General features: G+C 43.3%; 4 protein-coding genes across 14 annotated transcripts in view; 2 read left to right on the top strand and 2 right to left on the bottom strand.

Moving 5' to 3' along the window:
* Positions 1-15,340, bottom strand: part of ptprt (protein tyrosine phosphatase receptor type T) — a 361,408-nt gene extending 346,068 nt beyond the window's left edge. For all 3 annotated transcript variants that reach the window (XM_086200288.1, XM_086200289.1, XM_086200290.1), the window contains exons 1-4: positions 15,215-15,340; positions 14,038-14,095; positions 13,755-13,821; positions 2,502-2,623 (exon numbers count right to left, since the gene is read on the bottom strand). In XM_086200288.1, coding sequence (XP_086056414.1) covers positions 2,502-2,623; positions 13,755-13,821; positions 14,038-14,064 — 216 coding nt within the window. In that variant the 5' untranslated portion in view covers positions 14,065-14,095; positions 15,215-15,340. The remainder of the gene's footprint in view (positions 1-2,501; positions 2,624-13,754; positions 13,822-14,037; positions 14,096-15,214) is intronic.
* rspo4 (R-spondin 4) lies at positions 11,340-40,077 on the top strand. The gene is made up of 5 exons (XM_086200294.1): positions 11,340-11,750; positions 21,171-21,359; positions 21,671-21,808; positions 25,232-25,438; positions 39,865-40,077. The coding sequence occupies exons 1-5, from the start codon at positions 11,666-11,668 to the stop codon at positions 39,993-39,995; spliced, it is 750 nt and encodes a 249-aa protein (XP_086056420.1). The 5' UTR covers positions 11,340-11,665; the 3' UTR covers positions 39,996-40,077.
* A 4,001-nt stretch (positions 40,078-44,078) lies between these two features.
* On the bottom strand, positions 44,079-128,165 carry chd6 (chromodomain helicase DNA binding protein 6). Of its 8 annotated transcripts, none has more exons than XM_086200281.1 (45): positions 127,616-128,165; positions 110,764-110,813; positions 86,404-87,031; positions 85,447-85,585; positions 82,359-82,512; positions 80,962-81,111; positions 80,230-80,295; positions 80,035-80,099; positions 77,504-77,621; positions 76,872-76,958; positions 76,625-76,762; positions 76,191-76,312; positions 75,214-75,457; positions 74,484-74,660; positions 73,133-73,276; positions 72,829-72,927; positions 72,396-72,552; positions 71,906-72,116; positions 71,522-71,717; positions 71,022-71,186; positions 70,723-70,902; positions 70,246-70,356; positions 69,231-69,433; positions 68,792-68,872; positions 68,555-68,673; positions 68,307-68,466; positions 67,672-67,761; positions 67,255-67,358; positions 66,820-66,949; positions 61,437-61,515; positions 60,752-60,809; positions 59,470-59,839; positions 59,136-59,344; positions 58,412-58,509; positions 56,558-57,364; positions 56,012-56,266; positions 55,524-55,833; positions 53,736-55,184; positions 53,292-53,464; positions 52,508-52,771; positions 51,171-51,806; positions 50,651-50,890; positions 50,111-50,251; positions 49,847-49,951; positions 44,079-49,631 (listed from the first exon to the last, which is right to left on the bottom strand). In XM_086200281.1, the coding sequence occupies exons 2-45, from the start codon at positions 110,791-110,793 to the stop codon at positions 48,444-48,446; spliced, it is 10,650 nt and encodes a 3,549-aa protein (XP_086056407.1). In that variant the 5' UTR covers positions 110,794-110,813; positions 127,616-128,165; the 3' UTR covers positions 44,079-48,443. The 8 variants fall into 8 exon arrangements, with proteins under 8 accessions (XP_086056407.1, XP_086056408.1, XP_086056406.1 ...); XM_086200282.1 differs by having other exon boundaries at positions 127,895-128,165; XM_086200280.1 differs by lacking the exon at positions 127,616-128,165 and adding an exon at positions 127,068-127,175.
* Positions 128,166-142,486: 14,321 nt separating this feature from the next.
* The window catches only part of ripor3 (RIPOR family member 3), a 34,530-nt gene continuing 32,837 nt past the window's right edge, over positions 142,487-144,179 (top strand). The window contains exons 1-2 of one of the 2 annotated variants that reach the window (XM_086200276.1): positions 142,487-143,242; positions 144,092-144,179. The exon at positions 144,092-144,179 is cut by the window's right edge and continues 5 nt beyond it. The gene's annotated coding sequence lies outside the window, so the exon portion shown is untranslated. The remainder of the gene's footprint in view (positions 143,243-144,091) is intronic. The other variant, XM_086200275.1, reaches the window with a different exon arrangement.

The following is a 144,179-nucleotide window of genomic DNA, read 5'->3' as shown; positions in this document are numbered from 1 at the left end:
CGTGGTAGATCATATTTGACTCATATTTTGCTGTGGCTATTATTCCCTACAGTTTATTCATTTCTTCACATTAAGTCACTGTTACCAAAACCTATTGGATTGAAATATTTTTTCAAGGCCCAAATGATAAGCGATAAGGCTGAATAAAACATATCATTTGATTTTTATTTTTTTTTAACACTTGACAGTCCTATTTTAATTTAGTCCTGTACCTGTTTCCTATATTCGGACAGAGAGGAGCAAAATTAACCAACTAACTTCAGACTAACTAACTACAGGATAAATAAATAAATGATGCACCTCTGTGCAAGGAGGAAATACAAAACCATTATTCATCCCTTCTCTCCCGTGTGTGTGTGTGTGTATACACACACACACACACACACACACACAACACACACACACACACACACACACACACAAACACATATGTGGTCGTCTGCCTTTGTGTCAAACATTCTTTATAGCAGCCCATATACCTGCCTGAGGGGGAGATCCCACTGCCTTTCATCAGCTGCCATTACTCTTCAGGGCCCATTAGTAAGAATTGAGCACCTGTCAGTTTCATCTCTTTTACATTTGTCTTTTATCTTAGAACATCAAGGCAGTAAATAAACACTACTGACTCTTCTGAAGGCTGAATCTGTTTCCAATGTTCAAGTGATGGAAAAGTTGTTTCATTTGATGGATGTTCCTTCATTACGCTGTGGCTACTGAATCAAGTTTTTTCTGCTCTAGGTGAAGTCATATCTTAGTTAGAACTTAATGAGTGGAAAGCCAGAATGGCCCGGAGATAAAAGACAGGGATTGAACAACTCTCCAAATCACAGAGAAAGCCCAAAATGTGTTTCATGTCAACATTTCTGACAAGAGTAAAGGTGACAGTGTGATGACACGGGGGGAGGTGAAGGTGATGAATGGTCAAACAAACCTGTCGAGTCCTTTTTTAAACAAAGCCAAGATATTCTAACCACGAGTGGGCTTTTGTGCCCAACCATAGCAATGAAACTCCATCAAACAATGTTTTCAAGTGAATTTCATTTCAACAGGCTGTGTTGTCAGTCCACTTCAGTTTCTACTCAGATATCTCTGGCTATATGTATCTTATGTATACGCAACCCAGATGAGACTGGGTTGGTAGACGAGGATGAATATTGTACAAATCTTTAATCAATACAGAACAAAAGTCAATAAACTGAAAGGTTTACAAACTGATTTTTATGAATACAACATATCTATAAGTAACATGCGAAACAATATGTTTTTCCAGCTTTTCAACCCCAATTTTAATGTATTTAACATGACAATAACACCTCTTACCCTAAATCACATATTCTATTTGTCTATATTGCCGTACTGCTTCATTGTAAACTACTACATGTAACTGTTTCTCCCTGTTGTTAATTCAAAATTGGGAGGGGTATCCATGTAAACCAGAATGCTTTCTGTTCTGTTTTTAATGAAAATGTTCTTAACGTCGTACAGCGCACGTTCACTGTAACAGTACACAACAGTAGACGGCCTAAAATTACCTCTCGATGCCCCCTGGTAGAAAAAAACCTGCAGAGAAGTAGCAGCAGATCTCCATGTGGATGGTTTTATCACAGCTGCATGCCTCTCATAGTTTGAAATAGATGTTGAGTTCCTTACAGAAAGAACGGAGGGTGGGAAGTACCCGCGGTCTGACATATTTCAATGTCTGACATGGCAGTAAAAATGAATAGCCATGAGGAAAGTACAGTTAATTCTAATTGCTAACAAATTACTTTTGATATCACCCCTTATATACATGGCTCGTTAAAGTGAAAGTTCACGCAAACAATGAAAATTTGGTCATTATCTACTCAGCCTCATGCTGATCGAAGTTCAGGTTAAGATCATTAGCATACAAAGCACTGCTGGAGTTCCACAGGAGAAGGCATTGCAAGTAAATATTCAAACATTAGCAAATTACATTATAAAACAATGAAATGCCTCTATACTTAATATAAAGTCATCTAAGAAGCCTCAACGTGCATAGTTGTTTAGAAAAATCAATACCTCAGGGGAACCATGTTCTTAGCTTCACTAGAAACACAGTGTTTTGGGCAGCATGTACTTGCACATCCAAAATACTGCACTGCCTTACCGTGTGAAACTCAAGCAGTGTTTTGTTTCACCCGACCTTCCATCAACAGGAGGAAGAATTTTTGTTTTTGGGTGAACTATCCCCTTATGAGGGATATTCATCAGGGTTTTGATAAACTGGAAAGGCTCCAGCACATATTTTCTACCTGTACTTGTGTGTCTGTGAATGTTTAGATTTTTGACCAGAGATGTTGGTCTTCAGAGACAACAGTTGAGTGCTGAGGTGTCAGAGACATGATGTGCAGAGAAACGAGTTGCCATAGCGTGCCACCAAACAGCCTATAACTCTCTCTCTCGCTCTCTCTCACACACACACACACACACACACACACACACACACACACGCATACACTGAGCATCTGTTGCACATTTACCCTGTGGTCATGGCCTCGAAGAGCCTCCTTCTCTCTTCTCCCTTTTCTGGTTTGTCTGATCGCCCTTTTCCTCGCCACCTCTTTTTTAGGAAGAGCCCTCTTCTCTCCTTCATGCTTCAAACCTGGATTTGAAATCAGATTAATGACACCACAGGGAGAATGGATTAGAGAAGCCTTCATTTTTCAACTGGTGTCAAGTGTAAATTCTTACAAATCTCTCAAACATATCAAAGAATCTCTGTATGTGTCCGCACATGTTCATCTCTTTTTGCAACAATCCTTCAATCAGTCTCAGACACGGCAGATGTAAAACTGGAGCGCCTCCTCGATGGGTTCAGTGCAGAGGTTTAAGTTGTTTGTTGAGGAAAAAAAAGACTACTAAATTTTAAGTAAAGGCAATTAAGACAGTCTAGACTTCCCTGTGACAATATTGCATTTCATGATCATGTCTACAAGCCAAAGGTGTTAGTGGTTATGTTAGGAATAGTAACTTCGGCTGTGCAATAAAACTGACCACCATTTATTTCCCACAAAATTTTGATATTCTAGCCCCTAACAATGACACCCCCTTCCCCCCCCAAGCTCCTGCAGCGGTCGCTCCTGTTAACTCCATGAACCCAGCCCCCATTTCAGTAAGACAACAGACATTCATTGCAGATATTAGAACAGCACCAGCTGCTTTCAAAGCCAATGTGTGGAGGCACTTATGTGTGTGATGTACAGGCAATCACGTGGTACACAGCAAGTTGTATTTTCAGCCCCATTAGGAAATTCAAATCAAGAAGAAGAGCATCCCAGGAACCTCTGAGTCACACTGCATCACAGTGGACTGTGATAAAATCCTATGCTTACAGATGCCTGCCAATAACCTAGCGCTGTTAAAACCAGGACCATCTAAACTGATCAAACTTTAGAACACAAGAAATCTAATTGATTTTAATCACCCCTCCCTTTCAGAGGCTACTGTTCCTTTTTGATCAGGCTTACAGTACAGTTAGGGCTGCTTAGGCTGGCCCTTAGATATGCTGCTATAGGCTTAGGCTGCTGGGGGATCTCCCATGGTGCACTGGGCTTCTCTCTCCTCCTCCTACAAAAATCATACTCATACATATTACTAGCTCGTCTTCTTCTCCGGAGCCTTCAGGCTCCCCTCATCCCAGATCCCAGGTGCTGCTGGAGGAGGCTGCAGACCTGAAGCGGCTCAAGCTGCCACCCGTAGCTCCACCTGCTCACGTCCCCGTCTGTCCATCAGTCTCTTCCCTTTTTCAGTCTCTTTCTCTCTGTCCCACTCTTTCCTTCTGCATATCTGTCTTCCTCCATTATCTGTCTTTGTCTCTGCCCTGCTCTCCTGCTCTCTTTCCCCCCCAACCGGTAAAAGCAGAAGGCCGTCCCCACTGATCCTGGATCTGCTCCAGGTTCCTGCCTGTTAAAAGGAAGGTTTTCATTGCCGCTGTTGCAGGATGTGCTTGCTGATGGAGAATTGTTGGGTGGAGGTTCATTGAAGGACTGTGGTACTGGACCTGCTCTACTTGGAAAGTGTCATGAGAGAACTTTTGTTGTGATTTGGCGCCATAGAAATAAAATTGACTTGACTTGACTACTGTTGAATTCCGAACAAATACAGTCATGGCAACACGCTCGTGCTCAGTGTGACATTGCCTTTGAATTCCTCTCATGTTGCTGGTTTCATTCACGTGTCCAGCGTCAGGGACATTGTCACAATCAGATTTAAAGGTGTGCAGAACTGTTTTTTCAAACTGAAAAAAGCAAGGAAATCTTGATTTCACAATCCCTTTTTTTGTTTTTGTTTTGCAGAGACAAGCTTTTTTCCTGCATAACATGATGTACTATACTCATAAAGTAGCATAGGATTGAGACCTAAACAGAAACAGCCTAGTGTAACATTTGGTTCCCCAGTGTCAAAGTAAACAGTTTTTTTTTAATTCACCAATTTTAAGTTAAATGCCTGAAATATGGTGTGTGGCTCATAAATGAGCCGACATGAGGTTTCTCTGTTGTGACTCCATGACTCTTGACTCAGGTGAGTCGTCAGAAAATGAATGAAGGAATCTATGTATGGATGGATGAACTCATCAGAAATATTTGCTTAAGAAAGAGGGAAAAATGCACAACAAATGACAAACAATAATAGCAAGCTAGCAGAATACCAAAACCAACCAATTATCTTTTCCTGAACTTGACCAAAGTGTTTTTGTGCCTGATCGTTTTAACAGCAGAATCATGGTTAGTGGTTACACATTGATTTTATTAATCTATTTTAATGTGCTGTGGAAAAAAACAACCCACAAACCCTATATTGCCTTTGGTATGTTATTTGTTTTGTAATCAACTGTGCTCATTTTTTACAGTTCTATTTTGTTTGTTTTGGGTCAGTTTTCAAGAAACATCTTCATGCTAAAAGGAGCTGCTAACTTGTTGATTTAGGAGAAGCTTGAAAATAATAGGCATTCCAGTCAAAAGTCTGGGATTCCTAATCCTCCTCTTAGTATTTCACAATGAATTTGAGCACTAAAAGCAGCTCCTAAATCTATGAAAAGAGATCGTAAAGAGGACTCCTAAATCACAGAGATCAAATCACAAAGATCCGAACATGGATGTTGCCCCAAGTTCAGCCAACTGCAGAAAGGTTAGTACGCTGGGAACCACACTCTCAAGCTCGTAGTTTAAATTATAAACTCTTTAATGTAATTTTGGGATGAATACACACACTGGCTGAAATAATAGCATGACAGTGACATTTAATAGTCGCTGGAGGCTCTCTGCTAACATCTATCATCATTTCCCCTAAAACCCCACACTTAATCCCTCATTTATAAAGCATTGCTCCAGCATTAATACAAATTAGTAGGCAACTCAAACACGACATTTTAAATAAATCAAAACATTCACATACCAAATAATTCCAGCTAGAGATTGATTAGTCACACTTTATAAAGAATGGATTTACCATTTGTGAATTCACAGTTCTTCATGGATCATGGGCCAAGTGTGATTTACTGTTTGATAATCTATTTAACTATGTTAGTGTAAATTTATGCAAGCATGAATCCATGCAAGAAATTATACATGAACAAACAGTTAGTGGGTGTGTTATTAGATCCTTCATAAACTCCAATTAATACTGTAATTCATGATTAATTCAAGTAGTTAGAAAGCATTATAGGCATTTTGAGGACCTTCATAGAATGAGGATGGGCCATGCACTGACTTAGAACATTAAACACAGATTAGCTTATTAATTGAGAATAAAGCATGTATTACTGTGTTTTCAAAGTACATATTCATGTATAAATGGAGGAAAAAATGTGTTAAAATCAAAAATTAAGTTCCTACACTAAAATAATGCTTTGTGGCAGGAGGTTATTAAGTCTTCACAATGGTGGAGCCATTTCAGGCTGCTCCAGGCAAACTGGTGAGTGACTGCACAGAAAATGCTTCACACTCCCCGCTGACAAAATCCCCTGCTGTGTGTATCTGTGAAGCTAAGTATGTGTTAACAGAGTGTTTAGTACAAGTCTGTCAGCAGCTGGTTAAGTTTGTGTCTGTGGGTTAAATGATAGTCTGTCAGTCAATAAAGAACCATCAGCTTGGCATGTTAATGTCCTGCTTCAATTACCATGATAGTGCACTCAGTTGTGGTGAGGTCATCGTCATAACAGGATAATGACATGTTGTCAGACTCAAGAGAAACGGAGGCGTTAACACACTATACATTTTTTTGAAAAACTCTCCTTCAGTGTGGAGCAGTGCAAATTAACCATGAAGTACTGTGTATTTAGCAGCTGCTGATTAAATGCACGGGTCCTGGTTCAGAATTTGTTCCAGCTCTCACCTATGGTCACCAAACATTGGTCATAACCAAAAGAAAACAAAAAAAAAATAAGGAGATTGCTGCAAGCAGCTGAAAAGGGTTTTCTCAGGAGTGGATCTCTGTCTTGTGCTCAGGACACACTGAAGGATATATGGGCATATCTTGGGTCTGTTTTTTAAACCTTGCAAGAAGGCAGAGGGATTCACAAGATCGCAACATTCCATGAGAAACCATTTTCCTTGAGTTTGTGTCCTCACCAAAAGCTGTTCAGCCAGTAAGCCTTCTTTGATGAAATAGGGGCGTGGTTTAGATGCGTTGCCTAAAGAGGCTAGCACAGATGCTGCTATAGGATCAGTTATATCAGACTCAGGGAGAATTTTTCTCTTAGAAAAAAGAGCAAAAACAACAATACAGGAAGCGTCAGCACTTTCAGGGGAATCACAATAGCAACTGCAGTCACAGAGCACCTGCCATACTACTGTTGATGCGCATTAAATGTGACCTCACATCCAGTTCACCCTGAACAACTCATGTCAACCGCATGTCAAAGAACATTTTTTCCATCCAAGCTCATTTGTCCTTCTGCTTTCTTTTTGTTCTCCTCTGTGCAAAGCAGTTCAGCTGAAAGTAATGTTTTGCTGTAATTCTTCACTTTTGTTGTTCAGATACTGGCAGTGACGCTCAGTTATTAGACAGGTTTTCCTGCGCATAGTCATTCATGGTCACAGCAGCAGCACCTGTGAGGAACAACAAAGTTTAGACTCTTATTTTCTTTACGGCTGTTCTTTTGGCTAAAGATCTGAAGCATTCTTTGGCAACAAGCCTCAATTTGTGCAATGAAACATTCATCATAATATTACTTTTTGTGGAGCGTAAGGATCCTTTTGTTGTTGTTCAACTAATTGTTTTTTGGATTCTAAACTAATGAACTCTGCATATTTAAGTGAGATGTTTATATTTTTATTTCAATTCAGCTGTCCATAAAACAAGTTTTCCTCCAATCCAATGACATTCCTGTTTTTTTACAATGATGAGGAATTGCCCAATACTGCCATGTATCAGGGATGTGCAACCAGCTAACACTCTGACTCAAAAACAATTTAATGATACAACTAAAAATATGTGCAATCTCTTTCATGTAATTAGTATAGTTTTCATAATTATACATTAAAATATACTGGATACCTGTCTGACTTTCTAATAATAATAATAATAATAATAATAATGATACATGTTATTTTTAATACCCTTTTTAATCAGAGAACTCAAAGTGCTACAGGTTAAAAACAAAGAAAAGATAAGCTATCAAAAAAAGAAAAAGCAGTGAAAATAATATATAAAACAATGAAAAAGCAGTTAAAATAATATATAAAAACAACTAAAGGGGGCTACAAGCTTTGCTAAAAAGAGTGGTGGATTGTGGCGCCCCCAAGGAATCATTCTCCTCCAATTCACCCCCACCCTTTTTATATTTTCTACCTTTTGACCTTAATTTGGATAAGAAAACATTGTATGGTGTGTGTAGATTGTAAAGCTATTTGATGCAACTTTGTCTTTTTGAACTCAAGACTCCTATTTGTGAGTTCTTGAAAGGCGAAATTAGCGGCTCAATCATCCTCTTCACATGAGATTATGAGCAGACCTGAACCCACCAAGAACGGTGCATCAAGACAGAAGCTCTAGCTTCCAGTCAGAAACATCTTATTTAATGTCATTCACCATTGGCAAGCTTACCCATAAACTCAGAAAAAGGCCATGGCCACAAAACATCAAAATAAGGATTACAGTCTGGGTCTCAAGAGGGATCACATTATCACCTAGTGTGTGGAGAGGAGAACAAATTAAAACCTTGTGTCTCAATAGTCATCTCTGCTGGAACTGAAGATAAGCAACCCCCGGTTTTGCAAGCTGACAACTTTCCTTTCATTACTTCATGGATTAACAATTCATAAAAACCTGTGACTTGTAAACATGCAGATGCAAAATCACAGTTGCAAAAAGTGTCCTTTGATGATTTGCTAAACCAGGTCTTAAACCGAGGGAGAATAATTATTATTTTCAAGTATTACACAAAATAAGAGCCTTCACAACTGGACCTGTGTTAGTCAAAACCAGCACCTAGTGGACATGAGGCAAGTTGGACCTGCAAGCCCAAAGATGCACAACCAAAGGAAATATCAAAATTATATGGTTCTATAAAATAGTAATCAAATGAGGTTGGCTATTATCAGTTGTCATGAGGAGGTGAGATGAGAGGTAGTATGGCCCTACCGCACCTCAAAATACACACAATACATGAGCCAGTGGCAAAGTGTGTTTTGTAAAGCAGCCACACGAGCTCTGTATGCAATCCATCAGGTTTAGGTGATGCTGTGATATCAGTGCAATTGTACAACAATTATTTTTGATAGAAAATCATTAAAATGCTGAAGGTGAAGTTGAACAGATGCCTTGTTCTCTTGACACTTGTTTCCACACAGCTCATTGACAGGTTCCAGCTCCTGCACAGTTATGAGTGACTCACACTCATACACAACCTTAGCATTTTCTGTGGTGCATATACTCCTTTTTTAACAGAATGTATTCATTCTGTACTATTTGTGTCATTTAAATGCCTGGAAGACCACGATAAGAAAAAAAATTAAACCTGGTGTAAAAATAGAGATACTGCATGAGATGAATACAGTCAGTGGGATACCCAACCAGTGCATCATATCTATTTTTCGCACAAGGTCTATTTTCCTTTCTCTGGACATTCAAAAAGACAGAGCCTCCATAGACATGGCTCGTGCAACTGATGTAACGCATCATTGAAGACTCCAGTGTGTTTCAGGTGTAACAGGCATCGTAATCATACATCATGGGGGGGGGGAAAGGATGCCCATATGGAGAGAGAAAGTCACCCGTGGGAGGAGGGTGGTTGTTGGGTCTACCCAACACCAGACTTTGCGACTAAAGATGACTGTTCAGTTTCACATGCAACCGTGAGTCAGGACCGTCTTAAAAGCCATGATAATGATCATCCCCAAACTTTAACCATGTGCTTATTACTGGGTCCAGGACAAAGAAAAATCAAAAACTTGATCAAGTAGTGACTTTATCCCAAGCCACGTTTTCTTAATCCAATCCAAGTGTTTTTGTGGTTGAAACTTGGACCTCAAATGATGCACTGACACATCATAAAACACCATTTTTTTCCCAAAATGGATTGCCTTTGTTCTGAAGGTGATACACCACCACAATTGGTAGTTTCCTTCGTGGTGTTCATCATAATAGAGGATGTGCACCTTGTGGCCTTTCTTGTAGGTGCAGCTCTACTTGTCTGAAGCATTATAAGGGTAGTGATAGCGGTATATAATAACAGTGATTTAATGGACTGATAACATCTGTAGTGTGTGTGTGTGATTTATTGTCCTGCTGAAAGGCACTTGAGAGATGAATCCATTAGCCGTAGCCTGGATCTAACATTTGACCTTTTCTTTATGGGCTCTCTCTCATTGTTTGGCCACCCTGCATGTTGGTGGGGGGGGGGACTACTGAGGTTCAACAGTGGTTTGCATGTTAAATAACTTTAAATGATTCCAGGATTATCATTATTAAATGATTTGCAAACATCCACAAAAATAATGAAGGGGTTTAACTGCCAGTGATGCCACCCAATGAACCCAAATACTTTCAAGTGTTTTTCTCTTGCACATAAAATTTCATCTTTGATCTGAGAATGAAGACTCCTGTGAGTCAGTCAGTAAATCTTTTTGAGTGCAGAAGTCTAAGTAGTGACTTCACAATAGACATTAAAGTGGGTGTGGATAAAAAAGATGGCGAGACAGGACAAACAAGAGGATAACATGCAATGAAGTTTGCGAGTCAAAGTCAAAGCCACAACACTGTGACCACATGTGGCATATGGAGCGAATACAAAGAAATATACATATGTATATTTTATTGATCTTATGCCTCATTGAACATGTCCACAGCTGAGAGACTGCAATAATCTGGATATTGTTTTTAATTTTTATTTTAATTGAAAGACAATGCTTTTATTACACAACTGCCACAAGTTTTTTAGATGTTTTAGATTGTTAATACTTTTTTTGTGCACTCTATTGAAAGTTTGCTGTATTCCCTTTAGAAAGTTACTTGCAAACTAATATTTCCAAAATAAATTATTTGCTTTCTGTCAGCTGAGATTGAGTAACATCCTTTACTGCACCCTTTTAATTTGTTTGCAACTTCCCTAAATGTCAGGACAGCAGATTAAAATCTAAAACAAAGCCTGCATTGAACATCAAGACAATATATTCTAAAGATTTAACGTCTAACCATTTTGACAAAAAAACAAACAATAAAATAAATAGATATTCATTCAAAACTGAACTGATTTACCTGTTATTGCTGGTTTTAAATCCAGCTTTGGAGTTAGATGTCAGACAAGCGTTAGATATTAACCACATCCACTCCCACCCCTCCCCACCCCCAGAAAAATAACATCTATCTGACATGAAATTGATTGTCAAAACACTGTTAAGGCACAAAAAGCTTTTGGAAAATTAAAACTTCATCTTAAGCCTCAAAAAACATTTTAGAAAAGGCAGATAACAGGCCTAGAAAAGCAGCTTCTAATCAAACAACAAGGACGATTACCTCATAACTGGTTTTGTAACCATAAAGCACAATAAATAAATTGCAGAAGTTGCAAAGTGTTACACAGTAAACCATTAAATCTCCAAGGGTTACACATTTAGGGTGAATGATGTACATATTTATGCCACAGAAAACCAAAATTCTCCTTAAACACAAAAATAGACGTGAAATAAAAAGAAGTGACTGAACAACAGTCGATCAAGCCAGGAGGAGGTGGCTAAAGATCAAGCTGGAAATATGGAACCACTTAGGACCTGAGCACCCATGAAAGGGTTAAAGATGGCTACAGGATAAGTGGAGCTCGTTTATCGCAAATTTGACAGTGGTAGTTAAATGGTGAGTTTTCCCTCCGAGCTGCCAGTCCAGAGAAGCGGAGGGGGCTCTCTGTTCTCTTCACCTCCGCTCCTCTTTTATTGTTTATGGCCGTCTCCTCATCTTTGCCCTAAACTGTGTGTGTGAAACGGGACAAAGGAGATTTTCTGTTCTGTCTCTTCTCGTCATTTTCCACACTGCTAAAGCCTAAAGATAATCTTAACAACTTCATCTCCATCCATCTTGTCGTCTCCCTTCTACCCCTCTCGTCTCTATTTGTCCTCCATCGTGGAACTAAATCTTCAACTTGCCACCCCTGGAGTCCATGCAGATGTCCGCAGCCTGGCGCTGAAGCCGGCGATTGCCAGCAGCCCAGATGCATTTGCGACTCTTTGCCATTGTGATATCCTTGCTATCTGAGGTGATCAGGATGGGGTCCGGCGCCGTACAGAAACAAAGTGGTGAGTACCCTGAGGGAACTTTGAAGCTGCACTTTTTAAAATTGATTATTTCTATACTTTAGCTCTAACTGACTTAGATGCAGAAAAAAATAAACAAATACAAAAAAAATGTTTTTGGTACATATTATGAACATTAAAAAAAAAATTAAAACTAAAATAGAAAAATTATAATCATAAAGAAAATTACACTGAACAACACGCGTTGGTGAAAAGAAAAAATAAGAGAGCTGCATATATTTACTGAATCTGTATGGCTTACATAATCTGAAGAGCAAGAGGTTCAGTTCTTCGCTCAATTTTAACATCTGTTGACAGTGTAAGGATTTCATTTGTGGCGTTTGAGATTTCATGCTAGATTTTCCTCCAGTAGTCCAAATCTAGAACACTTGACTGTGACACAACCGGACTGCGACTGGACATGTGACATCTAAATAATGAGTGAATACATTTCAGATCCTCGCCAGGGATTTTTATTTCCATCTTTTTGGGTGTCTCAGCCTCTCACTCCTTGTTAAACTCTGGAAATCCTCCTCAAATCTAGATGTGTAGATAAAATCTAAAGGCATAAAGACTTTGCGATGACAGTGACCTGACCACCGGCTGGCAAGGACGTGGTGACCCTCACACTCCCCGCTATCTGGTATTTCCTCAGGAATTAGGACTAATAGTTGAGAATCCGGTCACAATTACACCATCAATCTGGCTTCCGACGTTCCCCTCACGGCCCCTGTCAGCTGAGCAGGGGTGAGGCGTGAGCTGCTGATTAAAAGGGGCTGCGTGGAGCCGTCAGGTGCCGCTGACTCTCGTTTGAGATAACAGCTTGTGACAGCAAGATTGCACTGTTTTAAATGTTGGTTTAATGGAGTCAGACAATTGCAAAGAGAGATATAAACTATGCCTGAAATAAAAATGGGATTTTGTGCAGGTACAGTAAACTACTACTATGATAGTAAACTAAAACTGTGATGGAATATTCCATGGATGCCATTTTTTACATGAAAGTCAAGCACTTTTCAGTTTATTTCAATCTGCTCCAGCACTTATACCAAAGGTCCACAACAAATCTCCAAATGCCAAATGTTTTTGATACTATAACCCCCAAGTAATTGTTCTTAGGCTTTCCTCAACATATCGGTGTCTTAATGTGGCAATTTGGGGGGATTTTTGACCAGTTTCAACAACCAAGTGGTGAAAAATTGTTACATTTTGCACCACACAATATCAGCCCAAAAACTGCTGCGAGAAGTTGACATAAGTGTGCATGAGACTCGCCATCATGTGCTGAGCACTTTTCATACAAAATTTAATAGATGCCTAACCAAGACACAGTGTTTGTTATTCATCTCAAATCAATCTACACTTCACTCCCAGACAAAAAATGAGTCTAACGCTTAACAAACCACAGTTGTTTAAAAATGTGTTATAAACCCAGAGATTTATTATGAAAGTAATCCAGTAATGTTAAAGCAGTGTCAGGCACTTAACTCTGTATCCAAACACTTTCCAAACCTTGAAAATTCCACTGGAAAATTCAAGTTATTTCAAGAAATTCCAGCATTGGTGGGAACCTTGATGTAACAGGTGTATCATGAAATACATCGATAAAATGAAATAAAATCATGGCGATCTTACTAAATAACTACCACCATAAAAGCATATGATCTAAATCCTAAGAATGTATTCAATACATATCAAAATATTGCCATGTGCCCAATAAAGACTGAAAATGTACCTAAATTGTAATCCACTTAACAGAAAGTTGCATAAAATTACATACAACATTTCTATGTAGTTGTGGACAGAGACATTCGACACTTTGACACTAACGCAGGATTGAAGTTCAACACCATTTCCAGGTCAGAGAGGTCAAATGTTAGTTGTGGGCAAGACAGATTGACCTGCTGTCACAATGCATCACTTCTTAACAGACAGATTTATGTAGTCATCTTGTTCACCCCTTCCGCTTTCTTTCCTTCTCCCTCATTTACCCCCTCAAACACTCACCTCTTGCCTCCGACCCTCCCTTCCTTTCACTCCCGCCGTCTGTCACATCTGGACTTGGTTCCTTTAGCTGTTAAAACACACACATACATACACAGTTAAGTCTTTCGAAGCGGGAAAGTTGAACCATAGAAGTAATTGTATGTGTTTCTCTAACTGTAGGTAATCATAAGCACATGTGACTGGTTTGGGGGTGGGGGGTATATCTGTGATAAATGTAATGCTTCTCTGGTTTTCTGGTTGCAGACAATTGACTTTGAAGCAGTATACAGTGAAAAATAATCACCTTGTGTGGATTTTGTTGTACAATCATTCATGCAATCACCAACAGAAAAGAACTGCACCTGTTAGTGTGGGGATTATGATTGACGCTGATAAAGCATATAAAAGCAGATAAAGCAGAAGCATATGACAGAAAAACAATATTATTGAATCATTTTGGGGCCTTAAAGGTGAACAAATGATTTTCGGTTCACTGCCTCTCAGAAGCCTGACAAACACAGGTAAAATAGTGGGATTCCCCGTCAGTCAATGGTTCACATCATCAATTGGAAAGTCAAGAAGATCTTACTTGACACCGTTTCCTCGCTCAAGTCTGACCGCAAATAATTTGTGTACAAGTACTCTCTTTCTGAACAGATGAGATAAGTACTACTGCTGTTGTACTCAACTACTGTAATGTAAATTTCAAGCATCTTTCAAGCAAACCATAAATCTATGGTCATTTTATCTGAATATAGCCTGAAATTTGCTGAACATTCAAACTGTTGCTGTGGACTGTGAGTGCTAATGGGACACTGCAACTGGCGAGTGGCGAGCCATGCAAAATTAGCTGTACACTCACAGGACCTTATAACGCTAACAGCACATTGTGTTTAACCACTACAAATATATTTGAGCCAGCAGCCAACATAGAATTGATTTACAAGGAAGCAAGGCCCAGCTAGCATAGGAGGTAGCATGGCATGCTATTTGTGAAATGCACAATTAGACAAGAGCCCCAAATTGCCATGGTAACTAACTTATGTGTAACAGTCAAATCTGTATGGACACAGAAATTATAACCGATTTCACAAAAGTTAAACATGAAAGAAATTTTCAAAATATTCCCTCTTGCATGAGTCCTCGTGTCCAAGGCCATTCTTTGGTTCTCAGCCTTGGATTCAATCATAAACAATGTTTCTATAGTCATTTGTGCCTTAAACTCATTTTCAGTTTCTAAACCTAATGAACATGGAAGCCATTAATCATGTAAAAATTCTAACACACAGTGCTTCAAAATCGCTGCAAGTTATACCTTGTATATACAGTTTAACAGCTCAATAGGACCAACTAACAAGCTTCCTTTAAACTGGTTTAAACTGGTCTCACTCCAAGTATTCAGCACATTGACACTTAAGGATGAATTAGCTTCAACAGACTGATCAATTAAAACACATACACACAAAAACTACATTTAATACCTTAACTTTGGTGTGTATGAATTTCTTAAACCGTCAGCAGTCAAGCTCTCACAAACCAGCTAACTGCGTGTTAACGCCCCCTGTACAAATGCAAATGGCGTCGTTCACTCGCAACGTAACAGCGCCATCTTGAAATACTGCCGCGGTGCTCTCGCGCCACCCATCCCGCTTCCTCTCAACCTTATGTCACTCTTCTCCTAATTTAAAGATTCAAGCTACAGCAATGTTTGCCCTGTGAGAAAAGATTAAGGTGGTTTTTGGTCCATTTACCTCAAGAACACAAGTGAAGTTTCCACAAGTGGAACGGCGCGCTTTTTTTTTTTTAAGGAAGAGTGGGCGGGTCCCTCACCTTTAGTAACCTGGGCGTCACATCTACTGACTTCATTGGTTCCACTTCCAATGGTTCCACCGTTCTTTTTTTCCGAATAAAACAAAGCTTTCGCTCAAAATCCACAAGTTGTTCATTTCTGAATTTCTCAACTTTATACTTTAAATGTGTGGGGTGTTTTTTTTTTAACAACTGTAGAAATAACACTCAAAATATTTATGATAATGTGGAAAGGATTGTCCCCAAAAAAAACTATGTCGATTACAGAAATAAGGCAGTCATTACATCAAATTTTTACTTTTTAAACAGTGGCAGCTGGTGAGATATAATATTAATTGGTGTGGCTGTTTTTATTATACTTAATAGCCAACCCTATATCGTTCAACCTCGCCTGCAGGACCAATGCTCTGTGAAATAGTCAGTAATTGCTCTATTTAATCTCTGAATATTGCAGAGAGCTGAGTACACCCCTTTATCACTGAACATTAATGTCAGGTTTCTCGACTTCTGTATTCAGATTTTTCATCTGTGACCTATGGGCGTCACATTCATGGATCCTAAGTGGGCAAATGTATGTCCCTGTGTGTCAGAAATGTTAAGCAATACACTGCACAGGAACAGAAACTTATTTACTCAAACAAAATGATTTGTGTTCTATATCAATACCATAATATCATGCAATTTAAAAACTAAAAGGGGAATTTTTTTTTTCAAAGACAATTATTTCCGTTTAACATATAACGTAATGACACTCAATGTAAACTTGAAAGATCACGTGTTATCATATCTAAACAGGTTGTTGTACTTTGAACATCAAAGCTCATCATTTAGAATGTGGAATATCAAGATGTAGCTCTACCATCACTTCAAAATGAAAAAAAAATCTGTTAAATAGCTGCACACCTTGAACCCAACTCTTTTGTTTTTTTATTATTATCTTACCATGTCAGGCTACCTGACTCATTTTTCTCGGTATTGTATATATTATGGTGCACAGCAGGTATTCAGAAGTGGCAGCTGCTGTATGTTCCCAGGGGAAAATACACCCTAAAACTGAATTCTATTCAAACGTACTTAAAGCCCACCTGGACTCACCTTTACCTTGATGGTATTTTACTTGCAGTTTACTTGAATTACCAAACTGATCTCTTCCAGTTTCTGTAGCCTCCTATGGAGCTCCCCTCAATAATGGGTTGATTTGATATCGTCAAGATATTTAAAATGTATAAAATAAATAGATGTTAGGAGGGTTCGGCCTGTAATTCAACCATTTGGGAACAAAATGTCAGTGCAGATATTTCAAATTTCATTGAAAGGCAACAGCTGACATGGTGATAAGTTGATACATGGACGTAATCCTCGGAACTTTTAGAAAACCAGATTTTATTGCTGGATTTACAGATGACGATCACTGAGGGGAAAGTCTGTGCACTCGATATTAAAGCAGCATGACACAGTTTTAAGTTACATTACATTTGCATTGGAATCTTTTTTTTTCTAGTTGTGAGGCAGAATTTGTGAGTTTTTACCAGTGAATGAAGGAAATCAGTACATGATTTACTGTATAAATTTAAATAATTTATTGATAAAAAAAGAATGTTTTTTTAAAATGTTTTATTCATGTATTAATTTTTGCTCACTGTCTGGAAATGAAAGAGCCATTCCTCTGTTCTATTCTTTGAAACATCAGTTTGATTCCTACCGTGCACTGACAAGCTAAAATTCTGCATCATGCTGCTTGATGGAGTGAAAGCGGTTGGCAGGAGCTGTAAATTGACCTGTTGTTTCTCTCTTGTTTGTGGGATCCACTGCCACCTGGTATTATTTTTCCCAAAATCTAAACGGCTGACATTACTGTTGTTTTGCTCTCCAAACATGGTGAAATAACCTTCACAACCACTAGAAAGCATTTTGTTGCACCATTTCTCTTTTTCAAATCAGTTCCTCACCTTCTCCTCGTCCTGTGAATTCAGTGTTGGGGTGGAAGTTCCTTTTAAGCGTTAGCATGTTTTCCTGAAATCCCCACGGAGCTTGTTACACATGGTGCTTGTTAAAGACCCAGTGCAATCCCAAGCAAGGTCAAAGGTCACAGTTTTACGCTACCTAAACCTGCCGCTCCTCTTAGAGCGCCTTAAGCCTGCAGATCGATAGCATATGTGTTGAGAGCTGTTTTTCAGACAATGGCTGGAGACCTTGAAGTGCGTCCTTGACTTATTCTGAGGAAATCTGCTCTCCTCTACTCTTCGCTGGACTCTTCCTCACCAAGTCATCCTCTTTCTTCCTCTATTCTCAACTAAAAATAACTGCTCAGCTTTGACAAAGTGAGATTACTTGAAAACCTAATATATTTAAGGTCAAAGTTCATTGCCACCCAAACCAGCTAGTATATTAAATGCAGATAAACTGTTCAGATTTGTGCTAAACAAACAGGATGAGCCTTACGAAACAGACAACACATCACTTCTAAAAAAAACAACAACAAAAATCTGTAAAGGATACTGTTTTACTCGTAGTATATACTTTCATTTTGCCATCAATTACATTTCTGAAGATTCTTGAGGTGTCTCCTACAGCACAGGCCAGCTCCGTCATAGTTTATATTTCTAGACAGACTACGTCTCAACTGGCAGACAAGGACGCTCCACGTTCAAAGGTTTGTAGTTTGTTTTTGCCAAGACTGAGAAGATTGGCTGAGCCAGCTCTTTGTAGCCATCAGTTTCCTATAATCCCACACACAGACAAACACACACCATTAAGAGTTGCTCAAGTGCTTGTGTTTGCCTGGTATCGGTGTGCATGTTCGCACCCCATGTTCCCATCAATGATAGAAAGAATTCCCGGGGATGAACTCCGTCACAGCTCAGTCGTGTTGTAAATCACAGGACGTTTCATATAATAGGAAGTGACTGGGCACTTTTTTGCCATTAACCAGTTTTCACTCAACGGTTGAAGCTTAGGCATCACGGATCTCTCCACACATTTCCACTTTATCAAAAATATGACAGCAAATATGGGGAGACATCTAAATTCTCAAAATGTTGACAAGTTCCCAAATGTACCATTATTGTTGTCTCTGGGAAACTGGATCGGCTCGGTTGGGTCGAATCGTCTTCCAGAGGACTCAGCCCCTAAACACTTACACAGTCACACTTTCTTCACTCGCTGTTTTTCACTGTGAACAAATACGTATTTCTATCTTTCTTTCTTTCTTTCTTTTGGATTAATCGGTGCTATCAGAGATCAAGATGGCTTTGGTACAGAATATGAACCATTTAAACAATATTCTACAACACAAAGCGACATGTTTTCTTTATGACAAACCTGTGAGGAATACAGTACAGTGCCAAATCCATCCATTTCCAATGTGTCATTCTATCAACCTGGAACTTCTGTGAAACTAATAAACCTGATCCAGGGCATACGCTGGGGTGACTGACGACAGCTAGGACATAAATCCTGCCAGTGGCCAAGAACTCTTCAGGATCCAGGAGCTACAATTTGATTACTACTTGCTTGCAATATTGCCAAAATCTCACCACCAAATTTAATAAAAATCTGCCCATTAGTGTTGAATAACAGGTTCAGCCTTGTCTTCTCTCTTTTATACATCTTGGCCTATTCTGGCATTGCACACTCAGTCAGCAGAAGAGTAAGCCTGCGTTCTGAATTGCATACTAACGCGCTGCTTACTATGCTGCAGCTTTCTACTTCCTACTGAAGTAATTATTAGTGTGTCATGTACCGCTTATTGTTCGCACTGATGAACAGAATGACATGAGCACACGCGCAGACTGGCGTGGTTAGGAAAAGAGGAAAATGTCTCTGCCCGTGAAATGCAACCCTGAGGTCAGTGAGGAGAAGGACAGTCTGAAGGTGATCAGCAGGGATGCTTGTCAGGATGTGACATTTGACTTGGAGCCACATGTACTGTAGTACTGCAGCTACAAATGGCTGCTCTCCCCCATCTTATAAACAATGACACAGAATTTCAATTGAAAACTGCTTTACTGTTGGTTAAACCTTGGATATACGATTCCAATGCATGCACTTTGGATAATATTTTATTGAATTTTTTTTTTTTTTTACGCTCCCGTAGGAATCCTCACCTTTGATATTAATGCTCTCACATAAAACAAAACTCCTTTAAAATTTGCATGAATTATTGTCCCTCAGTCAAATATCAGCCTGTTAATCATGAAGTACTGAACCAAGATTAGTCGAAAATACATTCAAACAAAATAAACTGGAATATCTACGATCCGTTTTTATTCATATTAGTTATGTCAGTTAATCTCACTTGTACTCAAGTATGTTTTATTTTATTTCCTTAAGAAGAAACAGAGTAAACGCCATTGACCTTTGAGTTCGGTAAACACAACTGAGCAAACAAGCTGTTGTACATGCAGATTTCCAAATGTTACGAAGAGCCGCACAGAAGGAACTGATACGGAAATTATTCTTAGAAGGTTAGAAAGGTTATGTTTATAATTTCACAGAAGCAGTAAAGTTTCATGAACAAAGTGTTTCCAGACTTGTTTGAACACACAGACACACTTTGAGACACACTCACCAGGGACTTGGCCACAGGTATTTTGTGAGAATCAGACTCTGAGATTGTTCAGACTCACGCACACTCGCCGCTTGCCCTTCACCTCCTCAGTATTCAGTCCATCTTTCCATCCCTCCTAACTTCATTCCATAAGCCTTTCCGTCCCACCTTGCCCGTCTTTCCGTATCCCTCCTTATCCCAGACGGATTGGAGGCATTCCTGCTTTGTGGAGTCTTGTGTGTATCTGGGAGCAGACATCGCTGTAATAATATAATAAGACTCATTTTGGCTCGCATAAGTCTGACTGTCATGCTGCAAAGACATGTGAAATCCATTGTCAGAGCGCTGCACAGACCTGTCTCCCTTTGAGTGCAAGAATAAAATGTTTACTTTTTATTTTCCCCGATATATTTAATGGGTTTATATATCATAAGTTAATAAGGAAACACAGACCCATGCTGGCAGAGAGAACGGCAGACTGGTAGACCTACAAGACACTGCGGCAGACTACTGCTCCCTGCTGTGTTTTTGGAATTCTGCTGGCAGGCACATTTAATAAAGCCTCAGAGAGTAATAGTACCGACCGTTTAGCAGCGATGGAGAGCAGACATACTGAAAATATACATCAGCACTCATAAAATTGCGTCATTTATTCCAAAACAGTTTGAAAAACAGTGAAAACGGCCTTGTTGATCAAAACTGTTACTATAAAATAAAATCATTATTACCAGTGCTGTGACGGGGCTATGTCACGTCACGGCACATCAAATCATCTAATCAGAATGTGGTGACATCACTACATGCCCCATCCCTTTAATTGTTGGACTGCATGTTGCTTGAGGGGCAGGGCCATGGACTGTGGGGCGGTCACCGCGCCTGTAATCTCGGTCAGCACATTCTGTCATCTTTGATCTCTAACTGCTTTGATCTCACAGCTGACGTTGATCGGATGAACAGTTGTTGAGGGAATGGAGTCAGAGACATACGTACAAACAAAAATTTCCAGCGGCTTCTCTGGTCAGATTATGATTATAATTGCTCCTCTAATTTAATCTAATCTCTAAATATCTGTTCTGCAGCTCACAGAGAGACATCGGAGGATTGTCGAAGCTGTCTGGAGTGTTCCCGTGACAATGGCTGCGTGCGTTGCCCCGAGCGACTCTTCCTGTTCCTTCAGAGGGTCGGGATTTCTCACCACGGAACTTGTCTCCACGCCTGCCCTGCTGGACACTACGGACAAAGAGGGAAGGACATCAACCGCTGCATGAGTATGTTCTAGAGATGATGGAACTTTTTTTCTTCGTCAGCACATGCGATTCTTTCATTGTCAGGCCGTGCCCAAACACAGGTTTACACACTTCAACGAGGCACCTTGCTTACTGTCTTGGGACATACGGCCCCCCAAAAATACAGTTTTTGTTTAACTGACCAACACTGAGATGCCAACGAGCCCTCAGAGAGAGTATCCTCATCTGCTAATCCATCTCATTTGCGTCTCACCATCGAGACTAAAGTAAAACTCAAGTCAACAACTGTAGTTTCCCTCTGAGTGAATGTGCGATGGTCTCTTTCCTCTCAGAGTGTCGCTCTTTGGACTGCGAGCACTGTTTCAGCCGGGATTTCTGCACCAAGTGTAAGCCTGGCTTCCAGCTCTACAAAGGCAAATGTCTGACAAGCTGCCCAGAGGGAACCTTCTCCCACCAGACAGACTGCCTCGGTAAGGCCCAACTCAGTTACGGCTGTCAAGGTTTGGTGAGAGTATTTCACAGGTAAATACGTAAAGGAATTGATAACTTGACATGTCATCCAAACACCTCAAGCTGACTTGTTGGTCGTGATGACGGTGAAGCTAACTGTCTGTATCACAGCGCTCCAGTGTCTCCCAGAAACTATTACAAGATGTGACTATTTATTTCAGTTGTTCTATTGGCATTGTCCTGCTGTTTTTAATGGTGGCTGATCTTTAACAAATACATGCTACTGCTTTTTGAATGACAAACCTCAGCTGTTTTAGCAAATCTGTTTCATAAAATAGCGAAACTGTGCGATTGGGTCTAGGGCAAGGTAGGGAAGTCAGCAGGCACTGAGAACTGTACTGAAACACGGGTTAAGGAGTTTCACGTTTATTCACCACAACAATGTTACCTGGTTTTTAAAAAATCTGGATAGCTTCAAATGCACAGTTGTAATGGGCAGACGTGTTCCATATTTCACACTCCCGGTCAGGAGGGGGCAGCATTACCAGAAATGCTGAGGTTTTGACGCAGAAAAACCCCACTTCAGAGCGGAGAAACAAGTCAATATTAAGGCTCAGGTCAAAGTTCTGAAACTCACAGCTGAAAACCTGAACCAGACAAACAGCCGTCTCCTGCTACAAAGCCTGGTGTTTAACCCAGAAGGTGGACCCGCTATCATAGCGCAGCCTTTCCTCTTGTAGAATTGTTTGATACATTTTTCTTTAGAAAAAAAAAAGCATTGGCATCTTGTGTATTGTAGCTCACAGAACAATGCAACGCCAACATTTTTTTTCCCTTGGAACTGGGATGAACAAGACCTTCGATTCCTACATCATAAACCATCATCATTTTTCATGATGGATGCCATTTGATTTGAAAGGCAGCATACTTCTGGGTTCAGCTGTGCTTTATTAACTACAAATACAATATATACCACTAGTCTTTGGCATTGTGATGGCAATAAGAAAATATATCATGCATTTAATAGATTGAGAACATCTGCAACAGGTGGATTCTATTAAATCGTGTATATCTGAACAATAATCACCGGTGTAAACTTCATGAATATCATGGAAACAACAGTAAAAGCAGGACACAAGAGATCATGCGAGCACAACCAGTGCTGCAAGTCCTGTAACCCCAAAAAACCTACCTGCAAAATAGAGTTTGACACCTTTTATAGCCGCTCTGTTTCAAGTTGCTGTCTATTATGAAGTGTTGGGTGAACTTGAGATTCCCTGACCTCGGCCAGCTATAAAATGTAGGCGATGGATCCACCGGTGGAGCTAATCTGAGAGGTTTAATCTACAGCAGACCTCGTCCCGCAGGGCCTCTCCTTTTATCTGCGGACTGCCGCTCTGGCTCTCTGGCAACTTCTTGGCTGTATTTCATGTGTGAATGGTTGAAAAAATTCTTGCGGTTGTGGCTTGTGCTTTTCTCAATCTCACATCAAGCTGATTTTTGTGAAAAACCGTGACTATTGATAAAATACAACTTCCAAGGAACCGGAAGACGCATCTTCAAATATTTTTTAATCACGTGGATCTAATTATTTTTCTCGACTTTGTCTGGAATGTTTCATCAGATTAAATGTTGTCGACAGCTTAATGACATGCTGAAGCTACAAATTAAGCTTTTACTGTCTCAAATAAAGTGACACACTTGGTTGTTTTTCTCTGTCTCTGCTTCCGCATCTACTTCATTTCATCCTTTCCTGACCAAAATATTTTCCAACGTTGAGCCAAACTTTTCATTGCAACACATGATTCACATTAAAAGTCCAGAGAGAGGTTTTAGAATTTATCTCCATATCTTGGTGTGTATCATCTCTCCTGTCTAAGTGAGATAAATTATTGAACTCGCCCATGTATCGTGTTTGTGCAGGACTCCAGATTTACCCTCTGCACCATCTGCAGCTACCGTAGCCACTTGGCACGGTGACCACATCTGGTTTTCATGGCCATGTTAAGTGTTCATGTCTGACTGTTGGTACACACCTCAAGCAAAACCAGAAAAAAAGTCGCTGGAAATCTATTTGTTTTATACCACAAATCTGACAAAGATAATGATGATTACTAAGAAACGTCCCGTCCTGGCCCAGGTTGCTGTTTTTCTGCCAAGGACCGTGTGGAGAAACTGGAATCTACTGATGTTTGTGGGTGACATCACTCATCGGCAACCAATCATGGATGTAATAAACTGTGTATTAATGCCTGAGTTGGGGTTTTTCTATCTTGTATCATAACATCTTTGTCGCTATCTATATCTTCATCTATATAGATATAGATGAAGATATAGATATACAGTATATATGGATAGTGGCACGGTGGGTCAGTGGTTAGCAATGTTGCCCCACAGCAAAAAGGTTCCGGGTTCCAGCACGGGGTCTTTCTGTGTGAGTCTCCATGTTCTCCCTGTTCCTGCTGGGTTCTCTCTGGTACTCCAGCTTCCTCCACAGTCCAAAGACATCAAGAGGGGACCAGGTTAATCCAGACTCTAAATTGACCGTAGGCGTGGCTGGGAGAGCCAATGGTTGTCTGTCTCTATGTGTTGGCCCTGCCATGGACTGGTGACCTGTCCAGGGGGAAGGCTGCTGGGATAGGCTCCACCCCCACCACCCTTAACAGGATAAGAGGTAGAAAATGGATGGATGGATGGATGGTTGCCACTCCCTGGGTTCTGGTATGAATTTAGCGCTTCCTCTTCAGTGTCTCAGGCCCTCTGTGCCTCTCTACAAGCTCAGCTGAGTAATTATTTTCACTTAAAAGAGACGTTCTTCATGTTCTAATAAGCTGAGAGGGGAGGTCATTACTTCTGCCCGTTGGTTAGGGTGCAGACTTGACTCAAATAGTTGTGGTTGGATTTTGATGAAATTTGGTGAAATGATAGAACAGTTGGGGAGCAGTTGAATATGCAGTTGTTAGTGATGATCAGGGCTTTCAGCCTCGAGGTAGAAAAGTGGTATGAGTGACCAGGAAGTGCAGTGGGCTGTTGTGTTGCCTCACAGATTTCGGTGGAACCCTGACTCTGGATCATTTCCTGAATTAAATCAATGGTTCCTCAACCTAAGTTTTTATCGTGGACTTCCTCAAAAATCCTGTCCCAACTTCTTGAGTTCTCCTGCTAGCAGACCAACAAACAACTGAGCAGGCATTGCGCTAACCGACAGGCACCAGGAGACTGCAGACCTCAGCCATTCCCAATGTTCCCTGACTCGTACGCCACCCCTCCGCCAGCTTTGGTGACAATCGCCCTCACTCTTTTGACATAATCCTGTTAACAGTCAAACCACCACTTAGCACATTTCTTCCTCTGCAGAGATAAAAAATAAAGCTTGAATTTGAAAGTTGCCCTGTGTATCTGATGCTGAGACATATTTACCTTGTTCCACTCTTCTCTCTTAGAGGACTGTCACCTGGCTCCCCTGGGAGAGTGGAGCGCCTGGAGCGTCTGTCTCCGAGACGGCGTCACTTGCGGCTTCAGGTGGGGAAAGCAGACCAGGACCCGGGGGGTCATGCAGTCTGGAAGAGTTCCTGAAGGCCAAGCAGCATCAGTCTGCCCGTCTCACAGTGAGACGCAGAGGTGCAGGATGAAGAAAAGATGTCCCACAGGTGAGACGGAAGGGAAGGAGACAAGAGAGAGGAACATTACAGAAGTGCAATATGAGGAAGATGCTGCTAATTCCTCCTCACCCTCAAGTCTAACCCTCCTGCAGTCGTCTTGGTGATGCCTCTGAGTGCTTATTTCCAGGATGATCTCACAGAAAATATGTGAAGTGACCACACAGCATTTCAAAACCACATTGCGTGGTGGTAGGATCCTTTTTCGAGGTGGGCACACAAATTCCATGGTTCATAGTGGTTAACTTTGTTAAAACATGACATCAGAAGGCAGGTGGGGGGCGGGGGGCGGCTGGTACTGACACCATCAGACTTTCCAGCAGGAGACGTATTTTTGAGCATCTTGTTTATATCAACCTCGGTGATGTTTCTGACCAACCATCTTTTGTTCACTTTCACTAAGAGTTTTTGTGCCTCAACCCAATCAGACCTTAACTGGGATGGAACGATGAAACATCATTTTCCAACAGAGTCACCGTCATTATAAAAACCTTCTGAACTAAAAATGATGAGATACATTTGCACTATTTGCCTCGTTGCTGCAGCAGCGAGCACTAGAAGTCTAACTGACCTTCTACTACTTTCATTCCTGTGTGGCACCTGACTTGAACAGATGTCGCATCCTCATGACATAATGAGGTTAAGAGGTCACGGCTGGCTTTGTGGACATTTCACATCTAGTTTCGACATTAGTCTGATGAATTCAGGCTAACGAGTCCAGGTTTCTGTGTCACTGAATTGGTGAAGCCATGATGTCCTGCACGCTTTATGGCCTCCAGGACATCATGGCCCCTGGAATCGAATCTGAAAATAAAAAAAAAACACACACATAGTTTTGTTGACTTTAAAAAAACATGATCAACTGATGCAGCTCCTGTCATGTGACTGGATTCACAAGCAGGTTGAGAGAGGCTTGGTTAAATGGACAAGCTGATCACCATCGTCATGGTAACACGTATCCCTGATAGCATGTCAGCTTCTGTCAAACCAGGCAACTTTAAGAAACTCTGGACATGTTGAACTTCATGGTGCAGGGCTCGGGAAGTCCTGGTCTACATTAGCACCTATGGTAACATAGTCAGCTTAGATTTAAGGCTCAGCTTCCCCAAGAACAGGTCCAGCCCTGCAGCCTAAATCCAGCTCAGACTGTTGAGCTCACTGAGAAAATCCACCTGTATTCATGTGAGAAGGTTTTTATTGCTTCTACCAGCAGAGACTCCACCTGTTTGTCTTGTAATTTTGTGTTTGAATCACAAAAATGCTGATTGTCAGGTTGAGGTAGGTCAGAAGACAGAGTTCATGATGACGACGTGGTGGAACGAGCAGTGAGGGAAACGGCTTCCTGCACATTTCTGCGTTTTAAAGAAAAGAGAAAATACCACATGTGCTGATTGCGAATTGACATTTGTGATTAAAAACTAAAAGAGGCGTGTTTAAACCCATGTAAACCACCACACTGCAGCAGTTTAGAGAGGATATGCAGTACTGGAGTGACTTTTATCCCGGGGAAACATCCTTGAAGAAGCATGCACGTCCTCTCAAAAGAGTCGCAGATGGAAACAGAAAGATAACAAACGCTTGTTCCTCGGCCATATTCAACTCCCCATGGCTAAAAAAGGACTTATTTCTTTGTGTTGGCAGCTCTACAGTGAGATAACATCTTAAAATATCACACCACCTCAGCCTCATCACAGGTCTACGCCTTTGGGTTGCTTCCATCCAAGGATATGCAGCCTCCATCCTGTCAGACGATTTCTCATTCATGAGGTTTGATGGAGTTTTACAGATAAGAGTAATTGCCTCAGGGCATAATGCCTATCATGTGTTTGGTATTTCTGAGGGTCCAAGCGAAGCTGAAAGTGGACTCGCTGATGGTTACATCTTATTTTGATAGCGTTACGTCGTGGAAATATGGTCAATTTTGATTAAAATCACATTAAAAAGAACACAAACACAGATTATTTGGTTTAATTCGGGAGCGTCTGGCTGATTTTAACTCGGCATCAACGACAAATGTCTTATGGATATTCCAAAACCTTAAAAAGCACACTTGTCAGAGGTTTCTGTTTCCCCTCTAAAACCAAGTTTATTTTCTTCTTCTTTAACAAACAGCACATAAAGCTACGAAAGACTTGAGGCGTGCTGAGGAACGTATAGAACTGCTTTTAACTTTAATCCCAAACTGGTGAGAAAGCCAACAGTAAATTCTCTTTAAAGCTCTGCAAATATTGCCTTGCCTGCATGCCTGTATGTTTTCCACTTCTTCCACAATGAAAGGCATGTCATTTGAAGTAATTATCATTATCATTGTCAGATCGTATGTCCGGTGGCATTAAGAGAGGAAGAAATCTAAACCAGCAGAGTCTGGCGCGGGGATCGAACTCACGGGTCTAATAGCACACATCTGGGGGGAAAAAAAAAAAGAGTGCTGTGGCATCTCCCTGACATTCCTCTGTTGTTCCATATTAGATGACTCTAGTCCTTTAATTCCTGCGCTCTTGTTATCTTATTGTTTTCAGATGATGAGGAAGAACATGTCATTTCAGTTCCCTCTGATCCGCTTTCTCTGCTTCCTCACCGACGGCAGCAGACGATCATGAGCTAACTGAGCCTTTTGTTGCTTGTTTTCCTGGTAATTTAGCAACATCTGACAGTCGCTTAAGATGTAGCCCTCCCCAGGGTCGTTTTGCCGTCTCGACTCGGAAGTCTTCACTGATACATATTTCTACTTCTGCCCACTTCGTCTCGTCAAGCGTGCCTGCTAATTAGCCGCAGTGCAGCTGCTAGACTTGGGGTCACGGGTTCAAGCCCAGTCAAGTGATGTAGCTGCTGCAGGTGCTGCTTTCCTGGCCTCTGTAGTTGCAGTTTAATAAGAGCCGCTGCTGTGGTGGTGCTCTGGGATACCTCAGGCTGAACATCTCCAGGCTAAAAATAGCACCTAACTTGCTGATTTAGGAGAAACTATGAAATCAAGATTCTAAGAAGGAATTTTAGCTCTAAACGCAGCGACTGTTAATACTTCGTCCACAAGCTTGACCATCTGTGTGCTTTCCAATTAGTGCAAATCCATTCAGGTAATTGGGGAAAAAAAGAGGCTGCAAGGGAAAGTTCAAACCTTTTTGACTCTGAGGAAGGAAGCAACCCGAGCAGGCGGACTTAAAGAGGAGCAACGAGCAGGTTTCAGGATATACAACATGTGCGAAGCTCCTTCAGCGAGTTTTATGCTGTTTAATAGATCATCACACTCCAAGCTCCACAAGATAAACACGAACCTCGGCGTGTTTGTGAGTCATGAGCACATGATGACCTGGATCTGTGTTAAGTTTCAATTCAGACGTTCAGGCTTAATCTGGCTGATTTGACGTATTTTTCTTGGCGAGCAGTTGCACATCATTTCCAGTTCTCAGGTCTCGGTCTTCACTCATTCCAGCTCACAGCAATTTGAGCCACAGCAGTAGAAAAATAACAATGAACAAAAGGGTTCTGGTTCTACTCCTGTGGGGTTCGGACCCTAATTATCTTAATCTGTCAACTCAACAACTTGATTTTGTAGCATTTCAGCTCAAATAATCAACAAAGAGTAAATTAGTTCGTTAATTTAGTCCGTGGTCACTCACACTACCTAAAGTTGTCCAGCGGGACGCTTGAGGGCTCCTGATGAAACACCACTTGCGTTTCATGATGACCAGCCACAGATGAGACCAGGAGGAACCTCTCGCCGCAGGCTGACGAGACCGTAGAGAACCTGCTGATGGTGGATTGAGCGGACGCTTAATTTAGACGTCAGAATCGACTCAACATTTGTGCATCATGCAGCAGTTAGATATGCGATGCATAAAGAGGCCGATAAGAATCCAAATACTTTTGATCCATTAGTGCACCACAAATCACTTGGTCATAAATTTAGCCAACATAACTACGGAAAACAAAACTAATCACAACTGTGTCATTGTACAATCTGTCCACATGTGGACAACTCAAACAACCTCTTCCTAAGTTTAATATGCATATTTGTAAAATGACTTTGTGGCTGCAGACAGATGTTTGGTGTTAGTGTGAGAGCTTATTGTATTTATGGTGGTGATAATCTACCCTAGTCAGAGTGATTTACCCGACTCCCTTTTGAAGAATGAGAGCAGCAGTGCAGAATTATTTAGGATTTAATACATTTTCCCTGCTATAAAATCAAAATAAATTGCATAGCTAGGGTTTTATGATGCAGCGCAACACAGTTGTAAACCGAAACGAAACAGTGGTCAAAGACCAGCAGCATGCATCTGTCTCGTATCTGTATCACTACTGGTTGAAACAAGCATGTCAACTCCCCTGCCATCCATCCATCTGTCATCATTATTCCATTTGTACAACAGCGTTTCGATTTTTTGGAGAATGTTTAAGCCGAAATGAATCATATTTGTCATAAATCTGAACTGAAGACCTTCGCTGCTGCTCATCACGAATGCCCTCTGACTGCTGATAAAAGACACTCCCTCGTGGGAAGAGAGCAGCTGCACTTCCCTGATTAATGTGCTGAATACAAATAAACTTGCTGCTGTCCCGCAGCATCCCAACAGCTCGGCAGGCTACTGCGAGCTAGCCGAAGCTAAGCTAGCTCAGAACACAAGAGGAGCATGCTCTCACAAACCAGGATGTAAGAAAGTATATCTATATCTATATCTATCTATCTATCTATCTATCTATCTATCTATCTATCTATCTATCTATCTATCTATATATATATATATATATATATATATATATGTGTGCGTGTTAGGCTCCAGCACCCCGCGACCCTTAATGTGTAGGAATAAGCGGAAGATGACGATGGATGGATATATGTGTGTGTGTGTGTGTGTGTGTGTGTGTGTGTGTTGGTTACCTGTTGTAAAAAAATTAAGAATTTAAGACATCCAACTTATTCTAAAATGACATGTTTTCACCTGCTAGTCTGGCTCTGTCTGTGTCATTTCTTTTACACATTCGTGTACGGTTTCTGAGCAGTCACAAAAGCAGCTGTGTGTGTGTGTGTGTGTGTGTGTGTGTGTGTGTGTGTGTGTGTGTGTGTGTGTGTGTGTGTGTGTGTGTGGTGTAACCAGTCAGTCTTGCTGCTCCCGCTGATCGTAACGGAGAGGAGCAGTAACAGTCAACGAACTGTACAAGCAAACAAAACTAGATCTGTAATTAACAAACAACGAGCAGACGCTCGTCGCTGACCACATTACTTCTTTGGGGGAGGGGAAAATAATGTTGTTTCCAGCTCTAACAAAAAGGGGTATTGAGTTGTAAGACTTAGAAGGTTAAAAACAATAATCCTAAAGTGTGTAGAAATTTATGCATAAGAAAACTGCATACATTTTTATACTCTTTGTATCTCTCTCTCTCTCTCTCTCTCTCTCTCTCTCTCTCTCTCTCTCTCTCTATATATATATATATATATATATATATGTACAAAGACATCATCAGGAGTCCTAACCTTACCTTATCTTGTCTTATCTTTCCTTATCTTAACTTATCTCAACTTATCTTATCTTATCTTAACTTGTCTTATCTTTCCTTATCTTACCTTATCTCAACTTATCTTACCTTATCTTATCTAAACTTATCTTAAAGAAGACTCGATCTAACAGCTGCACACACACACTTGAGGGATAAACCCAGTAGCATGACAGCTTTTACACTCACATGATCTGGAGTTACAGATGCAACTGACTTCAGGTTTGGGAGCCAATCTGGATCAAACTGTAGATCCTGGATCCTGAAGACTGGCAGGACCTTGCTATCAGTGGTCTCTCTTCAAGTTCCTTGAGTCCATGTCGAAGAAAAGACAAATCATCCAGAAGATGTTAGGTTTTAGATTAAATCGCTGAAAAATTCAAGCATATTTTGATGGGATTTGTTGAGGCAGTGTACTTCAATGAAGTAATCTCCCCGAGGATCGTGTTCTGGATCTGCGATCCACAAAACCTACTGTGTCATTGGTGGATGGGAAGAACATATCTGAAGGAATTCTGAATTAAATGGCAATGAGCAAATATGCATAAGTGATTCAGATTAATGTCTCCTACCACAGAGGAGACTGTTGTAGATCACACACTTCCCTGTCCGTGCACTGTAGATGTGCGTGGTCTACTTGTCCAGCCCCACATGGATCTGGTGTCCTGCACAGTAATACAACACAGAGCGAGAGCTTCAGTCCATTTTCCCAAGAATCATATGCATTAAGTTAACTCAACGCAGTCCCAGGCAGATGTAGACGCAGCCCCGGGCGACTAAACCCTCAACAACAGGGACTCATTAGAGAACAAGGAGCTCTCTGAACACTCCTTTACACGTTGTTGTTGCCTTTTGTTTTTTACAAACTTTCACTAACATTCAAAGTTGTGGGAAGAAATGTGAAAAGCATGTTTGTGGTTGGACAGAAGACATCATTATGAGGTTTGCTGTCAGTGTGGTGGGTTCAGTTTGCTTCGGGCCACAGGTGATATTTGCACACTCAGTGCTGGAGCGTTGAATGTATCAAAGATGCTCCCGTACCGCAGGTCGCTCACGTCTCCCTAGGCTGCTGCTCTTCAGTCGGCTTAGGCCCCATTTATTTCCCCTCTCTTGGCCTCTGCACCTGCTGTGGTACTTTGACTCATCCCTCCGTATCCAGTAGGATGACGTATGAGAGAATGTCTGGATTGTTAAACCTTTGCATGCTGTGCAGCTCCGACTGAAGTTTTTGATGTCGGCGTGTGGTGATGCTTGTGGTGTGTGTTCCGTGTTTGTGATGGCTGTGACCATGCAGGGCTGTGCACTGCTGTATTGAAATGAACGTAACTGGTATAGTTTAGTACGTTCATAATGCCCGTGTGACTTTTTAGGTCAATGTTTGCATTTGTGCGACTCTCAGGACCGTAGGCTGGCTGAGAGGGTTGATGGCTGAACTCCGGGGCAGTTTTTCCTCACTTGAATTAAACATCTAAAGACAAAACCCTAATAATAACGGGCAAGTTGTGATTTGTGACTTTGGATTATATCAGATTTTAACCGCACGGCAGGCGCATGGCAGGTCCAGCATCAAGCATCACCATCACCACTGGTGTACACCACTAGGGTGTTTATGAAGTACATGTCATGAATGGCAGGAGACACTGAACGTCACTATTCTTCTGTACTTGTTTTTCTTTCAGTTCTTTCTCACGCTCAGCTGCAGAGACCATTTGAATATCAGCACTTTAAAGACACCAATGAGTGGATTTTTGTTATGATTGATGCCTGAAATTGTAATTTCACGATTGGTTTTCTTTCAGCGCACAGAATTCTTATTGCATCTTCATCAAAAAAATGCTGTAAAGTTGTGTTTGCAGTGATTATTTGAGGAGGAGGCTAGGAGGCAGTGGTCTGGACCCCCCCCCCCCCCCCCCCAACAACACACACACACACGATTTCCATGCAGGCATCAGATAGGACGTTATGTCCAGTATGGTAGAGGAGAAAAACTGAGTGAGTTTTGACAATAAAATTTCAAGCAGAATTTGGCATCACACCACGAGCGGAAAAACCCAAACCAAACCAAAATACTAACAACAGAAAAAAAGCGCCAGAGAGAAGATCATTGCCAAGAGAAAAATTAAAATCCTCCTTTTGTACACTGGTTGGAGATTTTCTGAATTTCATTTCCACCAAGTCGTCCAACCCCTACAGCTACGTTGTTTGTTCAGACCTTCTGATACACGGTTCAAGCACAGTGTGGTTAGGTTAAGGCCCGAAAACACTTGGTTATGGTTAGGAAGATAACACATCCTGAGGTCAAATAAGCATTTTTAATGGAAACTAGAAGCCAACGCTCACCACTGGCGACACGAAACCAACAGCCGACTTCCGCTGCAGCTGCACTCCTGCGGTATCCACTCGCCGTCCGCAGCCTCACGGTATCCAAATGTCACGTAAACAGCTAGGAATCAGCATTAAACAGCAGCGACCTTCAAAAGAGTTTTGCAGTAGCCTTGAACTGGAGTCCTTTCTGCCCACCCACTGCTCCCTCCACCTCCACATACGGAGTTCCCCCCCTTTTATTGATGTCATGTGACAGATGTGGACTTGTCCGCTCGTTCTGCTCGGAGGACAAGTGTGTAGATTCGGAACAGCAGAACGATACAGAAAATCAAGTACACAATAATATATTTGGTCCGGTCTAGTGTCCAGTCCTCAGTATTTTATCTGGGGGGCGACAGATTCTGATTCTCATCACCATCCTGCTCTCCATTCACACAAAGTCACCCAGTAAAACCAGTCAGCTGCTGCTGCCCTTTGCTATCCAGTAGACTGCACCAGTTTATCAGCTGAATAAAAACTCCTGCCATGATAAACTCACTCACCTGCCTCTTCCTCAGGGATCAAATTGAGCCCTGCAGTCCATCCTCTGTTTGAGAGAAGCGTTGATTGATTATTTTGGTCTTACTGGACGCTGTGAAGGCTGGTGAATTTCATTGATACTGGGAGTTGTTCCTCACATTTTGTCCAGTCCATATGAATGATTGTTGACGACGTATTAGGCGTACTCTCAGACAGCAGGAGATTTACAGCAGGGATGTGAATTAGCTTTGTCTGGGTCCATCTAATCGATTGGCTGGTGAATTTATAGCTTCAGCCTGGATTCGAATGTGCGAAAGAGGAATTTAGAAGTGTAATTCTTCAGCTGCTGCGGTCCTCTGCATGAGGTTGTGTTCATGTGTGGGTGCGTATTTGTGTGTGTTTGTGTGTGTGTGTGTCGGCCGGCATGGCTCCACGCAGCTTATAACTTCATCCTGATTTATCATCTGTTATGCCGATATGCAGGGTTTTTTTCTCAGCCGCAACATGTGGTTCTGAGTGTAGTGAGTGACTGTTGTGCAACCAGTCAGTGCAGCCTCGAGAGGATAATACCAGCAGTTCTGGAGAAGCCTCTCACTTTTCCTCTTTGTCTGGTGAGATGTAGACAAGGCCACGTCTCAGTGAGATATCATCTTGATTTTAAAGGTCCTGATCACAATCTCTGCTCTTACATCATCACTTTCCTTTCACACTGATTTTGTCTGGGTTCTGCTGCCGCTGCGCCGGCACCAGACGCAGGTCGGGGTTTTATGTTGTCCGTTCGTCCTGTTCTGGTGTCTCTGGAGGGCCTTGAGACGGTTGCTTGTCCTAATTTCCACCGGGACTCAAGAATGGACTGAAAAGATTTTGATGGTCAAGGGTCAAGTGGCGAGGTCGCTGCTGCCCCACGTGTGCAATATTTGTGTGGAAACTGTGGAAATGAAAGCGGGTCTCACACAGGATTGAAGAACCAAAATTTCTAAAATTCTTCTCCGGTGACTTCAGTGGAGAAGAATTTCCGCCTCACATAACCCGCATGACCACCTTCAACCATGATGATGCCGACATCGCAGAAAGAGAAGGAGGAGAGTTTGAAAACGAACTGAGAACATCGACCATGAAGACACAGCTTCAAGCTTTTGCATCATCCGTTAGCAGAGTGCATGCAGATTAATTTATGACCAAACACGCGCAATGGCGTTGACGTTCCTGCGCAGGAGAAGCCTGAGCAGAATGAAATGATTATTCAAATAAATGTGACATCTGAGGAACGTGAGAGAAACTAGGTCAATGTCGTCTGGTTCCTCAGCTGGTTTTTTTATCTGCTCAGGAACTGGAAGTTGAGCCTGGCTTCAGCTCGGTATCTCGCCGCGTGCTCGTATGTTGAACGAAGACGTTGGACCAGTCGGAACATCTGCAGATGTTCGGATCTGGCTGCGTCCCAGCTGTGGGAAATCAGCTGGACGATCAGCATGAGGTGCTCCTCTGTCACAACACAACACACACATCTTTAGTTATGTTACACACACGGCTGACCCTGAATGTTGGCAATCAAAGGTAGTAGTTAGCAAATTGGCAAAATTGTAAAACAGAAAAGAAGCCCACTGGATTAAAAGGAGATTATGTTCAGTAAAGTGATACAGGAAAATAATAGATGCCACCACAGATTTTGCTGAGGGTGTGTTCATGTTTGCAGCCGCTTGTTGCTTAGTGAACATTGTTTAAATACACAAGTGATCCCTTTGTACTGTTTAAGACTAATCTGCCCAGCTGCACTTCTTTTTGGTTTGAAGCAGAAACACTGGAGGAATCTACAGCAGAAAAACAAACAAACATCCTTCGTGTCTTTTGGATTTCTTTTGGATTTTTTTTATCTGCAAATCGGAGCTTCCACGTGAACTCGTCTTTCACCTAGATGACGTTCATGTTTATACATTCGTATCATCTTTCCATCGTCCTTTTTCCTTTGGCAGCGGTCGATCCAGGACCACCTGCTTCCCACCAGTACTCTGAATATTTGTGGGTTAACAGAGCTCAGCACGTACCAGGGATGTAAACCCGAGCTGTAAAACATGAGCTGTGACCATTGATGATGAACGCGTCTGAACCAAAACCACGACGCAAAAACCCGCGACATAAACGGAGCCCGGACCCGATGAAGTGTTGTGATCCTCACGTGCGCATCCGAGGATGTTCCTGCTCTGTGGGATGAGCAGAAGGTGAAAATGACCTGCAGGACATGAAGTGGCTGTTGCCCTCTAGTGGCTGTAGTAAAACTGTCCTCCAGGGGTGGGTGGATGGATAGATGGATGGATGGACTGACAGTCAGGGTCTGAGGCTACTCAGCGGAGTCCTGTAGGAGGCTATACCGACTGGAGGAAGAGCTTCTGGGGTCATTTCGTGCTGTTTTGTAGCTTCTGTGACGAGACACGTGAGTGGAAACTGTAGGCGTTGACGTGATGTCACCATTGGTGAAAGTGGATTGACGTCCCAGTCACATTTCACCCCAAAATCTTCCACCACTGTGTGGTATGAGAAGGTCAGAAGAGGCCACGTACGTCGGCTTGGACTTGAGTTAATGAGAGCAGACGTAGGTTTCACTGTCGTATTTCCACACACGAGTGTTGATGCTTTCATCAAATGCATGTAGATTCGTGCTGCACAGGAATCTTGACGTCAGCCTGAGCTGTTATGGATATGTTATTAATTATATGAGAGCACCACTCAAATGTTGCAGAAACTCTTGTTATTTTTGTGAGATATTTCTTGTCGCTGTTTGTCTTCTTGAGTAAAACACTGTTATTTAAAAGCGTACCGCACCAAAGCGTGTTTCTGTATTTTTTCATGCTAGTTGAAGTTTGTGTGTTTCAGAAATGTACGGCGTCTGAATGATCAGTAATTTGTATGTGGGGTTTTTTTCTGGTGATGAACAAGCAACAACAAAACAAGCTACATCCATGACATCACAATGTTGAGCACGATCAGAAACACCATCAGCGCACGACGGCCGCGCCACCAAATGCTAATGTGAATGCTAATGGAGGGAAAGTTCAGAGGCACCTCAGCATCGTGTCCAGAATCACTAATGAAGGACAGATTACATGAATGGAGGGATGGAGGAGGAGAAGGAGATAAAGAGTGCATGACTATGTTAAAGAAGAGGATGAAAAGAGGAGACAGGAGGGGATTTACCCCCTCCACCCCTCCACCCCCCCACCTCTGAAGACGGCTCTCGTTACTAATGGAGGACAGATGATAGCAGGGTGTAACGCCGCCGTGCTGCAGCCCTCCTGTAACTGACGGGAGGAGGGAGGTCTGATAGGACCCCCCCCCAGACGAGAGATCAATAATATCAGTCAGAGCAGCCAGCGGACCTCCAGTGTGGCCCAGCCGTGATGATGTCATGCAGGGAACCGGGCAGATTCTGACCTTCATCAGTGTTGCCCCCCCCCCCCCCCCCCAAAAAAATAAATTCAAAACATCTAGCAGGCGAGTGTGCAGGAGGATGTTGCCACATATTTCAGTTTCCACTCATTTCAAGAAGAAGGAGAAGAAGAAAAGAAGAGGAAAAGAAGAGGAAGAAGAAGAGGAAGAAGAAGAAGAAGAGGAAGAAGAAGAGGAAGAGGAAGAAGAAGAACAACAAAGCTACGGGACACAATGGAGACTAAAAGAAACTTCATGAAATCAAAGTGGATCTGAGTGAAGTCAGTTAGGTTTGATGAAGGAGTCAGCGGTTTACACGAGTTTACTACACGTAAAGGTTTTGTTCTGCGATGTTCGGAGCACGTCAGTCAACACTGCTCTTGGCGTTTGGAGCATTTGTGTATCTTTAAAAATGGCGGTTACAGTTAAGCAGATGAACCAGACTCTGCGCTACCGTGAGAAAACGCCACTCGCATCAGAGGCGTCAATGTACTCAGAGGAACGCGTTGAGTTCTTGGTCTTTGAAAAGGTCCCTGGTACCTGTTGGGGCTAAAAATCGCCCCCCCCACCCCCCCACCCCTCGTCCAAGAGATAGAGCAGGTCATAACTCTCTAGGCTCCTCCTCCTGCCTGGCATCCCTGAGTGATTGACAGGTAATGTTATCAACTGCTCTGAGTAGCATTAAGGTAGAAAATCCTTCCATAAAATTCCATTTAGGAGAAGCGGCGAGCCAAGGAGAGCATTTCCTGACCCCAATTAGAGGAGCTACAAGGTTTTTGTTTGGCCTTTTTCTTCTTTCCTCCCTTTCTGCTTGTATTTATTTTCCCTCTCTGATGTTCAACCAACCACTAAATCAACCTCAGTGCCGTATATTTTAAGCATTGATTCCACTTTTAAAGCCCAGCCAAAAATATTGGCTCTCTCTTCTTCATCGCTGAACATAAAAAACATATTTCTAGTGAGGCTAGCCCTGCTGTAATGGAGCGAGACAGCTCCGTGAGGTATACGGGTCCTTTCAGACTGATGTCATATTTTGCAAAACATCAAACTGCTAATTCAGTGAGTTCAGACCTGCTGATGTTTTGATCTGACGTTCTGAAGCTTTTAGAAATCGCATAAATTCAGGTTATCTTTGAGTTCAGAACTTTTAACTTTTTTTTTTAAAAGGAAAAGAAAAAAAAAAGGTTTCCTTGTCTGTGTTGCTGAGGTCAAAAATACTCTGAGTGGAAGCAGAGACGCATCACGGAGAACATTTCACTGACACATCAGATCTGGACCATCAACCCCCAAGAATCCGAAGTGGTTCACATTAGACTTGGGCGTAATTACGCCAGACCGAAGTCTTGAGGCGCCACAACACCTGACCCTTAATGGTGCATGAAGGAGCGCTGAGTCTTCAGATGGAAGCGGAGGAGCGCTAGAGCGACGCCAGCATTCACCAGATTCCTCTGAGCTCAGGTGTGATGTAGGGAGCGTGTCATCCTGAGGTCAGAGCAGCTGTCAGAGCCGCTGCTGCACAGAGACGGCTGATCACCTCTTGACCTGAACACACATCCACACGCACACTCACGTTGATCTGCAGCGGCGTGTTGACTCATATTTACAGCCCACTGATGGATCTTCCTCCTGCTGCGTTTCTGCTGTCCTTGCCGCCCAGAACTCACTCATCTGGTCCGCACCAGGACTCAAGCGGGCCTTCGCGCCAGCGAGAAACGAACCAGACCATCTGAGAAAATGCACCAGGGCTCGTTTCGGGTGTTAAAGGGTCCTGAGATTCTCTACAGCTGAGCTCATGAATGGACTTCGTATCAGACCTGATAGAGGATTCATGCCAGAACAGCAAAGTCCAGGCGAAAGACTCGAGATGCTGGAGAAGGAAGAAGTCGTGGGTAGAAATAAAGCCGTGTGGAGGAGTCCTCCATCATCGCAGCGCTGACCTACATACACGCCTGTGACGGCGGGAGAAACCAGATCACTGCACACGTGACGAGAACACACTTGAGCTCCACAGACAGGACCTGGGACCTGAACCTGGGACCTGAACCTGGGACTTTCACATGTGCAGTCTCAGTGACAGTGAATTCATGTCATGTTCCAGCATACGTGGAACTCCTGGAGCCTCCAGGTTGATTTCTCACCCCCACACACTCAGCCGACCGTGCCTAGAGGTGAGAGGCCAGGTGAGGTCTGGTCCCGTGTGCTACGTCACGCGAGCACCAGCATTCTGAATGGGGACTTCAACTAGAGAACTATTTTATCTCAGTACTTCTACTTGGTCTGAAACAAAGGTAGAAGTACTGAGGTGTGGCGAATAGGAAAGCGCGCGATACTGTAGCTGCAGTAGCGCTACCATGTACGAATACGTTGTGAAGAAGTACCAGAGACCTGGCGTCTACTACAAATGTCAAGACTGGAAGAATCATTTCCTTTCCTTGACTGTCAAGTCGAGTCAGACGTCTTCACATGTGAATGAAACAGGGCAACGACAACATTCCTGCTACATGTGTGTTTGATGTGAGCTTGTTTATGACTTATATGACAAAGTGTGTACTCACGCAACTGAAACCAAATGCAGATGCACCATGATTAATGACATAAAAATATACTCTAAAAAAATATTCCGGCTATTTATTGTTTTCTCTTTTCTTTTCATCTGTCAGAAAGAAGAGAGCATAAAAAAGAACTTGGCAGAAAGAGAGAGAGAAAACGACTACGGCTGCTGGCCAGCGGCAGGTTTGTCAGCTCGCCAAACGCAACAGAACCCCTCGCCGGAGAACGTGGAGATCCCTGACGTCGACACAGTCGCATCTCTGAGGTGCAGCGCAGCACGTGCGGGGTCAACGGCCAGCTGACACCAGCTGCTTGTAAAATAAATAAACAAATAAAAACTACATTCTTATTTATCAGCTTAATTCAAACGTCCCTCCGAATGTCAAAATCTCAAAGAATACAGGAATGTTCCTCCGGAAATGACGGCGGTCTCGGTGACTGGGACTCCTGCAGGTCGAGGGTTTGCGTTGGAAAGAAGGGACGTTTCAAAAGGTTGGTGGTCTCGCCACGTTTACGTCTGCCGCTTCCCCCTTGAGATCCTTTCTTTCAGCACCGAAGACTCGGACTGAGGTCATTTCAGGTGAAGCAGGCGTCAGGCCTCAGACCACAGGGGGACCAGAGAGGCGGTCCCGGTCCAGGTTCAACGGAACCATGCTCTTCATGCACAGTGTGGAAAAAACCCCAAACTACAGCGTGCCAGGGTAGGCTAGATTAAACCATAGAAGAAGAAAAAGAGCCAGGGGAGAAGTGAAGATGACCTCCAGCAGCACTTGCAGGAAGGAAAGACGTTCTTAATCCGGCTGAATTATTTTTGGTTCCATCCTTCTTTCAAGGCGTGCAAGACTTCTCTAAAGAAATGCCCTAGTTAGGGTTAATTTAATGGAATCATTAACAAATATTGAGAGGGGACGCATCCAGGAGAGGAGGAACTCAATAAAAGACTGGAAATTATCATGCAAATCAATAAAACAAGAACGTGCACTGGATTGATCAGAACCACAAACACAAGTTACGGCTTTAAAATGTTGAAATTAAGCGGGCGTGGTTGAACAAAAGCGGTCAGTCAGCAGAACCTGCTTCCATCATCACCCAGGAACCTCGAACCGCGGCGGACGCGTCAGAGGCTGCATGGCGTCCAGCCTGGAGTCGCCATCGCATCAGAGACGTGAAGCGCGGAGGCCTCCTCGTCCTGCAGCCATGCCTCCTGTCTGGATGGCAACACATTTGGTCTCATTTTTAGAGACACGAATTCATCACCAGGGTCGCGCGTCACGTCCGAGTGGTTTACAGGTCCAGTCGAGCTGATCTGAGCTCGGGTTTCCTAATCTCGGTTTTATCTGATGTCGTACAAGTAAGAGTGGTGTTTGTCAAGGCTGAGGATGTGTGTTTGTTCTGCTGTGCCGTCAGGGGAATCTCATCCCGCGAAGAATGTACCTTTCAATAAATGTGCACTTGCATGCTGCGGCTGGGTCGCACCGCTGTGCTTGGGCTCGTTTGGCGCATGCGGAGGACACGTTCCAGGATTGACCCGGCGAAGGCCAACTGACAGTGGTTCAGCTTCCAACTCTCAGCTCAGGTTTCTAAGTTGGGCAGAAAACACCTGAACCGTGTCACAGCAGCGACGTCAGAGTTCCAGGTGAAACTCTGATGGCGAACGCAGACGGGGGCATGTCTCCGGTCATGAGAGACAGAAATACGGATTTAATATTCTACAAGAGACGTGTCAACTCACGAACCCCCCCTCAGAGCAATGGTGGGGTTTCATCTCTGAGCGCGTAAACGGATCCCTGGAGCTGAGCGGCCGCCGCGGTTCAGACGGCACTAACGTGTGCTTCCTCTCGTTGATGTCGGTGCTTGTGGGGAACCAAAAGCTGCGAGTCCAGGGGGGACCAGCCGAGGCGGTGAAGCTGAGCCTTCACCTTCATGTGTCCCTTCAGGACTTTCAAAAATTAAAAGTAAGAAACTATAAGTATTTTAAAGTATATATAAGTGATTTGCCGCCAGCAGGTGGGTGGAGCGTGAGAACAGGTGAATCACCCAGCAGGACCAAAAAAAAGGTCGAAGTCGTCATCTTTTATTGCACAATAAAAGATCACACATACCATGTTTGACTCCAGGTTGGTCCACATGGGAATACAGAGAACTAGAGTTACGAATAAGAAAGAAAAAAAAACAAAACAATCAAAACCCCACCACATAACTTACTAAGTAATGATCATGTTTCTGACCTTCGCATCAGTTTCTGTTTTTCGTGGAACATCCTGACGAGTCATCGCGCTTCAGTAAGAGTGTGAACAGAGATCGAGGTTCTACGGAGCTGCAGGAGGGAGGAGGCGACGCCCACGCCGGTCTAGAACCTGCGACCATCCCGTCTGAATCTCGTCATCTAAACGTTCTGTGTGGAGTGCGATGATGCTGCTGATGCTGCAGGGACGCTCTCTCCTCCGCGACCCACTCCTCACACGCCAGCAGGCCGACGGAAGCAGAAGCAACTGAAGCGCTTGTGAGCGAAACCTCGGACACTTCACTTTTCAACGCGCATTCTTAGAAAAGCCCCGTTTCCTCGGTGGGCTCCTGCGACTCGGAGTCTGCAGGGATGGTAGATTCAGGGTTCGTTCAACACATTTCCACGTTTTTGGGGAGATTAGTACTTTTTTACTTTCCCAGCGTGTGTTTAATTCAAACTGATGACAAGCTGCATGCTTCGATGCAACATCCAGCTGATTAATATTAGGATTAATATGAACTACGACTGCCAGGAGAAGATTTCCTGTCTGTGGAAGCAGCCGCGTAATTAAATTCCGTGTCAACACGGATTTCCTCGGTTGTTTGCAGTGATTTGCCAAACACTGCAGCGTGGAGATCAAAATGTTCTTGTCAGAACGCGAGATTTGAAGCCTCTCATCTGTTCCATGACACGAGCCCTCCGCAGAGAGACGGAGCCGCTCACGCGCCGGTTTGAAGTTCCGCTCCACGTGGTTTAGTGAGGCCAACCATCCGTCGCACGACGCTCACCAACACCCCATCGACAGGCAGGGAGCTGGGACGAGTTTCCCTCCCGGAGAGGAGAATCAACTCGGTTTTACGGGGCTGTTATTTATCAGTTTGTGGTTTTCTAATTCCTGGAAAAACCCCGTGAACACAACTATGAAATTTGGTGTTGGTTTCTGGTCTGACAGCCTGAGGCCTCGTCTCCGGTGAGCGCCTCGCTGCCGCACCAGGAAGCAGAAAGACATCAAGTTCTCACAAACTTAAACTTATTTTCACATCACGCGAAACTTTCACTTTTTTTTTTTTTTTACAACATGAAAAAAGTAATGCGAAATTTTTCTTGTTATGAAATGAGGTTTCACGTTTTGACTCGTGTTTTCACCTGTCGGCGGGTCGAGCGCACGTCGCCATATTTACGAGTCTGACTTCGGCAAATCATTGGCTGACTGGCTTCAGCTGCTGGACGGAGCCGATGTGGTTCAGGCGATCGCATCTCAAGAGTCGTTCGGGACTCGCTGAGCGCGTGCACACCTGCGATCAAGGCCGGCCCCTTGTGACGCCATCACTCAGGGAGAATCTTGACGCCAGGTGTGCACAGGGCCAACATGGCGGCCTCAGGTGTGCGCGCCGCCTCCGGTGAGGCTGTGATTTGGGTGGATTGACCTTCCACTTGGTTACTCTCCTTTCCTTTTTGTTTTCTTCGTACTCTGCAGCAACTCATAACGTGAAAACCTTCCTGTGATGACATCACACTTTTCATTCGAAGGTGATGCTGATGTGTTTTTTTTCTGGCGTGGCAACGATCTTCCTCCGATCTGATTCACCTTTTGCTCCTCATGACGGCAACAGTTGTTGCGTGGGCGTGCAAACACGGTTGATTCACGGGAGCTGGCGAGAGGCCGCGAGCGGAGCCCCCGAACAAAAGTACTTGAGAAGTACTGCTTAAGTTGTTTTGCTAAACTACAACGACTGGAAATTACTAGGAATTAAGGTACTGCTGAAATCAGCATGACCGCATCCGTCGAGAGACTTTAGTGTTTTGCATATTCTCAAATCAAACAGTTGTTTCTGAAATCGGGATTAAGCGACTTCAGTCTCTCATTTCGAATATACGACGAAAACAAGAGGAAAGTATTTTACGTTTTACAGAATAAAATTACTGCAGTCATCTTCTCCTAAAACGCAGACAGAAATTTTAGAGGCTGGAGAACCCGTTCGCCGCACCGGCTCCCCTCCCACGGCGTTCCACTGATTTTACACCCAAATATCAGATGACGAGGTGACAAGGACCCGAGAGAAGAAGCAGATTAAAACGTCCATGTGAACCAAAACGTCTCTCAGCAGCTGCCTCACAGGAACAAAGGCAACCGTTTATCAGTCATGAGACAACAATGTAAAGACAAAGAACTGTACATTAAATACATTATTTATGATAAGAGATAAATGTGTACAACATGATGAGGTGACGTTCTGAGGAACATTTAACCAAAAAAAAAAAAAAAAGAAGGGGTTCAACGGAACACAGAGAACACTGTTAAAGACGGCGTGGTGACATGGTTTCCACAAGACGCCACGAGTCCACGGCCGACCCCCGACTTTCAGTTCGCTTCAAGTTTGAACACAAGAACAAGCCAGTCACAGGAAATGATGCGCATGAACTAAAAGTCTGCTTTCAATAGTTCTTCAACGTGGGAGATATTTTAGCAGTGAAACACAACAGTGTCTGATTCAGTGGTGCTTTTTTTTTTTTCCTTCTTTTTTTTTTTTCCCAGGAAAAAAAACAACAACAACCCCTCGACCAACGAGAACACTTGATACAGAGTGCATGATCATCCTTGACACCAAACACAAGGCCTCAGAGCTGCAGAATGGAACAGGAACAAGTGGCCATTCTTACAGGAAAAATCTGCTACTTCTCAACATGTTGTCTAAATCCTACTTGTCAGACCGTGGCAACAAGTTCTCCTCAAGCCCGTCTGGAAGGAACCTCCCAGTAACTGCTGTAGTAAACTGCATAGCAAGAGCCACCTTAGACGAGTCTTCTAACCGCCGTCGCTGGTTTGCCGATCGGGGAGATCAATCACCACTGATTTGATTTCCTTCAGTTTGGCAGCGTCGAGCGGAGACGCTTCTCCCTCTGCACAACGATCCCGGCGGCTGGAGACCACCAGGACAATCCGACGAGCCCGGCCAGGAGTCACGTAGCTACGGAAGCCCGATGCTGCCAGTTAATCACAATCGTGAGATAAAAAGTCATAATTGACAAAAAAAAAAGACAAAGCCGTGAGATAAAAATTGGTAACTACGAGATTAAAAAACTCGAGGTTATGATGCGATTACAATGTCTCTCATAACTTTGACTTATTGTTGGAATATTTTTACTTTGCGGCAGACGAGGGCATCTTGAAAACTGTGAAGACGGCCGTTTCAAAACGCGGTTAAACCTGTTACTTGTTAAGGAATATACGCTTTTATGCAGTTTACTACAAGAACTTACACCAAATACTCCTACTTACTCTTGGCCAGACTAAAATGAGTGTTTCTGATTAAAAAAAAGAAAAGAGGAAGAAAAAAAGAAAGTTAATGAAAGCTAAAATTGAATCTTCGCCATATTTTTCCAAATCTCTACAACAAACTCTGTCAGTTAAACATTAATGTGTTAGACAAATATGAGATAAGACCCACAAACGCAACAAAACAAACACAACACTCCCCTGTAGGGAACAACCTGGCATCATCTGCATACGGTGAGAGTTACTGTTGTTTACCACCTTCTCCAAGATGAAGCCTCGGCACAAAACAGTTTGTGAAACTCACCAAAAAGAGAAACTCATGTCGTTTTAGAGGCACTGGTAAGAAAACAGTCATTTCTTGTTAACGCCCCATTTGTGCTTTGAGGAATGACTGATTGACTTTTAGGAATTAAAAAGGTGATTCTGAAAGTGGTACCTTCGCACTACTGTTGGCTTTTTGAGGATAATGCACATCACCAAGGCCGTGAACGCACAAAAGGACAAACTGAACACAAACGTGATAAAATATCCCAATATGGAGATGTAACAGAACATTTATACAATAAAATACAAGCTAAATAAGGCATTTTTACGTTGAATAATACATAAACAAAGAGAGAACGAGTGTCATATTTGGTGAAAGTTTGGCGAAGCAAAAGAAAAGTATAATAAATTATATGTAGCCACACAAAGTGACAAGGCAACAACTATTGTTCCCCCTCCCAACAAGAAAAGTGACCTTTAAAGGACGCGACAGAAGTAGAAACACAACAAAACGTGTGCGCATGCATGCACACATGCACACCCTCTGCCGTTACCACCCAACCCACACACACACACACACACACACACACACACACAAGCAAAGAAACTGGTTAACATTCACAAAAACACATTGTGCAAAAATAATGTTTTCATGTATGAAAACAAAAAAGTGGAACCCCCCCCCCTCCAAAAAAAGACCCTGTTATGAAAAGACTGAGTAAAACCATCAACTTGCATCCATTTAATGTACAGTACAGTCTGTTATGATCCAGAAACACCGGGACTCACGTCAAAGTAAAGCCCCCTCCCCACAAAAATGTCAAGTATCTTTTTCCCCCCCAATGAAAAAGAAACAAAAGGTGAGAGAAAGAAAGAAATGGTGCACTTAAAAAAAGAGAGAGAAAAAAAAAGCAATATACAGCACCAGATTTACACGTCTCATGAGCTCTTAGGTGCGGCCCGCTAGTCCACCGATAAACTCAACCGAGGAAACGAGTGAGACGACAGAAGAGGCACTCAGCCCGATAAATTCACGCTGCTGTGAATCCCTACTGCTCCTGTTTATATGTTCACCTTTCCAAAAAAGGAAAATAAAGAAAAGACAGACAATTCCCTTTCAATGGACAGATGGTCGACAGCATACCGATACCCTCCTTGATGCAGGATCCCCCACCGCAAAGGAAAGGGAGGGGAGAAAAAAACCAAACGGCCCAAACATATCGAAGGGGTGATGCTACGGGGTCATGATTGCAAACGTTACGCAGCATTTCTGATTCACTAAATTTCAGTAAATTCCAGCTGGGACTCGGCTTTAAAGGAACTCTAAGATCTCTGTTCTCCCACAGTCCCTCCGCTGGAGGACCGCATGCCATCAAGCCTGACTCCCACTGCCCCCTGGTGGCCTCGGCCGCAACTGTGACATTTCTCTAGATAAAGCCCAAACACCTGGGCGGGGCACATCTCTCAAAAGTGACTTTGTGTGTTCAAAAACTAAAACAAACAAACAAAAGAAAAATCTCCAAATGATACCCAACAGAAGTAAATAATCTCATGATTGTTCTCTGCTTTCATCAGTGAGAGTAGAAGGTGGAGCTGTGAGTTCCTTTAGTGTGAATAAAGAAGTCATAGCAGCAATGGTAGAGCTCTGATAACAATAAAGTCAACATAAAGGGATGAGAGACAGCAGGCGCCATCTGAAAATCAAGATACGACGAGCGCGTCTGGGATTTACTAACTCGTGTTGTGACTTGGACCTTCTAGCGAGTGTCAGTCTAAGCGGGTGAACGGGAACGTTTAGGTAGCTCTTCTATACGTTTGTTCCAGGACTCACGTCCTCTGGAGTTGCTGTCCGTTTCCTTGCTAGATGGCTTCTTGCATATCAGGTTGATATTCACCAGTGTTTTCCCCTCAGTACCAACCAGGAAAAGGTGTTCCGTTTTGAAAACGCTGTCTCAGGCTCTTCACTCTTTCAGGTTAATCTAGACTGCAGCTTTTTGAGCGTTGTACAAAGATAATCTGAAAACGAAAAGACAGGGAAAAAAAAGGGAGGCCACGAATGCCTCATTTCCACATACGGATGTCTGGTGTCTGGAATTTCATATAAATAATACCTGGTCCAGTTTTTAACACCTGGACTTGTGGAACATCCCCTCCAGAGATAGGAAAGCCTTTCATTTAGCTCATTTGTAGCCTGGTAGCTCGTTTTTAGCCAGCACGCTGTCCATGGTTGATCTGAACTCTGCTGCAGAAGTCAGTTTTTTTTTCCCCTCTCCAACAAATTTGAGGCAAGGACTGGACTGAAATAAACAGGAGGTGGAGGAGCTCCGCAGGCAAATCAGAGATCATGGAGGTTTCCATAGGAAATGAACAACAAGGACATCGACGGATCTTCCAAATGTCCGTATGTGGAGATGCAAGCTGGAGTGCGGCCGAAGTCTAAACAATACAGTACTCAGGTAAAGAGGCTTGGTTATTGACCTTGAACGTTTGAGTGCTCCTCTCTGACAGTGGAGCCACGACTCCTCATCATCCTCGCGTCTACGCCAGACTGCTCCAAACCTTTGAAACATCTGGGATCGTTCACAATTATCTAAAGGTGACAGCGAGGCGGCTCCGTGGTCAGCGCATCTCGCCTGCGGGGTGTGTTCTTGTTGAAGTGTCGCTCCCGACTCGATGCAGAATGAAGGGGGAGAATACACAGATCATTCATTACACTTGTGTACAAGGAGGGAGTGGAGAGGATGGGTGGGGTCTTGGTATATAAACATGACAGAGTTAATATAATCATTGTTATTATTAGTCATCATCATAATAAAAGTCTTTACATGGACAATGACTGACAGACACGGCACAAACTTTACACTGTCGCTCAGTGGAGGACGAGCAACAAAGAAGTCAGGAGGAGAGAGCAGCGAGCGAGTCTACCCTTCCTCCGCTTCCACCTGTCTCTGCTCCTCACCCGTCTCCTCTCCTCCTGTGTCCTCTAATCCTTCCTCCTTCTCCTCTGTTGACGCACCCTCGGGATGGTGATGGGAGTCTGGTTCCTGGGGCTCTGTAGGCCCGTTCTCTCCGTCTCCCTGCCTGGTCTCTTCAGTCGGAGGTGGGTCTGAGGGACAGGGGGGAGGTGAGGAGGCGGCTGGGTGGGAAGGAGCTTTAACTGTACTTTCACTCTCCTCTGCCTCTCCTGTCGCCAGCCTCTCCTCCTCTCGCTCCCCTTCTTCCCGGCCTCTCTTCCTCCTCCTCTTGGGGCTGCCCGGGGAGCCGTCTACAGCACCAGGTGGCATGGCGGGCAGTGCCATGATGCCTCCATGCGGCAAGAACATATGTGGGTAAAGCAAGCCGTGGGACATGCCCGGAATCAGGAAGGGGTTGAAGGTAAGATGGCTGCCGGTGCTGGTTCCCAGGTGGGCAGAACCGAGATGGGCCCTACTGGTGGATGTAATGATGGCTGCTGCTTCACCTCCTCCTTGTCTTTTGATGCCCTCTGCTGCTCCCTTTTCCTCGTTGCTCCGCTCCTTCTCGCCACCAGAAGCCGAGGAGGCGGCGTTTTCTCTCTCAGCCGGTGTCACCGACGGACATCCGGCAGCTTCAGAGGCAGACGGTGCAGTTGTTGTCGTGAGCTTCGCGGCAGAAGATGAAGAGGAGGACGAGGAGCTTGGGTGCGGGGGAGGCGGCGTGTGCGCCATCATTGCACCGACACTGAACAAGGCGTGCTGTGGGATCGCAGCCCCATGGGGGTGTGGGATACCGTGTAGCATCATTGGTAACATACTCAACCCGTTCTTGGCATCTTCCGCGGATGCTGAGGCTCCTCCTGCTGAGACGGCTGCCGGGAAACCATGAGTGAACCCAGCCGCCATGATCCCGGAGATGGGAATACCAGAAATACCGCTGCGGAGGTTCTGCATGGCGACCATAGAGTCCATGCTGCCGATTAAACCGCCATTCATGAAGAGCGGGGGCCCGAGCCCCGATGAGGAGGAGTCAGAGACGGACAGTAGGGGCTTTGGCATCTCACTGCGAGGTCGACGCCCACGGCGACGAGAGCCAGGATCTCTGTTGACTGGTTCTGTTAGGATCCGGGAGAACTTTCCCTCGGGGAGGAAACCCTGCAGGAGGACAGGAGACATTAGAAACAGTAACTGTGGACGCCAAAATATAGACAGAGAATCAACCTGATACGAGTTTGAATTCGTTAGCCAACAACAACGACAACGACTCTCTTTGCTCAGCCCAGAGGACGATCTGCCAATCATTTACTGCTCAGCCCTGATTGATATGAAAATTTGAAGCTCTCAACAGCCTTCACATGCTTGACACTCACAGAGTGTTTGACCACATCAGCCCAGTCTGGAGCAACGTAGTACTCCGAGTTGGCATCCAGCCACCTGGACAGCTCCTTGATGGCCGGAGCCATGGCGCCCCCCAGCTGCAAGACAGGAGAATGAGGTCAATGTTGAACGGAACATGGATCGTTACTCTTTCCTGTAAAGTGAACCTTAACAACAATGTACACCTGAATGCTGCACACGCGTGCTTGAGTGTGTGTAAATGTGTTTGTGTGTGCGCACGCATGTGTGTTCTCTACCCTGCGTCCGGTGCCTCTGTGCACAACAGGAACCCTCTCTTCCCCCGTCAAAGAGTTGATATCCAGCTTGGTGGGGTCTTTACAGCGATGCCTCCTCTGCTTGGGACGCTCCACGAAACCATGTAACAGACCTGCTCCCGACTGCAGCGGAGAGGAGGGAGGACAATCAGGTAGATGGTATAGATGCTGAATATTAATGGAATGCACAACGATTCTCAATCGTTAATTACACCTGACTTATTTTCATCAATTATTACAAGCATTCCAGTCACTCCAAGTTCACCTTTAAGTGAAAGAACACGCGTGTAACGGCTTCACTAAACGAGTCTGTTGTCTCGGTTTTAGTTTCACTGGACCTCATTCAAAAGACTCCTTCACTCTGACACCTGCGGCATCACATCTAACAGCTAAGCAGGTTTAGGTGATAAAGCAGAGTTGTTATATCTAAAGTCTCTGAGCCTCGCGAGTGACAGACGAGGGAAAACTCATGAAAAACAAAATACTTCACTGGTAATGTTTACACACTGCAGTCAGACTTACATGAGCGAAGGTGTGCAGATCCATGCTGTAGCCTGGATTCTGTCTCAGCCACTCGATCAGGCCTTTACTGGCCGCCTCTCTATCGATGGCGACGATCTCGGGCTGAGGAGGCGTCTGGGTGGGGGTGGGCGTAGAAGACGAGGATGGCGTGGGAGGGCCAGCAGGTCGCTCTGAAGGAGACGGAGACGGCGACGAGGTGGAGGAGGAGACGGATGAGTGGCTGATCACCTCCACGCGAGCCTGAAGGTGGAGACACAGACACAGAGGGTGTTTCAGAGCGCGGAAGTTCTGACTAGATGATACATTTCATTTAACTTGTGACTCCTTCCCGAAAATGCCAGCGGTGAGGTCTTTCACTTTGGAGCACATGCAAAATACTCCACTGCTCTTACACTGAAAATCTCTTCTCTAAAATACATGATGGTTTCAGTCAAATCTCTTTCTTCCTCACTTCTGGACAGGTTCACACTGACGCTACGTCTTTTCTCCTGCTCCCAACATCCGTGCTCGCTCTACCCACCTGAGTCTCGGGGAGGTGCATTCCTCGACTCTTGGTGAACTCAGAGTACAGTGCCTCCACGTGTCTTCTCCTCCCTCTCCTCCGCCTCAGTGAATCATCTCCCCTCAGGCTGCCGTTAACTATCTGCCCCGTTACAGGATGGATGAGGCCGGCCTGCAGTATCCCGGCCATGTCGATGCCAACAGAGCCTGATAAGGGTGCTGAGATGGGGGGTGGCGGCGGTGCCAGCTTGTGTGTGCCGCTACCAGCACTGTGGTGGCTGACTCCTGCTGCAGCCACAGCGTCACCCGTCCCAACGCCACTGCTGGTGCTTATTTCTCCTGGCGACTTGGTCAGATCAATGGCTGCATCTTGCCAACCGTTTATTAACATGGATCCTGAGCGGTGGGAGGGCGGGGCCACCACCGGCACCTTTTCACCACTGGAGCTTCCAGTGACAGGAATGTTGCACGATGGTGTCGTTTTCCCAGCTAAGACCTTAGCAGCTGCTGCGGCAGCTTCATAGTCGAAAGACCTCCGACCTCCCGCTCGTTTGAGCTCAGGGAGGAAAGGAGGAGCCACGAGCCTCTCCTGTAAGAGAGGTAAGGAGGTGAGGCGCCAAGCTCCGCGCCCACAAGCACCGCCCCGCGGCATGTACTGTCAGGAGTGGACAGGGTGGGTGAGGGGTAGACAAGAATGGGAGAGAGATGATGGTTTGGTTAAACATACATATGGACTGACACAACATGGCGGTTGTCAACTAGACCAGGAGAAAAACCGTGAGCGAGTATCTTAAAATATACTGAAACATTGTCCTGTCAACTCTTTGTCACGATGCATCGCTGCATCCAAAGAGTTTAACCTGATTATGTTCGTGGGTTTAAGTCTGAAACGCCAACTCAAAGTCACAGGTGAAACAAGCCGGCAGGCTACAGACGAACGCTTCTGCGCTCTGAACACTTTATGCTGTTGTGTGTGACGCATCACCCACATTACTGGCACATTCTACTGGTGGATGAAAAGAAATTAATTGTTTTGTATTTATAATGATGGGAACAGAACAACTGCAACTGTCTGAGAAGTGACATATCCACTTAATTCTGTATTTTTTTGGGAAAGGTTATTATTCTGAAAACAAAATCTAGAAAAACAAACAAACTTCCTGCCTGGCTGCGAGCCATCACATCAACCGTCCGCGTATTTTCAAGCGCTACTTGCAGTATTAGCGCTCCGCATTTGACACCACTTGCATGAACTATGGCATGAGACAGCGAGATAAATGTAGACGAATGATAGATACACTGATATGTACAACAGAGGGAATTCACTCTTTGATCGGGTCAAAGCAATCTTCTCACCTTAGGTAGTCTTGTGAGAGGAGGGGGGATGGTAAACCCAAGGCTGGGGTTTGTCTGCTGGACCCTGGCCTGGCCTGGGGTGGACCCCGATGAAGTGGTGGGGAGGAAGCCTGATCGGTGGTGGTGCTGCTGGGCTAAGCTGTTAGCCAGACAGGAGTTGGCAGCCAGAGAACTGGGTGAGTCGTACTGCTCACTCGATGAGGGCCACTTCCCCTTCAGGATGGCGTGGCAGATGCTGTCCAGGCGATTGATGATCACCCGGTCCTACAGGGGAGGAAATAACAAACTCAAGAGGCAAGACCTTATGAACTGGTGCCAGATTGTTTTGAACAAAGAGCTGATAACTAAACGGGCTAAAAAACAGAGGGTGCAACTATGTGTCATTAAAGACAGATGTGCACACACCTCAGACTGTAGAAAAAAACACACCTTTTTAATGTCTAACAAGAATGGAAACAGAATCTAGGATTTCTAGATACTGGAATACAGCCATCCAACCAAGTGTGTTCTCCCCAAATGTACATCGCCAGTCTGCCGCCGCTGTCCTGGTCATTGCTTGGCCCCCTCTGGCCACACTATGACCCCTCAGACACGCGCCCCAAACCAACAAGAGGAGGCGCGAGTGCAGTGACCAGGACACATCGCCCCATCAGCTTCCCACCTGCAGACACGGTTATCTGTACCGATGCCCACCTAAGCTGGAGGCAACGCTGGAATGGCGGCGGCAGTGCTGACAGGGGACACACGGGGAAACAGCTCATTTACACATGGAGCTAACTGATACCTTTGGCCACTCAGAGTACGAGTAAAGTGCTTTCTCCTGCAGCAGCTGAGCAATGGTCGGCTCCCTGGTGTCATGCAGGCTGTCTGGGATCTCACACATGGAAAAAGGAGCTGCGAACCTGGGACTTCCTCTGTAACCTTCCCCGACAGGCACTACGAAGACAGAAGACAGGTCTACCAGCACGACACCACGCCGTATGAAGTGTGATTTAGTGCTATTGAAGGCACATTCATTTGAAGATTTTAATAACTGTTTTTCGTGGTTTTACATCAACAAATTTACATCAAAGGATTTATTGTTTTAGGTCACTGAGTCTGTTGAACCTCTTCAAAATAAAGTCATAAAACATTCAGCAGGCACTTTGTTTGCTGTCATTTCAGAGGGAATTGAGAACATGACCCTGAGTTAGAGCTCCGATATCCAGCCAATGCTGAGAATTCTTACCTGGTGTGCTCGGCCTCTCCTCTTTCACCTGTCCTTTCATCACCAGGGTCTCGGAGGTTTCCACCATTCCATCCGCCTGCTCAATCTTTGGAGTCAGGACTGTACTGTCCGCCTCCAAAAGCTCTTGCTTCATCTCAGCTTTGACCTCAGGCAAGCCTGTGAACTCTGACTTGGCCTCGGATTTGATCTCTGAGCTGTCAGGGAAGGCGGTTAACCTTAAAGTTTCAGGCTTCATCTCAGTCTTCAGCTTGGCACCGTCTGGATAAGCTGTAAACCCAACTGGTTTGGCTTCAGGTTTGAAATCGGCGTCATCTGCATACGCAGCCAACTGGAAAGCTTCAGGTTTACTGTCGAAGCTCTCAGGCTTCACAGGAAGGCTTATGTCTTCAGATTTAGTCTCCAATAATTCTGGTTTGACGGGAAAGTCTAACTCCTCAGTTTTAGTCACCACGTCCTCTGACTTATTGGAGTAAGTGAGAAATTTAGCAGGTTTGACTTCCGAGCTATCAGGGTAGACGTCCTCAGCAGCCTCCATCTTGGTCTCCTCTACCTTGATTGGCAGCTCCAGTTTCATCTCAACACTGTTGTCTGGTGCAGGAAAGCATTTAAGATCAGATGGTTTAGTTTCTATGTGGTTCACAGGTAGTGGAGCAGCACGTCCACTTTGATCAAGCACATCGTCTTTATTATCCTGCTCAACGGAGAATGCCAGGTCTCCATTATTACAGTCTCTGCTGCCGTCACTTACGTCCGCATCTTCAACCGTGCATTCATATTTTTCCCGACCTACGGAGACTTCGGTTTTGATCCTAGCCTCCCCGTCGCTGATTCTTGTGGTTCCATCAGACTTTGATGCTACAGTCGAGGATGAGACTGAAGTAGAAGGCGCATATTCTGTGTAAATGGTCTCCAGCTCCATATCATTCTGTTTGGCAACTTGTTTCACTGCCTCTTCTGCTGTGTCACTGTGGGGTTTTGCCACCATCAGGGAAACATGATCCACTTGGCCCTCTGAGATCTCATCCACTTGATCTGCAAGATCTGCACTCTCCATTGAACAATGCTCTCTGGAATTTTCTGAAATTCTTCTGGCTTGCAGAAACTCTCCAGTTGCATTTCTTAACAAGGCATCTGTGTCAAGGGAGTCCTCCATCGTCTCTTCCTCCACTGTCTGATACAAAATCAGCCTCTCCACCCCCTCCCCTGGCTCCTCGATAGGCTCGGGACACATGAGGCTACCCTCCTGCTCCAGCTTGGCCAGATAAGGGAGCATGTCTGGTGCTAAATCCTCTTTATGCTCTTGTTGTTCAAAGCTTCCCACAAGGTCTTGAGACAGTTGGTTTGGGACCTCCATCCTCTCATCTTGGTCTGCCAAAGGTTCTGGCTCTGTTCCCTCAATCTGGGGGGCCTCTATTGGTGGACTCAAGACTCCCAAACTTTGGTCTGCACCTGAAAGCATAAAACAGTCACGGTAATGGCAATACAAGACCCTGATAATGCAGAAACATTTCATCAAGATGCAAAACACAGGTGCACTGCACTGCCACATGCACCTTCACTCTTCACTTTTTTTTTACTCAACTCCTTCAAGATATGGAGCTGCAGCAAGTGCTTAAATGTGAGATGTTCAGGAGGCCATTTTAACGACGCCCCTCATCACCAAAACTGCCCCGTGTGAGCGGAACCAAAGACTATAATACTACACTGGGTGCCATCAAAGTTGGACAATTATGATGCAGTGGCACCACAAAAAAAGTTAAAGGTGTAAGACTTGCACTTTTATCATACCTTGATCTGCATCACATTCCTCTCCTTCAAGAATTTCCGTTTGTGTTTTCATGTTCTGTTCGATGGTCTCCCTCGACAAGTCTTCCCCCTCCTCTTCCTCTTTGTCATCAAACTCAAAGCCAGGAGCTCTTTCTTGACTGTCTCCCTCCCCCACAGCGTTGGTCAGGCTCTCGGAGTGGCCCAGAGCGTCCTGCGGCTCGTGGGCAGTGATGTCAGACAGAGAAAGGGGTGGAGGGGGGACGTAGGGTGGAGGGGGGCTTGCTGACAGATCTGTTTGATCTGCGCTCGCTTCTTCACTCACGCCAATATCCTGCACATATAAAAGGATGGTCACATCTCGGAGAAATGTACTTGTTCATTACTTTGAAAGTACGTGTATCAAGGGAGACACCTCCAACCACAAAGTCTTTGGAATGAATTTGAAATGATTGTAATTTTCTCTGTCAGGTGCTCGTGTTAGCAAGAGTGAACAGGTTACACAAACCAACCTTGAAGAGCATGTAACTGGATGACAGCGGCTCCACTGAGTCTCCTGCTGACGGGTGGGAGGGAGATGATGATGGCGGGAGGCCAAGACATTCCTCCAGCGTTCCACCCTCTTCCCCTCCCCTGTCTCCCCTCTGGGCCTCCTCATCCTCCTCCTCCAGGAAGCTCGTCTCCAAGGTAGACGGACCCAGGATGGGATCGGATTCATTAAACATGTGGTGAGCTGGACTGGAGTGGTCCGTACCGTCCCAAGGAGCCTGCAGCCACAGAGGTGATGGACAAATGAAGGAGGATGATACACAGAACAGGAGACTATTCACCGACAGACCTTAACGATCTCGTTTTTTTGTGCTGACAAAAATGGGAATTTTTTCACTCTTTTTATACTTTCTCACATTTTACAAGCCAAACAAAGAATAAATTGAATTTAAAAAAAAACAGACCATGAGATAATCATTGCTTATAGCTGAAATTGTAGAGCGGTGACAAGATGTGTAAGTCTCAAACAGTTCTCGTTCAATCCTAAATCAGGTAAAGCAAGCACGTACCTGTAACTGATCCAGCTCTACTGATGGGGCCATCAGCCCAGTTTCCTCCGATGAGCCCTGCTCGCCCACAAGCACATCGCTCCTTAACTTTGAATCCAGGTCTGCTCCCCCCACTCCATACGAGTTGAGCATGCTTTGGCCTCCTGCAGCTGAGTTGAATGGGAAGCCGTTGAGGGCATCCTTGGTTGCTTTCCCTCCATGTAACGCGTCAGCAGACATGGCGTCGTGCTGCAGCGCGCCCAGCTCCAAGCTTTCATCCAGAGGGGGACAGTCAAGGAAATCTCCACGTGACCCAGGAACTAATCCCAGGCTTGGTGAAGCAGAATCGTGGGCATTCAATGGTGGAGGGTGGAGGTGAGAGGAAGAGGAGGATGGAGAAGGAGCTGAAGCAGGTACAGGGTGATGATGCTGGTGGTGAGAGGACTGGTGGGGGTATTCAGGAGGCTGAGGGGAGTGGCGACCAAGACCTGAATCATAGAGGCAGCAGTGAGGATGAGGCAGCTGTGGGTGAGATGAAGAGGAGGATGAGGAAGAGATGCCTGGATGAGCCGCCAAGCCCGGATGGTGAGGGTGATGATGACTTTGGGGATGAAGGTGAGAGGGGTGCCCGCTGACGTAGTTCCTGTGAGCCTCCAGAAAGCTCAGCTGAGGGTCGTTGAGGATGTAGAAGTCTGTGCGGCTCAAACCGTGGCGCGCTGCCCCGATGAGGAGGTCACGGTCATGTTTGCCAGATTCCCACCAAACTGGAAGGTAGAGGGAGGGGCGGCACAGCTGTAGGCGGGCCGACAGTAACGGGTGACGGAGAACCTGGAGAGGAGGGGGAAGTTCAGAGAGCACAAGAGGGAATGTATGAAAACAGCAGAGATGTTGAGTAAAGAGCTTCTATGATGAGAATCTGAATTATTTGATTTCTTGTGGGATTTACAGCCACTAAAGCGATCCCTCACCCAGGTTTTGACTTTCACACATTCAAAATCAGCAGTCTTATGCTCACAAAGATGTTCTTTCCCACCTGAATTATTTCTCTAGAATTCAGAAAGAGCCAGCCACCAATATAAAGCATGACTCTAATGACAACTGACAGCTAACAACAGCAAAACTGCCGCAAGATTTCCATTTACAAACTTTCACACGCATCGCCGGGTATAATCTGCATCCTCTTCATCCAGCCGGATCCTCATTAATCCCCCAGCACTTTGATCTGAGCTAAAAACAAGCTAACTATCACACCTGGTATGGCGCTATCGTTAATGAGCGTGAGCAAGCCAGTTCAACTGAATGCACCGGCTGGTCATGCAAAGGGCTACCATGAAGGAGTGCAAGATAATATGTTTTTATCAATTATTTCTTTTTAGCTCGAACCAAATTGTTTGTGGATTACTGAGCGTGCAGCTGGATAGAGACGATACGGATTTTACCGGACAATCCGTTTGTGAGTTTGTAAAACGACATGTTTGGACAGTTTTGTTGTTGTTAGCCATCAGTGCTCGTTAGCATTAAGCTCAATATGAGTTGCTGGCTCTTTTTCTATTTTGGAATCACAAATAACTGATGCAGGAGGGAATAAACATCTTTCTGAGCTCAGGACACATATTTGTGAACACTTGAAAGGCAAAATACTCCTTTTTGGTGAGGTAACACTCAAAGTTTGAACTTGATCGTGACACTGAAAAGAAGGGAGCTAAAGAAACAAAATTCTGTAGGCATTAAGAGGTCAAGAAAGATGAATCGTCGGTATAAACCCGCTGAAACCCAATTAGGTGCATTGGGGTCATTTTTTTGAAGTCGATTCTGTGAGCGTGAGCCGCACCGGTAAAACAAATATTCGTGATGAAGCTTTGTCTTTGTTCCTACCTGCTCTCTGATCTTGCGGAGCAGCTCGATGCGGTACAGAGTTCGGGCCGCCCTCTCTTCGGTCAGGGGCTCTACCAGCACAGCAGGATCAACCAACCCTGGAAGAGATGAAACGAATGAAGGGAGAGGCAGAAACAAATGAAAAGTCAGGTGAGCCACAAACATTAGCATGGCTTGCAAAGGGAGCATCGCAAAAAGCGACCAATACTGTCTCTTCCTATCTGTTCTTAGATATTCTGAGTCAAATGATAAAATCCTTCAATAAAAAAAAAAAAAAAAGACAACATGGAGGAAAATGAGGCAGAAACTGAGGGTGAAGGCTCAACTCCACAAACGGCCTCTGCTGCCATGTTGTGGGCATTTGGTGCTACTACAGATTTATTAACTCCTCGATTTGTTCATTAGAATCCACGGGCATTGTGGCACTTCTATCTGTGTAGTGTTCTGTCATTCAGTTGCCGACAAAATTCATTACTCGGGCTGAGATCCTCTGTCTCATGTGGAATGCATTTTAGGTGAGAATAAAAACGTACAATTTGTCTTGCATCGTTTGCAATTTAGTGAGACGACACATGTACAGCAGACCTATTCTGCAGGCAGCATTTCAAATCAGCAATCCATTAATAAAGTTTCTGTGAGGGACAGGTTCAGTCCGTCAATGCAGTTTGTAAAAACCTGGTATGTTTCGATAGCATGTTCATATGTTAGGAATGATAGATTGTACCTTCTTCTTTCCTGGGAGGCAGCTTGCACGCCGTCCTGCACATGTTGACGAAAGAGTTGAAGTATCTCTCTAAACTCTCGTCTGTCTTCCTCTCCAGTCGGGCCAGCGCTCTGAACTGGGACCAGTCAAAGACCTTCCTTTCTGGGTCATACACCACCCCAAACGACGACACAGTGCGGTAGAAATCAGACTGCTCTCGACGAGTCCACCTGGTACACAAGAACAGACAAGGAGAGATATGATTTTTAAAAAAAAACAAGTTTGTAACCATGTTTAATTCCAAGAACAATGAAAAAAATAAAACACAAATATTCTCTCTTAATGTACATGTTACCTTCTCTGCCACTCCAGAAAGAGTGGGTCAGGTTCCGTAGCGACCACAGAGCACCGCCTCAGCTCTTCACCCAGCTGCCATGCCAGCGGTCCACCGGCATGATGACTGTGAGCAGCTCCAGCTCCTCCCATCCCCATGCCGACCAGGCTGTCATGAAGCAGGAAGTCGTGTCTGAGGAGCGGCTCGCGGCGCAGTGTGAATCGCTGGTAGGCGGTGATGAGGCGCCGTAAACGGGCTGTTAAGGCAGGTCCAGTAGGCCAGAGGGGCCGGGCTTGGATGACATGGAGGGCCGCCACACCGGTCCCTGTTCCTGTTGTTGTTGTTGTGACCAAAGGCCCGTCATGGCACAAGTCCACGGACATCTGGGAGTCTGTGGAGAAAAAAAACATGTCTAGATTCAGAAATGCGTCTCTTTCTAGGTATATTATTCATCATGTCACAAAAACTGCGATGGGCATTTTGAAGTAACGCGTAACAACATATCAATAACCCTAACCCCAACCCCAAACCCTACATTTATTTGCAAGAACATCCAGAGATTTGTGACTCCACAATTCATGTCCAGCTTTTTAACGGACACAGGCGGTCTGAATACAGCGATGCAGCCGTTTGTGACAGAATGAACCGGCACAGCTCGACCCTCCAGTTGATCTTTACATCTCTAGTTTACGGTCACGTCCCCAGCGTAACTTTACAGTTCCTCAGTTTGAAGGATTTAAACTAACCGCACTAATTTTGCATGCTTGATAACCTCCGCAATCTCAGACTGCAGTTTTAAAAACACGAGTAGGAGCAGATGGAATAGAGAATGAAAGATTATAACGGTACTCTGCAATATGTTGTATGAAAGGATGTTATAACACAATGACAATTACAAGTTACAATGACAAAATCACTTTTATGGCGTCTACCTGCCTGTATTACAGCCTTCATTATGCGTCTGAATTTTCAAACTAGAAACATTTCACCTGGAACATTAACACAAGTCACACAACACCAAAAAATGTTTAAAACACCACCTAGCAGGCTGAGCAGTCGCGCTGGAGGGAATGTGTGGAGCAGCAGTTCAAGAAGAAAGTCAAGCAATTTTCATTTTCAGAAACCACTTCAATAGTTTAAGTCCCATTCTGTGTAATTGAACCTACAGCAAACGTAGAGGCATCCAAATTGGAGGCGCACTGTTCTAGTGTTTTGTTGTGAGCAGGCTCCTTCTTTCTCTTCCCCACAACAACCCATGCTTGGTGTAACCAAACACATTTCCAACGCTTCATTTGTGTCTCACCTGGACCTGTGCTGTCAGGCTTGTCTGAGGTATCAGTGCTGGAGCAGGTTTCCTCACCCTGTGAATTAAACCAAACAAAGAAAGCACAAGAATGTCCAAAAGATGAGAATGACACATCAGAAACTTGTCATTCTCTCTGAATGATACGGTTTCTAGGGCTGGATATGGACACATGACCAGGATTTACCATTTCTCATGAAAACAAGAAGAACTATATGGCTTTTCCCCAAATGTTCTTATTTCCTTTATTCTTCTAAGACGCAGAAATGTTTTAAATTCAATTTCCAGGTTTTACATTATCATACAAAGTCTGCTCTGTGTTGTGTGTGTGTGTGTGTGTTGTCTAGAAGCGTAACCAATACAGACTGAAGTGCAGATTCATTATCGGTCATATGAGGTAGAAATAGAGAAAATAAAAGATTTAAAAATAAAAACAGATGACATTTTACACTACGACTGTGATTTTTATGTCATGGTTTTAAATGTTTTGTTATGCAATCATCATTTAATCTACAATACTGGTTGTAGTCCCAGGGGAAATGTTAACTACCACCAGACAAAATTAGACTTTTCATGTCAAGAGACTGCAGGAGGTAAATTAATAAAGCGTAAAAAGGATGTAAATGAATCCGAAGTTGGTCTTCGCAAACGTTAATGTTTCATCTCTGAGGCGCCATCTCTTCACCTTGCTGCTCTCGTCTCTATCGTCTCCTCCATCAGCTTTGCTCTCCCTCTCCTCCTTTGCCTCCTCAGGTTTGCAAACACTGATGAGAGAAACAACAGACAAGAGAAACAAAATTAATGATCATTTCCAACTGAGCGTCCGTGTCCATGACAGATTTAGTCTTCTTGATGTCTGACGAAAGATAAAAACGTCCTGACAGCTAAAAATGAGTAGAGAGCAAGAGGGAGTCAATGATGCAGAGTTTGATCAGTAAACAATGTGATCAGAGGAAAATAATGAGAGCCGAGGTAGCCTACTGAGCAACAGTTACCGTGTGACTAAAGAAGCGTGGATTTCAAAAACAGGTACAGACAAATGAGGAAGCCAAAGTGGCAGAGTGCACAAACACAACTCCAGGAATTGGTTTGGTGGCAATGCCGGAATTCAATGACTCCCGGATATTCCGAACAGAGAAAGAGCAGAGTTAACGTGAAAACGCCACCGCACTAAAAGCGCAGCATGTGTAGAGTATGGAAAACAACACGACAGCGTGTTGTATGGTTGTGTCAGGCTGCGTAAACGTCACATTGTCGTTGATGCAGGGTTTTATTTTGTTTTAACCATAATAGAAATGTTACAATTATCTATAGTCTCGATGCTGCCGCAGACATGAAATCTAAAAACTCCACGTACAGTGAAATGCTGAGATTTAGAAATTTTTGCACTGTTGCTTTAAGTAAAAAAAAAGAAGAAAGAATTATCAGCAGCTGAAATGTTTCTACGAAAAAAGGACAAAAATTAAATTAACTAGAAATTTCTGCCATTCTATCCTCCCCATTTACTATTTATTCATAGGGATTTGCTGAGAAGCTCAAGCGCGGAACATTAGATCCTCCGTGAGTGACCAGGGTAAACGTGATGTACTCCAGCTTTAAATGACTTTTTGAACCACATTCTGACAGTTATCCAAAAGGATATTACTCACAGCCAAATTCAAAGAGAATTACAGATAAGTTTGATACTTCTCCGCACAGAACTGAATCCAAAAATAAACCCACGGTACGGCAACTCGATAGGCAAAAACACAAACAGCCACAGGATCTAATTCAACAGATAAGTTCATGGGGTGGATGATCAAACACAAGGTGATGTGCAATATTTATGCCTCTCTTTGATGCGGTGGGACGGTTGCTGAGGAAAATATATCTTCACAACTCTTTTCATTTTCCGCGGTGAGGGACACCTGTTGATTGAACACTGCGAGAGCCGGGAAGATCTTCCCGCCGCACCGTTCCTGTGCTCAGCTGGGAACAGCTTCAGGTTGAACAGCTAACAAACCGAATGACAACTTCCATTACCTTCAGGACGAGGATCAGAGCCCGCTCAAATATGGGCGTCTCATCTTAATAGCTCGGCCGTCAGCCGCAGCTGAAGCACCCAGAAAATACATTTCCCACACTACATTTACTCTCTCCTCTTTCTCTCTGGCACTTTTTCGTCTGTCAATTATTCCTTTCTGAGTTTTGTCAGGTTCAGGTTTTTCTAGGATGACTCATAAGCGCAGTGAGACTATCAGGGAAAAATGACTTGCGGGGAAGGTTTTCACATATTTTTGAGGAGAAAAAGCCTCCAATTGTGAGTTCAGTTGCAGGTTATAGCAAAATTGATATACTTCATGCAAATACTCCTGCAGTCTGTATGTGTCTGTGTGTGCGTGTGCATTACATTCGAAAATGTACGTCTCAGGGCTCGCAGGGTCAACAAAAGCAAATATGGCTTTGAAGATGACAGGTTGTGTTTTTCGCACCAGTGCTGGCACCCACTGGGAGCACTTCTCCAGGGAGCAGAAAATCCTCGCCTAGTGGAAGATGGAAGTGACTCCTGCTTGATGATCAGCAGAGAACAAACACCTGAGCCAGAGCTGCACATGCTCTTGTCAGCCTGGACAGGGCGAGGGTGTGTTTTAGAATATGCATCATCAACGCACAATACCAGCACGCATCGTGAAACAGTGGTTTTGAGGTATAAGCTCCAGCAGGGGAACCGCAGACTTTCACTCCGACTTGAGGAACCTTGAGGTGTTCACAGGCCAGCATTGAGGCCTCGGTCCTCGGTCAACCTCATGACCTCCTCCCAGCTGGACAAGCCTGGAACACCTTCCGAGAGAGGCGTCCAGGTGGCGTCCTTACTAGATGCCCAAACCAACTCAGCTGGCTCCCTGTTCACCTTGTCCCTAAGGGAGGCATCAGCTACCCTCTCGAGGAAAGCCATTTTGGCCGCCTGTATTCCTGTTCTTGTTCTTTTGGTCATGACCCATATTTCAGGACCGTAGGTGACAGCAGGAATGAAGACTTTACTGCGGATCGACAGCTCTGCCTTCTGGCTCAGCTCTCTTTTTCTCACAACAGTGCAGAAAAGCGGACGTAAAACTGCTCTGGTTCTCCAGCTCATCTCACCCCCTATGGGGTCCTCACTCAAGAGCAATCTGGCCATGACTGACATGACATGAGCTGATTTAAGGTTATTAAACACAGTACACACACACACACACACACACTCCACGTAAGCGCCCAACTGTGGCCGCCGCATTACTGGCCTTCGCCAGCTTAACTTTACAGTACCACAAACATCTTGATTCCTTTTTATTTACAACTTTGTTCAAAAACAGCAAAGAGTACAGTGACATTACAAAGCAGTTGTGCGTGTGTACTGTACTTGTCCACAACTCGCTACTGAGTAGAAGACGAAACACAAAAGGCAGGCTGTGAAAAAATGAAACAGCAGTAAAGGTTTAGGGGTGAACAGATGGAGTTTTGGTCAAGAATATACCAAATCCAAGCACATGCTGTCCTGAGTATCCTCAAGTATCCTCAACGAACTGACAAGTCAGGCTCATTTTTCACCAGAAAACAACTTCTGCAGGAAAATGCCACATAAATAATGAATGGGAAAAGTGGGCAACACTCGCAGCGCGTAACGGAACACCTTGCATACGGCCGGGGTTTGAGAGAGCCAGGAGGACACCTCAGTGAGAGGAAAATGCAGCTGCGCATCGATTTACTGCTTTTTGTTCTGTTTTCACTCTACACTGACACAGATTTGCTGTTGCAGGAGAACTCGAGTCTATTTGGTGGGAGTAATCATATTCCCAGACAGTAACTACAGTTCATTAATGTCCTTACAGGACCTTTTGAACTCCTGGTCGCTGCAGAGAAAGCAACAAAGATTTTACACTCTCTGATCTGAGATCTCACTTCAGGACTGTTTTCTATGAGGGAAGAAGAAGCACACGATGTATGTTCAATCGCACCAAACGGGGGCAGGGGAACTGATGTGTACGCTGCTGTAACTGTCCCATAACAGAGATCCAGTGTCCTACTCTGCCTCGCAAGACAAGTTACATACTGGCTAAAAGAGGTCTGGATATATCACATATAGAGTTGTTGGCAGGAGCAGCCTTCAGATGGATGTACAGTCTTTATTAATATTAGTCGGAATCGACGAGGGACACAGAATGGATGGAGCGACACTGATAAAAGTTCAGGCCAGCAGAGTTTTGCTCTGACATTAAGAGACCTGCGGCTGTGCTTCCTGAGAGAAGCACACAGCAGATCCTCACACTTTCCCTGGAAACTGAGTTTTCCTACTGAAGAGGAACGGAGTCCTGGTCAGTGAGCTGAGACGCGTCTGTCCCTGTCATCACGGGGAAAACAAATATTTCCTTCTTGCTTTTTAGGTTCATTCCGTAAGGACGGTGTTGTTTTTGGCAGGCATTTTAGATTTAGTTTTAGTCTTAGTCTTTTGGACTAAATACTTCTTGGTTTTAGCCACATTTTAGTCATTTCTATCCTTGATAGTTTTAGTCTAGTTTTAGTCAACGAAAACTCAAAGGTTTTAGTCAAATATCAAAGATACCTGTAAATAAAAGATATATATGTGTATGTACTTAATAGGCCAATACAGGTGTTAGAATGAAGCACTGAAACTGATCTAACTTTCAAAGGTGAGTTTTTCCCCCTCTTTTTCTTTCTCTACCTTTTACTTTTATTATTTTGTTGCAGATGCAGACAACACACAATCTGAGTATTGTATGACAATAAAATATGATTAAACAAAAAAAAAAAGCACACTTGACTTCCATATGAAGTAGGATGGGAACACAAAGTGGCTCCTTGTGCAATTCTACTGGAATATGAGGGTGGAGCAGCAGTCTTCTCTTTTCACAACAAGTCAAGTTCTAGAGACATTAAAATCTCAACATGGCCATGAATGGCTCTTTTTTGTATTAATACTATGACACTAGTCAAGTAACAACTTGCCGTTAGGTAGCCTACCGGTTCAATCTGACGAAAGCGCTTCTCTCTAAAATGACTCTGGCTCTGCTACGATGGCCACGACTGAGGTCACCTGTAATGCTAAAGACTCTCTCAGCAAAAGTTTGTCGTACTTTTTCCTGAGAGTTTGAAGCCACAACATGAGGAAGCTGCGGCGGCTCTGTCGTCTGACTCGTCTCCTCGGCCCGTACAAGGCATTCTGTTTTATTGTCCCTTGGACTGCATCTGAAGTTCGACCATAAATCATCCCTCTCTTTACGACCACCCGACACCGCTGGTGCTGCCGTGGTGTGTGTCTCGTCCGCTGCAGACAGGCCCAGACTTGTCTCTGTGTGTGCATGTGTGTGTACTGATGATGGGGGCATGACCATTAGGACCAACAGCTACAATTGGCTCCATTCTGATGTTTGAGCTCTTGATTGACATTGCACGCATGTTATACTTGGCGGAAAAAAAACCACGCATGTTTTGAAACTTTGATCGTCCACCCACTAACAATTTAGTCTCGTTCTCGTCAGACGAAAATGTATACAATTTCGTCACATTTTAGTCTTTACAGGGCGATGGTGACGTTCGTCTTAGTCTCATTTTCGTCATGGAAAAAAGGGGTCTGACGTCGTCATTTTCGTTTTCGTCCAGCGTGACGAAAACAACACTGCGTAATGATGGGGGGTTTCCTATGATCAGGAAAATCAAGGCAATCCCGGTGAGCTCCTGCTTCCTCAGGCCTCTAATTTTTCGCTCTTAAAGAGTTTTGTTGCAATAACTACGAATGAAATCAGGAAACTGCTGATCCATCAGCAGCCCAGTGTTTTGATCCAGTGCCCTCCATTGCAATTCTCTTGTATATCCTGGGATGATGAAGCGTCCCACTGAAGTTACTCAAAGTCCACAATGCAGCGACAGTTAGAAACTCCCTCACTGCCAATGATATGTAAGTGCATGCAGAACGATGATTTAAGGTTCATCCATTCACAAGATGTGCAGGCATGTCTGGTTGGGTGACCCAGACATGCCCTTGCGACAAACAGTTCTTTTTATGACTCGCATACTTTTGAGGCGCATCCTACCTGTCAGTGATGTCGGACGCCACCTCCCCTCCTGCCTGCTCAGCAGACAGCGCTGTGACATCTGGCATCCCGACCCGCTCAAGGAAACACAGGTCTGCATCTGCACGCATGGCGCTGTAGCGCTCGTAGCCTGTCCACCGACACACACACGGATGGAAACACGACTCGTTAAACAGCAGTAAACGCACACTAGTTCACACACACACACACACACACGCGTGCGTGCGCGCACACAGTGGAATGATATTGCTTTGCTTAAAAAAGGGATCCTGAGTTGACTTCCAGAAATAATAAAAAGATCTACATTTTTTTTCAAAGGCATTAATTGCTTCGAAAGATGACAACATGCTCACGCAGCCTTCCATGGTTAATGCTTCACACCAAGACACCCTAAAAAGGAAAAACTTGACTTGCAAAGTTGACGCCAGTCCTCACCGTGTTTGTGGACACCTATGAGTAGAGACTTGTCAGCATCAGCGTCCCACCACGTAGCTGGAATCTCTATGTAGTCGATGTCTGGTAGTGACACTTCAAGTTTACTGTCAACACAAACAGACATGCAAACAATCCGTCAGCCGCTGCTGCCGGGACTCGTCAGCTTCCTGACAAGGCGGGGAAACATTCAGTCAATCAGAAATCTGTCAAATGCTTTTCTGACACTGTCTACTTTCACACTGCAGCGTTTTCACTTTCCTGCTGATGAAACAAAGGAGGTATTTACTCAAACATTTGAAATATTTGCCTCTAGATATTTCATCAGGTATCAGTTATGTGTCTGAACTAATCAAGCAGCCATCTTATCAGATAACTTCATTCATCTAGTTGGTATAAGGTGAAGATAATGTTCCAAACCTCGCTGGTATGCCCTCTAAAGCCTGGTTGGCTGCGTCACCCAGTACCTCCACCTTCAGGTAGTACAGCATCCTCACCCTCAGCAGCACCCTGCAGAGAGTGTCACAGTTATTGATATTCCTCCTCTGGGGGTCCTCAATGTGTTAACAACGGCTCCAGCAATCGATCCATTCGATGTCAAGGTCAAGTCATTTCATTAAGGAACTAAAAAGTGAACCTTGTGCTGAGTCAAGAAGGAACATCAGAGGAGGCACTATGTCACTCACAAATGTACGATTGAGTCATTGACATGTGTCTCCTGGAAAAGTAGAATATTTGTTGTAATTTTCTCGATGAGCAGTGACATTCCCAAATGTTACAGCCTTTAACCTCAGCAGATGAAGAATATCTGAAGATGGCTAAATTAACCTTTTAAAGTCTGCAAAGGAATTGCAGTTCAGTTCATTGGGAGGAGGAAGCACCTAAAACTGAAAGAATCTGAAACCCAACCCAGTTCGGATTGAGAGTGAGTTCACGTTCCTTTTTTTCTTCACTCCAGCCCATTTGCACAAAAAACAACAACAACAACAACAAAAAAACCCATAATATAACCTTTAATTCCAGATATTTATCAGTAAAAATTGTGATAAACTGACTTGTTGCAGTGCTGTTTGAGGTGTTTCTTGTAGCTGTCATCCTGCAGCACCACCTCAGGGTTACAGTGGACCAGCCAGTCAGCGTTCTTCAACTCAGGAACGTTCAACTGATTCTTCAGTTTCTTCCCCTTTCGACCACGAGGAACTGGAGCTGAAAGACCTGGCGGAGAGAGAAAGGCGGGGTCTCCTGAAAGGTAGCTCATGATGTAAAGTGCGTGTTAATGCAGTGCTAGAGGTGGAATGCGAACCAGAGTGATTTAGCAGCGCCATGTCTTGGCCTTCCTTGGTGGGTGTGATCAGATCCCAGATGAAGCTCTTGATCTTGTCATCACCTTTGTAGTGTTTCAGGCAGTAAACCAGCAGAGCCCTGAGAAAGAACAAGCACTCATCTCATGCAACAACGGCGACGCTTGTAGGTGCAGTGCTGGAGACGTTCAAGTCTGGTGCAGAGTTGATTAGTGATGATGATGATGATGATGACTTACCGACAGATCACCTCCATGTCTCTCTCTGCCAGGTGCCATTTAAACCGACCATGGTTGAGGATATCCTTCCACCTGCCCCAGCTGGAGAGAAAGTATTGGAGAGGAAATTTAGTGTTTATTTACTTCATTTCAAATCACAATGAAATGTCTGCTCGCTTGCATTTTGGCTCCTTTATGTCCACACTTGAGTTTACCAGCATTGAGGTCGTAGCTTTTTATAGGAGCGAATATTACTATCCTGTCATCGCAAAAGGTTTGAGGTGTAATGGTGTGGTTAGCGGTTATTCTTTTTATTATGCTACATTTCCCAAGCCTGAGAAACTACTGATGAACAGATGTTTGCATGTCAGCATGGTAAATCACATCTTTAACACCCTCAGTTTTGTTGCCAGGCAAATGTTCCTTGATTTAGTTTCTTTAAGCTGCGAGGCCGTCCTACCCAAAGATGAGCAGATTCTTTTCGACCCGGAAACACTCGGCGCGGAGGTACCGGCGAGCGCGCTCGCCCAGGCGACGAGTCCGACATGGCCTCTCCTCCGAGTCGCTGTCGAGCTCAGAGAACTCCATCAGCTCATCATCCTCAAAAGAGTTGTAGTGGCGGGTCTGTTTCCTCACCCGAGGGGTGTCTATCACCAGGGACTCCTACATCACATAGAAGACAGGAGCGCATTTTGGGTGAGAAAATCATAGTTGAAAGTTTGGCTTTGTAGTAATAAAGTGAAGCGGGACAAGAGAAATCCTGACATGTTTAATGCTATGTATTCATGAAGAGAGGAGAAGGGACAGAAAAAGGACCTACAAACACTAAAAAGGAATAAACAATGGAAAGAAATGAACATGTTTACTTCCTCCTCCTTCATTACCAGTATTTATAGCATTCTTTCTTAAAGGGCTGTGTGTGTCCACTGCAGCCTTTCCTTCCTGAGGTCTGCGTCTTTTCTTTTTTCTTTTTTTTTTAAAATGTGTTCAAAGGGAGCACCATGTTTCATGTCACCAGCAGCATGATGAGGCACTGAATATCTCTTCTGTTTTGTTTTGTTTTCCTTGGTAGTTGAGAGTTGAAAAATGTTCAAGTCTGAGTAGAAAGCTGCTCGTCACTGCCATTTTTTACTCCGTAGATATTCCGTCACATATCAAGCAAAGCGTCTCAACTGAACAAACCATGTACCTCCAAAGCTCTTAAATGCTCCCGGAGTGATTTTTCAAGAAACCTGGTGATTTCAGATGGAAAAAAAGTGCCTTGGTGGACACACAGCCTCTCTACTCAAATGAGGATTGCCGCTTAATTTCCCATCTTTCTTAAGCGATCTGGACCAAATCCAAGGCCACTTTCCTTGGCCCTGGTACCACATGACCTCATCTTTACTCTTTCACTTCACTCTCTATTACTTTCTGATTGCGCTAGCCTCTCATTCTATTGTTTTTTTTTTATACTTCTCTCCATCTTATTGTACCTTTTCTGATTTGGAGTCTATCTCTACTTCAGCGATTTTGGCCCATTTCTGCCAGAAGTTGGGGTCGTCCAGAGAAATGTCTGTCCTATTACCAGATGAGATGAAACTGGCCTGGGGAAAGAAAAAAACAGTCAAATAACGACAGATCCTGTCTGATGCAACAGATGTTGATGTCCATCAAAATGTTTCTCTCAGAAGTTGCCAGCTGCTGATGTTTACACCAAAATATTCATCAAATGCATCTCAAACTGCATTTCAATGATGGATCAAAATAAAGCTTTTTTTTTAAAGTAGGGCACCACCAATCAGCTCAATGGGAGATGCTTCCCGGGACGAAAGATGCACACATAATGTTTAAAAGGTTCCTACTCAGGGGTCACACAGGGACCACACAGATTCAGTACGTTCATAAAGTAAAACAGAACCTCAAACTAGTTCTAGATTTCTATGAATATGTAGTTACTTTTGGTTTCTAACCTTTGCAAATGTGGATCCTTTCCCCTCAGACTGGATGGTGATGGTCTGAGTTCGTCTCTGAAGTATCTGATCGATGTCTTCCTCGCAGAACTTGGACCCTTCGTCTTCTTCGTCCATCAACGCTCCGTACGCCCCTTTCTTCAACAAATCTTCCACCTCGATCTTAGAAAGCTGCTGCACCTGCAGCCACAAACGTTAGAGGAGTGTATGACTCCGATACAGCTTATTATAATAATACAGTCACATCATCCAATTACTATAATAGAGTCTAATAAAAATAATACTCTCATAACTCTCACCCCGTTGAGGCTTCCCTTGCGGTTGATGTCTTGGAGGACAGCTTTGTCCAACCCGAGCTTCAGACTGGCCTTGTCAAACATCTCCCTCTCATAGGAGTTCCTGGTGATCAGCCTGTACACCTTCACTGCTTTGCTCTGGCCGATGCGGTGGCAGCGAGCCTGAGCCTGACAGTGACACAGACAGACAGGACATTTATCAATACGATAAAAATGACACTGGCAAGGGGGGGCCCTTTGGTCTGGAGATTGTAAAATATTTTGGTATATTATATTTTGGAGTATAGTCACACACCTGTAGGGAGCACACAGTACCCTCATGTCATTATTTGAGGTTCCAAAATCCACTTTACATGACAACAAAGCTTTTAACCAGCACAATCAAAGAGAGCAATGACACAAGATTCATTTGTTCAACAAATGACACACAAAGCTACACGGACAGGGTTGCCCTACTCCACCTTTGTGCAGACTTGCAGTGTTACATTTTTTTTTATGCCCACCTGCAAGTCGTTCTGGGGGTTCCAGTCGGAATCGAAGATGATGCAAGTGTCTGCAGCAGTCAGGTTGATTCCCAGCCCTCCGGCTCTGGTGCACAGCAGGAACACAAAGCGATCTGAATCTGGCTTACAGAACCTGTCGATGGCTGCCTGTCGCAGGTTACCTCGCACACGCCCATCAATGCGTTCATACGTGTACCTGAGGAAAACATAAATACTTACACAGATTTCTACAAAGAACAAGAACACCATCACCTACCAGATAATAAACACATCCTCTCTTCTCCTTCACGACAAATGTTGCATTCTCCATTCCACCCTCCCAAATCCCCATTCTGTTCTTTTTCCTCCCCTCTCCCCCCGACTCTACCGCTCAGTGTTACCCACCGTCTCTGGATGAGGTAGTCCTCCAGGATGTCCAGGCAGCGGACCATCTGGGAGAAGACCAAGACTTTGTGTCCCCCAGCGAGCAGCTTCGGCAACAGCTTGTCAATAAGCACCAGCTTACCAGCTGCCTGGATCATCGCCTGCAGCTGGAAGTCAGGTGCATCTGGACTGTGGCACTTTTTGAAGCTTTCCAGAATCTTCTCCTCTGCTCCTGGGGGAAGAAAAAAAGTCAGACATTAAACTCTAGTACACCGTGACCTGTTCTGTATTTCTAATTTTGCATTAAACAAATACTGTGCTGAACTTTATGCCAGTTTCTTTTTATGTTGTTGTTTGCTTCGACTTCCTCTTTTACCATTCTCTGTGATTACAGATCACGAATAACCGCTCATTAAAAACAAGCGTATCGTTAAAGAGACACAGACAACTGGGAGAGGTCAGTGTATGAATACAGATGTCAGTCACCCATGGGTGATTCCAGCCCTCTCACCTGTGATAAGGTACGGATGATTGCAGCACTTGCGGAGCTCCATCATGGTGTTGATGAGGTTTGGCATGTTGTGCTGGTTCGCTCCTTTAGACAGGAAAGAGAAGTTCTTCTCCAGGATGGCTCGGTAGTATTTCTTCTGAATGTTGGTGAGCTCCACCTACAGAAAACCAAAAAAAGAGGATGGTCCACATTTGTTGGAGAGCTCTTTCACAGCTGCCGTGTTTCACTGGCGTTTCTGACTTTGTCCCTGATAGACTGTGATTGCATTGAGCTAAATAACACACTGGTGCTATCCGTGCAGAAAAAAACATTAGCCTCTCGTGTTAAGCTTTTGTGTTGAGATTCCATTAAAAAAAAAACATTCAAACACAGACACAACAAAAATATGAATCATGGTTGTGTATCTTTAAATCTGAGATACAAACAGCCCTACCTCTATGATGGTCTCTTCTTTTGGTGCAAGATTCTTTTCTACATCATCTTTCAGTCTCCTCAACATCATCGGCTTCAAAATGGCCTGAAGCTTCTTCACCTGTTGGGAGACAAAAGATGAAAGCACGAGAGGAGGGTTGTGTGATGTGACTGCAAATGTTACGGATGTATTTTCCTTCTCTGGAAAGATGTCACGTATTTTCCTTCTTTTTTCACTAAATGCATGTACGCCACTGACATCAAACATCAGCATGTTATGTGCTGACCCAGAGCAGAGTCTGGCTACCACGCCCGTGCTAACATACCTGTTCATCAGTTTTGAGGTCCCCAAACTCCTCAAGAAAGGTGCTTTCTGACGGGAACTGCAGGGGCTCCAGGAAATTCAACAAACTGAACAACTCTTCAACGGAGTTCTGCAGAGGGGTTCCTGTGAGCAGAACTTTGTGTTCCTGTTTGAAACGACAGTGACATTTAAAAAAACAAAACAAAAACATCACACAAAGACTGCTGCTTGTAACATCTTATATCAGCTAAACAACATGTACCACAAGAAAAGGAGAGAGAAGGAGAACCAAACCATCGAAAATACAGCGCAGACAAATGAATCAGAGATGTGCCCAAATAAAGGTGACGAGGCCTCGCTAAGCACACCGTGTCCCTGTCCATTAATAAGATAATTTATTTTCTCCTCTTTCTGCTAAATGCAGTACATTCAGGCACAATGACTTGACAAAAAGCTGAATGCCTAAAATAAACATACCCTTCATTTATTAATGTACCGAACTGTAAGAACCGGAACACCCTAGCGCCAATCCGTCTTCTCACTGTGGCATGACTGAGCCTCAGCTGCACCCAGCGACTCGGCCTAAACTCACAGAACCTGAGGGCACCGTATGTAACTAATGGTCTTTCTCTGAGGTTCTTAAACTCCAAAGTTGTTTAAGTAGAAATGCATGAGGGAGCAGAAGCCAGCCAGCCAGCAGAGGAAGCTCATTTCAGCTGCTTACATCAGCCATCTCGTTCCTTCTGTTATGGAAGCCGAGCAAAGCCATGTTTGTAATTCATTATTATTATTATTATAGCTCATGATAACAGGTTATTACAACGTTATAACAAGATAGCAAAACTGGCTATCTTGCAATAACTGGTTGAGTTGTCTCCTAATTGCAAGATTAAAGAAAAAAATTCCTTCATTAACTCGTTATGTTGAAATAATGGAACAATTAACTTGTTTTTCTGAGGAATCAGGCATTAAATAATGATTTAATAATCTGGTAATAACAATTCTGTGACTCATTATTACTAGATAACATGCTTCAGTATCTCAAGAAAATGAGCTACGTTATCTTAGGGTGATGAGATAATCAACACATTCTCACAACATTTCAGTATTCAAACAGTAATTGCAGGTAACTGCAGTGCTGCCTTTCTCAGCTTCTGTGTTCGGGATGATAAATCAGGGTTGAAATATAAATCAACAGGTACATTTCTCCCCCGGGCTCATGCTCAGGAAGCTAAGCTTTTCCCTGTTTGCAAAAATAGGAGCGGACACTTTCTGTTATTATGCTGCTGTCGAGTATGAAGTTCTAGCTGGGTCATCCTCCAAAGATATTGTACCTTATAAAAAAAAAAAAAAAAAACCTGATAAAGACTGACCAAGTTCATGAGTTTGAGTCCTTCCAGAAGTTTGCAATTCCTGTTCTTCAGTCTGTGGGCTTCGTCGATCACCACGCAGCGCCAGTGCAGCTTCTTCAGCTCTGGACAGTCGGCCATGATCATCTCGAAGGTGGTGATCAGTCCGTGAAACTTCAGGACGCCTGGGATGGTGTTACCCTGAGACGGAGGTGGCACATGTGATAATCATACCAGGGTGAGTCACATGAAATGCCTCATTGATCTGAATTCTTTCACTGTCTCACTTCACTTGTAACCTTCAACAAAATGTGCAAAATGACAATGAGAAACGACTGCAAACTGTTTAAATGTACATCCATATTATCCATATTATAATGATCACCTTATTATGTATTCAACACTCACCAAGAAATCTATTATGAAAAGGAATATACCAGAGATTGAAAGAGATGGAAAAGGTCACCCTAAATAACTATACGGCTGGAATGTTTCACCATGAAAATGTCAAAGCCGCTGATCACTTCATGGCTGGAGATGGAATCATTAAGCATGGAAAGAGAAGTCAAGGGAAAAAGGGGTCAATTGAGAGAGACAGAGATCCGTGTTGAACAGTTAGATGGATCCCAGACACACAGGTGAGATTAAGAGCTCGCGAATACAAGAGACACTCACCTGCACCCTCGAACAATGGCTCTGCTTGTAAAAAATGTCACTGATGAATCGATCGCAAGGTGAAGAAGTCAGATGTTACCTGAGGATCTCGGTGGAACATCTCATACTGCAGGATCATCTGCCGGCTGATCTGCGAGCCGTGATAGACGATGACGTTCATGTGCGTCCACGTGCGAAATTCCCTCTCCCAGTTGGTGATGGTGGAAAGAGGAGCGATGATGAGGAAGGGGCCCCGGATGCCCATGCTGAAGATCTCATACAGGAAGGTGATCGACTGGATGGTCTTTCCAAGCCCCATTTCATCTGCCAGGATGCAGTTTTTCCTGGCAGGAGAGAAAAGATTTTCAGATTTCATTTATTGCTCACCACAGAAAGGAAACGACTTGAGCAGGTACACATAGGCACGGATACAAAAACTACATGTAAGGTGCAAGACATGCATATAATTCCATACAACACATCACCCTGTAAACATCAGGCAGGACAGAACAGAACCACAATACCCTGGCAAGCCAAAGTCGCTGACAATTCAGCATCCCAATTGCTACTGGAATAAATGATGACTGGAACCATAGACGGTGGGTAGCTGAGCCTGATTTAGTCCAATAATCCTGTTGGCCACCTTCACAAGTCCATGGAGTCGGTTTTTAGTTTGTAGGCTCAGACTACCACAAGAAGGAGTCGAAGCAAGAAAGTGCATGCAAACTGTTCCACCACAATCCTGGTGTAGATGAGGTAAGTCACTGTATGCTAAATATCAGCCTAACAGTGTGTGTGTGTGTGTGTGTGTGTGTGTGTGTGTGTGTGTGTGTGTGTGTGTAAGTGTGTTGATTTAGCTTGAAATCAAGCTCCAACATGTACGGCACCACAGAGTGGCACCAATGCTGCACACCATTTTACGGGGGTCAGAGTAGGTCTTCAGCACTGCTGCAGGTGTTTGTCATGCTGGATTCCTGAATAGGTGCCGCCACGTCTACTTCAGTAATCGACTTCAACCTCAGTCCAAGCAAAGAAAGCCTTTTACTTGGCGTTGTTCCTGTGCGTTTGTGAATTCACCTGTTATACCAGTTGAACAGCAACCAGTTCATTCCCTCTAACTGGTATTCTCTGAGCTGGTTTCCATTCCGGTAATCTCTAGAGTGATCCAACTTCTGCCATTTTTCTGGAGAAGGACGCTCCTGGGAACACAAACGCACATGATGTCATTCCAGTAGTCATCATCAAGACCCGTCATGGCTAAGGCTCTAACTGATTAAAAGACAATTTCATTGAAAGCTCTTAACTCTTAATCAAATATTTCTTGAAGGTAAACTTTGATAATTATGACATTATAAATATTTTTACTCATTTCCAAATCTTACCAGGATTCACTTTTTCTGATTTGATGCAGTTTGAGTTTCATTTTTTCACCTCGATGTCACAGCATTGCATCACACTGCCAAATTGTTCTCTTCAGTTGTACTTGTGTGTGTTATTATGTTGCTACTTACGACATGTCTGAGGTCTGGCGGTAGCTTCTGGATCTCCTCAAACTCTTTGATCTTCTCCGGATCCAAGTCCTCCTGCAGCTCCCACGTCGCCTCCTCGTATGAAAGACTGCACCACTTAACGAGGTAATGGGTAACCTCCTACGACATCACGCAGACAGACAAACACTATGTGTGTGTGTGTCTGTGCCACAGGATCAAGAGAGTACCAACACATACAGTAGAGGAGCTCTGTTTACGTGCAACCTACCTCTCCCGTCTCTGTGTCTGTAGTAACAGCCACCTCCAGCACTCGGTCCACCTCCACGTAGTCGGGGTTGAATAAGTCCTCGTCAGGCTGGAGAAAAGGAAAAGAGAGAATTCATCAAGACCTCTTTGAGAAAGCCATAATCTGAGGAATTGTAGGTACAGTATGTTTAATCACACATTGACACCTGCAATTATCTGTTAATTATCCCCCTAAAGCAGCAAAAACTTTGATCGATTAACTGTCTTAAAGAGAATTTATTTGCAAATTTTTTCATAATTTATTAAACATTTTAGCCTTTTATTGCCGAGCAAAAGGAAATCTAGTTCTCGACTCTTACATGTCAGGATTCACCTTTTTTTGTTGTTGTTGTTGTTTTTGTTCAAAACTATTTGAATACGTCACTCTGATTTCTGGGAAACAGTGACGTGCTTTTTTCCCCTCAAACTTTTTAGATGTTTTCATAGACTAAACAATTCATCGACGAACTGGTTAGCTGCATCGCGTAGCAGCATCCGGTGATAGATTATAAAACATACATTTGTCAAGTGCGACTCACGGGAGCGACGTTGAGCCTTCCATCCAGACCTGGTGGTAAATGAGGACAGTAAACAGGAGAAGATGCCGACTGGTACCTCAGTAAATAGGTGTTTCATCTGGGCCCGTTTGGTCCTGAAGCGTTTTATCTTCTGGTGGATTCTGGGATCTTTCTCTAGCTCCTCCAGAGTGGCCCATTTGCAGTGCAGGTAGGAACTGCAGTGACACACAGAGTAAATTCATCTTTTTTGCTCATATGTGCAGCAGAATTTGATAAAAAAAATACCCAAAGAATCAGTAATAACTAGCGCTGCACGATTTGATGAAAAGGTCATATTGCAGGTGCTGTGTGCAATACTGCAATAAAATAATAATCTAGTTGCTTGGTTATCAAGAAAATAGGCAGGAATGACTGATAATTGTTTATTTTTTTAACTCAAGCAAGCAGACATAAACTACAATTTTTAGAAATACAAAACATTTGTGCAGTGCTGCTCGCAGCATAACAGTGTTTTACTAAATATCAAATTGATGTCCATTAAAAGAAATCTTCTACAAAAGTGAAGGATTACTATTATTACATATTATTATACACAATTAATGATAATGGCCAGATTTCTGCAGTTGTGTAATTTCACGGCCTGACGTGGCTTTGTCATTTAATTAATCATGCAGCAATAATAAAAACCTTTAAGGCTGTTGTGTAAGAAGATGAGTCAATTAGGGGGAGACATTCTACTGCTATCAAATTCCTGACTGTGGTCGTGTATAACCGATAAGTCTGAATACAGAGATTGTGATATAATTGTTTAGCTGTCTATATCAGCGCTAAAAAACAAACAGCGGATCGAATTTCTCTCAAAATGAGTTCAGAAGTGTTGGCATGTCAGTTGAATATTAGAATTGAACCTGACTGAATCAAACTTGTCGCACAGACCTAACACGATGATGAACCTCAATTGGATTAGAATGCATGTTATTTTCCACACAGGGGGTCTTGGCTAAAAATGGAGCCTTTTATTTCCTCATCGGTCCAAGCCCTTAAATCAATGATTGGGAGGCTCAAACGAAGCGAAGTGGTTAAAGCCATTATTTAGAGTAAAATCATTCATAATTAAGGCCTTAACCAAAAAAAAAAAAAAAAAAAAAAGCGCTACATGACAAAACAAGCAGGTGCCATCGTGTCTGGATGCGTGTGATGTGTGCGACACAGCTGGGTCCTAATGTGTCCTTAGACGATGATCATCATCTTACAGAATGCAGAGAAAGAGGATGCATCGCTCTGAACTATTCACTGACAAACAATTCCCTAATCAATAATCTGTGGGGGGGCGGCAGGACAAATGTTGTTACTATGGTAACAGTATTACATGGCAGATTTAATCCATAAACCACAATCTATAAATGGACAAAAATGAATGTCACTACATTTCTCGGTGAAAAATACTTCACCATGCAGTGAGAAACAGCTTATGCAGGTGATAATACAGCATGACAATAATTACCTTTGCATGCGTAACTGTTCGACTTGGGCACGACTCTGTAAATGTATCATTTGCAAAAATATTATTCTAAATATAGTCATGGAAATGTTGGGATTTCACAGCTGAGCTCACGATGTTTTATTCACCACCTCTGGGAGTAAATTACAATCATAATAAGGACTTTATATCTGTGTAGGATCTTTCTGAAAGACAAAGTACTTGAACGCTGCGGAAAGGTCTCCAGAGATCCCCTGAATGGCCCTGAAAACAAAGCCCGGTCAAGAGGATGAAAAACTGTTCTTCTTTAACGACGACTGCTCAGAAGCACTCCACTTCCCCCTGGGAGTAAACCACAGCCAACCCAGCACTGGTCTGCACTAAAGACTTCCATGACAAAAATAAAAGTCGTAGAACCATCGACTAACCGCCTCGCACAATGTCAAGACACCACTGGCAGCGAAGCCATGTGGTTCTGCTTAAGAGCAGTGACCTCTACTGGCACAAGCTGGGAATTACAAATCAGCACATTCACCTCAGTTAGCGTGGGGATTTTTGTGACAAGACTAAAGAGAAAAAGAAGACAAAAGGGAATAATAAGAGTTTTTTTTTTTTATTAAATCCTCAATTTAGTCTTTCACACCGGAAGCAAGGAGTGACAAATAGCCATCAGACTTTGTTTAGTGTCTGGAGGACTAAATTCAGGGCTAAGAAAAGTCCAGTAAAGCTAAAGAAAAAATTTGCTCCTGAGAGAATTCGAATGAACGACTGAGGCCGTATGTTCAGAGCTTGGAGGGGGGATGGTAGCGGCACCGTGTCACAAGTCAGTGTACCATCCAAATGATGTTGCAAGTGTTATTTTAAGCTTAAAGTACTGCATAATGTTACTTTAAATGACCTCATCAATCACGAGGGGGGCTTTGACACCTCCAAGTTCGCACATCTGCACGGTGGCTTTTCCTCTATCATGAAAACACCTGGCTACGTTGTCAACTCAAAAGAAAATCTTGAATTATACTTGCCAGCTGTCAAGTGCATCTTTACTGTGTACTACAATCTGATCAAATAGGCGCTTGTTATATCCATTTTTTCATCATATTACATTTATTCCTGTAAGTACAAATACGTATGAATAAGGAGATACTCACAAATTTCTGTATTTGACATAAAACTCCTCGGTCTCCTCTGCTTGGTCCTCTGATGATGATGATGTCTAGGGAGACGGATGAGTTCATGAAGAGTGAGAGCGGAAGAGGAGAATGAGGACAATACTACATCTAAAGCCCAGCTCATTCATGGAACGCCTGAGGTGGGTGCGCATGTCTGTGCGCTTCTTTCTTTACCTCTTTCTTGGCTGTTCTGACGGACAGAATTTTCTCAATGATGTTGGCCTCGTCCTCAGGTGGCTCCTGAGAAAGGACACAGAGACCAAAGGTCACCTCTGAGAGTTTGTCGACGAGCAGCGCCACAGTGGTTTACATCTGAACAGAAACTTCCCCGTCACATTTTTACTAATGAATTCCCATTAATTTTTCATAACTTTTCCATGTCTGTGAGGAAAATTTCTATGGCCAAACATTCTCTGACAATCTGGTTACTCATGGAACAATAAACCGAATCCTATATCAAAATTTACCAGCATATATTTAACTGAAATTATTATAAATCAACTACATGGTGTGATACAGCATAAACATGTTTAAGTACATCAACATGAACTAAAACACATTCCTGCCAGTCGATCTGAGGCGAACCCCACACAGAATACTCAAACACAGGTATTCATGAAGAAAGTTTCTATGTATTTATTTAGTATTCATGAGGTTTCCTCAAACTTCTCTGGGTTCATTTAATTTTCAAAAGGTTTTTGAGACTTTTAAATCACTATTTTCCAAAATTTTCCGAGACTTCTCCAGGTTTTCATGAACCTGAGGAGTTCTCCTCTGGTCATGTGACCTTCACCTTACACATCAAAGACATTTGCTGAATCTCCCAAAGTAAAAATAAAAAGGGAAGTAAGGAAGATATGAAAGAAGAAAAGAAAAATAAAAGATCAAAGTCTTGTTCTTGCTCACCTCAGCCTGCCACGCCAGCGCAGTCGCATTGAGCGCTGAGATGCGGCCGGTTCCGAGGACGGCGATCGTCTCCCCATCGTCGTCTACCACCTTGAAGTCCAAATCCTCGTTATACTTTCTCCGTTTGACCTGACGACCTGAACGCCGTTTCTGGAGAGGAGGAAGGAGAAAAGTTAAGAGTGGAAGGTGAGATAAGACAGGAAAGATGAGTAATTAAGACCAACAGAGGAAGGAAAGCACTACAGAGGTAAAAGAGATAATAGCGTAAAAAGATGTTGATTAATTAAAGAGGAAGCACACCAGGAGGGAGTGAGGGAAGGGGAGATGACGGAGCGTGGAAAAGAGAAGCACGACGGCGAACGAGCAGAAAGTGACGACTGAAAACAAAAGAAGAATGGAAAAGGAAAAGTGTCAATAAATACAACCATGACAGGAACAAGGAGAAGACAGAACAAACAGGAAGGAGGACAGGAAATGTGAAAAGCATGAATGAAGGACACACCTAAATAAATATCATGAACAATCTAATTTCCTGCCACTCAGACTAGTTTTGGATGTTGACGAAAGTGAGGAAACAACAAAGGAAACAACAAAATCTTCTCAACTAAACATGCAGCTGAGACTCTTGATGAGAGGACACGATGAAGTGCTCAGGAACATCATTCCCAACACTGCCGAGAGCTTCAGCATAGATCGACCAGTCAAACTTTCTTAGTAAAGCAATCTTCATATAAATACAAACAAATCAATGTATTAAAAAAACACACACGCACACACACACACACACACGCCTTCCTGGACTGAAAACAGGAACTGCGGAAACGTTGAGGAAGTACATTACTTCAATAAATTAAATTAAGAATGTGACTAAAAACAAGACTAAACTAAAAGAATGTCAAAGCAACAGTATCTAAAAGAGGAAAAGCTAAAAAAAAAAAAAAACAACAACCCAAAAACAGTTTAGAAGAAAAAGGATGAAATGAATAAAAATAATGAATAGTAAAAGAAAGGAAAATTAATATCAAAAGGATGTAATATGTTAAAATAATTAAAACCAGAAATAAAAGGTATTACAAGGAAAGCAGTCTAAGAATACAATTCTAAAACTGGGATTAAACTGGCTAAAATGTACATATTTCAATATCTCTGTGGCTATTCTAGGTTCTTGTAAAATTGTGACAAGTTTATCAGCTATCACATGTATCAGGATACCGTGATGTCTTCATTCTATCAAATCTCCAGAGCTGCTGTCACTTCAGAAGTGCAAACGCCGTTGCACCGTTTGACTAATAAAAATCATAGTATAAAGTTCATTTCTTTCCTATTGTGCAGCTCTAACCATGTCCATCAAATTAACCCGCTGGGTCGAAGTCCAAAGGGTCCTCCTACTGACTCACCGCGTTATCCAGAGGGTCTTGGCTGTCCTCCCCACCCATGTTGAGGGCTGACATTGAGGTAGTGTCATCGCTCTCCGCCCCCTCCTGGACAGCCAGCTCCTGGTTTCTCCTCTTTGCTTTCTTCTTCTTCTCAACCGGCAAAGCACCAGGATCTCTGAGGGAGGAATCCGCGTCATTAGCAGCTCGACAACCGTCACACGTGTCACACGCAATCGCGAAATTTCCGACAGTGAAATGAACCCCAGCCTGCTCGTTCGGCTTGAGTTAGAATGGAACAGGAAGTGTAGCGTTTCTGCTCTGTCGCTGCTAGGGAGGTCACGACCCCTCCGTCTGTATCAAAGCATTCATCAAAAACCAAAATATCCAGCATCACTGAGGTGACACATGAACATCAGAACTGTGCAGTCACAGAGGTCACCCAATGTCATCCATCCACCCTTGAATCAGTGTTTACTACTCCAGAGTTTCTAAAGCCAGACAGCAGGAGGAAAGCCTGCAAGGATTCTACAACTTAGATTTTCCATTGATAATCTGGCACAGCTGAGTGAGGAGGGCAGTTTGGGGAGGAATTGGATCAAGATGCTTTGACCCCCAAGCTAACGGAGCCAATTGCGGTCAAACGCAGACTTTGTAAACACCAGTTAGTCTTTTATTTTTTATTTGTCCTTTACTCAAGTCATCACTGAATCCATGTAATGGCAGAACATATCTTTTTGACATGCTACAAACTCTTATAGCCCACACTGATATTTAAAGAGCTAATCTGTCGAGCTAAACGTCCCAGAAATATATAACGTTCAAAACAATATTCGCCATTGCAAATGAAAAGCACAAGTTTTATTCATGCTTCCACTCTGCTGCACATTCATCTCGCGTTCGAGCACATTCATGAGACTGCGATGCCAGATTACATCCAGGGAGAAGGAGAGGGAGAGAGGAGGTCTGCAAATGTAGATCTACTCGTGGCACTACTCATTCACATGATGCTACAGAATAACAAATAATTCAACTGAATAAAGTAAGCGCAGTTGCTAATTTGCAGTCTCCAACTAATGCACCCTCATTAGCTTTATGCCCATTCCCTGGCAGCCCTGCTCAACCTTCCCCTTGGTAAACAGACCTGCAACTGCTGGGATTCTTGACTTATTAAAAGCCATGGTTTCCAAGTTTAGTTCTGTTTTGGTTTGTTTTTTTTTTTTTTTAATCTAAGTTGTATTCTACCTGGTGCTCCCTGATTCTAAAAATGTGGGAGACCACAGACATACTAACAGATTTCACTGGGTTTTTAATATTTCAATCACACTTGAACTTTCAGTCCAGATGCTGGAGCTTGGTGTTTATTCTACAAGATTGCAGAGGGCCAGTTCTCAGATAGGGTTGGACTGATAGCCGATGACGGAGGACAGTCATCGCCGCTGAGACCTCTACGGTCATAACAACGTGATCTGGAAGCCTTCTGTACTGGAGGATTGTGTCCCTTCCCCTCACAGGCACCTTAAGACAGGGGCTTTGTTCACGTTTGACTTGTGGGAAGCTGCACCTGCTGGTCACTGAACTGACGTTATGTCTCTGTGTCCCGTCATCATTTTCTCATGAAACCTTTTCGATTAGGGGCTCAGCTACATCCGCAGCCGTGTTTCTTTTCTGCAGCTCACTGTTAGTGTGCATCTTTCAATAAAGATAATCATGGCTATTGTTTTTAGCTCGGCTTCCTCATTTTATCTGGTTTAAACTAACATTTTAACACAGTTAAGTCAAGGACAGAAGGTGTAGTAAGAGAGACTGTTGAATACCAGCACAGGGATGAATGTTGACCAGGCAGAGATGCGAGTCCCTTCGTTGGACAGTTTTCTGGCCTGAGACAGCTGGAGGTTGCTGGTAGAACGGAGCCAAACACGGTGGCGACTACACCAGTGTCACTGTCCATCACGGATGTTTCTAATTTGGACACCATCATATGCTAATTTGATGGACATCCCCCAACCCAAGTGTCAGAGACATTTGTGTGATCGACTGTTGCTATCAGCTGCTTGCACATGTGAGTCATCAAATAACAAACAAAAATAGTGAATGAAGTCACTATCAACGAAGTCACAGAATCAGTATGACTTGCACGTTTTACAACTCAGGCAGGGGACGAGTTATAAATAAAGTTTTATTGTCTAATGCCCAGCAAGTGTCTGCCGTTGCTACAAGCCAATGCACCATCCAGTAGGCGTAGCGCCATCTTTAGCTCGCTCTCAGCGGCTTTTGTGGTTTTCTGCTAAATATTCCACGTCTCTGGTCCCTTCACACCACAAGACTTCAGTCTGATCTCACATGTAAATATCAATATTGTTCTTTTGGTGTTTCTCTTGACAGCTGTGATCCTCTTCTCTTTTCTCTACAGCCTCTCTGTCTCCCGTTGTACTTGCAGGAGCGTCTGTTTTTTATATTTCTTTTCTCCATCTCACATCCGTCTGCTGTGTCCTTTCTTTTGCTCCCACCAATGACTCATACCTCGTCTCTTTTTGGCTGTTCACTCATTATTTTCAGTGTCTCTCTTTCAAACGTAAAAGTACACGTAATGTCTCTACTTCCATTGGGAACACACTTCTACTCTCATATCAGTGTCCAATGTCTTTTATGCCTTTAAATCAATGTAATATTATCATAACTCTGTATCAGCTTTGCTTATTCTTAACGATTTAATTCAATCATAGCAAATTCTTCCTGCAAGTCCAAGCCATTAGCATCTATTTTGTCCAAGGTGAAGGATTAAGAAAAACAACCTTTCCCATCCTTTCTCACTTTCCAATAAAGCAACAAAAAAAAAAGAAGACAAAGAAAAAAATAGTGCCTCCAAGGAATATATTTGTTAGAGAGTTGTAGGGAGAAGCACGACGTAATTTGTTGGAAATGACAAGTAAACAGCTGCCTTTCTCCCGCCACTCCATCAGCAAACCCTTCAAGGGCTTTTCGAACACAGCCTCTTTCACCGAGTGCATCTTAACTCGTTTCCTTCTTTCAGAGTCAGAATCAGAACACTTTATTGATCCCCGTGGGGATCTGCTCTCCTCCACATTACTTGCAGGGCAGAAAATCTTACCTGGGTTTGCGGCCCCTCTGTTTCGGTGCTGAGGGAGCTGGGGTCTTAGTGTTGGCCTGGCCGTGGTTCCTACTGTGGCCCTGGATGACCTGGACCAATCCTTGGGCCTTAGTGGGGAGTCCTGGGGCAGGAGGGAGTGCTGTTTAGGAAAACAAGAACAGTCTTTCTGACCTGAGCCTTATTATTTCTAACATTTTCCATTAAACTGACTAAGAATGACCAAAGGCTAACAAACCTGTGTGGGAGCACCGCACAAGTCACACTGATATCTAGTTTGTAACTGAATTTTCTGCTCTAAAAGTGGCCATAAATGTCTCGCCATGCAAAACTATTTGCTGTGATATTTGCACAGGTAAGACCATTTAATTGAAGCGTCTAAACGATGTGATAAAACTTATTAGCAACATTACGCAAACTCAACTCAGCATCATTTCAGTTCTCAGTAGCATTCTCCAACATTGACAAATACTGGACACTAAAAAAAAACAAAACCCAAAAAACAGTTTTCATCTTTGAAGACATTCTACTTTCACACACACGTCAGCAGTCAGCCTTAATTAAATCAATCAATCCCATGACTTTAAGATTAATTCATCCCAACAAGGTTAATCGTGTCATTTACAATACCAAACGATGTTAAAGCTTTGAAAAGTCAAGATAAGATCAGATTATTAAATGTAGCCTCTGTGAACTGATGACACTGGAGCTCATAAAACACACTGCAGTGATTCCTCCTGCCAATACATCCCACATTAAAGGATGTATTCCCTTTAATTACAGTCATCAAATCATTAAAAACAAATCAAAACAGAATTAGTTATTTGTACTTCATTAATAATACAAACAAAACAAAGCCAGAGCACTTGACAAATATCACTAATACACCATCTGTCCACACACACACTACACGTGCCACACACACACTCAAACAAGCCACCTCAGCCACTGTGAGCATACCTTGATTTGTGGGCACAGGAGGTAAGATTTTGACCTTCGGTTTCCTTCCTCTTTTGCCAGGCACCTTGACGGGCACCTCAGCAGGCCCGGGGGCCAACGCAGCACCCGCTGCTTTCCGGCCCACCACATTCTTAAGCCCTGTACGAGTGTCTGTATTGCCCTCCCTCCCCTTGGTTCTGCGCTCCTTGCGCTGCTTGCCTTCCTTGGGATCCTTGCTCTTCCGCAGTGTGACCAGTGTCGCCTCCCTCTCCTCCCTCCGTTTCTTTGGTATGCTTTCCCTTTGCTCCCCCTCCCCGCCTTCCCGTTCTCGCTTGTCCTTTTTCTTTCGTTTCTTCTTTACCCTTCCTCCGCCTCCTCCATCATCCTCCTCGCTCAGAGAAGAGGGAGGGCGGGGGGCTCCGCCAGAGTGCTTAGCGGCATGGGTCCCAGCCATGGTGCAGTGATTGGACATAGCCGTGCTGCCCACAGGGGTGAGGAGGCGGAGTTGGTCCTTGGGGCCCACGACCAGGTGTCCCCGTGGGATTGTGGAGACTGTAGTTTGTGCGTTGCTGTTTTGGTCCGAGGCAGAGGAGGAGGCTGCTGCAGCGGAGGCCGGAGGTGGCGTGTGCTTCAGGAGACCAGTGAACATCTGAAAGTGGGTCACACATTGAATGTGTTTATCACTGTCACACTGTTCCCACTCATTAATTAATTACAGTCAGTCTACCTTACTGCAGCTTTCTTGTTAAATAATCAACTTCTTTCTTTAATCGCTGTTCAGTGAAAAGTAATTTTCTTCCTGATGTATCATTTATGAATTTACGTGAGTTTTGCATTCCGTTTTGTTACCTTTTTAATTGTCTCAATTATGCAATTCTAATGCCGTCTTCCTGTATTACTCTGGTGCACTTTACCAATTTGTACACTGCTCTGTGGATGAATGCAGTTATATAAATAAAAGTGTGTCGATTCCCTTTATTTTGTATCTCGGAACAGCCTGTAGATCCTCCTCAAGTTTGATTCATACAGTAGTTGAGCATCAACTGGACACTATGACCAATACCGTAGGTACACGTCACCACATACGTGCACCTCCACGGATATGTAACTACTCTCCACGTCAGCGCAGACCACAAATACTGGGACCGCTCCAGCTTGTAGGATTTCCTCCTACTCACTTCCACAGGCTAATTTCCACATCCTCTCCTCCTCGGGTCTGAGCTTGTTTTGGCTTCATACTGTATTTGCTTCAGTAAATGTTGTACGGTTGTTAGATATTTATTCAGTGCGACTCCAAAAACTATTTGCTCCGTTTCAACTGGCTCTGTTGGAAGGACATGGAGTATCTTTAGACAGTGGCAATCGATAAAAGTCCTGCTGTGAACCACCATTTTAGCTGTATAATTGCTGTGGTACAATCTGTATTGGTCATGTGATTAGACCATGGCGTGGCCCCGACACACAACTCTAAATCCAGCTTTAGAAGTCAACATTCAACATAGATTACACAGTTTGCCACCGAACCCACCATTGTTTGTTTTTAATCTAACAGAAATACAACATTTAGTGCTTGAAATAAGCCTGTAAGATTAGTATTTGTTAAATATGCAGCATTTTATAACTACTCAGTCACACTAAGAAGACACTCAGCTGCTAGCAGCTACAAGAGGGCAGAGAGGATGTTTAATTACTGAGCAGTACATCAAAATCACGCCGTACACTGTGTTTACCATACATGTTCTTTTCTGAACCTCGCTTAAGAAATGCAGCCGACTCTTTTTTATCGTTGCCTGTAGGTTAGTTCCTATTTAGCTTCACATCATTCTCGCCAGGTTCACCCTGCAGGGAGGCTGCCAGGTCTCTGCTCACCTGCCTGTTGAGGAGCTGTTATTTCTTGGCCTCTCTCAAGGCTACTTTGGTATTATCATAGTGCAACAGCCATCCCCTCGCACCTCTATACTCTTAGTTTTCAGGTTGTACGCTGCTGTGTGTTAAGCACCTTCTGGTCTCATCTCAACAGTCATCAGAAAGTAGCCATTTGAGCTAGAATTCTTGCCATTATGCATAACTGTAAGATAAAAACCTGAATTCATATCAAGCCAGGAACCTAATCTGACTTCCACAACCTTAAAATATCAAAGATTCAGGACTAACTGTCACAACACAATCTTGAGAAACAGACAGGATTACAGCAACTGGTCTGTGTGATCCAGAATACTGCTGCCAGGGTTGTAGCAAGAACCAAGTGAGCTCAACAGCATATAATGCCAGTTTTCAAATCACTTCATTGGCTCGAAGTATCGGGAAAATTAACTTCAAAATACAATTAACCGTGCGTAAATCAGTGTATGGCTTATATCCCAGCTCTCGTAAACCATTACCAACCTTGCAGACTGTTCAGGCTGGCTGCCTCTGGATTACTTGTGGTTTTAAGGATATTTACCAAAGAACGCAAAGACAGCATTAGTCTTTTTTCGTAGACGCCTTTGAACGAATTGAATTCTATCAGTAAATAATGAATTATTTCTGATTTGATTGGTGCCTTGCACAGCAGCCTCCACCATCAGTGTTTGAATGTGTTTGTGAAGGTAAATGTGTTGTGAAGTACTTTGAGTGATAAGATGAGTAGAAAAGTACTAAATCAAATACCCGGAGTGTGACACTCTTTGTTTTCTCTTAATTTTCTGAACATTTCTGTTATTGTCTCTATTTGTAGGCGAAGACAGACGTGGGAAACAGGCTGCAGGGGGAACCATCTGTCACAAAGCACACTGCTAAGCATCAACGGGCCACCTCTGGGCCTCGCTGCGCTTTCTTTAAAGAAGGATGGCAACATTTAAGTCCTCTCAGGCAGGCTGCAAACATCTACACTAGTATTGTACAGTGCCCTCTGCCAAGAGTGGGTCAGGGGGGCATTCCATATGAATAAATAGATGTCAATAAAAAAATGTTTCAAGTTTTCTTTTGCAGTCAAGTGTCACTTTATTTCATATTCTCAAACTGCCTATTGATATTCACCCTGACTGCCAGCACACACATCACTCAGGTACAATAAAAACTTTTCCTTCAACTGCGAGAAGAAAGAAAAAACCCTTGCATGTATTTGAACTAACACTATCAAAACATTTACAAAGGAAGCCTGTAAAAAACAGCTGAAATGACGTGTTCCTCATTAATTCTAGAAAATACAGCTGCGGTTGGTGGAGATGCACGCAATTTCATGACTAGACCTACAGAAGTGCTTGGTTAGTCAGACATGCCAGATAAACTAACTCTGGAAGTCAAATTTTAAAAAGGTAGAATAATTTTACTTTGACAAGGTCGACTTGGCCCAGTTGTGGATGACTGGTTGACTGATGTGCACCCGCGATTGGCTCTAGTTGCTACGCTGTGGTTTGGATTTGCTGCTGCTCACATTTTTAATCTACAATGTCATTTTTATCGTTACTGTTAAGTTCATTTCTAGTTTAATTTATTGCATTTTTCATTTTTATGATGAAATGTGGATTCTGTTACTTAGTACAGCTGTGGTTTTACCTGGCATCTTTTATTACAACAACAGAGTTCTATTGTCCAGCGTATATGTGTGCCTCATATGGATTTTACATTATTAAAAGAGAAAGACCTAATAAATGACAATGATGATAAAGAGCTATTTGAATATTAATTAAAGTTGGTGACTGCAAACCTAACCATCATTTAATTACAGGATTCCTGCACAGCTAATACTTTAAAATTGAACATAAAACATCCAACATTTCATTTTAATTAAGAGAAGAAAAGTATCGTTCATGAGGGTCGTGCATCCTTGAAAAGTTAGAACCAATGTAAAATACAAATGAGTTACAATTGTGCAACACCTTGCAAAATGACATAGTGGAGGATCATAGTGTGAATTTATTAAATTGTGAAATAATCAAGGGCTGGTCAAATGTTTTGGATTCGTTTTTGGATGGCACTGGACTGCAATCCTGCTGTTGACTGAGGGAAATGTGTTGTTTCTTGTTCTTTCAACAATTGTATTGTCACACAAATTGTCGTGATTGTTACATAAATGCATAACCAAAATAAAGCCATTGCGATTTATTTACTCACATCCTAAAGCTGACAAGCACTGTGAAATTCCTTTATCTCAGTCTGCTCATTGTTGAATGGATCAGGCTGAATGGACTAAAGACTGTAGTTTCCAACTACGACTTGATGAAGCTGCCTCAGAGAACGAAGGAGAGTATCAGTACCGTGAAGCCTGCATCATAAAGGAATGATATCGTGCAATCTGATTGATTCTTGCAGGGATATTTTCTCTACTTCGCCACATCCCAGGAAGCAGAAATTAAACAGCATGCTGGAATCTTGCTCCAGCAGGTCATACGCTCTCCCTGACGAGAATCATATCATTGAAACAACCTGCCAACTCATCTCAAATACCCTAAGGCATCCCAAAACAAATCTGCTGTTATGGCCTTGTTTTCAATGCCACACAAATACAGCATGTAAACCACAGGAAACTGGCACTTCTGACGGAGGAACTGTGAACTGATCGCCATCTTTCACCAACTTACATTAAAAAACAAACAAACAAATTTCTGGACACAAAAGTGAGAATCGTCGGGCTGAACCATGAGATCTTCTAAGAGAATGAAAGATGTCACCACTTCAACTACAAATGCAGGTTAAATACAGAGTAAGAACCAAATGATCAATATTTCAAACAAGTCAATAGTGAATGACTGTGTCCAGAGGAACAGAGGCATGTGAAGGGCATGTTGAGGACAACAAGCCTATGAACCAGGATGCTGCAGTTCTGAATGGCAAGAGGTGTGTTAGTAACAATCTGACAGCTGCGGATGGACCCTTGGCCTCTAAGAGCTGCTTTACAGGCGGAAACGTTCACAGAACGAGTTACAGGCTGCAAATAATCCACAGATTTAGCGTGATAGTTTAACAAAAATGAGCTAGCTTGATTAACTATAAACCTATTTACATCTTGCATGATTTTGGGTGAGCCAACCGAATAGCGAATATCAAATCAGACGTGTGCTGTCGCTTTTTCTTCCTGCACTGACTTGCTCCTTTTTTCATGTCTGTCCCGGAGAACAGGAAAGGGCCCACTTGTGTATTAATACTTGCTGATAGTGAGGACCAAACACAACCAACTGTAAGACTCATTTCCACAAACCCATTTACGAAGTCTAACTTGGTGTAATACACGGAGTATCTCCCCGGGAGGCTACAGCACATCTGAATGGGACAATTCATCGATAGAGGACTATAACAGATAAAGCAGAAGCTCACTCACGCTGACATTTTTGACGTACTCAGGCAAAATACTGAACCCAGAAGTTGTCATTGAGAATGAGTGGACTTGCGGACTATCAGATTTAGGGGCCCCGAATGGAAAAGAAAGGACTGGCTACTCTGCTGGTGAGAACATTCTCCCTTTGATTCAAATAAGAGCGACGTCATCATCCTCTGATGGATTATCAGTGTTTTCGATGGCTGTTGTGGGAAACTAGTTTTAAAATGTTGAGAACTTTGCAACTGAGTTTCAGACAACTTGCAAGTGTGTTGCAAAAGGGTTTCACACCGTACCAGCTGATTACAACTTAGGCTAAAATTTCAGCTAGCTAGGATTGTGTGACGGCTTTGTTGTGTTGAAGTTGCAGATGTCGCATATCTGAAGATGTTCTCTCATCTTTCAGCAGCTTCACATTAATATTCTATCTGAAAACTTTAAATGTCAAACTGAACCAAGTTGCACCAGGCTTCCAGGCCTGGTTGGAATAACCACTTACTGAGAAATATCAATATGATTTCAAACTAGACGTAGGATGAGACAACGCTGTTTACATCAAGTTACAGTTTGTTGTTGTGTTCAAATTACATTACACAATTAACTACATCCATAAATCTCTCCAGTCTCCACATTCCCTCGGCAAACACACAAATTCACGCTAATGGAGTGCTCGCTAATGAAAAACACTTGATTTTTAAAGACCAAAAAAAAAAAAAAGTCCACTTATTTGGAGCTAGCTCAGGTTGATGTTATCAGATGAGCAGCAGAATCGTGTTCTTTGTTGAGAATCCATAAAAGAGGTTGCATCCTGAAGTGAAAGCGCTTTCAATCTCTTCCACCATTTACGACTGTATCGTAAAAAGCAACTGTCATGTTCTTACCATTAAAAAAAAAAAGTTAAAAACTGTGTCCCACTATTAAGCTAATAGCAATGTGATGTGAGTTTGTGCAATTACATAACTGCACAAAAGGCCACAATTCACAATTTAATTTAAATAAATGGGCGCTTGAGGATCTGTAAACTTACAACTTCTCCAATTGTGTTGATTCTGCTGGTTGGATGGTGTGTGTGTGTGTGTGTGTGTGTGTGTGTGTGTGTGTGTGTGTGCAGTCACATGACTATCAGGCGTGCAGACTGCAGATTGACTTATAAGCAGAAGCATGAAAAGCAAGCAGACAATGGACTGGTGGTGAAAAAGAGCTCACCAACAGTTATATGGCGATTCCAGTACGGCGACGATCAACAGAAAGATGCGCTGTGCAAATCTTACAGAGTTAAAGTCGCTGCATCCTGCGGCAAGACGATCAATCTGACTCCACACCTGACAGCACAGAGAGACTTCTGATGAATGGACGCTAGTGAAGGCCCAGACAAGTGAAGACAAAGACAAAGATTTAGCTAAAGTTGTCGAAGCCAAGTGAAACAACAGGGGAGCACAATTACAGTGTCACATCACAAGAGACATAAAGAAATCCCACCAACAAACACCAAGGGAGGGGATGTGCTGCCGATACACACGTTAACAAAGACGGATTTTTGAGAAGGATCCACTCTCTGGACAGAAGGTACCGGCTAGCTTCCCTAAACTCCTCCCACACTGCTGTCCCATGCGCGTAGCCATAGACCTCATCTCACATTGCTAAGTTATGAATCTTTTTCACCTCTTTGCCTATGAGTCAGAAGCCAACTCGTGCTAATCAAAGGAAAAAAATAAATATTAAAGTACAATGGGATTTTTAGTCAGAATTATGAGAAATATCTTCCTTAAAGGCTCATGATTCCACTTATTAATTCATCTATTATATCGCAATATTGTCTATTATACTGGCAATCCCGAACTCTCACCAGTAATAACCATCAACAGTGAGTGTTTACACTTGAGAGAAAGGTAACTGTAATGATCAGTGTCGACTGATACGAACATTTTATCATGAAACTGTTCTGCATCGCTCAGTCTTCTGCACGTCCCTGCACTACGGAGGGCATAAGCTACAAAAAAAATCAGTTCGATCAGAAAAAAACAACAAGAGAACAATACCTAAAGCTGCTGTTGCAACAATAAACACGCACTGATATGGAGTAACTCTCCAAGGTCAGCTGGGATACGACAATTCAGCTCAGGCTGTTCTGTCAACAAAGCACGTTGTTTATAGTTTGCTTTGACAAACAACTCGAGCAAGTTGTCCACGGGGACGGAAGAAAAACAAGAGGTTCAGATGTACTGAGAAAGCACATATAAAGCATGCAACACTTGACAGACAAACAATTATCTGAAGCCCAGTCGATCAAAATGACGTATCTGTTTCAAGAGAGACCAGGCCAATCAAGCCTCCACGAGAAAAAGCACTCAGCTGCATTAATCAGCTGGATGATGTTCATCAACTGTAACAGCATTTTAATAACTGCACAGCAGTGCAAAAACATCCAAACTGTGAAAATTCAACTAATTATTCAAATCATAGCAACAATTTCCAGGATTTGATGCATTGTTCTATACTCATAAAATAAATTTATTTCCTTAAAATCTGCTTTGTTCTTTTTTTTCCCCCTTTCAGTTCACCACAACAATGTTTTATTATGTAGGATACACACACACAAAAAATAATAAAGGCTGTAAACTGTACATTCCATTTTCTTAGGCTGGCTTAAAAACAAAAAGATAGCGTGTAGAAAATTTCATTCACTAGACAGTCGTATGATAAGATAAAAACTTCCTTTTTGACCCTGTGAACAGAGATAATAAGAACCGGCCAATAGCGAGTCTGCAAGCATGAGAGGTGGTGCTCAGGATTTCCACATGCAGTAATAAAACATAAAGCACAACCATAAAGGTTGTTCAGGCACTGGTCCGATTCAGTCACTGAGTGCTTCACTGTAATCCAGTCAGGCTAAGAAAGTTGCTTCAGCAAGCCTGCAGGGAGACACGGGATTTATTCCTCTAGAAGAAAGCTAATTGAAGCTTGAAGACAAGTTTAATGTGCATACAAATACGCTCACTGCATGTGTGAATTACACTGAGTCATTTACTAAGATCCAATTTTGGGACCACAGTAAACTGATTGAGTCATGGTTCAGCTTGCCTCCATTTTCATCATGCAGTGAAAGATGACGTCTCTTCTTGATGTAAAGATTGATATAACTCATCTTAGCACTCCAACAGATCAGATTAGCAGCCCTGTACGCTGACGGCAATGGAGTCTCACAGAAGACAAAGTCAAAATCCAACAGAGCCGCATGTGACTCTCAGCTGGAGACTATTTCTGAAGCCTGCAGGACCACTAGATTGCTGTGGTTGGCGGATCTTATAATGTTGACCTCCATTTTAAAACAAAATTTAGGAAGAGCCAAGGTTTAACAAATTTGAACACAAGAATGTAAAGCAACCATCAAGATACTGTGGTATCAGGAAATACAGACAGAGATAATGTTAATAAAAAAAAATTGGGACGTGCCGATCAGATACTTGTTATCAGTATTGGCCCGAAACTGACCCAAATCAGATACTGGAGATAAACTTTAGAAATATGATCCAATCCATCAGCCCGAATAGTTGTGTAAATGCTCCAGTAGACATTGAGCAGCGTGCCACAACACGCCATGAAGGCAGACGACTTGGGGGGTAACACATACAGGCAACACGTGTCAAATGTGACTGCACAACACAGTCAGGTTGCATGTATTTCTTTCTTTATGGAATTCAGGAATATAGTTTCATATTTACACACTTTTTAGATGGCAGGCGAAACAACCTGCAGACTTACCAATGTTCCATGAGCTGCTAGGATTCGTATCGAGACAGACTCAAGTTTGGGGCAAACCCAAACATTTTGTTAGGGCCTGAGCCAGAAGGTACTTCTGGCGAAGACCCTATTATGTTTGCTCGGCAGAGCAACACATTAGCAGCACTAAAAACACTAAAAACACACACTAAACAGTGTCCCAGGCCCCCCCAACACCCATGAGGCAACTGGGCCAGACGGCCCGGAGCCAGTTTTCACATACACACCCATTCAAAACCTGGTATTATACTGTTCTTGCTCTCAATGAGTGCGCGCTATATGCGCATAATGCGCATAATGCGCATAACGCGCATAATCTAATTTGACCCCCTGAACATGCATGAAATTCGCTGAAATTTGGCACAATCGTTCGGTATGTCTCAACATTCACTAATCAAAAACAAAAACGCCACTAAAGTCTATAGCGCCACCTAGGGAGCCACACAAAAAAAAGATAATTTTTTTTAATTTCGCGCGCTATAACTCCTCACACAAAACTCCCACAGACATGGGACCAACACCGTTGGACTCGTCTCATCAAGACGAACAATTCTTACACTCTGACCCCTCACCTATCTCCAACAGAATGTCCACAAATTGGACAAAACTGTCAAAATCAGGACTTTTTTTACTCCCCGAACAAAATCTATCTCCTCCTAAACCGTAAATGCCAGGGCTTCCAAACTTTCACACATTACTCTCCCAACTGTGCTCTTCAAAAATCTTTAAAGGCTAATATACTACGCGCTCGGTTTGGATTTTATAAGCCCTCAAAGTGGGGGAGACACGTTTTACGCTTACAATGGAAGTCAATGGGGAGGCCGTGTCCTCTCATGGTACATACTCTCGAACAAATGCTTCTCACGTCTATACCATACATCGCACAGCTTTTAAAAACATATCACTGTATTCCTGACAAAAATCCCTACAAAAATATGGTATTTTGTGTTACTTTCCACCAACGTAGGCCGAGTTATTCAGCTTTTACACACTACATTTCTCTTCATCCTCCACTCTCTCCACTCTAGCACAGATCAAAGAAAGTGCAGCGGGGGAGGGGTTCTTAATGGGCCAGCTGGCAGCTCTGCTCTCAGCTCTGCCAGAGATGGCAGAGATTTGTTTACTGTAGTCATGGAAACCACAATTGGCACTTCTCTGCCCTCATGTACATACTCTCAAACAAACACTTGTCGCTTCTAAATGAAAACACTCACACCTTCAGAAAACACACCATTGAATTCCTGAGAAAAAACTCTACGAACTGATGTCTTTACATTACACTTTTGACCAACATATGCAGAGTTATGACTGTGTTTGTCAGTTAAACTGCCAAATCCTCCTCTGCTCTCCACTCTGACAGAGATGGCAGAGAGCGAGCAGAGAAGGGAGGGGCTCTTAAAGGGCCGGCTCTCAGCTCTGCACTCACACTGTGCAGCGCACTGAGGCTCGTATCTCCTAAACTACAAGGCCTAGGGATTTGCCGATTACACCGTTGGATTCGGGCCGGTGTCAAGGACGCGGCCGTAGGCCGCGCGGGGGCTCAGGCCCTAACAACGCTGCTTGCAGCTTTAATTTTGTTTTGTTTTTTATTAAGGACAATCAACAGTCAGCCATGAGATCTGACAACTTTTTCCTCCTGGTCTTTATGACAATTATAAATAACTATGAATACAACCGAAAGGAAACATTTTACCATGCTAGATTTTTCAGCAATGTCACCCAGACTTCCCACATCAATTCCCAAGTGACAGAATGAGCTGCCTCTTCAAAATCAACCGATGCAAGTGAATCAGAAGCGGAAGGTTGTGGCTATCGGCCACCAGCTGTGTTTCATATATAATCTCTTGTGCCGCATGGTCGGCCATCTGTTGCACGTCCTGCCTTCTTTTGCGTGACTGTTAGTGGGCACTAACCATCTGTATGTGGTGTAGGTGTCTGAACACCATCCATGCAGGATGTCTCCATACTGTTGTCAACACTACAAACTGGAGAGCATTATTACACTTGGCAAAGGAAGTGAGTGTTTCTGAGAACAAGGCAACGCCGGCTCATTACCATAAGTGGAATTCTGAATTAGAAAGGCTGCGCTCAGATCGTGGCCCATGAAAATGCACCCTGACATTCTTCAGAGGCCTACTGCAACATCTATGGCTTTTCACAGACCCCCCCCCCCCCCTCCACCACCAACAAACCCCCTATGACAGCAAAGCAGAATGATAAGGGTTCTAAAACTGACTGAAGCCTGCTCTTACACTCTTGACCATTTAGAAACCTGAGAGCACATCACTCTCACTGTGGAGGGACTCGCATGTCAGGGTCAGAGCAAAGTGGAATGACTGAGTGACGTGTGCGTGTGTTTGTGTCTACATGCAAATTCCCATGCGGCGGGAGTATTTTTGTCCACAGGAAATGTGTGCAAGCCTCATCAACGTATAGCTGACGGATGAAAGATGGGGAGCAGGTGCATGTGTTGGTTTTTTTTTTCCCAGAGCTGCTGTTAAATATGAGCTTCTCTCAGGTTTCTCACACAGGTATGAGGAATCATCTCAATGAGTGACAGTCTCACACACTCACTCACACACACACACACACACACACACACACACACACACACACACACACACACACACACACAGAGAGCTCAACGACCTCGTCGCCAGTTAGTTTGGGGGTGGCGGAGGGGGGGTACCTGGGCTGTTGTCATGGAAACTGGCTCTCCATGCCACAGCTGCGGGTAGCGGGGAGGCAGACGTAAACACGTGGTTGCCATGGTGACCCTTTCGCTGCCACCAGCTTCGAACTGTCCATCCATCCACTCTGTCAGCTACGTGTCTCTATGATGGATGGACACACTCTCTCTAGCTGATCGTAGTCCGGATTTCTCTGACTGAAATCACTTGACATGTGCAACAACATCCAACTCCTGGAGCATATTCCTCCACTGAGGAAGACCCATGTTATATTTCCAAGACTGAAAACAGCCATTGACATTTTTTTTATTCGACGTACGCTGTGTGTGTGAGAGATGGTTAGACGTCAGCAATGGTTTCACACACAGCATTGATTCTCTCATCACTAAGGTGAACATGAGAGGCCAGATACCATTTAGTTCCAAGATGAAGTTAAAAGACGTTTCAGCTGTTGCTGAGTTGTCAAAATTTGTTTTAGTTCATTTATCATTTGACCCATGATTCAGATTTGCAACAGAATTTCATGGTCTCTTTCTCAGCGGTTGCTATACCTCAGCCAACAGACGGACAACAAATGACTCCGTCAGTTGGTTTAGAGCAGATAAAATAAGCTGTGTACTACCACCACAAACAGAGTAGAAGACAAAAATGGCGGAAGGTCTTGGGGATTCAGCCTCAGGTGGGGAATATGCAATTGTAATGGATGCTGTTGGGACACAAAACTGACGTTTGGGGATACTGGTGAAGACGATGGTGCCAGAGACAGCTGGTCAGTCACCTCTGTTTAAGAGCTTACTTGATTTATGAGTGGCCATCTCACATTTTGAGCATTTACTGCTTTTCTAAGATTCACTGATGGAAACCCGACTCCTGTGCGTTGAAGACATCCTTATGTGTTGCCCATAATTTAGAAATGATGGCACTAGATTAATTAGTGATCAGAATGTATGTTTCAACCGCCACAGAAGACAGAAAGTAGGAGTCAAACTTATTCAAAGCTACATCTCATGATTTACTTTACTTTCAGTGTTGGTTTGACTCACTCTCGACCAGCAGTCCAAGCACCCCAACCCAGGCAACAATATTCTTCTGAGTCAACACGGATTTGCCTAAAATGTATTTCGTTCGCAATTGCACGAAAGTGGTCTTCATAGAGCACACACAAAACCACACAGTAAAGCCACCTTCCACTGTGATTAGAGAAAGAAAAATTGCAGGTGTTAAAGACGAGGTCAAGAGCCAGAGGAGCAAGAGCACGTTTCTCTCAAGTCCCTACATGACATGAGTAGCAGAGTAATGAGTCTGAATCCCAGGGTGAGGTACCCGGGAGAAAGACTTGAGAGCACTCTGCTAAGGTCAACTGCAGTCCTTTTAGTTAAAGCTCAGCGTTGGTGTGAGAGGACTCAAACTTTACAGAGAAAGAGTGGAATATCTCATCTTTTAAAGCTTAAAGCTCTTCGGAAAATAGACTGCATTTGTCTAGCTTATCTACAGTGGAGTCCAAGTGGTGCAGGCACAAACACACTTTTGTTAGTCATCTCAAAAATCGCTTTTGTTCTGGAATAATTTTTTTTTTTTAAAAGGAAAAAAAACATGGTTGAGGGAACCCATGAAAGCGCTGGAGTAATATTTGATTGCATTTGAAGAATTCCGACACTGCTATAAACTGTATGTATGTTTAATAGGTCTGCATGGAAATTCAACGCTCCCGTTTGGTCCAATTAAAGGCCGGTCAGGATCAAATGTTTGGGACTAACATGAAGATTTAGGCCTGGTAAAATGTTCTTCTTTCAACACCCAAAGCAATGGGAAGAGGCACCCTCCGTTTAGAGCGTGGGGACCTTGTGATTGGCAAGATGCTACCATAGTGACCTGTCCACCTGTTATTAATAATAGGCTGAATTTTAACATTTAAAAAATTGCAATATAATTTGAATATTAAACACAATAAAGCATGAAATTGTTATGAGACTAAACATCAAGACTGTCAGCAGTAGAAACTAGAAAACACTGGCTCCAGGATTGAAAGCCTGGAAGACCAGTAGAGGACAGGGATCGTATTGAAGCCCAGTTTCAACTGCAAGGTGCAAAATAAATAAATAAATAAATAAATAAAATCAAACCCTCTAGGTAAGGCTCATCTGACCTGGTTTCATCAGGAGGTTGAGCAGGGCAAAACAGAAGTTATTAATTATTTACAGCAACATGATTTGTTCAAGATTATTTCTCTCCCTTGTTTCCATTAGAGCTGTTTTCAATTTAAATACACAGGAAATGAAGTGAAATCATTCACAACTCGCTGCAATGCGTGAAATGATGAAGGACAGGGGCAGAACTAGGCCACTCGCGCCGGAATGAGTAACACAACCGAATCACTGCTCTCCAAGTAGGCCACATTTGCATGATGCAAAGAACGGTACCTGGGACATAAAACTACATGAAGCAAAGCCACTTGACGGGGCAAATGGCTTTCTGCACGTTCTATTGACTCAATAACCGCAGATCTGCAGACGCAGTGGTACAGCATGTACTTGTTCCTTCATTGATCCAAACCTGTCTCAGAGGTAAATCTGTTGATGAGGAGCACATGGAGACTTTCTTCCGCCCACACTGTTGTTAATAATGTGTAGTCATTATGTTTCTATTTAAATTTCATGTCTTGCAGCTGTAATGACCCAAATTTGCCCACGGATGATTGATGACAGTCATCTTATGACCATTTTAGCAAATGTCGTCTCCTCATCCCCAATTTCAAACCGGTCTTTTACCCTCCATGCCTGTGTTAAGCTATCTTGTCACAAGACAAATACAATTCCTGCTTTTACTTTATTCAGTTAAATACAGTTGTTCGTCGTCTGGATCACGGCATCTTTTGTTGTCATCTCCATTCCCGTGTTATTTCACCTTCGGCACACATCACAAATTTGGAAGTGAGGCACAGGACAAAACAACAGCCATTTTAAAGGAGAGTTTCAGTCCTTTATGATGAAGCCGCTGTAAAATATTGTGTATTGATACAAAACTGTATCTAGACCGCATCAGTATTAGTGGCCCAAACAAACTGCTCCAAAATGTCTGATTTTATTGATAATTTGGATTTACTGGGTGGATGAACGGTTTGAGGAGATGGGCGGCATGGAAAACAAAGATGTTTAACAAAGAGATACTGAAATTAATGACAGAAACATTGGACTGTTAATCAAAACTATCTGCTGTTTTCAGACCCGATGTGCTGAGAAAGACTGACGCAACTGACACTAAAACAAGTGGTTTAGTATTCATGTTGACCTCCATGTAGGGCAACGCATCAATGATCCACTGATCAGCCTGACAGGATGTTTGTTTTAAAGATCCCTGATTCTTAACTAGAAACGTTTCAATTGGAGCAGTGGAAAATAACTTTACCCACCAAGTGTTTGACAGACTTTGAGAAAATCAAGCACTCTCGTGCACTGAATCCAAACACAGCAAGCTCGATGAAATCTGCTTAGACTGCCACCACCTGAAGCCTCCAGGAAGAAAACAGTCAGAAGTACACTGTGATGCCATTCAACAAGTAACTCAAACTAGAAATACTGTATTATGGTTGAAGGCCTCACAGAAGTGTGCCTCAGTTCATCCTAGAGTTCCAGAGGACGCTTGCGGCAAATTTAAAGAAATTCCCTACTAGCGTTCCCTTTAACAGCAACGGGATGGACGTACGTATGGACAACCTGAAATCACGATGTCTGTGGCCCACAGCTACCGCCAGCACAGAGACATAAAACACACAAGGACGCCTGCAAAAGAGCCTACAGGGATTAATGTTTGAGCAGCCAGGGAACCCACTGTGTCCTGTCTGTTTGATGGAGAAATACCTCTCCTTGCTACCGCAAAATCCATTGGATTTTTATCTCCATTCAAAACAGACAAACTACACCGGCAACAATCTACGGTTACAGATGAAGCCAGTATTAAGTCATTGCAAGTGACAAGAGCAAGCTGGGGAAGTGTGTATCAAAATTGCTGAGAGTAGATGTACATGGAGGATGTGGTTATAATGTAAGTGCACTGTGAATGGAGCATTACTTTTCCTTCTCCTAACACGATACTTCTTAAGAGACCATGGGGGTTAACTTTCTTGGCTCCACAATCCACACCAGCCACTGCTTACTAAGCACCACTGTACAGGAAGTGTGTTAACGTCGGCCAGGAGGTGAGAGGAATCATGCTAGTGATGGCACATTGATGTGAATCATCCCTGCAATCTAACTGGCAACCAAACTCCCCTGATGCTGGAGCTTCTGCTACTGCATGAGTTAGACACACCTGTCCGGTATCAGGCAGAGAGGAGCACCAACGCAGGTGAGCGCTACTTCAATAATGGCTCTGTAAATGTTATTAATCACCCCCTTCTTTAAGCACGCTCTCCACTACGTCTGCCATTCTGCAAAAATCTGCTGAAGAACTACATTGCTTGAAGGAGGACTGATTATTCGTCATGAATAAATTATTGCTTTTTCTATATATTACATGAAAACTATATGCTGTAGCCACTTTGGATAAACAAAATAAGACTAAATCACTTAATTCTGAATGTGACAAACACTTAAAACACTAAAGTAACTTTGCAGAAATTGAAGTCTCGTGGGGGAAGGCGAACACCTGAACCTCTCATACAAATCAAAACATTTCGCTGTTCCTTTGTTAAACCTTTGACCGTTGATAGAACTTTTACCTAAAAAGAGAACGGAAAACTGCGTTGACTTCAGAAGTGAATAGGAATTACTTAATTAGAAATAATTATTACTTAATTAGAAATAGGTCTTACTTAATATAGAAATAAGTACTACTTCATTAGAAACTCTACAGAAATTTGATTAGATGGATTACTTAGAATCCTGTGAGCTGCTATCATGACCAAACCAAAAAAAACCTTTGGAAATACAGTCAGAAAAAAGCAAGTCATCATCTGTGCTGGTTGTAACCGTGACCTTTGACCACCAGCATTTTTTTTCGGGTCATCCTTGAGTCTTAGTGGACATTTGAACCAAACTGAAGCAACTCCCTTGAAGTATTCCTGAAATACTGCATTGAGTATAATGTGACAGACGTTGTGTACACGTGAGGTGACGATGGAAATCCCCTTTGACCTTCGACCACCAAAATCTTTTCAGTTCATCTTCATATCCCAATGGGCATTTGAGCCAAATAATAAGCAGTTCCCCTGGGGTATTTCTGAGATGCTGCTAACAAAATCAGACGTATGGATGGACAGACAACACAAAGTACAGAGGCATAAAAACACTTTGGCTGGACATGTTCCCACCTACAGGGAAACTGTTCCATTTCAGACTCTTTATACCTTGGTGCCAACTGGCGAACCAGTCCACTTCCTCAAGATTGACTGGAACATTCCAGTTCCTTTAATCAAGAACGCATCATGGACACAGGCCCTTGAATGACACGCCCAATGGTGCTGTCACAGTTCACACTGGAAGAGACAATTACCTTTTAGTAGAAGCTGGAAACCAACAGTTCAGATTCAAAACTAATTCATTTCTGGTCAAAGCACTCTTCCCCTCATCCCCTGCTGGTTTAAAATGGTTATGTTTGATATATTGAGCCAACCTACCTATCGAACTTAAAAGAGGGCAATTTCATTCCTGGCCACCTACTGTTTCTCTTCATGGACGGGCAATTCAAGCAAAGATATCATATGACATGAGAATTCCATGACTATTATTTGAATCCACTGCATGCCCTTGTCTATTTTTTTGTCATATTATGGGTTACTCACTCCATGAATTATCAATTGTCTGTCAAAAATGGAAGAATATAATCATCAGATTCTTATAATAACAAAAGAACGGCTCTTATTTTATCATTGGTGTATTTAAAATGAAGCAAAGTGAGAGAGCCTCTCTGCCCATGTTCCTCACATCCTGCTCATAACCCATTTACGTGTCAGTAAGCCCTTTTCATTCACATGATGTCATTCCATTATTCAAGAAGGGTGTCAATTAAAGCTGCAAGCAGCGTTGTTAGGGCCTGAGCCCCCGCGCGGCCTACGGCCGCGTCCTTGACACCGGCCCGAATCCAACGGTGTAATCGGCAAATCCCTAGGCCTTGTAGTTTAGGAGATACGAGCCTCAGTGCGCTGCACAGTGTGAGTGCAGAGCTGAGAGCCGGCCCTTTAAGAGCCCCTCCCTTCTCTGCTCGCTCTCTGCCATCTCTGTCAGAGTGGAGAGCAGAGGAGGATTTGGCAGTTTAACTGACAAACACAGTCATAACTCTGCATATGTTGGTCAAAAGTGTAATGTAAAGACATCAGTTCGTAGAGTTTTTTCTCAGGAATTCAATGGTGTGTTTTCTGAAGGTGTGAGTGTTTTCATTTAGAAGCGACAAGTGTTTGTTTGAGAGTATGTACATGAGGGCAGAGAAGTGCCAATTGTGGTTTCCATGACTACAGTAAACAAATCTCTGCCATCTCTGGCAGAGCTGAGAGCAGAGCTGCCAGCTGGCCCATTAAGAACCCCTCCCCCGCTGCACTTTCTTTGATCTGTGCTAGAGTGGAGAGAGTGGAGGATGAAGAGAAATGTAGTGTGTAAAAGCTGAATAACTCGGCCTACGTTGGTGGAAAGTAACACAAAATACCATATTTTTGTAGGGATTTTTGTCAGGAATACAGTGATATGTTTTTAAAAGCTGTGCGATGTATGGTATAGACGTGAGAAGCATTTGTTCGAGAGTATGTACCATGAGAGGACACGGCCTCCCCATTGACTTCCATTGTAAGCGTAAAACGTGTCTCCCCCACTTTGAGGGCTTATAAAATCCAAACCGAGCGCGTAGTATATTAGCCTTTAAAGATTTTTGAAGAGCACAGTTGGGAGAGTAATGTGTGAAAGTTTGGAAGCCCTGGCATTTACGGTTTAGGAGGAGATAGATTTTGTTCGGGGAGTAAAAAAAGTCCTGATTTTGACAGTTTTGTCCAATTTGTGGACATTCTGTTGGAGATAGGTGAGGGGTCAGAGTGTAAGAATTGTTCGTCTTGATGAGACGAGTCCAACGGTGTTGGTCCCATGTCTGTGGGAGTTTTGTGTGAGGAGTTATAGCGCGCGAAATTAAAAAAAATTATCTTTTTTTTGTGTGGCTCCCTAGGTGGCGCTATAGACTTTAGTGGCGTTTTTGTTTTTGATTAGTGAATGTTGAGACATACCGAACGATTGTGCCAAATTTCAGCGAATTTCATGCATGTTCAGGGGGTCAAATTAGATTATGCGCGTTATGCGCATTATGCGCATTATGCGCATATAGCGCGCACTCATTGAGAGCAAGAACAGTATAATACCAGGTTTTGAATGGGTGTGTATGTGAAAACTGGCTCCGGGCCGTCTGGCCCAGTTGCCTCATGGGTGTTGGGGGGGCCTGGGACACTGTTTAGTGAGTGTTTTTAGTGTTTTTAGTGCTGCTAATGTGTTGCTCTGCCGAGCAAACATAATAGGGTCTTCGCCAGAAGTACCTTCTGGCTCAGGCCCTAATTAACAGAAAAGAGACTACTGGAAACAATTTCTAACCTCACCTCTCTCCATGCTCCCTTTCTTTGTCTTCTCTTATAGAAAAGCGACTTGGCAGACACAGTTACAGGTAACCTAGAGGCTAAAATTAGCGGCTAAGCTAGCCCAGGCTCAGTAATAATTTGAGCTGCTGCCATCCATCTCCACAACAACGGAGAAACTGCAGAGCCCACACACCACACACACACACACACCCGACATTGGGGCATCACGTCATGGTTGAATATGCTTACATGACTGACTACACAGGCAAGCGCACACACACACACACACACACACACACACACACACACACACACACACAAGACTTTCTCTCCCACACTGACACTGCACGGCTCAATGCGCTTACATGACTGACTACATACACATACAATACCAACAACTGTCCCTTTTCTCCACACACACTCTGAAACAAACACACATTCATTAGCTTCATGGCTGAAAGTGCTTACATGGATGACTACATACATAAAATAAAACAAACACACATACACACACACACACACACACACACACACACACACACACACACACACACACACACACACACACTAACGGTCTGTCTCCTGCAATCCATCTCTCTCACCAAGTCTCCCAGACACACACACGCACACACACGCACACACACACGTTCCAGTGACGTGCTGCAGTGTAGCAGGTTTTGCCAGTCCAGAAAAGCTGACCGAATACAGCTGAGGGAGGCTGCCTGCAATCACACTGGCGATGAATCAATAGCTCGGCCTCACACGCGAGCTACACTCAGACTCAGACAGACACAGACACACATGTACAGACACACACAGTGTCTGTCACGAATATAGACCACGAGCACTGCAGTCTCATCAATGCTGGCGCTTCCCTTCATACCAACATCACTAGCAGCATCAGACATGAGACAACATGCTAACATTCATGCTAGACTAACACTCTTGTCATCACTGTTGTCATCTGTTTGAGAAGCTCAACACACATCAGTGCGTGAGCCTGCATCCCAGCCGGTGTTTAGCACAGCTCAGTATTTGTAAATAAATGCAATCAATGCAAATACCAGATGTTCAGAGCTCTTCATGACCAATTCTTGTGCAGGCTTTTGTCTCAGTTTATGAATTCTATACATCAGGGGAAAAAATTGCTCATTCCAATTTCCAAGACGCTGAAGTGACATATTTGTATTCTACATTCTATCTGACCAACACTTGGGGTCGGGAACAGTTGGAACCTGAGTTCAATTTGTCCAGTCCATCAGAATCTTTTGTAGTAGCATTGACAAGCCAGCATGGTTTTCTAAAAGCCTGGAAGACACTGGGACTGTCTGCACCGCGTAGCAACGGTCGCTGCAGTCAATGATCTTTGGGACCGATTAGAGCCGCCACAGTGACCACATATCTCACTGTATAATAACTGTAGCGGTGTACGGGTAGCTTTAGTTTCCAACCTAAATCAAAACACACAACCTCTCTCTCTCTTTTCATCCGCTCTTAATGATGACAGATAGACTGTAGTAGCTCTCAGGCAACAGCCAGGTGGACTTGGCATCAGCTCTGCGAGAAGTAGCATTGTTCATTTTGAATATACTGAAATGTTCAAAGGCAGACATCTCCTCTCTGAGTAGAATCACTACTCTCCAGAATCAGCCTGCACACCTCCATCCATATGCTTTAGTGCACATTCTTTTAGGCTTAAGACAATTTACTTATTTACTTACTTAGTCTCTTATCCTATCATTGAGGGTATTTACTGCACTTTGACAATCATCAAAAAATCAATGACTTTTATTCAAAGCTAATTTCCCCCCTCATTCCCATCATACTGAACAACTCAAGCTCATCAGGTGCAGTAAAGTGCGCTGCAAGTACACTGTAAGTGAAAAGGCTGCATATACATTTACCAAAAACTATGTGACACCTCAAGGGAACACTCCACCGATGCACTAGAGACAAGACAATCCATCTCAGGAGAGCTACATTCTTCTTGTTCCTGACTGGGAGGAAAAAAAGATAGGGAGAGAAAGAACGCTGCAGACAAACGTTTGACTTGTTTGGGTGAGAATGGAGCGATGATCAAAGTGACTAAATCTAGGCCTCAGACAGACAAAGGAATTCAGGCTTTTCTCTGCGCCGCCTTGAAGTTCAGAAATCCCGACTTCACACGGTTCTTGCTGATTCATGAATTGGCGGGGAAAAAAAATATTCAGGAGGAAAAAAAACAAAAAAACAAGGTGTCCATTTGTAGAACAGCCTGATTTGTTAGCATTCATCAGACTGTACAGGCTCTATGGTAGAAATACTACCTTAACCTAAGATTACAGGTCATTAGTGCTGGAAAAAAACAATCAACAATAAGTCAATCAATAGAAAAAGTGAATTGATTGGAATACACTGTTGTGTTGCATTAACTTCAGTCTCACACAAAATTACACCGCTACCCCTGTGGAGGCCCTAACCCCCACCACTCCAGGGAGATCTGTACCAGACTCGCCAGTAACTCAGTCAGTGAGTTAAATGTTCAACTGTCTTTTGCTGAATACTCAATAACTTAACATTTTAATGCATTTCTTCAACAACCCATCATCACGTTAAAGTTCTTTCATGACACACAGCGATGATGTCACTCTGTCACTGAGCATCTGCAGATAGACATCTGCTTCGCTGCGCATCCATCCACCACAGTGACATTATCGCTCTGTTGCTTCCAGATGAAGGGGCCTGATAGCCAGACGGCCACTTGAAATGTAGATCAGATACGGTCCTCACACTCCATCACACCATCAGAGGAAGTCTCACTTGCCGCTGCGTAAACTTCCCCGAGTGAACTGTAAACACACTGTAAACCTAAACATCACTATTTGACGTTAGAGAGGCCAATCATTGTTTGAACTTTCATCTGCCGGGAAAGTAACACTCATGTGATGCAGGGAATTATCAATACAGGCAGTATTATAGTCTGGATTAATTGTGCCTGAAAGGTTATTGATTAGTGACTTTTTCAAGCCTCTGCAAATTAATCTTCACAAGTCAAATGAGAAGCCTACAACAACGAGATGTGACAACGGTAAACCAGTCTCGACAAAAAGAATCACATTTAAAATGTTTAAAGACAAAGTCAATGTAATAAAATGGATGGAGGATGTGATTTTAAAAGCAGACATAAATCTTACGTCTGTTTAATGTCTGAGTCGGCTTGAAGAACCGGAGAATCAAATCATTTTACAAGTTTTCCTGGGAAAATCTAGGTTGTCACAACTAGCAGAGGCTGTTTTCTTTTAGAGAATTTTTCTCTGTTATTGCGTTTGATTTTTAAATTCCTACAATGTTTCAGAACTATGACAAGAAATGCAGGGACGCCAAGTTAAACTTGCAATTGGAATTACAGGTGAAGTACTAGAGAGATCCGGTATGAAGCTGAAGCTTTAAGAGATTCAGTGCAGGATGAATGTATGTTGGAGAGTTCAGAGCCTTGGTCAGTCTGCAGAGAGCGATCGCTGTCTGTTCATTTTTTTTAATGAATGAAGATAAAAACCACTGCTCAATCTGTCCATGTTCCACCCTCCAACTGAACAGGATCTATGTCTTCACTGGATGCATCAAGATTTTCTCTTGAAGGATCATTTTATTTATTGGAAATGCAAAAGCTAATTCTCCGCATTATGATCAAACAATCATAGTATAGGGCAATGACAACAGGCCACTGTGTGTGTGTGTGTGTGTGTGTGCGCGCGCACAGTGCTCTGCAGCTTTCATGATGACAAAACCAGTACAAACCAACAGCAAGCCCACAGTCACCACAAAACCAGACTGTCAGTGAAACTGTTTTTGTCGTGATCTCAAACTATTATCAGCTCATGTCACAAATCTTCGCTGCTTCTTGGCCTTGTATTAATACTGGCGGAAATCCTTGAATACTGGCGGAAATCCTTGAATACTGGCGGAAATCCTTGAATACTGGCGGAAATCCTTGAATACTGGCGGAAATCCTTGAATAATGGCGGAAATCCTTGAATAATGGCGGAAATCCTTGAGCTTTTTTTTTTTTTTTTTTTAAAGGTAATAGTGGAGATGGTTTGGGACGTATCAAGTCATAACCAGCTAAAAGAACCTAAAGAAAGCTAAGAATATTAGTTAACTAAGACTCCTAAAAAGTTAGAAAACTGAGACAACATATCCATGAAGCCGCATCATAATAGACAGACTGATAATATCCTGGCAAAAAATATCACGTTACATCTGCAATGGTTCAAGTGAACATTTCTAGTCAATATAAGTGAAAAAACACATTATATTATATTAAAATATTAATATTAAAATGACTATTTATTGGAAAAAAAATGTTGAAACCTTACATGAGAATTAATGGGAATATGTGGGGTTTAACACAACTCTATGTGAATTACCAGTAAAACCAGACATTTTTCCAGGTAGTTCTTACTAATAAAAATGTGTATTACAAATGTTTGCATGCATATCCGCTTATAAGAATACAATGTTGTATATGAGAGGGTAAACACAGTTAGTTTAAATGGATGTATGTATGAAAAAAGAACTCATATCTGATACCAGAAGTGCACGTGATAATGTGGCGTCGAGTTTTGCTGCGGTGGCAGTGCTAGCACCTCGGCACCGCTGCTCGGAGAACTTTGGCAGAGGCGAGAGTCGCTGCTGTGTCACCTTGCACTTCCACAAACTCTGACTCATCACCCTGCTCAGCTTGACTCAAGTATGACCAGAAGCAAACCATGATCCAAGCCTGAGCAGGAAAACTACAATGACCAGCAGACTTCAAGAAGACAGGCTGAATCAACTCAAAGCGGATCCATCCTCCATCACAAAGTGAACTCTCTCACCTCACACACGCATGCACGCAGACACACACACACACACACACACACACACACACATATATATTATTTAAACTTTCTGTGACACCTGGTATTTAGCTGCATTAAAATAATAAATATTCCTAAAAATCAAAATATCAAAAAACACAGAGACTGAAACTTCCAGGTCCAGATTTATCTTGTATCACTGCTGCTACATGCGAGTGTGACTGCAATACAAACCTGCTGCTTGTCCTTCTTGTGTATTTTCATCTTCTATCCCTTCACTGCATCTGTTGACACAAAAGAATATAATTCACATTATTATTATCATCCAACATTGAAGCCATACAGTGTCAAGCTGAAATGAAAAGTACACATAAATGGCAAATAGGGCTGCACAATTAAGCGAAATTTAACTGAAATCGCAAGAGACCTGCCACAGATCTGCTGGGGACGTGGCAAATAAAAAATTTCAGGACCAGGCTTGAAAACGGTCACCACTGGTTTGCTGTAGTTTACAAGCCCAACAGGTTTCCTCAAAGTGGTGAGCAACCCTTGAGGTATTTCCTCCTAATTTTGTTTTTTGTAACTGACACTACAGTGAAAACATGAAAGCATCTTGTTTGACTGAGAATGCCCCTGTCATCAAGAGACTGGAGGTTAGGGGAACTGCATAATGCTACAAAGGACAATTCTGTTCGTTAGGAACCAAAAGGGAGACTTAATGAACCCTTTCACGGAGCTTGCAAGGTGCTGACAGCAAGTTTAAAATGTAAGCAAACAATTTGCTCTTGTTCACAATTTGTTTGACTATTTCAAGATCGTACAGCGACGAGAGAAAACAAAAGAGGTAAACAACAGAGAGACGGTTTTTGGAATATTCTCTTCATACACAGCTCACTGAGCCAAATAAAATGAGACAAAAATCTGTTTAGCATTCAGTTTGAGAGCAGCAGTGAGAAAGGATCATAGAGACCTGTTTGACACAGAAACAGGAAATGTGTCTGCCTTCATGTCGATAAGGCCTAATTGTCTTACTAAAGGTCACAAATGTGGAGCTGTGTTTACATGAGGGAATTTGACATTTGTGGGAACTCTGTTTTGCACTTAATTGTGCACTAATTTGCATTTGGAGGGTATCATTGACAGGTAACAGGAATAAATCACCTGCTCGAGGAAGTCAGGCAATTGTCTGAGACCTAATCAGCAAGGGCCCTCTATACTGGGGTAAAGTCTAATTAGCTGAACAATGCATAATCTCTGCCTTAAGTAAGGCACCACATGCAAAAGGATAGTTCTTACTCTTTTAATTAACCGCAAGTATGTTTAGGGCATAACATTAATTAAACCAATCAAGAGTGCTTGCACCTTAGCGCACTGCTACGTAGAGGGTACATATGTGAATTTAGGAGCATTTTCCACTGAGGAAACAATATGTTTATTGTTTGTCCGTTCAAAAAAATGTAATTTCAGAAGCTCAACATTTAACCGGAGAGATTACACTGTCCAGTCACGTCAAGAGTTTTGTCTCTCTCATGTTTCAATTGCTAAGAAAACCAGGAAATACAGCATTGTGTGACCGTTAACGAGCTGAATTTTTTCATCCTTGAGTCTAAAGGGATGTCTTTGCCCGATTTGAAGAGATTCCCTCCTGAGATATTACGTCAACGAGAACAGGAAAGATAGACTGGCAGCCCAGAAACATAATGCCTCCAGCTCAGCAAAGAGGCTTAAAAACAAAATATTGCATTGCTCGATATTATAATGGAACTATTTCACTGTATGAGTCAGAACAGTGCGTGTGACCTTTTTGAATGTGTAGAAGAACACGGAACATTAATAGCTATTAGATCCCGACAGTTGGCTTGTTGGGAGATTTAAATAATCAAATAAAGGGTACTGGGAGAGAGCCCAAGGCCACATGACATCATCAGATCTGGATCTGTCCCAAAAACTAATCCACTGTTTCTCAACCTAAGTTCTATCATCCTTCCACATTTCATCAAATCCATCATCCACAACTTTTTGATTCATCCTGCTAACAGAAGGACTGATGTTGCTAATCACATGACCTCCTCAGTCAAAGTACAGACGTTGTCCTGAATACAGGGTCTCTCTAACGGCAGACCCTGTATTTGGTGGGGGGGTGGATAGTCTTTATGCATTTGTTTATCCTGTTCATCCAGTCGAGCATAAGTTTGCATGGAGGCTGAAAAATGAAGGTGCACAAACTGACCAGCTACAAAAACAGCAGGAATCCACCAAACTCCCTGAAGGGGGGGGCCCATGTGATGTGCACGACACGGTCACACTGGAATGTTCACGTCGTGATCTTCTGCACATTTGTGCTGCCGCGCGTCCTCCAATCTCTGCCAGTGTTGCTCGACCTTCCTACACGCAGGTCGGCAAAATCACAGCATTTTAATTAAGTAAAAGAGTTGCTTGGCCCTTTTGTGTGGTCAGTGGTATAATCACTTTCCACTCCCTCAATTAAGGAAAACCCCAACAACAATACACCGCCTGACCACACCTCCTTTCAGGACCAACACAAGCAATCACTCACTCTCCACTAATGCTTCATCTAGAGAGGTTTTATCATCTGAAATCATCCTACGAGTTTTTGATTCTGAAGATGAATAAGGAGCAAAAAATTGATCTTGGTTCCATCGGACCACCAGTATCACCCCCACCGCGCTCTGGTTCTAACTATCCACTGAAAACGTACTTCACCCAACATTGTTCTTCTCATACATCCAGCTTGAGATTCAACAATGGCATTTTAAAGTATTTGCCTACATTGTAAACTACAGCAGTCTTTCTGAAATCATCATCATTGAAATGTTTTATAAACCTCACTTTAGTCTTACAGCGGGAGGCAAAGCCTGCCAGCTATTAATAATTCCTTCCACCTGACATGTCTACGTCTTGTAACTGATAAAAGATGATAGAAGGATTTTTATTGCCATAGGCTGCTGTAGCATCAAGAAAGAACAAGAACGTGAACTGAACTGGGAGAACGTATCATCAACACGATAAGACGCACTTTAAAATGCAGAAGGAAGTCAACAAACGCCTGAGCAGAAGATAAACTGAGTTACATCTATCAGACTGGTCTGGTCTGGCAGCTTCCTATTTTCAGCAGTAGTTGTTTTTTTTTTTTTTTAACAGCTACCATCACATACGTGTCCCCACTGGCCTGCACCATCTGAACACCACGGAGCCCAGCAGGACTCATGCGTCTCCAGTCTCACACACACACACACACACACACACACACATGAATGAATTCATGATGACTCACATTTATGAAATGGCACATGTACACTTGTAAAGACACAAACTACAAAAGAGAGGCAACCAACCCTTGAGGGGATTCTATTTTGTTCAAGACCTTCACACATAACGTACTTTAAAAAAAACAAATCTAAATTTGTTATGATATTTTGGCCCTTTGTGCTGCCCCCCAGTTCATCCTGCATCTGAATGAAAATTCCTTATGATATTGTGAATGGCATTAAAATTGCAATATCAGTCAAAAATAAACACAATTGCACATTTTTCCCCTCCAAGTGGTTCAGCCCAAGTAGGGTGGCAGCTAAATCTGCATACATGACAACATAAACACTGCCACTTCTCAGACTTGAAGGCAAATATCACAACGAGTATTTGATGACTGACATCATCACGCCTCGCAGCTTTAGTTCAGCGTCGTCTGGTGATATCCCAACAGCACATTTCATCGACCAGGTTTTCTGCAAAGCTTTAACACAGAAGAAAAATGAAATAACTGATCAGGATGCAATTAAAAACTGCAGCATCTCTATAGAGGAACACACCATATCACATTTGAGAGGCAGTTAGTAAGAAATGCACTGTATTTTTGCAGTTTGCCGCTCCAGACACTTTGCATCCAATTATTCAAGCGCCACCATTACAGAACATTTTCAGGATTTCAAAAATCCTATCATGAATTTTTATCTTGGGCTGCAACCAAACATTATTTCATCAGAAACTACTCTATACCGATTAGCCATTTCATCACTAAAAGAGGAGAGGAAAATGTCCTGACTTATACCCCAAAAATCAACAAAACGTTCATTTTCACAGAAAACTAAAACATTCATTGCAGCTACAACCTTTTTCAGGTTGATGTATTTGTCTGTTCTACACCCTTCTACCGAGCCTGTGTGGTGATATCACTCTAGTATATCTGTTCAGACTTTATCAGGTGAGAAATTCAGTCCACAGCTGAAAAAGCTCCCTGTTCTTATTCACTGTCTTCTTCCGTGTGTGTTTTCTAATCAGCGAGCAGCAAAAACCTGCTTTCAGTCACATGTTTTGAAGGATGTGAAGTTCAAAGTCAGATCCCGAGACATGTGACCTACATGCGACTTACAGATGGACGCCAAATAATAGTCTGACTTGGTTCACTTCTGGGCACAAAGAGGGGTATATACATGTAAGACACAGATGCTGTAATGTTGGTTGTCACATCCATATCCGTTCTGCATTTTCATAACCTGATTTTTGGTTAAATATGTGGGTTACATCTTAAAATAGATGCGATCACTCATCCAAAACTGAAAAGGGGGGGGGGAGGGGGGAGAAAAAGATCAGCACTGACTGAGAGGCTTTGAGAGTCTGGCCTCAGCTCTGCTAGTGATTAAAAGCAGAAACTTAACTCCAATAATTAGGGAATTTAACATTTACATCCAGGAAGTTCTGTTCTGTTTAGACTCTTTTTAGTTGGTTCCAAACCAAAAAGCGGTTCACCGGTGTGTATTAATGTAACCATGCATTTGTTTTTGTAGTTCAGTTTGGTTCCCTTTCCAAACATCCAGCATCTGGTTGTGAGATGCTGCCAAAACTGCTTCAAACTAGTCGCCCTTCAACATAAACAAGAATAGGTTTTTCCAACATAGCAGTTCTGACTTCGCAGGCTGACAGGAGACACACACAGAACCACTGTAGAAAGAAAGAAAGAAAGAAAGAAAGAACTTCCACTTACAATAACTACAGTCTTGTCAAAGAGGGGGTGGAGCACATTCAGTCCACATATTTCATTTTGGAGAAGCTGAGCCTATTACTCCACATCATCCAGATATCTGAGCTATTATGCAACCCTGTTTGGTCATCATCTCAAGCTAATCAGCACACCTAAAATGAATATATCAAGGCTTTTCTGGAGACCATTCATGGGTAGACGTGAGCAACACGGTTCACATCTTTGTAGATCTTCTTTTCCATTTGAAATGCATGAATAGTATCCTTTTCATAAATAAAGTTTGATGAGAAAGGGAAACCTCCACCTTGCTGATTTTACAGTGGATCACTAGTGGGGCTGATCCACCGAAACTGAACAAAAAGCTCCTGATCTGCAACAGCAAGGAGAGGGTGACAAGAGAGGAGGGGGACGCCAGTGGAAGGAAATGACCTTTGTACAAGACAGTGGTCTAACTTGGCAAAAGTGTCCTATTGCAATATCCCACACAATACTGCAATATGCGGTTGTGATATAATAATTAAACGGTATAATTAGTAATCACAAAAAATGCGCACAAATAAAATCAATCTTGCAAAATCAATTTCTCAACTTAGTGTATCTAGCAAAATTATCTCAGAACATATAATTGTGCAGGACTGTTTTAAAAATAAAAATCTAATAAATTAAAAACTTGTTCAATTAAATAACGCTTGAACAAAGATCAAGCCATTTCTTTGTGCACTACTGTCCACAATAGTAATTGGAGTTTTTGTTAAAATCGCAAATCAAGACACAGCGTTTTTAAGATCAACAACGATGCAACAAACACAGAAACGAGAGAGAGGAAGATCGAATAAATATGCTCATCCCAAGACCCAAGGAAAACCCACTCGTGTGAAGAAGTTGCTGTATGCAGTACGCAACAAAGACGATGGGGAAAGAAAAATACTTCATAAAACCAGATGACACAGCACAAAAACTCTCCTGTAAGATCTGGAGACTGCCACAGCCTGATCACTCAAACATCCAACCAACACTAAAAACACGACAGAGGCAAAGTCTTGGTCCGAATGGACACCTCTGCAGAAGTGCTTCCCCAGACAAACACCATGCCATGCCCTCTGCTCCATCTTGACACTGTCACATGACCAGCTGTTTCCGCACTGAGAAGACGACGCTGTTTCGAGTCACTCTGCGGCTACACGACTGCTAATCTGGATGAAGCAACTCCTGATATTCACACAGCCACACAGACTTTCTGTCAACTTGATTTGATTATCTTAGTTGGGGTTGTTGTTGTTTTTTTTTTAATCCCCAGGAGCAAAAACAAATGCTAATCAGTTAAACAGTTAACAAGTTAACTCGCAGACAAAGTGCAGGTGGTGAGGTCCGCATGACCTGAGAACACAATCAATGTGATAGAAGCCTTTTCCCATGCCACTGCAGCCCACTCACTCATTAATTCAGTCTTCCTGACTGTCTCATCCCCTCAACGCCGCTCCCCTGGAAATGCTGAGGTGGATTTGGAACAGGTGCTATCAATAGCAGGGCACCAGCTTCAATTTTCTTCATGGGAAGCTCAGGTGCTCCTCATGTTTTGCACATGAAGTGCATGACTTGAGTGCGAATCACACTTTCCCTGCTTAACATGTGAATGACACAACAGGACCTGTGGCAGGTCTTCAGCGACTGCACTGAAGTTTACACCTGATTTAGCTGCCATCTTCCACTTCAACCTTCCACCAAGCAGAGTCAATTAAGAGATCCAGCAAAAGCAACTGATTTGTTCTGACAGGGATCCACATGCAGCGTGGGGACCAATAAATTACTATGATGTTTTTCATTACTTTTCTTTTCCTTTGAGGCAAAAAATCATGACCATATTGTCTTTGAAAGGTCTGTCCACTCGGTTTGCAAAGGGGTACAAAGTAAATTTCCAGAATCTTTAAGCAGGGGGATATTTACCTTTTTATGTCTTTGCACGAGTTGGAATCAAATGGACATTTTGGGGGAATTTATACAAAAACTGTATTTAACTGTGCATTCTTACATCACATGCACAGATTATCAACATTTGCAGGCAACTGCAATGCATTTGAGGCCACGCTCTCTGTGTTCACTGGAATTATTAATTACAGTTCCACACATAGATCTTTTCAAAAACACCACTTTTCGTAAATATGCATATCAAAAAATGTTTCCCTGCTTATCTCCTTATGAAAATACCCAATGATGGCATTTATCACTGTAAACGGCACGGTAAATGCAGTTAGCATGAACTATCCCCAAATTCCTCCATATTACCATCAATTTCTATGGTAAGATTCCAACTTTGAATATTCCTCACATTTTGCAAACCTATTTTATATCTGTGAAAAATGAGAACGGACCCAAATCAGGATATTTAATAAAATTAACGACGCGTTATGTGGATTGATAAACTGCTGTTTATTCAACACGCTGATGTAATGTCACACCTGCTCATGGATGGATTTCCTACGTGCATGTTTATGTGATTTTTTTTAACGACTTTCTGAGAGTAATTTGTGAGAAAAAAATCTTTTTTTTTTGCATGCATATTACATGCTGCATACATTTATATGTGAAAAATAAGAACGCTTAGACAGTATTTGTGTTGAGCGTACATCACATCAACTGGTCTTCAGTAATAATGTGCGTTTCAATCACACAAAAAATGTTTCATGTGCTTTAAGGAGGAAGTTCAGTATTCAGTCTTCACTGATCAATAAATCAATACAGGAGGTTCTTTCAAGTCTCTGCTGTCCACTGTTTATTCATCCTGTCAAACCTCTGCTCCTGTCTGACAGCATTAAGATGTAATATGGTGATAAATACTTGTGTGCAGCGCTGTTACAGGCCCGTGTTTATTTTCATTAAATCACATGAAAATTTCACCATCCGACTGCAAAAAGAACAGCGCGCAACTGGACACGCACGACCTGCAATAACTCCTTCTTCCTGTTTATGATCCTCCTTTCCTGTCTTTATAAGGAAAAGTCCACAGCAGCAGAAGAACTTTTGTAACTTCAATTATAATGCCAATTAGTAAATGAAAGCGATACATTCAGGTTTTGAACAAATTGAAGACTTTTTCATTTATGCATTCAGCATCAATGCAGGAAAAGCACAGGTGTAAATCATGAACTTCAATGGGGGCCCCATTCCATTTATTAACCCTGTAAGTCATCAATAGTACTTCCCTGTAATTGGCTCTCATAAATGGAACGCCACCATGATCCATCTGTATCAGTGCTATTCCTGCTCAGGAAGTCAAACGTCCTCGATGAGAAGGTCGGTATTGTCAGTCCCATACGACTGAGTAAATACGTTCAGTACATTTTATCAATGACATTCTTCTGTCATTATTGGAATCACGCAAAACATGCACACGATTAACCTCCCCTGGATCTGCTCCACCTTCATGCCTGGTAAAGGAAGGTTCTGGTGGCTGCTGTTGCAGGATGTGCTTGCTGATGGAGAATTGTTGGGTGTAGATTCACTGAAGGAGTCAGGTGCTAAACCTGCTCTACTTGTTAAGGGCCATGAGATAACTTTTGTTGTGATTTGGCCCCGTACCAATAAAACTGACTTGACTTGACTCCCCTTAAACTCCACACTTACCCATCTCACATCTATTCCCACCTAAGCGTTTTGTCTTCTTAAGATGAACTATATTTGGATACTGAGCCTCTGAGCCAGTGTGTCAATCCAGGTGTTACTACAGAAAAATGAACTTCCTCACCTACTTCACAATAAAGCTCTTAAATACCTTAGTGCCCGACAGGAGATTGACTTAAATACTCCAGTGGCCTTAAAGGAATGATAATACAAAACAGCAAAGCAAGTAAAGGAAAGAGTGAGGTAAAGCAGAGGTCAACTTCCTGTTTATCATTTAAAACCCCCACCCCACCCCACCCCCTAAAATGACAGCAGTTAAATAAAATAGAGAAAGACAGCTTGTGGAAGTTTTGCCTTTTATCCCTACACCTGTCAGACATGAGAATTAAATGCTGTTTTAAGAAAAGAAACAACCGTCTGCTGTTGTCATTTTACAGCCTTGTGTGGCAGAACGGAGCACACACCACCTCCGACATACACACACCAGCCACTTTATAATATCCTTTTCCCACTGCTCACGTCCATGCACACACAAATGTCTTTTCTTTAACCTGTTAAAAACCACTTTAAAAGGCAGATTGTTCTTGTTCCCACTGCAAGTAAAGGGGGAGTTCCCTTTTCTGTCGTCTTCTTTTTTTTAAAGATGTGAGCAGTGTTGTCAAAACAGCCCTGGAGATTAGCATCTTGGTTTTGCATACTTTTTTTTTTTTTTGGCAGCTGCAGAAAAAGCCAGCGTGGAGGATAGCGAGGGTCTTTCTGTGGGTACGATCTCTTTTGATCCACTCTGTTTTGCAGCTCAACACCAGTATTAAAGCATTGGTGCTGGGACAAAGAAAAAGGTTGAGTTTGAGGCAAAGAAGGCAAAAAGTCACAGAATTTACCAGCAGAGGAGACAAGCCTTCACTGCCTCCATATCCTGTTGACAGCGGATGCCCGACTGTCCGTCCTATGAGGGTTCAAGATTGGAAGCAGGCTACAAATGACCACAGTCACCTGATTTGTGTTCCTATCAATGCTGAGTGCAGCTGGAGCTGATAAACACTCTCATCTTCTGCAGGGTCATTTGACCCAGGAGGGAATGCCAATTAAATGTGTTCTAATTGCAGAAAAAGCTGGATGTTAGCCGGCTCTAGCAGGTTTTTTTGGACAGCGAGAACAGTACACTTTGCAGGGTTGCATGTCATATTTCTTTCCGAGCCGCCTTTCTTTGATTCAACAAGGTGGTGAAAACCTTTCTTGGAGATGTTGGTTGATATCGACATGGTAGCATTACTCAGCTGCTGCAGATCTGTGGGCAGCACCATCATGATCCTCCTGTTCTATCACCTCTCAAAGGTGCTCTGTTGGCCTGGGATCTGGAGGTGACTGGAGGTCATTCCAGTACAGTGAACGCTTCATTTAAACAAACCATCTTGAGATTATATGAGCTTTGTGACATGTGTATGCTGCTAAAAGCAGCCATTACAATTTGGCAATGCTACGGTCATAAAGTAAGAGACATGGTCAGCAACAACACTTAGTGCCAAGTGAGCCTTATTAAAGGCCACAACCTGCCTAAGGGGTCCAAACTGTGCCAAGAAAATATACCTTTATACCCACCAGCCTGAATTGATGATCCAAGCATTATATTTCATTTTGCTTTTACACAATATCACAGCAGAGATGAAGACTCATCAGACCAGGCAACATTTTGCAATCTTACAATGTCCAATATTTAAAAAAAAACAAAAACAATAAAAAACACCTCAGATTCCTGACAGCACCATGTGGTCCTTTTCCTGGTGACTGACTGATTTGTGGCAGCCTGCCATAATATCAAAATCTTCTATTTGTCTCAATCTAAAAAGGAATGAAATCATTCTGCACACACACAGCAGCGATCAGCTACAGTTCTCCAGGTGCTCTGCATATCTCAATTTGCATAATCACAACTTTATGCAAAATAGGTCCATCCATCTCGGGGTGGCCAGGTCCGATAAGCAGATCATTAAACTATAAACTAGGTGGACCAATCAAATCTGTGCCTTTTCCCTCCAGCTTTGGGTGGATGGTTGGTCCAGTGTGAGGACATTCTCTTGTACACTTTAAGTTGCAGCAGGTGTGTTTTTCCGCGTACTTTCTGAGAATTTAGAGGCCAAACCATTGATCAAGAAGATACATTTCCATTTTCTTCTGCTTATCCTGTTAAGGGTCATGGGGGGGTGGAGCCTATCCCAGCAGCCTTCAGGTGAGAGGCACAGTTCCCCCTGGACAGGTCACCAGTCCATGGCAGGGCCAACACATATAGACAGACAACCATTGGCTCTCCCAGCCACGCCTACGGTCAATTTAGAGTCTGGATTAACCTGGTCCCCTCTTGATGTCTTTGGACTGTGGAGGAAGCTGGAGTACCAGAGAGAACCCAGCAGGAACAGGGAGAACATGGAGACTCACACAGAAAGACCCCGTGCTGGAGCAGGGACTCGAACCCCGGAACCTTCTTGCTGTGAGGCCACAGTGCTGACCACTGCTCCACCGTGCCGCCTGATCAAGAAGACAGTCATCAAAATCAATAGCTTTGACGTGCACCTTCAGCGTAACCGGTGAATCATATCTAGAAAGAGACACCTCCAGAATGTATTTTTAGAACCTGAAAAAAAAAGGGTGTTAGAGCAGACGTTGCTCAGCAGCCACAGACAGAAATCCTCCATGGCCGTCTCGGTGGAGAGACACGATCTTTCTTCACTGACCTCATTCCCGTCACCAAACCACTTGCTTGAGCACAAAAGAGCTGAAGAGCCGAACTGTTGCTGCATCTGAGAATCATCAGGAAGCAACATCAGAGATGAGGAGGAGCTGCCAGCTGTGCTAAATTAACCCCATTCATCCCAGTTTTCCTGAACCTGTATGCGTTAGCATGCACGGAATGCATCCTTGAAATGGAACACAGCTCAACCCTACTTCAGCTCTGAGACGCTCCTCTACGGTAACAAATACAGGGGGTGGGCCTTGCTGTCGGATGGAGCCTGACCTGGGTCACAACACAGGGTCACAAAGTGTTCTCAAATACATTACATAACTCACTAATCAAATCCAAATTTCTCCCAGCTTCTTCCCCTCACTACAGCTCATGTCACAACCAATAACAACCTTTCCACAATAAGAGCGTGCTGCATCATCCCACTTATCATGAATCCCTGACATCACTAGTACGGTTAAAAGAAGTAAATAACAGAAGCTGGCGTGAATACAAGACGGAGAAGTCAGCTCTTCAACCCCATGAAGATCAAAACAGAAACTTACTGAGACACTACACTGTGATTCACCTGGTTTGCTTGTATTTATCCCTCCCGATAGACACCACAAGGAAGGGACACCACAACAATATCATAAAATCATCTCCTAATGGAGATCTTCTGCTCTCTCATGCTACTGATTTCATTTCGTAAAAATCCTCACAACCCATCTCAGACGGAGTAGCTGAAAGGTGCTGTGTGAACTTTTCAACCTCCAGACTTTCACCGGTCCCTGTTTATGCAGCAGACGAGGCGGGATTATGGTCAGAGTGCCCAGGGCCTAAAAAGATCCTGATTCACATTGTGTCAGCTGCACACGGCAAGTGCAAATAGGAAACACTTTTACATGGAGGAGGAGCAAACGAGAGGATCCGGAAAAACTCCAGAGTCAAGACATCAAACAAGGACCTGATCCATCGGGGGAAGTCTACTTTATGTCAGTAAGTGTAATTGATGGGTAGCGGTTCTGTGTCAAAACCACAACCTGAGTCTGAGAGAGGAGTACCTGCACACCAGCAGCGCCAAATGCTCAGCGTGTCAGAGGTACCCTCACACTGCAATTCCCTGTTATCATTTTGATAAATATAATAATTCTGTTCATTGGTGCATGGACTTATATCTTATTACACAGTACCATCTGAGTTTCTGTTACTCTGTAATCATGATTTTTGTTTTGTCCTATTTCTGGAGGGAAACTGACCCTAACACAGGCCTCTACGGAAGGTCTCACTCTTGTGAGATTACTGCTGACCCTCAAACAAATAGAACAGGAACTCCTCTCACACGCTGAGGGGGGAAACTAGCTTGAACCAATACAGATGCCAAGAAGCCATACTTTATCTAAAGTGGAGGAATTGGTGGAGGTCTTGCTTTTGACTGGCTTGTCTGTTTTATTAAGTGAACTTTACAGCCGAACCGACTGACCTGCTGAGGTATCACGACTCAAATCTGAAGACAGAAAATGTCTCACAAGGTAAAACATGATGTACATCCAGGAGGTAAGATGAGGATAAGGCTGGCATTGTCACCACACCATCAGACGGTGAGAGTTACGAGTGTGGAGGACGGTGATGGTGCTGAGGAGTATGGGACAATTGACAATTTATCAGGGACACAGCTGGACAGCTGACCTGACAACTGTGAAAAATGGAATCAAAGAGAGGATGTCCTGGACAGAGAGGACAAAACATTCACTCCTGGCAGCAATCCACTCTGATTTGAAGCTATGTAATAGTATTTAGATGCAATATTAGTGTCTTGTCAACAGAGGGAACGCTGGATAGCTTTTAGCCGCTACAAAAAAATTGAAAAAAAGAACCACTTTGACATTTTAGGGTTGAGCTCAGGCTATGAGTGATATAAACCCACATCTATCAAAAACCCTCAGAATATAGGAGAGGAGATGTGTCACAAGAGAGGCGACAAGAGTGAGAAAAAGTGAAAAAAAAAAGTTTTCTTTAAATTTTACAAAATAACCACACAAAGCACACTGCTTCAAAGCAATTCTGTTTACAAAAACAGAAGCAAAAAAGTGTCCTCACACTCCAGACTTCTCCAGTTTTTGAAATACAACCATGTATATAGCAGCAGAATGCTCCCAATCTTGAGGTTCAACGGCAACTAAGCTCAGGACGTCACACTGTCAAGACAGTAGAGATACGCCGCGATCACCGCAAAGTTCCCCCGACATTTTATACCGCATGGTGTTGTCACCAACAAGTTTTCGCCTCATCAGTAGCCAGGAGAATGAATGCTTTAGCTGTAGTGTTTTTGTCTTGTTCAATGTATTTGAACAGGATCCTTCAAAGCAGCAAATATTACCAAATCCCTGCAAGGAACACTCCAGAGATCCAGTGGTTTGATTCCTATGGAATTTAAAGATCATTTTAATGCTTTTTCAAGGGCATTTCTACTGTTTCAGGCAGCAACAGCCACTCGTTGTGACCACATACAGTATGTAAAAGTCACGTTTCCGACTGATCTAGGAAACACATTCACATGTGTGCCAAGGCAATCCAAAAGAACACTTCCATCAAAGCATATGAAAATTATCCACCACATTCAATAATGAGTTAAAATGACACGGCAACGCGAGCCCTAGTAGTCCTCTTAGTTGCCGGCTTCAGTTAAACAATTCCACATTTTGATATTTCCTATTGTGTGAAGCTCAACCATCTTTGTCCTCACACTTCTCTACAACAGGTGGGTCCATGAAAGATCCGCCGTTACAGTGGCTGTGACGATGATGGTTCGTGTACAACGAGGCGCCAGGGATGACAATTCTTCATTGCTGCAGGGGATTTCAAGTCTCGGGTGTGTATTACCAAGGTTCTCCCAGCATGAAATGTTGCTATAAAGGGGCAATAATAGATTTAATATGCAGCAGGTGCCTGAATTCACCGGCCGATGCCTGTGCAAATGAGGCCTGTTAACAAAAAAAAAGAAAAAAAAAGAGTGCACTGTTACGGCTTTGATTTTCTTACTCATGTTTAAAGATTTTAGACATTTCCATTCTCTCTTAGAAAGGAGATTCTGCAATCTGTTAATAATGACTGTTTAGTCAACTAAAACATGTATCCATCCATCCATCCATTTTCTACACTGCTTAACTGTTAGGGGTTGAGGGGGGTGGAGCCTATCCCAGCTGACATTGGGTGAGAGGCGGGGTTCACCCTGAATGGGTCACCAGTCCATTACAGGGCCATCAGGAGCCATTAGGGGTTCAGTATCTTGCTCAAGGACACTTGGACATGGTCACCGGGGGAAGTGAGGATCGAACCAGTGACCCCTATCGAACCAGACGGCCACGCTACCTCTGAGCCAGGTCGCACAAAAACATTCATTCGTACAGTTTTTTTTCTTTCTTTCTTTTTTTTTTTTTTTTTAAAAAAAGGTACCTCTGACATTTAAGAAGTTGATAAATCTAAATAAATCTAAAAGTGCACATCAAGCAGAGTGGAATGAAAAACGATTTTCCCTCAATTTGTCCACTAAGTTATAATTCTAATGTGATGGACATATTATTGGACCACCCAGGTCGGACTCAGCAGGTTGGATTTCCTGCTCTATTTAGAACTAAATTATGCAGAGTATTACAATATTTATCATATTCCAATATATTGTGATGAAATTATACAGTGAGACCCTTTTCCAATACCTACTCTATAATACTTTATACTATACTTATAAACAATACTGGTGATACTAGATTAAGGATGTCATCTGGTGTGTATTTTTTTTACATGTATTTTATATTCTAATTGTACTGTATGTGCAGTACTCTGTGTTGACCTGCCCACACACTGCAGAGGGAAATTAGTACATGGCTATAATCTGGTACACGGTATCTTTTGTATGTGAGAGCGAGCTTTTCTTTAGAACGTGGTCTCTTACAAATAAACTTCAGGAACGAACTTAGATTTTTTTTTTTTTTCCATGATCAGGAGCCAAGAACATCTGTCACCATGTATTTATCCTGCATTAGTACCAGCAATACACAGCAGATGACTCTTCGTTATTTTTGAATTAACGTAATAAGTAGCACAAACTCAGCATTCAATAACCTAAAAATACACTACAGAGTCAACTTCAATGGTCAGCAGGAAAGGGGCAATGATTTCTCCCTCATCCCAGAAACTTCTGGAGGATGGAGGACGGCGGTGTAACGTGTTACTAAGGTAGTAAGTGATCAAGAAGACGGACAGACTAATGAGTCTTCACATTATATAACCTGCAGTCGTGCAAAGCCAAACACTTGAATGAATTTATCACAAAGCAGCCTCATATTTAAGCAGAGAGCAGCCAGATGATGAAACCCTGCAGCAGTGACATCCAAACACACACACACACACACACACACACACACACACACACACACACACACACACACACACACACACGCTTTCCCAGGTGACCCAGCAACCTACAAACAACTGCTAAATGACAAAAAGTGCTTCTATTCATGGCAACTTGTCTTACATGAAAAATCAGTGGACAGTAACTTCTACACCCATAGCAAATCTTGGTTGACTGGTTCCATATTACATGTAAGTATCCATTAGGTCAGACTGTACTGATTGAGGTTAGCTCTTAGTGCACCATTTGTCTGTTACCCAGGGGTGTCACACCTGGCCAGGTGAAATTATGTGGATGGACAGCCAATACAATCCCTTTATCATTCACTAATTACACCTGCATTCCTATCAGACTGTTATCTCTCAAGCAGCTAGCAGGCTAAAAACCTAGCTTACACCTCTTTGAGGGGGTTTGGCTAGAATGAATGCTAGCAGACGCAGGGGCTAACGCACAGCTAGCTTGTGTGTAGCAGGCAACCGGATTGCCACAAGTTGAGAGAGCTAGCTGGGAGGAAAAAAAGAAGTTACCGGCAAGCAAAACGGCGACTTGCGATGGGAAAACAAACCACACACACAGGCGCACGCAACCACGGAGGGAAAGAGACACTGTGTCCTATTTCATGTTAGCAACTGTAGCTATCGAGCTAGCTTTCTCCGCTAGCTCTGTAATGTCACTGCATCGCTGTTGTAAATACATTATAACAGCCCTCTCCTTACACGTGCGGACAGCCTCTAAAACTCCTTCTCAGGCACATCTCTCCACCGAAAAACCCTCCCCGGCAGCCTGCTCACCTGCTCCGGACACCGGACACACGCTCTTACCGGCGAGACATCCCCCCAGTCAGCCCGAAAAACACTGGCGCTTTTTATGTCCAAGGACACAAAATCGCCATGACAGTTTAGAAAAATGCATAAAAAATTAGCAGGCAGGGGAGGGAGGGGAGAGAGAGAGAGAGATGGGGAGGGGAGGGGGTAAAGGAGGAGGAAGAGGAGGGGGAGGAGGAGTGGAACTCCATGCAATATCAATTTAATCCACATAAAGCTAGCAGCTCCGCGGAGTTCATTCAGTCTGGATGCCGGAGTCCTGCTCTGTTTAGTCACCACGGACCCGGTCCAGACTCCACACACGCTCACGTCCCCTCCGCCGCCGCATCCAACACTTAAAGGGCGCTTCTTACCTAAAATGGCCACTGCAGCAGCCAAAACACAAACAGCTTTTTATTTGGTGGAAGTTTAGCAACAGCGGTGGTGGCTGAGTGTGTGTGCGTGTGTGTGTGTGTGTGTGTGTGTGTGTGTGTGCGCGCGCGCGCGCGCGCGTGCTGCAGCCAGCCTAACCTTACCATCTGGATCCAGTAGCAGCTCAGCATTTCAGATTTTTCCATTGGCTGCAGCCTGCGCAGCTGGCGCCGTGCATATTTCCATTGGCCCTGCAGCTGTCAAGCAAGCAAACCGAGCGAGTCTCCCGGGTTTGTCTGAGAGCGTTAGCGGCAGCCCCAGGCAACACCATTGTGTATTGTTTGCGTGTTTTTCTCCCTTCCCGATGCTTCGCATTGATGTGAGCCTGGCGCACGCTGCCTGTTGTTTGTGCTAGGTACTGCTGGGGTTGCTGTTGTCCTTACCGCAGACTTGCGGGGAAATCCTCCTTGTAGCAGGGGAAGCTTCCCGCCGCACCGCCCGGCTGGCTCCTGCTGTCATTGAAGGAAGGAAGAGGGGGGAAAAAAACAAGAGGGGAGCGTTCAGTTCTCAACCCTCCCGATGCAACTGAACCGAGGGGTTTACATTCATCCTGTGCTGGCCGCATCCACCAATCATTGCGCCCTTTTACGCCTCCATCATTGCCGGGGTTGAAGAGCGGAAGAAAAGATATAAGCCATTCCACGTCTTTTGCAGATCAGGTTACGTTTCCCGGATGTGCAGCTTGTTTGCAGGACTCTTTTCTTGCTTCTCCTGAGCTGCAGTGTTTGTCTAACGCTGATTCCCGGTGATATCAGAGGTATTTTAGGCTGTAAGACTGATGGGGAGTGTCGGTCACTGTCGGGTGACCCACTGCTTTGTTCGGCTGCCTCACCTGATGTCGACAGAACCTCACCTTGATCAGTGTGTCGCCTGTATTGTTGGGAAGAACTGGACCTGCTTTAAGTTTAAATTGCATCGTCTGGTGCTGGATCAGCGGCACCAGCCCTTAATTAGTCCCAGTTTATCAGCCCAAAGTAAATTAAAGTCATGCAGGTAACATCTCCAACCACTGAAATAACAATGGACTGGAAGTTCTATCTTGTGGCCACGAATTAACTAAATTTGTGGGGAAAGTTATGTCTTCTGGCCTCAAATTGAGGGAACTAGAAATACCAGGAATACATCATGTAATGTAATCTTGGTAAGGATCAAAACTTAAGAGCTCAAAACCTTTGATTTGACTTGGAAAAAAAAATCAGGATTAATCAGATTCCAGCATTTATATGAAGTTTACACATTTTCTACACATAAAAAAAAACAACTGTCAAATCTTAATTTTGTGAAGTCCGTTACGGATGGTTTTGTTGTGTCTTTTGGTAAAATGATCGTAAGCCGTTCATACTGCATTGTTTAATGATGAATAACTCGTGGGAAAAAAAACACAAACACCTTTACTAGTTTCTACTTTTTAACTTTCTCACAAATGTGCTGTAAGTAAACTAGATAAATTACAAGTGACATCGTTAGAAATCCTTTCCTTCAGGATCCCTTTCCGCCTCTATATGACGCTACAAGGTGTTCAGAATTGTGAGTATTATAAAGAATATATATTTTCATTATTCTCGACGTGTAGAATATTGTCGTGTATTGGTTGTGGGTCAGTTGAGGGTGTGTGTGTGTGTGTTTATGGAGCCTTTCATTGAGATCAAGCTCTAAAAGGGATCCAGCGCTGGAAGTTGTGCCTGATTGTATCAAGTCCATCTCACATCACTCGTTTTCTCAGGTTCATCACATCAATGTGATGAAAATCAAACCACTGAGAAACAGCTTTGAAATACAGTGGCGGTTTTCTCTTGTGAGGAGCTTTCAGCTCTTCATCACACGCGGTTTTCATCAGTCGAAGTCGTTTGTCGATTTTTTTTTTGTTTACGTGTGAGCCGTTGTGAATAAATCCGCTGTTGGGACAGATCTCCCTCGTTTCCTAGAAAGTTGAGCAAAGATGAAGATGAAACCCTCGATGCTGTCTGATGTAACTGGGAGCTCAAGAAATGGCTCGTAAGAGGAAAACAAATTTGTGAAATACGACCTTGGAGAATGAAGTAAAATGATGTTAATATGTGGCAAATACATAGATTTCAGTTCCTGACACAAAGTAAAGGATGCAGCTGAACTTTCAGTGACAGCTAATCGAGTCTGATGCGATAAAGCTCGGATAAATGCTAACAGGGACAGTTTATTTTTTAAAGTTGTTTTTAATATAATTTTAAGAGTGAACAGGCAGGGGGGCGGGGCACAAACAAACAAAATAACGTTGTGCTTTTGTCATTGTGCCCAAAATTCTGGAGAGATCCTGCTAATGTTTCATAAAAATGTACAGTAGTTTTACATGCAGGTTATTGCAAACACAACTACTATCATTTACCAAACAAATTTTCTCCCTCTTCTCCTGTTCAGGGTGGTGGGGGTGGAGCCTATCCCAGCAGCCTTCCCCCTGGACAGGTCACCAGTCCATGGCAGGGCCAACACATAGAGACAGACAACCATTGGCTCTCCCAGCCACGCCTACGGTCAATTTAGAGTCTGGATCAACCTGGTCCCCTCTTGATGTCTTTGGACTGTGGAGGAAGCTGGAGTACCAGAGAGAACCCAGCAGGAACAGGGAGAACATGGAGACTCACCCAGAAAGACCCCGTGCTGCAGCCGGGGCTACACCCACAACCTTCTTGATGGGGGGGCCACAGGGAGGACCACTGCTCCACCGGACCGTCCATTATAAAACCATTGATTTATTTTCTATCGTGACTCCGTATATTCATAATAGTGGAGTCAGAGATGCAGAGATTTCCTTCTTTTGATTATTTAATTTGACTACTGTACCAAAAATCTGGAATTTATGAACTATTTGACTGTTAAAAAAAAAACAGTGCAGTGTAATCCCCTTTTTTTTCACCCAAAAAACAACCCATTACATTTTTATTTATGACTCACAAATCACACAGACATGGTATTGCTGTTAAACAGGATCCAGGCTTGCTGCCCTCCACAGAGAGCAGCTTGAAATGAAACATCTTCAATATGTCATGATAATGGGATAAATGTGAGCTAAAGTCTAAACATAACCAGAAATAACACCTGAAGACAGGTGTTTTTTTCTTCTTTTTCAAGAATCCTGGGAAATATCCATGAAATTGAACCATGCTATAAATAGGCTTTTATGTTAGCTTAAAAAAAAAATCACATTACACCATACAGCACGAAACATGAATCTGGTTAGCCACATAAAAGTGATGTATGTGTTCTGAGAGCAAACTACGCATTGAAAATCAGGGTCAGGTCTTTCTTCAGGGTGTTGAGGGGACCCAGCAGAGTGCAGGCTTGCACTCCGGATGTCTCACAACGCCAGTATCTCGCTTGTTTCACATAACAACCGCAGTCTGTAGAAGAACATTGATCAAATCCAGCTTGACTTTTCTGGTCAAGATCCACCAATGGGGAGCGACCCTCCAGACGCACGCAAAGCTGAACCTGAAGCAAAGACACTGTTGGCAGATGTGTTACTCCCATGTCAACATGGAGACAAAGATCTCCTGACAGTCTAATTTTCTTACTGCTCAGGAAGTTAAAGATGTGTGTCATGGATTTTTTGTTTCAGTTTCACATAATACACGTGTGTTGGGGAGGCGCTTTGTTTCCAGGTTGTTCATCCGTCTGCTTCTGCAGGTTTTGGGAAGTGGTTATCTTGTATTTTACTGTGCAGTTACTTTGTTGGGTCGTAGTCGTCCACCCCAGCAACAGTCCTGTGGACACGCTTGACCACCTCGACTGGTCCTGGAAGAAAGACCTTGGCCAGAGAAGTGTGTAATTCCTACTGCAGTTTGTCAGAGCTCTAACAGAGAATAAAGAAATAAATGTAATAAATCAGCACATGGTCCCACACCATGAGGATTCTGTCCTGGTCCCATTATTGAAACTACAGGATAAGAATCTTAGTTTAATCTCTAAATTAAGCTTTTGATAACTGTGAAGTTCAAGCAGTGCCGTGTCACCTCCTGCCGCTGAGAGCTCCGCGTGTGTCTCTGCTCTGGGAATAATTATTTTCAGGGTCGGACATTGATGACAACAGAGTGATGAGATGTAACGTGTACCTGTATTCAATATTCTATGCGATCTGCCCGGGTTTCTATTCACCCTTCCAGACAGAGAAGCTTGCCGCTTGTATTGTTCGTCTCACAATCCGGCTTCATTCAGCGATTCGGCTTAAACCATCCGAGTGTCTCTTCAATTCTCAGCATTCAAATCAGCTCACAGAATTTCCCTCACAGACTCTTACAGGCTCAACAGCCTGGGCCTGAGCTATCGTTTCCATCAATTCAGAAATGAAAAACATGCTGCGCCTGTAGAAAAAAAAAATCCTGTTGAATAACTATTTATTTTGCTACTATTTTCATTGCAAAGAGAAAAAAAAAAAAACACTGACGAGTTGGACGTAGTCATGTAGGCTATTGTGAATACGTAGCCAGATCCCAAGGCAGAGGGTGATTTTTATACACTTGAGTCAAGCTCATTCAGAAGCCCTGAATGTCAGGAATGTGACTTGATATTCAATGAAATGACAATAAAAATTCATCAGACTGAAGAAAGTTAAATGGAACGCACCAATTTATTTCCGCTCATTTGCCCTTCTCCCCATGACCCGACGGGAAGATCCATACGCCTCCCTCCCCTGTGCTGCGTTAGGGAGCTGAGACCCACAAGGACCAGCTGATGCTTGTTAGCTTAGCACAATGGGTGGTAGTGGGTGGGCGGGTTAGCATAACTCTGTCTCTAATAGATAAGTGGTTTATCCAGAAGTCAGTGCTGATTAGTAGCCACAGTCACTCTTCCAGCTGTCAAAAACACGTTTGTTTTTTTGAGGTCGTATCACTGCGCCCGTTCAGGAAAGTAGATCCAACCATGTTTTTGATTGTAAAATTACAATTTCTCATAATTTCACGTTGTCGTGTAAAGAAAAGGTCAAAGACAATTCTGGTTAACACCTGCAGGCGAAGGCTATTTTGGAGAAATTACTTTTGATGGAGGTACGCTAACACTTCCCTTCCACTACCAGTCATTGTGCTAAGCTAACTAGCAGTCAGCTGACTCTTTGAGGGTCTCAGCTCCCGAGTGTGGCACCGAGGAGAGAAGAGCATTTTTCTTGTCTGGCTCAGAGGAGAAAAAACAAACAGTGCATTGCCCAAAAAGTTGGCAGTTTCCTTTAAGAGTATTTGATTACCTACAGCCACTAACCTGCCTCGTCTTCGTCAACTTCACTGAGGCTTTCTTCATAAACATATGAAGTAAATCATGACTTGTTACGCGAAAACCTTGCTAATATCGATTTTTTTAAAAATCATCAACTGTCACTGTGTAGCAACTTTCTCATTATCTGAAGAGAAACAAAAGTTTTTTTTTAATTTCAAACAAAAAAACAAGACATCTCGACATGGCTTTGTGATGATAACTCGACAACATTTAATCCTAAAGGTTTACCGGAATCTCAGTATATCTAGTTTACGAGGGTAAGACACAAATGGAAAAAAAAAAAACAAACAGAAAAGAAAACAAAGAGGTTTGCTATGGAACAGAATCCAGTTCGATCGCAGTGCTGAGCACGGCGAGCTGCAGTCACAATGCAGCAAATGTTTCAGGCAGACATCCGTCCATGCATACGTGATGAGAGTGCCAGCCATTGTAGATGTTTACTAAACGACGTCTCCTCTGGAGGTGGAGGGATGAGAGCAGCGCTGCCTCACGCACCTAAAAAAAAAACCCAAAACAAAACATGACGTTTGAATTTCAGCAACTGTGTTACTGGCTTTTGCCCGCCTTGCTGTTGTGTTCGATGACGAGGAGAGCAGGGCAAATTCTACCAACTACAACCTACATTCTAAAACATCCACTGCTGCCCATTAATCCCCCGAGGAATACAGGCATTTGTGGGCATTTCTCTCAGTTCTGGCAACAAAATACTCAAGAGTTCCATGTCGACATTTACAGAGAAATCTATAATCACTGTGTTAAAAACTGCAATCTGATCTTCTGAGTTCTTGTGACAAACATCTCGTGGATCAACTGTTTGGGTGCTTGAAGCAGGTTCTTACTAAGTCTTAGGTTCACTGAAGTGGTGTAATATGTGAAATGTAAATGTATGACAACTGTCTAGAATGAAATGATGTTCTCTCAGGTCCTCTCGTGTTCAGCTGCATGGGTTGTGATACAGCGTGAACAAAACTGCGTTATTTTGCAGTACACTCTCCCATTTTGATGCCTGCTTCAGCGATGAGCGGGGATGCTCGAACACCAAACTCACTCATTTAATTAAGATAATTCGAGCTGGAGTGTAGCTTGCACCAGCAGGGCCAGCAGCATGGTGCCGCAGTGAGCGGCAATGAGCACCAGGTCAGACGGACCCCTGTAGTCCCCCTGCAGCTTCTCGTCTTCCATAGGCATCACAACTTTCCTCTACAGTCGATACAAACCACGGGGGGTCCCCCCAAAAAAACATCACAGCAGATTTATTTGTATGAAACACTGCACACATCAAAATACTGCAGAGACTTCAGAGCCAGCGTTAAATTACCAAAGAGCTGCACACGTCACTTTCGCTCAACCTGCTCGGGATGATGGCTGTCATTTGACGTCAGGATTGAGCCTGCGAGCAGTCAAGATGGCTGTCTCATCGCTAACAGGTGTAACTTTGACAAACAGATGAGGTGGAAACGGTCGCTGTTGGAAAAAAACTTTGCTTTATTAATGAAATAAAAGCCGACAGTCAAATGTCCCGCTAAAAACGTCCCCCGTCGCTCCTGATTGTTACTCAGGTGGTAGGCGGTACCCTTTGATATAAGGTGCTGTTTTGATCATGATGATTGGAGTGAAAATTAAGTAATACTTCACTACTTCACTACAAAAACTGTATTTTGTATCTCAAGTATTCTGAGAGTTGAATACTGGAGAATTTGAGGGTTCGTAAATGGACGTTTTGGGACAGATTTGCTGTTGTTAGTCGCTATTAACTTCAAGCTAAATATACACGACCGGTGTTTTCTGGCTCCTGGAGTCACAAAGAAGAAATGCAGTGGGGGGGGGGGGGGGCATAGAAGAAGTGGGAAACAGCATCATTATCCAAATAAACATCATGAAAAGAAGCTCTGGCGTCTGACCTAGCCAGCTAACTAGAAGGCCAACATTCACTACAAAAACACAACAGCGTCATGAAAAAAGTACAAAAGGGAATTGTGAGGTGTGATTTCAACCTTCTATCAGCCTGGCTGGCACAATGAGCATGACCTGCGCGGGAATGGACAATGATCAAACTTATCAACAAGCTCTGACATTTCTCATCTTTCAGCACAAACGTCGAGTGATCCTTCACGTACCCGGCGCAGCTCTCAAAATTCAGCTCGTGCGACATTCTGGGTTCTTCCAGGCCTTCTGTTGGTTCTCCCGCTTTGGACGTTGGAACTTCCCAGTTTCTCGTGGACGTGCTTGAAGGAAACTCACAGACAGCAGAAGTCACGTCGTCTAAATGACCCCGTTGTTCATAAAACACCCCCTGTATCTGACATAGAAAGTGCTGGATATGTTTTTTCACCTATTTTGATAAACTCTCTGTCTGAGTCGCTCTCAGTTTTGCAACTGTGTTTTTATCAGAAGAGCTGAATGCAGAGGGTTTGGCAGAGGAAGAGTTAAAATATTCTGCATCTGGCCCATACATCCCTGCAATCCCCACAGATCCTGCCTGCTTTTCCTGCCCCTCCTCTTCATCCCACCTCCCCTCCTCATGCTTGGCTCCAAGCCCAGAGACGACTGGGAGGAGGAACAGATTTCGGTATTTCTTTTAATCCCCAAAATGTTCAGATGTTGTGCAGAGTTTTATTTTCTGTTCCCCCAGATTTTAAGTGCTAATTCTCCTGAGAGTTTCCTACCTCATCACAACATTCATCTAAATACCGGAGGAAATTGCAAAACACCATTTCAAACCATTTCTGTTTTTTTTTTCTTCTTTTGTCGAGAGCCATGTGAAACCGCTGGACTGCCCTCCCACCGGCTGCTGAGTATCACATCATCATCATCATCATCATCATCATCATCAGCATCAGTCCTGTGGTTTCTCTCACATTTACCTCATCTAAAAAGATCTTTGTGTTTCTCTTAGTTCAGCTGAAAATGTGTATGGTTCTTACAACAAAATAAAGAAGTAAAGAACGGGACGATCCAGAAAGAGTTACCGATGGCTGCGTGAGGCAGTTGATCAAATGTTAATGACGGACGCAAGAGAAGCTGAAAAAGAGGGATGCATCAGGAGGTAAAATAACTTTCTGGTTGGAACTCTACAATTTACACGCTGCTAATTATGACAACATTGCACCAAACTATTTGTAGTGTCGTGTAATGATATGACCTTTATACACAAAAGGTCAAAGGTCAACTTCGATTTTACATAACATTTGGAATGAACTGCTTTCTGGCCATATTCAGTGTCATCTCCGCAATGGCGGGACTTGCGATTCACTGCTTGTGCGAACTGAAATGATTTTGGTGGTCAAAGGTCGAGGCCACTGTGAAATTCCCTTAAATTTCCCTGAAGATCCGTACCTCACATGAGCGTAAACCACAACTGGACTGGTTGGTGGAGGCGCACAACCGCGAGGCAGTAATTCTAGTTTATGCTTAAACTTTGTCAAACTTTAACACAACACCGACTCATAAAATGTTTATTTGGGTCACAGAAGAAACATGAATAGAGGGTCATTTAGGTTGGAGGACTCTCAAGCCTCAGTCTGCTAGATTTGACTTTTTTGTTGCTCGTGTTTCCTTGAATACATTTTCTTCAACTTTATTTATATCTATTGCATTGATCATCCCGGCGGAGCAAAGCACAAATAGTGTTAAGTCGGTACTTCAGGTGCTGCTGGAGTGCTGCTGCTGCTGCTGCTGCTGCTGCTGCTATGCTAACACTGCACTAACAAGCTCTCACGTTCACATTCACATGCTAAAAACGTACCTACTCGTGGTGCAGAGTTTATATTTCTAGTGGGCTTGAGGTGCACGCATCCCTCACACGTCTCACTACATTATTTTGACTGTCAGCCCAGATGCTGCTCTGATCTATGCGATGCGTGCTGGAGATAGAATATATGTTATTTCAGTAATGAGTCGGGAGGTAGGGAGTCTTCTGCTGAATGATTCTGATCCAAATCTCTCCGTAGAATCAACCAGTAACCGTCAACCTTCATTGATACGGCACCAAGTCAAAAGAAACGAGTGATTTACAAGAGATTTACCCAGCAGAAAAACAGATCTGGACACTTAGAGGCCACTGAAACAATCAAATAACACAACAGTGAAAACCTGACCAAAATAGGACCGTGGGGGAAAAACACAGCACGCGATTTCAACAACGTAGCACAAATAAATAAATGACTGACCATAAAACTCTTTGAGCTGAGTATCACAATGAGAGATTAAACCACAGTGGAATCAATGAGTAAAAATGATCACTTGAATGAGTATATGTAATTAAATCATTTAGCTGTAAAACACCAATAAAGGGGTTTTTGATTAAACCTGTCTCTGTCTCCAGTTCTTATCCAGTGAAAATGAGTGTAAATGTCAGCACGTGTGTTTCAGTCTGTCTATTGTTTTTCTTTCCCCTCAGTATTTCAGGCAGCAGTGGGACTCAGGCTCCATCACTGAGCAGGAAGTGAACCATCCGGGGCAGGAAGCATGGCGGATTCCTAAAAAGCAGGTTTCCTCAAAGACGTGACGGTTACACACCACTAGCCTGTGATGTCACGCTTGTTGCTTGTGTGTGAAACCACAGCGACGGGCAAAGCTTGGCTGCTGTTGCTGTTCCCCTTTGGCAGCCATGTTGGCACTACAATCTGGTCCGGGGGTGTTGCTATAGTAACTGATGCTGATCTCAAGCGTTGGGCATCTCGCCCTGGCACTGCCGGGGAGGACACTGTAACATGTTTGCAACAGGAGATTAAAGGAACAGCTGCTTTGTCTGCGAAATCCGGGACAGCGACCTGCTGAAAGATGAGACCAGGAACTGATTTAAGCTGTTCAACAACAAACCATTTGACCTGGCTTAACTCTCACCTGGAGACACCTGGCCGGGGCAGAGTTTCTGGACGACTAGCGGTAGGTTGACTGGAGCTCAGTGGCGCTTGACTGAAGCCTGTTCAAGTCCCAAAGTTAGGATACTGATGAAAGTATCTTCTTCCCAGCACACAGGTGGGTGGGAATCTTGGTGTTTGTTGTTGAGGAGTTTTCTTTAAGTCCACAAATTCGTTCCTTAAGTAAAACTACCGGGAAAAAAGATAAAAATAGAGGCACTGATTCAATGTAAGTACTCAAGTAAAAGTAAAGCCACTGAAGCTCTTCAGTGTACTCAAAGTTGAAAGTAAACTGTAGCAAATCTTTTCTTTTTTTCACATTCTTTACGGATTTTCTAAAACACAAGTTCCTTCACGTCTGACAGTGGTTTCCCTGTATTCCTCTGTCTTTTCCAGTAAGAAGTGACCAACGTTTATGTGTTACAGCACCATTCACGTTTGGGAGCGAACAAGTAATCGTCTCCCTTAAAACTATTTCTCACCTGTTTCTCTCATTGTCTTTGTTTTGTTTGTGTTTTTCCTGTTGTGCGTCAAAACTAAAGTAATGAACCTGATATTATAAGGAATAGAAAGTACAGATATGGGAGTTGAAACAGGAGTTAAAGTAAAAAGTTTCAGAGGAAACTTGTGAGCACTTGTGACACATCATTAACAGTAGAGGGCATCATGCCACTGGAGCACAGAGGCCTCCGTCAGCTGCCCGGGCTTCCCCATCCTGGATGCTGCTTTCAAAGAGCAGCAAGAGAGACAAAAACCACACAATATACCACACATATATACAGTTAAAGACTGCACGGTTTCATATTCCAGTAGATTTATTGTTGTTTGAGGTGACTTTTACATCTGGAAGATTCAAATGGTCTTTAACAGCAAAAGTGAGACAACACAGGTCGTCCTATCAGGGCCTGACAGGCACAGACACAGCGATCAGACTCGATTTTATAGAACTTTTCATTCAAACACGATATACCCAAACTAATCGACTTGGTTAAAAGGATAGTTCCCACCACTAGGACGGACAGAGCAGGAGGAGATCTGTGGCGAGGGAACACCAGAGGCAGGAAGTACAACAGTCAATGATGTATCCAGCTAAAACACTGAGAGGAGTCAGTCAAACACAGAGTGCTCAAACGAAAAGGAGAAGAATATCATTAATATAGGAGAGGAATGATAAAGGTAAAAGTATAGACACATACATTCAAAACAATCCATGAATAAAATACTAACAAAGGATGTATTTTTATGTGATTATAACCAGAAAGAGAAGGAAAAGAGAGAATACAATAAAAAAAGGTTGTGTTTTGGGGTTGGTGGGAAATAACAACACAGTACGTGAAATCTAATCTTTACTTCCACTTCAAACCATGCTTCTACTGTTCGAAGTGAGCTGTGAGGCTGCTTCTAACGTCATTAATCGTCATTCATTTCAGTTTAAGACATGAAAACGTGAGGTGAGGCATCGCAACAACAGGTGGAGTTACACAAGTATGACGTCGCCTCCAGTCCACGGAACCAGTTTAGTTGAGAGAACAATACTCATGGCAGTGTGAGGAGTCTTTTTATATGTTCAAAACATGGCCGTAGGGCCTTTTACACACACACACACACACACACACACACACACACACACACACACACACACACACACACACACACACACACACAGAGTCAGCTGTTAGGGCGAGTGTGTTTTAAAGGAGTGGAGGCCTCCGAATATACAGGATGCTCCTCCTTATCTCCGCCTACCATGTGTGTGTGTGTGTGTGTGTGTGTGTGTGTGTGTGTGTGTGCGCGTGTGTGTGTGTGCGTGTGTGTGTTTGCATGGCAGCTGAAGTAAATGTTAGTGTACATTTCTTTACTAGAACCTAACACGTGTGTGTGTGTGTGTGTGTGTGTGTGTGTGTGTGTGTGTGTGTGTGTGTGTGTGTGTGTGTGTGTGTGTGTGGAGGGGGCGGCTGTTGTGCTGCTTGAGAGATTCAAACTATGGCAAATATATCTGTGTATTTTAAACCTTGCATGGGTGTGTTTGAGGTGTGTGTGTGTGTGTGTGTGTGTGTGTGTGTGTGTGTGTGTGTGTGTGTGTGTGTATCAGACACTGGCAGCTGACTGAGCCGCTCTGGATGTTGTCACACATCGCCATATTTACGTCATGTTAGCAATTCCTTATGTTACGTTGGTCACAGATGCAACAAAACACACGTTTAAAAAAGTCTGACACATTTGTTTCATCCCTCATCCATTTCATCGACTTTCTTCTCTGTTTGTAATTAAAAGTTGAGCGCACAAATTTTTCAGGACAAATTAGGCGGGCACCCTGGAGGCCACGTCCCTCCACCGAGGTATTTGACTGAAAAAAGATGAGGAGAAAAGCAGTTTCTCACTGCGTTCAGTGGAACTGCCCAATAAATTTCATGGGTTCTTTCTTGCCGTGCGCTCCACTCCTCCACCGTGTTTCCTGAAGATCAGCCAGATAGTTTTGTGTAATGCTGCTGACAGACAAACAAACAAATCAACAGATGTGTTTGTTTTTGGCAAATGTGATTAGCTCATCCAGGACAACTCAGATATCCAAGAGGAGTTTAGAAGAGGACAAGCAGGAAGCGTGGCGCTAACGGCCTTCAGCGCCTCGGTTCCTGCTTCGAAAGAAACAACACAATCACGGTAAGAAGCAGGAAGAAATGTTTTTGGTGATTCAAGTGACTCTTATCTTAAAAAAAAAGCAACCACGATGTTGAAACTTCATCTTTATTTGCACCTTCAGTTGCTACTTGCGTGTACGTTAATGGGGCCAGGCCACTGGCCCCATTAACGTAATTTCCCGGTCATTAACTTTTTTCTGCACCTAAAACAATGCTTTGTGTCTCAGTTTAGTTGAATGATGAATCCTCAGGAGGCTGCATGCTTTCTATAAAGGCCGCCCACAGATGCTCCAGGCAACTGCTGTGGTAAGTATTCAGTCGTCCCATGATGTCACAGAAAATGGAGTTCCAGCCATCTTGTAATTAAAATCTTGGGAGTCCGACGACTGCCTCTTACGAGAGCTACACAACACACTTGAGGGGTTACATGGAACCATCAGGCTTTCGGTCTGTCTGTAAGACTTCACTCAGGGTTTAGAGAAAATCCTGAGGAGCTCGTGAATGAGGCCCAATGACTGTTAGAGCAAGACAACAGAATGAAGTCTGATTTACAGCAAAAGAGATGTAAGAAATCTTAAATCGGATCCAGATGTGCATCAAAACACACGCTACCTAAACACAATCGTGCGTAAATGCACGGAGGTCACGGTTTGGGCTCAGCTTGTTAGCTCGAGTTCAAGCAGAAGCACTTATCCTTGTTTAGTGGTGGAATTTGACTTTGTTGTTGCATGGAAGAAAATGCCTGCAACCACGTGATGTGGAAATACATGCAGGTTTTCTTGTTCATGAGAAAAATATTCAAACATCATGGTGCATGAATAAAGCTGCACTCCAACCACAAACCAATCAGTCTGCTCACCCTCAGGTCCCCCTCCCATTACACTGAAATCCAGGAGGTTCTGGACGTATCCTCTCACTCCAACACCAGCCAAACAGCCCGCATCACAACCTCCACTCACCCACACGAACCTTGAAACTGGTGTCGGCTTCCCCGCATCACTGCTCCGCCCAGCAGGCCGATCTGGAGATTTTCACCAACACGTCAACTTCGAGCTTAATTGCAAGTTCAAGGACTTCAGTGTCAGTTCAGAGTCCTTGGAGGGTTTTTCACACAGCAGTGGGGCAAAGCCTCTGGACAGAGCAGGTTTTAATAACTCACTTTATGTCCCGAGGCTGTGCGTTTCTGCCTGACGCCCCTCTGATGTGGGAAATAACAGAAAAACACTCACATTCCGAAAACAAAGCTACAAAAACAGAGCGTGATAGTTGTGGTTTCACCCGGGGATCCTGTTTCTGTAAGCACCTTTCAACAACACGGCCAGAGCTTTAACATCTACACACAACTGTGTACTTGGTTGTCTTTTGGTTAATCTTGACATTTCAGTTATGCCTGTGTTTGCAGGAAGAAATTCTCAATAAATATCCTATTTTACATTTGTGGAAGCAGTCACCAACAAGCAAGGTCACTGTACAGAAACCGCATCTTACTAAGCAGAGGTGATCTGGCCCCTCTAACAGGGTCACCTGAAGGAGTATGCCATCCTCCCCTCTCTCCATCGTGGTTCAAGAGGAGGCTGAGACCCACCTTGACCTGCTGACTGCTAGTTAGCTTAGCACCATGAACGGTAGCGGAGCAGCGGGTCGGCGCGGGGCTCTGCAGCCTGGCTCAGACGTCTCTGTGCTGCTGAAATATATCATCTTGTGTTTAATGGCGGGTGGCAACTAGCAGGAAAGGAGCATTACTGCAATTTCTGCTGGAGTGTAGACTTTTGGAAAAAACAAAGAAAATTAATTACCCCCCCCCCCCCAGCACCGTCACAAGGAGGCAAGTGTGGTGAACTGCTGCTCGACAGCTTTGTTTAAGAGGTGTAAAACAAAGGAGAAAGTCTTTGCTACACGTGCTGTTCCTGCAACTTCGCTTTTTTTTTAAACTTTATTTACTTTTTTTTATCAACACTTCTTCTACATTGCCTCAAATATTCAGACATATAGATCAGATGAATCCGCTTTACAAGGTTTATTTTCGCAAATGCACGGCCATCAATCAACGCGTGAAGCAGCAGTGTTTGGGATGTATGTGGTCTGTGCCGGAGCCAAGTTTTTTAGTTTAAAGCCAATGTGCCAAACATGATACGGCTGGGGGGGAAGGGGAGAATGAAAGAAAATGAGAGAGAGAGAGAGAGAGAGAGAGCAAGAGGAGGAGGAGGAGGAGGAGGAGGGCTTCGGAGAGGCAGGACAAGGAGAAGTAATGAAGAAAATAAGCAAAGTGGAGGGAAGGAGGGAGATATTCCCAGAGGATGAGGGTTGAGAGAGGAAAGAGAACAAAGAAAGAAAAGGCACATATAGGAAAAAGTACATAAACAGAGAAAAAAGAGTGAAAGGTGGCAAGGAAAAGAAGCAGAGCGATGGAAAGGTTTTGAGCAGAAGTGCTGAAAGATGGTGAAGGACAGAGCACGAGGGAAAAACCTGAAATGAGGTTGAAAGGCTAAAAAACAAACTGAAAAGAGTGAAGTCAGAGGATAAAGAAAACAGTGAATTGAAAGGGACGAGCAGGAAGCGTTAAAAAAGGAGGAGAGAAAACAAAAGTGGGGGTGGAGGAGAGCAGAGGGGATCGAGGCAAGGAGGCAGAACTGGAAAATGAAGTGTGTGACAGAGAACGAGTGAGCAGATATGAGGAGAGTGAAGAAAAGGGGGGAACTTAATCCATCGCTGCGTCTTCAGTGTCTGGTTGTAAAAGCCTGTGGAGCTGCTGCTGCTGCTGCTGCTGCTGCCGCCTCTGCTGCTGCTGCCGCTGCGGCCGCAAGGCTGAACGCTATCAGGTCAGAGCAGGCAGCTGCCAAACCCTCTGACACACACAAACACACACACATTTACACACGCAGCAAAGCAAACGCAGGGGCTCCCCAGCAGTGGTGGATATGACTCGTCCGCTGAGTTGGTTTGGAGTCGAGGATTTGGAGTGACAGTTGGGAATTCTTCATCCAGTCAAGTAAGTTTCATTTAAGTTGTTATGTGCACATCTAGAAATGTTTTTATTTGTGTCTCTCAGGTTTTAAATCTGAATTTATTCCTCAGGAAGCGAGAAAAGGTTTTGAGACCAATTGGCTTTTGTGTCCCTAACAAGGAGTCCCCTGCTGGATCCAGGGATTCACTCCTGATTGACCACGTGTTTGTTAGAATTACAACATTTGCAGAGACTGTTGGAGGCTGGAAGCAGTCTCGCAGCAGTAAAACTGAGAAGTTTGAGTGATTGTTTGGCCGTTTGAGAGCACGCAGCTGGATGTTGATGCAAAATGATGTTCACGTCTGGTTAGCAGACGCAGCTGTTGGGCTGCAACGGTGCGAGACTTTCAGGAATTATCACGGTTTCACTGTATCGCAGTATTACGTAATTAATATGATTAATATTATCTTGATCACTGAGAATGTTTAATCCTCTTTCATCCGTGGAGGTGGACAGATATGTAAGAGTAACTGAAAGTGGAAATCTTTTTCCCAATTTTTATTTTACTTGCTGCTTTTGTGTGGTCATAAGTACTTTGGCCACTAGATGGCATACGACCTATTGGCTGGTTGTGGTATTTATTTGCATATACAAATGTGTAAAAATATGAAGCTGAAAGTTTCACTTTTATTATGAAATTGAACTACCTGGGCTGGTATCCAACCATACCTCTGTTAGCTCTCTCCCTCTAGCGTGTCTTTCAATCTGTAAATTCCTAAAGAAAAATGTAGGGAATTCGAAAATTGGGCCATGAATTGAGTTTTTCCAGGAGAATTTCTCTCGCTGCTCTCCTCCTCTCCCGGCCATCATTTGCCCTCCTTCTTCTGCTCTCAGGAGCCAGATGGGCGTCAGTTTCTCATGAACCCCCTCAGCGAGTGTAGCTGGAGCTGACGAGCTGCCAGAGAAAACATCGGAGCAAGAA

This window comes from Aulostomus chinensis, chromosome 3 (genome assembly GCF_037954235.1).
Source record: "Aulostomus chinensis isolate RoL2024-O1b breed Wild chromosome 3, RoL_Achi_v1.0, whole genome shotgun sequence".
In the NCBI taxonomy this organism is placed as follows: domain Eukaryota; kingdom Metazoa; phylum Chordata; class Actinopteri; order Syngnathiformes; family Aulostomidae; genus Aulostomus; species Aulostomus chinensis.
The sequence above is the reverse complement of the archived record's forward strand: the minus strand, read 5'-3'. Positions and strand labels throughout refer to the sequence as shown.

Coding starts and splice junctions, on each gene's coding strand:
- rspo4 (XM_086200294.1), top strand. CDS start 11,666: ATGCATTTGCGACTCTTTGCCATTGTGATATCCTTGCTATCTGAGGTG. Junction 11,751..21,170: donor CGCCGTACAGAAACAAAGTG/GTGAGTACCCTG, acceptor TCTGTTCTGCAG/CTCACAGAGAGACATCGGAG. Junction 21,809..25,231: donor CCACCAGACAGACTGCCTCG/GTAAGGCCCAAC, acceptor CTTCTCTCTTAG/AGGACTGTCACCTGGCTCCC.
- chd6 (XM_086200281.1), bottom strand. CDS start 110,793: ATGAAAATACACAAGAAGGACAAGCAGCAG. Junction 81,112..82,358: donor AAGACCCTCTGGATAACGCG/GTGAGTCAGTAG, acceptor CCTCCTCTCCAG/AAACGGCGTTCAGGTCGTCA. Junction 67,359..67,671: donor TTAGAGGGCATACCAGCGAG/GTTTGGAACATT, acceptor TTGTGTTGACAG/TAAACTTGAAGTGTCACTAC.